The sequence below is a fragment of the Trachurus trachurus genome (genome assembly GCF_905171665.1).
Source record: "Trachurus trachurus genome assembly, chromosome: 12".
NCBI lineage: Eukaryota > Metazoa > Chordata > Actinopteri > Carangiformes > Carangidae > Trachurus > Trachurus trachurus.
In genome coordinates this window covers 25,784,660-25,922,730 of record NC_139908.1, presented here as the reverse complement: position 1 = coordinate 25,922,730, position 138,071 = coordinate 25,784,660, and the positions used below count along the sequence as shown (strand labels likewise).

The following is a 138,071-nucleotide window of genomic DNA, read 5'->3' as shown; positions in this document are numbered from 1 at the left end:
TGACTCAAATATGGCAGCCTGAACAGCGCCATGTTGGATTGGCCGGCCGAGAACCCGCCCACTGGCCTCGAAGCAGCTGTCCACGGACCTGCGCGGACCTGTCACTCAACGTTTCCGCGCCTTAATTGGCCAGAGTTGTAACCTAATAACAGTAAAATGGTAGAGTTAAAAAAAAAATCACCCCCCTCAGAGTGTGTGCGGGGGTAGAAACTATTGATTGAGGAAAAAAAACGTGCTGACACCAGGCTTTTAACATGTTTATTGAGGATGTAAAGACTTTAGGAGAATGCTCCCTTCTGACACCAGCCCCCAGAGGAAGCCGGGGGGATTGCAGTTTTTTGAACGCGGAAGTGAGCTTCACTTCTCAGACCGACAACTGCCCCCTTGATTGAAGCCCCGAAATGCGAAATTGTCCCGAAAAAAATTAAATAAGGAAGCTCCTTTTCCCGGTTCGTCCAAATTTGACAAACCGGGAAGAGGAGCTTCTGCTACAAACAAGCTTGAAATATAGACTTATTTAATTTTTTTCGGGACAATTTCGCATTTCGGGGCTTCAATACAAGACGGACATTACATACGAGCAGCATGGAGGTATTTGGATGTTTTTTGGTGTGCCTTTTTGTTACGAAGACAGTTGGTATCCATTTGCAACTGTTATATGGACATGCACTGCTACGCCGAGACCCCCTGAAATTTACATTTTGGGTGAACTATCCCTTTAATGCCAGCTGGATTGATTTAATCTGACATAGTATTTATGAACAACATGTTTAAAAGTCCCTCTTCATATTTTTTAAACCACAGATTAAACATATAAAGTGACATATAACAGCAAGTCTCTTAATTGAAATACAGTATCTCAACAAGACTACAGGTCGTGCTCGGTGGAGCGGTGGAGACAACATTTCCCATGATCCCACACTCTACGTCACGACTTCACCACCGAACTCCATCTTTTGCTATTGTGATAAAGAGACCCCATAGCTGCAGAAAAAGGACCTGCTGTGTGTAAGTGGAGAAGCTTCTGGTCAGTGTGGATGACTCTGCAGGAGTCCATCTGTCGACCTGTTGATTTAGACGTGAGCACAACAGAAATAACCCGGGGGGTCAAACCCAGAGGCAACTTCTCATCTTACAGTGAACTGAGAGTAGCAGCAGAACGGGTTGAAACAGAGGGGAGGATTCTTTCTAACAGTAAAAATAATAGATGACCTAAGACTATACCCAGATGTTTTACACATTACTGTAAAGAATATTATCACAGCCTGATGCTTTTTTCTTCTTTTTTTTTGTCGCCCACTCATGATAACGCTGCACTGACACTCAGTGCTGAGATATGCAGATGCAGGAGGATGCTGATCCCAGATGTTTTTTGTTTTTTGCTTTTACTGAAGAAAACAAAGAGAGAGAGTGATAATACCAGCAACTGAAACCAGAAATGTTTAAAGTTTAAACTCTTGAAATATCAAAAGGTGGAGGAAAAAAAAAGCTGTGTCTAAAACTCATCTCCTCTAACTTCCTGATTGGCCTTAAGCCCCGCCCACCACCTAGCCAGCATCAAGATAGTCAGAGGAAGTAACTTTGGAGAACAGAATCAGAGACCAGCAGACAGGTCAGAACAGCTAGCACAGTTAGCATCCTTTATTCATTAAAGCAGAAGTAAGCAGAATGTTTGTGTTAATATAAGTCTTAAATAGTTATATCTTCCGACGGCAATCACTTACATAGAGTTTTTGGTCTGAAACACGGGTCCGTCAGTCACTCTCTGCTGTAAGCCGAGGAGAAAACTTTCTTTGTAGCCTATCCTACAAGTTTTATCCAATGAGGAGAGAGAACGGCATGAAGGGCTGTGTGTGCAGCCAAGGGATGCGCGTGAATGTGGTGACGTAGGGACGAGGACCAATAGATCCATGACGAGGGCGGGGGCTGCTAACTCCATCGGCTGACAAGAAGTTATGGTGCGTTCAGGGCAACCCGTAATTCGTGTTTTTCCGACCTGTGAAGTACCAGATCGAACTGGTACGAGTTCACGAAAAAACACAAGTGGCTGTTACAGTGCACTTTCACAGGCAACAGGTCGGAAAAACACGAGTTACGGGTTGCCTGGAACGCTACTAAGTCGTGACTTGAAGCCGTAACTTACGGTTTCAAAAGCCTGCCTGGAACGCAGCATTAGCCAAAACGACCGGATCGCTTACTTCTACTTTAATGTTATTTGCCTCTAAATGCAGTGTTAGTGGTTGTGGTAACTCTCTGGTTCAGGTGTATTTAGCCCCGCCCCCTGGCTCCACTTATTGACTGGATTGGTTCATTAGGTTTGTGATGTATGAAACTCTGACTGAATTTATGTTTAAGAGGCTGTCACTGATTTCACTGTGGATCATACGTCTTGTTAGCCTAGAAATCTAGACGCACCCTAGCGGCAGCAAATATATTTGCTCCGTAGGTGGGTCTAGAAAAGAGGCATAGGAACATTTTGAGTCTCGAACACCGTTTGTGTTCACCAATCACAGCGCTCTATCTGTTTAGAGAGTTGTTGGGCGGGCTTAACGCGATAACGACATACATTTTAATTAGCTTGTCAGGCTAACGTCATCCTGCTCTTTGCTCTGATTGGTCGTAGCGCTACCCTATTGGTGCAGAGGCAGTTTGAAAGACAGCCTTCATCCCGCCCCCTGGATTGAGCCGGGGTCTACCGGTCGTTGCTAGACTAGACATTTTAATGATATAGTCTGGCTTGTCAGGCTAACGTCTTGTATTACGAAAGTACCAATGCAGTGGCTGAACCAGTGTTAGTGGTTGTGCTAATGCTAACTCTCTGGTTCAGGTGTATTAAGCCCCGCCCCCTGGCTCCACTTATTGACTGGATTGGTTCGTTAGGTTTGTGATGTATGAAACTCTGACTGTCTGAATTTATGTTTAAGAGGCTGTCACTGATTTCACTGTGGATCATACGTCTTGTATTATGAAAGTAGGCCTACCTTATATGGACATTAGCAAAGTGTAATCCTTGATTTTCCTCAGCAGGTCTTTGACTGGTCACCACCTGTAACATTTAAAGGACCTACATCAGTTGTTATACAAGTTGTTATTTTGTTCCTCTTGGTGTTTTTTCAGACTATTAAACAAAAAAATGTTTCTTCAAAATGAATGCGAGCATTGTGTCTGCATGCAAGTCACGTGCTAAGACATGAGTAATCACATTACATCCAAAAACATTCCAGACTAATCGCTCCCAGAGATCCTAAATATATCTGAAGCCAGATATAGGAGGTTTGATGTCTCCATCAGATTAAAATAATTCGATCATGCAGTAGCTGTTGCAGTGGGTGCAATCATCCCAACAATTACCAGATGCTAGAAAGCTGTCACCACTTTAGATTGGATGGATGTCACTGATATGAGAGGAGAAACTACACGGACGGACCATTCAGTTGTGTTGTGTCAACTTTGATAAAAAAGATTGCTTCAATTCAATTATTCAATTTTATTTGTATATTGCCAAATAATATACATCTCAAGGCACTTTACAGGGTGAGGTCATGACCTGATTTCATTTCAGAGAGGCAGCCAGACGGTTTCCACAGGGAGCAGCAAAGGGTCACGGGGGGGAAGGAAAAACTCCCTTCAAGAGGAACAAACCTCCAAAAGAACCAGGCTCAGGTGCAGACAATAATTGTAGATAATTACAGTCACCCATAGGTAATGATGATGGCAGCGGCGTGTCATTCAAAAAACATGTAGTTGAGCATTCGTCCTGATTTCCTCTCAGTGTGGTAACAGATCTCTCCTGGTGTGAATGTTCTTCAGTCAGTCTGTCAGCGCCGGGAGGAGCAGCTCCAACACTCTGATCTTTGATGAGAATGTGTCTGAGAACTGGTGCAACACTGAGTGACTGCAACATATTCACCGCCTCTGCACAAAGAGACAAAGGCAGTAAAACGGAACACTCACTATTAATGAATGCCAGCCTATAGGGAAAAAGGCCATTTCTAGATACTCATCGGTGCAGTGGATTGAAGGGAAGATGCAGAGCAGAGGGCTTGAAGAGAATATTCACAGATAGAAGCATACCAAATACTATGACAAATACAGTGGCATGCAAAAGTTTGGGCACCCCTGGTCAAATTTTCTGTTTCTGTGAACAGTCCAGCAAGTGGAAGATGAAATGATCTCCAAAAGGCATAAAGTTACAGATGACACATTTTCTTTACATTTTAACCTTCCTCTTGGACTAGAGTCAGCAGCAAAGTTTTTAGGTTTTTAATGCATAAAGTACCACATAATTTTTTTTATAGCATCAAGGCTTTTTGACCTCTATTTAGACAAAATAAAACAGAACATTTTTTCCCATTACATTCTAAAATGCTCTATTTAAAATGATAACATTTGTGTTGTTAGGGTCGGCTTTGACCCGCTTGATAACGATAAGAACAATAATTAGAGTTAAAACTGAAATCATAAGTGCAAAACCAACCTTTTCATGGATAAGGAAGCCTAACAACGTAACCAAGAGACGAGAAACAAATGGGATGATAAATAATAGTTTTTACAGCTGATTTAAGACTTGGGTCAAAACCAACCCTAACACAAGAGATGGTAGCAGAAAGCTACAAGAGGAAGGTTACATTGAAGTCAAGTAGACTGACAAAAAAAAAGGCCCAGGGGCCCACACCAAAAAATATTAAACCCAACATTTTCATGGATAAGGAAGCCTAACAATGTAACCAAGAGAAGAAAAACAAATTGGATGAACACACAAGACGAAAGTTGAACTTTTTCTTTTTTTTAAAGGGACAACAAGGAGTTTGTATTTGGTGATAAAGGTCGGAACTACGACGGATACTGCTTAAAATTTTCAAAACAGTGTTTCATGTTTAACTTTATGCCTTTTGGAGATCATTTCATCTTCCACTTGCTGAACTGTTCACATTAACAGACATTTTGACCAGCGGTGGCTGAACTTTTGCATACCACTGGGGAAGCACAACTACAACACATCAGCACAAAACTATGGCTGAATCTAACTTGTCAATCACATATTATTTTAAAACCAGGTGTGAACAGGCACTGCAGGGGGTGACAGTGTGAACAGAGATTGCATTTTCTGTACCAGAATATTCAGCCTCCAGTGTGGGATCAGAAAAGATGGTGATTTAAGCTGTGAGAGCTGCAGAGGCAGCCACTGCAACCATGTCATCCCTGCAATACACAACCACTCCAGTGCAGATTTGCAAACAGATAAATCAGCTGTTAACTGAAACAGATGCCCACAGAGAGGTGCACTCACCTCCGAAGGCCTGTCACTACAGTGTGATAATAAGTGATTGTTGGTGCAGCATCAGCAGTAATGCAGACGATTGTATCGAACCAGCCCGGTGGAGAGGGAGCTCAGCTTGCAGGTAGAGCTCTCCATTAACCAGTCTGTCTTTGTTCCAGCCCTCACCTGTGATCCTGAGCTCTGGGCGCTGCCTGAGGGAATGAGACTGCAGATGCAGAGAGAGGGTGAGGAGCTTGGACATTCAGAGGGAGTCGGAGTGGAGCTGCTGCTCCTTCACATGAAAGGGAGCCAGTTGAGGTGGTTCAGGAGTCTGATCTCTTGTGTGCAGTTATGTATTGTTGTTATTAGTCAATCAGATTGCTATGTTTGTGATACCAATAAAAAGTGTGGCATATTCTCTTCAATCTGGTAGAATTTGATATTGATACTGCTAAAATTTCCAGAGTTATTGGGCTTTTTATTTTGCTGTCCATCCAAAAAAGCACGGTGAAACCAAGGCAAAGTGCAGTAGTACCGTGCCCAAGCACATCTCTTCCAACTGTGCCGGGCCAGGGAAGTATACCGTGCTCAGGCACGGAACACTTGCACTCACACTACCAATAGAATCTGGACTTTAGGGGGCAAACGGTACGATTGCCTACGGGCGCACTCACACTAGGCACTAATTGCATTGGAGTAAAACCAAACCAAAGTGTCGTATCTGTAGCTAATACCAAGCCAAAGTGCAGTATCTGCAATAAAACGGTCAAATTGGTCAGAAAGACAAACTACAAAATACATTTGATTCAGTCCACCTTTATCTAATCAATTATAGACTTGGTAGTTGTTCATAATTTGATGCTTAAACCTCACAATGAAAAACACAAAAAGCTGTTTTTCTCGCATTTTTACAGATACTGCACTTTGCAGTACAGAGGTGGTGATTGACTGTGAGAGAAAAATAAAACAGCACGATGAAAGACTAGAACAGAAAAACATACTATATACAACATCTCACAAATGTGAAGTCGAAAACCAGAAAAATAGAAGAAAAAAAACTCTAAGGGCTTGTCAAGTGGTCAAAGTGGTCAAGTTCTGTAGTGGCGTAGACTAGAGGAAGCAGGTGGTTATGCACTGCTCAACTGGGCCAATAAAAAATGAATTGAAAGAGTTTATACTTGTGCAGTTTCTAATGTGGATTGATAGCATGTTCCAAAAGTGGGGACCTTTAATTGAGAGCTGAGAGAAAGTAGACCAGGAAACGTGGGATGTAGATTATTTGCTGACCTTGTGGTGAAGTGATGAATTTTGGAACTGAACTGAAATACAGAATGAAAAATAATTGCAGCAAAAATGGGAAGAATGCTCAGGGATAGAAACGATGTGGTGGATCTAGTGAATCTGCTGGAAAATGTTGCCTATATAAGAGGTGGTCAGAGGAGTAGTCGTCCTTCACTGTGGTCAGGAGACATTCAGGTTCACATTGCAAAGGACAAATCTGTCCTCAATGTGCTTTGTGGAACCAGAGCTGACCACTGGTCATCAGACCTCAGATGGATCTTCATGTATACCAAGTCTGAGCAAGGCCTCTGTAGACAGGGAGGGTCTGACCGTGGGTGCAGCATTAGCAGGTCCTGCTTGGTGGTGGTGGTTGCATGTGGAGGAGCAGCTCCAGCTCTGAGCTCTGCTGCTGTCACACATGTTTGCAAACCCATATAAGTGCAGGAGTCTGCAGCAGCTTCTAAATTTAGTTTGTCAGCTGCAGTGGGTCGTCTGGGCCTCTTCATCACTTTATAGAGTCCCTTGGAATCCTCCAATGTGTCGTGTGTGTGTTGTCATCTTGTTGATGTATTTTCCCTGTTTGCTCGTGTCCTATTTATTTGCTTTTTTTCAATGTTGCCATTCTGTCACAATGCTGCAGATATGTTCATCCCCTGCTTGTGCGTTCACACTGAGCTCTGAGCTCCAGAGTACAGAGCAGGACTGTGTGTAAGGTGAAGAGACCAAGGACATTGTCAGGTGTGACCGTTTACTGTGTTGTGCTTTTCCTCCCCCTTCAGGTCGGTGTAGAAGTGGGTGTGAAGGGTGTGGACTCGGAGTGTGAGGGTTGGGTGTCACTCTGCTGTATGAATTACAACAACTCCAGGGTGTTTTGGTGAACGCAGAGCATTTGTTGACAGTGAAAACGTGACAGGGAACCTTTAAAGGATTCTGAAACACATGCAGGTCGACTGCAGATGAAGAGCATGAGATACTGTATACAGGTTTGGAGGACAGGTTAGAGAGACACTGTCTACTCTCCCTGTCTGTGTAAATCAGATTTTAGTATTTCTTTTTAAATAATTTCAACTTAAATTTCTTACATCTATAGGAGGAGATACTGTTTGTCTCCCATATGAAGACCTAAACAGTGAATATACTCTACTAAAAAGCTTTTTATTCTACTTTAATTCACACAAATTGACTTTTTTTTCAAATTAAATCATGGTTAATGAAAATGAAAGATACTGTATCATTGAATTACAGACTCTAATAGTCATGATTAAGGCAAAAATGTGTATACTTCCAGATCATCTGTAACAGTTACACAGGGGGAAATATAATTTTACACATCAATTTGCAAGAAAAACTCTAATATAAAGTATAAATGTAAAATATAATATAAAAGCTGTAAGGACACACTGAGAGAAGGTATAAAGAAAAAATGATAAGATCATGGGCAGGTAGTTGCTTTTGTTATGATTTCTTTGTTTATTTATTTTCATTAGGAAGTCATTGGTCATAATTGAGTTGCTTGCGTTTTATTTTACTTTTTTGTTGTTGTCAGTGTTACAGTATTTACAAGTAACTAGGCAGCCTATTTACTTCTAATTTCAAAATAAACTCATTAAGGGGAAAGGAAAATAAGTTTTCTTCATCCTTCTCTTTTCCATACATGGAATGTGTAAATTATAATCTGATATCGTTTTGTCAGTAATGTATGAATTGAAAAATATCTGTGCATGAAACAAATAAAAATGAAATGAAATTCAGCACTTATTGTGTGGATTAATACACAACTGATAATTATCCTTATAGTGCCATTTTTACAATGAAACTTTATGTTTGTGAAGTGCTTTATAGATTTAGTATATTTTAAAACAGAAGTAAGCGATCCGGTGGTTTTGGCTAACTTCCTGTCAGCCGATGGAGTTAGCAGTCCCCGCCCTCGTCCCTACGTCACCACATTCACGTGCATCCCTTGGCTGCACACACAGAGAGGACCGCCCCTTTATGCCGTTCTCTCTCCTCATTGGATAAAGGTTGTAGGATACAAGGAAAGTTTTCTCCTCGGCTTACAGCAGAGCAGAGTGACTGACAGACCCGTGTTTCAGACCAAACACTCTATAGAAGTGATTGCTGTCAGAAGATATAACTATTTAAGACTTATATTAACACAAATATTCCGCTTACTTCTGCTTTAAGAATGAACCAGTAGACTTGTCCCTTCTCTATAGAGTAGTCAAGAAATTACTAAGAGACAAACCAACAGATACAATAATTTTGAAAATAAGAAATGCTGCAAGCCTCCTGACATGTTGATACCTTCAGATACATCCTCACTTGTTGTAAAGTGAGTCTCTGTCATAGAAGCACAGCCACATACCTGGCAATAGCATTTGAAACTAAGAGAACTGCATTACAATATCTTGCCCAGAGGATCAGCACAGTTCCAAGGACACCTTTTATTTGAGGAGGGCATCAGGGACTGGTAGGGTCTACTACATCCTCTGACCAGGACTGGACAGCTGGAGGAAGCTTGTGTCTGGCGGATGCTGTCTGATATAGCCCACAGTCCCACCACCTGAAGACCAGACCTGGTGCTCTGATCTAACACTCTGTTCATCGTTTGCTTTGCAGAACCGATAATACCTCAGGAAGATGCTACTGATAAAGTGAATGAGAGGAAGAGGCTGTGGTATCCACCTTTTTCTGAACGTCAAAAACGTAAGCCTGTTTTGCCGGTTTTGCTCTTCCGGTGGAATTTTATGTTTACGTTTCCATGGTTTCGGTAGTCGCGGTAAATGCATGGATTTTTTTTTTTTCCAATGAAAATCTGTAAAACGCATGGATCATCACACCAGCTTTTAACAGTGGATATCACACAAATTGGCATCCGTGTTAAAAGCCAGGGTTAATAGATCCATGCGTTTACTGCAACTATGACAACGACTAGTTTTGACCATAGATGACGTTTTGACCATAGATGACCATAGATGACGTTCGGAAACTTGTGGATGCAGAGATAGCGTCTAAAATGGAACGCAGGCTGGACACCAACAGTCCGCCCGATTGGACTTTATTGCAATATCTCAGTTTGTTAAGAGAGCAAAGCAATCCGTGGACGAGCTCTGTGTTGCCATGAAAGAAACATCAAGGACAGCAGAACGCTGTGATGTGGCTGTGGCTCAGGAGAAGAGACCCCAACTGGGCCTTGAGGTGTTAGGGACATCCACCCAGGTTTGATTGGCCTGTGGCGGGCCTGTCTCAGCAGTGGGTGTCGTCTGATTAAAAGACTGAAACAGCAGATGCTGAGGTACCTACACACTGGAACGCTGGTGATTGCTGATGAAGATCTTTGACACCTGCTGCTGGTCGGCAATGTATCACCAGTATAGTACAAGAGATAATCACTATCCTGTTCCATGTTTTTTAAGTATGTATCAATTAGAGTTTGATGGTGTAATACTGGCAGGGTGTAAACCAGAAGCAGACTGAGAGGTCCATGTTATTTGCTGAAGCATCAACCACTGCATTGCAGGAAGTCTATAGACCAAAGTTCTTGGAAATGGATCATTGTTATGAAGATGTATATAATTCCCATTGGAGGTGAGATTGCATGAAGTTTCACAGGTTTGCACCAAATGTGCCTGTAACTCTGTTTGAGCTTGGACTGGACGTTAGGATGTGAAGTTATAATGTCTTCGAAAATGTGGTTCATTCAGGCTGAGTGTTGTGTTTCTCATCTCCTCCTATGACGTCAGCTTCTCCTAGGTGGGGTTAGATTGGTCCATGCGGCGACTTTTTTCCATTCTAAGTGCAAACTCTGATGATCGTGCTGATTGTGTGTGTCTCTCAAGTAAGTGTGGTCATTATGAGATTATGAGAAACAGGAGACAAGTTGAGACTGAGGAGTCCCACTAATAGCTCTGCCTAAATGCTGCCACTTACCTGGGCTGCAAAGGATGCAACGGCACCACACAACCGTCTCATTGTGGAAAAATCATCCAGATCATTATACATTTGTAGCTCACACACTGAAAAGGTATGTCAGTATACAGTCATGCTTGGGTCCCGCTGATACAGTTTTTCTGTATCTGCCTGCACACGTCAGCTCATCATCACCATGGACACCCTCTCTGTAGCTACTTTCCATCATGACAAATTTGTGGGAGACTGCGTTATCTTTAAATACAGCTCTGGAAAAAAACAAGAGACCACTTTCACAAATGTTTCTTAAAAGCATCTCTACATGTATGACAGTCATTCTTTTCTTTTCTTTTTTAAATACCAACACAAACACAACTCATTCTACGTCATCACCTGAACCACATCTGATTTTATAGGAAGATTATAAAAACCACTGCTGGGATTAAACATTGACATTATCCCACAAAAACATATTTATAAACTCTTCCTGAGTTAAAATATTCTTGCTGTGTTGTTTAGGAATAAATATGAACATGTTTTCTTTGCATTATTATTATTCAAGGTCTGAAAAGACTTGATATGTTTTGTTATTTAGACTAGTTTAGTCATTAGCCAATAAAAGCTCTAAATGACAATATTTTGATTTCAATTTTGGGAGAAATTTTGTCAGTAGTTGATAGAATAAAACGAAACAAAAAAATAATAAAATTTTACTCAAACACAACTCGCCTGTCTCACCAAGTCATGTATTAGTGAGGGTGTGGCCTCTTTGAGTGACAGGTGGTTGAGTGTATTCTTGGCACAAACCAGCATACACAAACAAGCTGCAAGGACAAAATATGTAGTTCTTCTATTGGAGTCCAGCCCCAATAATGACTCTTTCAGCCTTTTAATAAGGCTTATTGTCGTAGCTGTACACATTTGAAGGTGTGGCCTCTTTGATTGACAGGTGAGTGAGCGTACGCTTGCTGCACGCGTGCCACCTCTTGGACTATTTTTTTTATATTATTCAGCTTTGGGTGACAGTGGAGCAGCTCATGGAGGCTGCATCCATCTTTTACATGCGACAGTCTGAGCTCGGATGCAGACTGGGAAATGGTTTCAGGGGCTAACAGGCCTGGAAGTGGCTGGTGGTTAGGGAGCAGTCAGGAGTAATTAAGACAGTCAGACTCCCTTTGCTATACTGCATATTTCATGTCTGTATGTTGTATGCTGTATGTTGCATTTCTTTTTTAATGGATGGATGGAAAAATATAACGACAGGATGAATTTTAGTATATTGTATATAAGACGCATGTATATATTGTATATAAGACGCATCTAAAATGTGATACCAGTCTGCTTTTGCAAAGTGAGAAATCATTTGAAATCATATACCTGAACTGTGCATTGACAGCTCTACAGGACACTTGGGGCTGCAATCGGGATTGGTGTGTGATAGAGTTAAAGGTCCCAGAGGTTGGTCTGAGGTCAAAGAGTCGGACTTTACATGAACTGATAACTCAATCAGCCACAAAGAGACAAAACAGTGTGTGTGTGTGTGTGTGTGTGTGTGTGTGTGTGTGTGTGTGTGTGTGTGTGTGTGTGTGTGTGTGTGTGTGTGTGTGTGTGAATTACATTCATCCCTACAATTGACCTGCATATTCACATGCACTGCTTGAATGCTGTCTGAACTTCTCTGGGTATGTTTTGAAAGATTTAACCAGGACATCCTGGGTAAACTGTCTCATGCTTGTGAATGTAGCCGATGTCGATCTGGCCCTCTGCGTTGTGTTTCTCACGGCCTGCCCTAGGTGGGGTTTGATCCCACGACCTCCCGCACCGGAGGCGACGATGCTAACCTCTTCGCCAAGAGGTTGACAACCACTTGGCAGGTTGGTTAGCACGTCTTTTATGGGTGGAGTGAGTGCACATCCGTTACACTCACCCCCGCTGAACTCACTCCACCCAGGGCATCCGGGTCACGGCACCACTGTATCCGATGTCGATCTGGCCCTCTGCGTTGTGTTTCTCACGGCCTGCCCTAGGTGGGGTTCGATCCCACGACCTCCCGCACCGGAGGCGACGATGCTAACCTCTTCGCCAAGAGGTTGACAACCACTTGGCAGGTTGGTTAGCACGTCTTTTATGGGTGGAGTGAGTGCACATCCGTTACATGAACACCACTGCACATACAAAAATCCTGCAGGATAAACTAATAGGCCTAAAGCATTTTCTCACTTTATCTTTATTCTAAACTTAAATAGCCTAATAAACGTTGGATGTTGGGCAGAAATGGTTTTGCACCAGTAGAAAGAACGTGTAACAGTGGAGGGTAGGACATGTAGCACAGCTGTGAGTGGAAGCAAGGGAGAGAAAGAGGAAATGAAAGATAGAGGGAGGAGAAAATGAAAGAGAGAAGTAAAAGTGATTGTCTACTGTGTATGTGCCTGTGAATATGCTTACACACCTCATTGGGTATTCAGATGAGTGTTGATGGACTCGTGGTCCTGTATGTGGCTCTGGTCTTTGGGTGAGGTTAAGAATGTGTCAATAAAGGCTGCTGCTGCTCTCTCTCCACTTCACTGTTCTGTAACTATGTTAATGTCATGTGGCAAGTTTTCCTGGTTTTGTAAGAAGCGGAGCAGCAATCAGAGTCAGGAGAATTCTGGGGGGATGTGCTGATTATTGTGTTGTGCAGATAGAGTAAGTTCCCCTCCTGCATCATCTGACCACGGTGCACTGTCACCTACAGCTGCAGCTGCAGAGTTTAAGGTATAAGTCAAGAAAATGGGTGGTCCTTCTTCAAGTGGTGGGAGGAAGCAAAGAAAACAAGTGCATGGGTGCACAGACACACTGGCACTGCTTAATGTTAACAGTGCAAAGAGTAGGATGCAGTTTCTAGAGGCATGATATAATATCACAGAATTATATTGCAGAAAATTACAGGTTCAAGGTTCATTTACTGTCATTCTAAAACATGCTTGAAAATTTGTACTAAGTTCCCCGTAGTAACAAGTAACAATATTAGAAGCTGACTCAGACAGATGCTTGGTAAATGTATGTGTCCTATTCTGCTCCTAGCTCCAATATCACTTATAGGAGTTGCTGATGTGCAGTTCTATATGGAAATTATGAACATTACCAATCTGGTGTGTACCCCATCCTCGGTCTGTGTCAGCTGGGATCGGCTCCAACCACCTGCAGCCCTGCACATATAAGCACTACAGTCAATGGATGGATGGTTTATGAATATTGGGATGTATTTCAGTGACATCACTTACTATTTTCTTCAGTAACTGATCTCAGCAGCTGTTCTTGCTGTGCTTTAATGCATTTCAAATTTAGTTTTGAATCAATAACATCACATATGATTTTTTCTTTTACATTGATCTAACAAACTTCCTCCACAAGTTGAAGTATGAATTGTCAAGCAACAGATTTCAATTATTCAAATGAGTGAATAGCAAAACATACTAATAGGTCAAATTGGTCCATTGCCATAATCCCTATAGCCTTAGGAGTATATGTTCATTACCTGTATTTGTCGGTGCAAGCTATTTTTAGAACGGCGGAGCAGAGCCGCTCAGAGCTACGTTAAAGAGGCTCATGGAATTTCTTGGTTTCCCTCATCAAACTCATCAAATACACAATCCAACAACTCCAAAATGCTCTCGTGGACAAGTTGTGACCTGCACATTCACCACGCTATGAGATAATAATGGAGCGTTATGAGACAGAGTTGTTTTCGAGGCAAATGCAGAGACTGCTTGCCGAAAAACTGCCCCAACTGGAACACACATCAGCGGTTTTGTATGATTTACGTCGCAAACAACCCTGTCTCGTAATGCTCCGTTATTATCTCATAGCGTGGTGAATGTGCAGGTCACAACTTGTCCACCAGAGCATTTTGGAGTTGTTGGATTGTGTATTTGATGAGTTTGATTAGGGAAACCAAGAAATCCCATTAGCCTCCGTAGCGTAGCTCTGAGCAACTCGCGGCTCTGCTCCACTGTTCTAAAAATAGCTTGCACCAACAATTAAAGGTAACAAACCTACTCCTAAGACTATAGGGATTATGGTAATGGGCCAATTTGCCAAAATATTGAACTATCCCCTATTTTTAAAAACAAGTTCCTGATTCTGAATAAGTGGTGTTGCATGTTGGAAGCTCTGTGCTAACCAAAGAAAAGCTATTGTGAAAGTTTTTAGATAAGAGTCTGGTCAAGAATACATAACTGAGTGATTATTTGTAGCAGACATGCAGTGCTGCGGTGCGGAGGCAGAGTGAGAAGCAGAGGACTTAGTAATGATCTCCTGCTGAAGAGAGCAGCATTAACTGGATTAGTGGTCCTCATGGCTAATGAGCAGGAAAAACTATCTGGGGGGTCTGACCTTCATGGCTGTGCTGTGAAAAGATATAGCAGAGCCTGTCACAGTGTGATTGTCAGCACGACACCCTGCTGCACCACCAGTAGCCAGGCCAGACCATAGGCTCGGAAACCGTAAACCCAACGGAGGGTCACGGACCGGCTATTTGTGTACCCGTGTGTGCTACATGTGAGCTGTGAGCGTTACAGATGTGGATGAGAGAAACGGGCGGTGATGGTGTTTGATCAGTCTGTCTGCGTGTCCATTAGGCCCCTTTAAGCCTTAAATAACTATGTCACTATGTTAAAACTCTTACATCACTATGTCACGCTGCAGCCAATCACAAGCACAGCTGTTACGGTTCATTTATGTTGATTTCCACAAAGAGGAAGAAGGAGAAAAAACACACTTTAGTTACATTTCCACATCGACTAGAAAGTCTAAAAAAAATAAAATACAGATTTACCTATGGATAAAGGTGAATACATAAATAAATCAGTGGGACATTCATGGAGAGAATTTGCAAACTGCAGTTCATCTTCAACAAAGCACAAAGGATTATTTTTGTGACACTAAATATTTTCAAAGCTGTCTAAATCATTGATGATTTTATAAAAAACAAATCCCAGCCTCAGTCTGCACCTGATGTTGCAGCGCCAGACTGAGCTTGAGCTCCTGGACACATAAACTGCCAGCTTAGCTCCAGCAGAAATAAAACTTAGGAGCTGACACTTTTTTCGGTTCACTTTCCGGCACCCTGCACCATAAATAGACTTTGTGATGCAAAATAAAACATTAAAAACAATGGGGCCGTGTTTAGCTCAGTTTGTAAAGCAGCCGCACCATGTGTTGAGGCTACAGTCCTCACTGCAGGTGGCCCCGGTTTGAATCCTGCATCGAGCGGCCCTTTCCTGCATGCCATTCCCCCTCTCTCTGCCTCCCAATTTCTTGTCTCTCTCTTGACTGTGCTTTCCATTAAAGGGGAAAAAGCCCCCCAAAATAAATAAAATAATGCAATAAAAACATTTGTTCAGCATTTTGGCAAATTGGCCCATTGCCATAATCCCTATAGTTTTAGGAGTTAGTAGGTTTGTTACCTTTAATTGTCGGTGCAAGCTATTTTTAGAACGGTGGAGCAGAGCCGCGAGCTGCTCAGAGCTACGCTATACGGAGGCTAATGGGATTTCTTGGTTTCCCTCATCAAACTCATCAAATACACAATCCAACAACTCCAAAACACTCTGGTGGACAAGTTGTGACCTGCACATTCACCACGTTATGAGGTAATAATAGAACGTTTCTTCAGTAGGCCAGAATGAACAAACCAAGCACTGTCTGTGTGGGGCGGACACCAAACGAATCAGGGTTGAGATTTATTGAATTGTTCATTAATTTGACGCTGGCAGCCTGAATATCAGATTGTTCCATCTTGTCACCAATTTCCTGACAAACAGACCCTGGTTTATTCTGAATGTCATCAGCTGTTACTGTGTCATAATGGTCCCGTCACCTGTTTGCTTGTATAAAAACAATATGTTTCATTGTGATTTGGAAATTTACACACTCCTCCTATACTGGGTCAGTAAGTAGTGACAGCAGTGAATGTATACGCCACACAACCAGCGTGTTGACCCACAGAGATTCTCTGAGCGTGACGGAGCTGCGTAAACTCTGTGGCCCACGTTGTTTAAAGAGCAACAAGCGTTGTTTTGTGTGTAAAGGTTACAGGTGACAAAATACACCTTTAACAGTCAGTTCTGTTGATAACATGCGTTATTATGACAAAAGCAAAAACTCATCCTTGTGTAAACTTTCTGGGCTTCGGTCTTAAAGGCATACTTCACCCAAAATCGATAATTCACCAATTTTCTACTCACCATCATGCCAAGGAAGGGTTTGGAGAACTTTTGGAGTCATCAAAACGCTTTTGGAGTTCCAGGGGGGGTCCGGCTGGAAACGGATTTTCATATAATTGTGGCGGATAGGTATTTGGATGTTTCATAGTGTGTGTTTTGGACGATTCAAAAGTGAGCTCTATCTGCCGCCATTATATGAAAATCTGTTCTCCAAACACTTCCTTGGCATGACAGTGAGTACAAAATTGGTGAATTATTGATTTTGGGTGAAGTATCCCTTTAATGTTGGCCCTTGGTTGATCTGCCCTGGTTGTCTCCCTCCACCCCAAAAAAAACTGAGCTGTGCCATGAGGTCATGATGGGATGTATCCAGTTACTTTGTGTGTAAGCTGTAAAAACATAGTATTTTGAATTAATGGCCTTTGTAATAGTATTAAATTGTTCCATGACTATGAAGTCAATAAGCCCAATTTAATTTAGCACCAGAACAGCTAAACCTGATTATGGTGATTCAATTTGAGAGGACAAAGTGGAGCAATGATGCCTCACAAGGTATTATCATAAGGTCGGAATAATCAGCGGCTCGGCCCAGGCTCCTTATACTGACCTCTTTTCACAGCTGTCTTACAACTGCTGGTTATTTACTCCAGGATATTAAGACCAGAGGTCACCGAGACTCGGACTTGAAGAGTGATCTTGGAAAACTAAGCTGATGTTGAAGTGCTTAATGATTCTTTAACTTCATTATTGTCCATTAGGATAAGAGCAGTGTGTAGAGGTCAGGCTGAAGGATGTGGTAGGACAGGTTAAGATTCCTCTCAGTGTGTTGGGAACCTGCCCAAGAGCTGCATGAGGTCCAACACCGGTGTTGGGTGATAAGGCCTGGCTCACATCTGGTGTTCCGGTTCACGACAAACATAATAGATGGGGTTCTCATTTGCAACAAACAGGGAAAACCAGTTCTTTGTGGAGTTGGCTCCGTGCATAGGAGGGGGGTGGGGGCTGAGGCGGGGGGTGGCACTGTCATGTTGTAACAGGAGAGAGAGAAACACAAAACTGTTGACACAAAGGTGAAATAACATCATTGTCATTGTTTATCACTGGAGCTGGAGGCCGATGAACTGTATTCGTTGGAAAATTTAAATGACATTGGGTTAAAGGAGAATTCAACTAAATTTACACAGAATGTGTTTCCAGATGTTGCTGTGACAAAGCCTTTTGTAATTCCTGTATGAAGTCTGATCAACTGCATTAAGGATTTCACTCATTTCACTGAATATTCTGCTGTGTTTTTGTGTGCAGAGGTGTCACTTTTGTAACAGACTGGTCTTATATTGTGGCCTCTCCCTTCTCATTGGCTCAATAAGCTCCAGAGAGAAGTCTGATAGAGGAGAAATAAAACTACACTGGATGGATTTTGGTTCTTAAAGACACAAGTATTTATTTTTTATGAATCAACACTTTAGATAACACACAGGGGAGGAGATGACATAGACATTTACTGCTAGAGGACAAATACATTTTTTTTTCTTTTTTTTTTACTAATGAGTTGGCTCCAAACCTCATAATAAAATGCAAATCACTCAATCGTTGTAACAACAAGTTAGCACAAATACTATGGACACATTTAGCATTCTTCTGTACTTAAGTCATAAGTTGAATGCAGGATTTTAACTTGTAATCAAATACGTATATTCACTACTGAAACAATTTGCACTAAATCTTCTGAAAGAATACAGCTATGGGTAATTGAAGTTCTTGCCGGTGGACTGATGTTCTCCTCCCTTCTCATCAGTTAGCTACTGATCTGTCTTTGTTTCCTCCATTCCTCCATTCCGCCTCTGCATCTGCTGCTCCATCACATGCTTGTTAAGTTACTAAGAATTGACCATCAACATCTTAATGGTTAATGAGTTTCAATTGATGGATCAATAATGGGAAATCCCATTATCATATCAAATGAGCAGATTGACTTGGCAGTGTTGCTACCAGATGGTCAATGCATCACCTTCATGTCATTTGTTTATCTATCAGTTACAGACATTTGCCACCAACTGCCAACGTTATAGAAAAGTGTAAAATAGCCTACATCACCATTTATTATTTAAAGAGCTACTATTATAACTGGTAGAAATAGCCTTATAATAACTTGATAATGCGATGTCTGTTTTACAATTTACAATTAGGCTCATTTTGGTTATAACTGGTCAGTAAGATTAATGTGTAGTAAGCACTGACTTGACCTTACTAAATAGTGAGCCTGCACCAATGGGTGGGAACTGTGGTATAACTTGTCTAGCCTATATAATTCATAAGCTGTTACAGTAACAGCTCAGTTTACACAACAGGGACAAGGACACACATGGAAATAAAGTAGGCTATTTTCCTCAGAACTCTGACTTTTTACTCAGACACTGACAATTAAAGTCCAAACTCTTGTTGGTCATGTGGTCCTATCTCTTCCTGAGTTCACAAGTTGATTTTTTATTTTTTTATACTAGAGCTATCTCATTGTAAAGCACTAGGCTACACCATGTTACATTATAAAATAACAGCTGCCTCAAACATTTTTCCAGAGGTTGGCCTGCTCAGACAGCTGTGTGAGCACATGTGCACCGCAGACATATGTCCAACTGTGACCTGAAAGAGGTGAACATATGTGCTGAGGGTCTGGCTCTACTGCACAGGTGTGGTGAGTAAATCACATTCTGGTTTTGAGGTGTGGGAAAGTTAAGGTGGATAATATAGGCTACTACAGAGGCGTGTTAGGCTTGGAGCACCTTGGTTACAATACTCCTACACACACACGCACACGCGGCAGTAGCTACACAAAGATATTGTGTATCGGTCTCTGTTGGTGCAGTTTCACTCGCTCCCCTCCTCGCCCCCCCTCTCTTCCTCCCCCGGGAGCCTGCCCTGACGACGTAACGCCAGAGAGACGTCCTACATTGGTAACGCCTCTTGTTTGAATATTGTGATGTCTTCTCGCGACATTTCCATCCTCCAGACGCGATTCGATGACATCTCGCGAGGTCCCTCGCAGCGGGAGCCCACCCTTCAGTGATGCCGACTGCAGTGTGTATAATACCAGCGAGGGAAGCTCTGGGAGTCTAGGAGGAGCTGCGGCAAGGTCGACAACAGCATCCTTCTCCGAACTGTAAGACGAGAGCTGGACGGGGATTGAGTCCAGTGGGCTCCGAGCGAGGGATAGTAACTGGGACTTTTTTAGTAACACTGCCTCAGAGGAAGAGGAGAAAAAGGCGGAGGAGAGTGGCTGAAAGTTTCCAGCCTGTAGCCTCATGTTCCGAGTTAGCTAACGAGCTATCTATCGTTCACTACCGCCGCTCTGCGAACCATCTGCTCTGCGCCGTTTCTGACCGGGAGGAGCAGCAGCAGCGTGTCGGTCCCGCGGCGTGCAGGAAAAACCAATTATTGTGCGTTTTCCACTGGGCGTCTCCCGCCGTTACACAATTAGTTAGTCCGCCGAGTCACAACTTGGGGCTTTTCCCGCACGGTTATCGCTGTTCATTGGTGTTTTTTTTCTTGTGCCATGTCTGCGCCATCCTCCGCGCCTTCTTCCGCCCCGTCAGAGAACACTGCGACAGAAAATGATCTCCTCGCCCCCGACGCGGGGCAGCGGCCGGCCGGTCCGACGCCCAGCCAGAGCCGCTTCCAGGTGGACCTGGTGGCGGAGGCAGCGGGCGCCGCCGAGGACAAGTCCCCGAACTCCGACGCCTCCTCCTCGGTCCCATCCGGAGAAAAGGCGCCTCAGGAGGAGTGTCCGGGTGCAGATCCGGGGGCCGGCGGAGAGGAAGCCAAAGGCCGGTTTCGGGTGGTGAACTTCGCGGACCCGAGCGGAGCCGGCAGCAGCGCGGCCTCTCCGGAGGCGGCGCCGGCGGAGGGGCTGCAGAACGGGGACACGGTGATGAGCGAGACGAGCCTGCACTCGTCCACCGGCGGCCAGCATCACTATCACTACGACACCCACACCAACACCTACTACCTGAGGACTTTTGGTCACAACACCATCGACGCCGTGCCCAACATCGATTTCTACCGGCAGACGGCTGCACCGCTGGGGGAGAAACTCATCAGACCCACCCTGTCGGAGCTGCACGACGAGCTGGACAAGGTAAGCCTCCGCACGCGCTGACAGAGAGAGAGTGGCAGCTGAGGGTGCGATCACCGCTCATACAGTATCACCACCATATACACCAGCTCTAAAGCCTCCCATCATCCTTACATACATCCCAGGCCATGTGTCAGATCTCCTCGCTGCTTCTCAGTGAAACGCTCCTTCTAGGTCACAGTGAGTCCCAGTATGAACACACTTCAGTCCAGAGACCGGGTCCGGGTCTGTGGCTGTAGCTGACAGGAGGCTGATTCTCGGTTGAAAAGATCTTGAGCTTTGTTACAGGTGTCCACTAGCTGATGTTTGTACAGTTGTTACTGGTCATCTGCTTCTCTGGTCACTGGCAATGAGCTATTTTTTTTGTTACTACTGCTGGCCGTTGTATCGCGTGCAGGCAGGGAGAACTGCATGCTCTTCCAGATGTTTTCCACACGTGTAATCAACCCTCATTATTTTGTACAGTCATCATTGAGTCAAAGCTTTTAATTGAGATCTAATCGAAATTGTGCAATATCCAAGTCACTGGAGTTTCAGTTTTTTTTTTGATGAAGGTAGAAAGTGTTGCACCATACATATCATAAATAAAACATAGAGCCGGTGCTACAGAGACACTCTGCAGTACCTATGTGGTCCCCAGACTGAAGAGAACAGACTTGTTTGATACAGAGACCGCAGCAAAAATCACATCAGCGTTTTTATTTTTGTCACTGAAACTCATGACTCATTGAAAATCGCATTTGTCTGTCAGAATAATCAGATCATTTTTTTCTCCACTCAGCTTTATATATAGCATATGGCCAGATGCATTCATATAAGGATGCTTTAACATATGTGACAGTTGGAGGCGCTCAGCAGCAGCAGTAGTAGCAGCAGCCTGTACTTTTTTTCTTTTCTTTTCTTTTTTAAATTGAAGAATAACTGGACTGCTCCACAAGCCGCCACAGCCATGCGAGTGAGATCCGGCCACTGATGCTGCTGGGCGATGAGGCTCGGGTTCATCTCACAAGTGTGGGGCAGGGTGGAGGTCACCACCTATAGGGTCTGTACAGGCCAGACCTGTTCTTTGTGGAGCTGGCTTTGTGTTGCCGTGCTTTGTTGCGTTGACACAGGAAAGGGGCAAACACCAACTGCTGACACAAACACTGAAGAACATTGTACATGGCAGCACCCAGTGTCCACTTGTGACGCCTGACCTGAAGTGTATAAGCCTGGATATCCATGCACCGTTGGTCATATGGTGTAATTTGCTACTTAAAGGGATAGTTCAACTTTTTTTTGGAAAATTCACCTATTGCCATAATCTCTATAGTCATAGCAGTAGGTTCATTACCTTTAATTATCGGTGCATGTTGCTTTGAGATCTGTGGAGGAGAGACTCGGTGAACACAATGGAGGTGAATGGTACAGGTCCCCTGTCCCTTAAATCTCATCAAATACACAATCCAACAACTCCAAAACGCTCTCATGGACAAGTTGTGATCTGCCCATTCACCACGCTATGAAATAATGCATGTAACATTACGGGGCTGAGTTGTTTTCGCGGCAAATACATAGCCGGAACTATAGATTCCAGACACATGTTTAGTGCAGCTACTCCCGTTTACTCAAGAAAGTAGTTCAGAGTATTTGTTTAATGTGTCGTAATGTTACATAATAATACATGATCATAGCGTGGTGAATGTGCAGGTCACAACTTCTCCACAGGGGCGTTTTGGAGTTGTTGGATTGTGTATTTGATGAGTTTGATGAGGGACAGGGGACCTGTACCATTCACCTCCATTGTGTTTACTGAGCAGCTCACGTCTCTGCCCCGCTGATCTCAAAACAACATGCACTGATAATTAAAGGTACTTAACCTACTGCTATGACTATAGGGATTGTGGCAAGAGGCGAATTGGCCAAAATGTTGAACTATCCCTTTAAGAGTCGTCTTACATTGAAAAAGTGAAATGGGAATTTTTGAGTTTTTTTTTTTTTTTCCCACAACTTTCCTTTAACTCAAGTGGTTTTCTCATATGAACCGGCCCTGGAGTTTCCCTTTCACATACGTACACACAACTGTCATATGCTCTGGCCGACCAGAATGAACTGTGTGTGTGTGGTTAAGGTGAGAGAAAGTGAGAGAGGGCGCATGCGTACGGTGTGCAGCAGCAGACAGGACAGAAACACCACCACCACCCTGCTCATTCGCGGATATGAAATTTGTTTTAACGTCTGATCTGAGCCATTCTGACATTTATGTTCACACACACGGCTCCTCCAGGCAAAGTCTAGAGATCACTTCATAGTCGCACTACAAGTGTTAAAAACTCCTATCAATTTGTGCTTCAATCATGTCCCATCATGCAAGTGTTCCCTCCAGGCGAACCCGGCACCAGCCGACCTGACTGATTAGTTTCTGCTCCTTGGATGTTGTTTTCAGCGAACGGAGGGACATCATGTGACTCGCCACCGTTCCCGGAAAGATGATTTTTCGCCGCCAAGCGCTCTGATCTGTGGGATTTTAAGGAGTCGTGTGTGGCGGAGCGCAGCGAACCGTGGCGTGGTTATCTGACCCTGAGCTGCCTTTTTTTTTTTAATTGTCAAGGTTAGATTTTGATAAACTTCAAAGTAAGTGACTTTTGGCAGCAGAAGTCTGACTAATGCATCAGAGCCCAGCTATTCTACTGCTCATACTGTAAACATTCAGACTATGAATAGAAGACATTCATGAAATGCAGAATGTAATCTGTGGCCTCCTTTTTTAACTTCATATCCCCAAGTGCTTTGTCTAAATTAGAGGCAACTTGGCTTCCACAAGCATTGATGCAACTGTAATGATATTTAGGAGCTAAAATAAATCAGATTACAATGAATCAGCTGATATGTCTCCATTAAACTTGGTTGTTAAAGAGTTAAAGAGGACATTTTACAGATCTTGATGTTGGTAATGGAGAAACCTGATAAAATTTTCTCATATGAGTTCATGTCAGGTTTATTAATGGAACCTGGATTTAATAGCATTCTTAGTTACAGTTTGCAAAACAGTTCAGCTCCTTTCATACTGGGATTAAGATGAGAAGTTGTTGCTATCAGTGTTGTTTGTGTTCAGTACACAGGGAGCCTCAAGATGGTTTTTGCGTAGCTTAGCACAGCTAGCCCAGATCCATCACAGGCACCTTTTAAAACTTGAACTCTTTTTAAAGTGTCTGGAACACAGAGAATCAAAAACTGTGAAGTGAAGTCACTGGACAGATTCATGATGTAGTGCAGTTGTTTAACTCATTGAGTGCCAACCATGTAATTTCTCGTTTTTCGTTCCCATGCGTTGAGTGCCAACAACGTAATTTTACGTTTTTTGCTTTTTTTTTAAATTATGAAAATAGACACTTTAATACACATTATATGTAAATTTGGGGACTCTACAACGAGGAGAACTGAAATAGATGACGATCAAAGTCACATGACAGCTCATGATCTGGAAGTTTTTAATCATAACTCGGCTTCTGCAAACGAGTTCTGCATGCAGATGCAGCAGCTGCTCTGCTCTCACCCGCGCTGCTGCTCCAGCTGCTCGAGCTGCTCGGAGCAGAAACAGGAAGCTCTCAGCCGACAGTCCGCCCGGTCTTTAGCTGGAGCAACACCGTGTCCTCCCCAAAGTCCTCCCGCGGTAAAATCTGATGGTCTCTGGGCCAAAGCAGACCGGCATCACCGACCCGTACCACAGAAGGACCGCGACCACCGGCGGGACCGGTCTTCCCGAGCCGCGGTGGCCGACAGACCCTCACGTTCCGCGGTGAGAAGCTGTGACACGGCACGGTGCGTCTGTGTTATTGTTGTTTAGTGGCGCCCCCCCCGCCCCCGATGGTGGTTTTGTGAATAGAACAACCATTGTTGTATATATTTATCTTATACGAGCCCTTTGATCCAGAAATGCGAGTGTGAGAAGAGCGACAGACACAAACAGCGCACCTTTCATAAAAGACGCTCTATCTCCTTTTCTAGAAAAAAAGGAGGGATTTTGGTGAAACCCAGCCATGTTTAGCTTGACTTTTCTCAGGAACGGAGGCACGTAGAAACAAACGGTTTGTGGCCACTTGAAGCATTAAGGTAAACCTTTCAATTGAGCCACAGTATGTGTTGGTGGCAATAATATAGAATACACTGTGGCTCTACATAAAAAGTCAAAAATGGTCTAAATTGCCGGTACACTTGACTAAAACTTTGGAAAGGAGCGCGGCACTCAATGAGTTAAAAAAAAAAAAAATTCACATCAGAATTTTTAATGTACAAAAAGAACTATTTTCCGCATATCAAATTTCCAAGAACCATGTAAACCGTGCATGGACACATCTGGTTGTATTTAGTGGATTTAGTATTGGCTCTAGCATTAGCATTGTATAACATGATAATAACCGAACAAACCCCTGTGATTCCTTTGTGAATGAGAAAGATTGTAGCTGAAATGTGTATTTCACATGTTGGTTAGTGATCTGTCTCTGTACTGAAGATGAGGCTGATTAAAACCCTTTTATCTGATCAGCATCAACACCGATAAGGGGCGTATTTCCTCCAATATGACGCTCCTTCATAACAACAGAGTTTTAATTCTCGTCCTTCCTGCTTCCGGCCTCTGAGCATGTTGAGTGGTTTAGTGGGTGTCTGTGAAGTTTATAGCAGGAGTCCTGTGCTGGAATTGACGTTTCCAGTCCATTAGAGAAGAACTGCCTCTCTGCACTGATTGCATGCGTTAACAGTGTAAAGCCCTGATGTTGTGGAGTGAGTGGTGCTTCTACATGCGTCCTAATGTGTGAGTGGACAGATGATCTTAAAGGGGCTGTTCAACATTTAAATTTTTGGTGCAATTGTCGGTGCAAGGTGCTTTTAGAACGGCGGAGCAGAGCCGCGAGCTGCTCAGAGCTACACTATGGAGGCTAAAGGAATTTCTTGGTTTCCCTCATCAAACACACAATCCAATAACTCCAAAACGCTCTGGTGGACAAGTTGTGACCTGCACATTCACCACGCTATGAAATAATAACGGAACGTTATGCGGCCTCTGCATTTGCCACAACTCTGTCTTGTAACGTTGCGTTAGTTTGATGATGGAAACCAAGAAATCCCATCAGCCTCCGTAGCGTAGCTCTGAGCAGCTCGCGGCTCTGCTCCGCCGTTCTAAAAATAGCTTGCACCGACAATTAAAGGTAACAAACCTACTCCTAAAACTATAGGGATTATGGCAATGGGCCCATTTGCAGAAATGTTGAACTATCCCTTTAAAGCTTTTATTCAAAGAATAGCATTTTGTATGGTATCTTTAGCTTTAGTTATGCAGTTCTTGTTTGAATGAGCAACAACACACATTGAAATTTAGTTAGATATAAAAAGCCTATGAAAAACTGTGTATGATAAACTTCACCATAAACCACACACACTCATGGATCTTTGGGATGTGCCTCTGCAGCAAAACTGGAGAGTGTGCAGTGATTTGTGTTTTACCCATATAGCAACATATCAGCTGCTGAAGGAGCTTGTTTATCACTTCAGTGAGTAATACAATGAAAAGAAGTATGTGTGCTGATCTCAATCAGGCCATTAATGATAGTGATAACAATTCTGAACACGTCCAAACACATGCATGGTTACTGCAGATTTATGATGCTCCACACAGAATGTTTTGATGGCTGTAGGAGTGTTATGTACTGCATGTTACTCTCTTTTTTTATGCACTAACATCTATCTGTCATGGCGGTTTGGCAAACACCACCCTCTGGTGCTAGTAATAACACAGCTACCAGCCACTGGTTGAAAGGAAAGGGAAAATGTGTTTAAGGCGAGACAGCGCCCTTGAAAATGACATTATCCCTTTATTTTTTTGGTCGATTTTGTGATATTTTGCTTCCTGAACATGTTTTCTTTCTAACTAGTGGCAATAACACACAATTAGTTAACTTAAGTTACTTAATTTTGCCTGATTACGTCCGTAAATTCCTCATAAATTTGCCAAAAGTTAGTACTTTATGCACACTATATATGTGTCTATTAGGCTACTAATGGTTTGATTAGGTGTTGTGTTTGTAAATAGCAGTTTCAAATAAAAATGTTTGGAATTTCACAATACAGAACTTTCAGGCTGTTTTCTAAAAAAAAAAAAAAAGTTTTTTTTTACAAACCAATATATGAAATACCCATTTCCCTAGTACCTTCACTCAGGAAACTTTCCACATTTCTTCCTATCTATATCCTGCTCCTTTTGACAATCATGTTTGTTGATATATTATTCATAGCTGGGTTTAAAGTACATTTTATTTGTATTTCCTGATGTATGGGCTGATAACAGGACACAGCCACCATTCCTTCAGTAAAAGGTTTCTTGTGGAATGTATCAACAAAATGAAACCAAGCTTTCATCCTATGTTGCTGATTCTGTTCTTGGCGATATATGCAAATAGCACATATTTAATGAGTTGGTGCCTCATTTGCATATATAAACATAAAATCAGAAAACTTGCAATCCCTTTTTTCTTAGTTTTAATGTTCATAACAAACTGGTAAAGTTTCATAGTCGTAGTGATTGCCTTTTCACCAAGGCTGTCTCATCTTAAGACAAACTGGTGGTTGTAAAAGTGAAGTGAATTTACCATGGAAAATCAGATCATGAAGAATAAATAGAAGCTAGATGTGACTGTGACTTTGCCATTGGATAGATCCAAGAGATCTTTATGTGCCCAGTTGAGGGCTGGGATTCTCCCTCTGGCAGTAGAAGTTGGTAGGTTTAACTCAGTACCTGAGGATGAAAGACTATGCACATTATGTAATCTAAATGTAATTGAGGATGAACTGCATTTTGTGTTTCATTGTCCGTTATATGACGAAGCCAGGCAGTTTTTGTTTCAGAAAATGCAAAATGTGAAACCGGAGTTGTTTTGGGTTGATGATGAGGTAAAGTTGGAATGGTTCTTCAGAAAAGAAGTCTTCACTATAGCTACTTTCATAAAAAGTGCCTGGTCAAAAAGAAGAGGTGAATTATTTATGTGAATTCCATGTGGTTTCTGTTTTTGTTTGGTTTTGTCTGTGCTCTGATGATTTAGTTTGGTGTCTAAATATGATGATAATGTGTCTTGTAAGACCTTATAGGCTGGGCGCCTTAATTGGTGCACGACACGTAAATAAATATAAATTCATTCATAAATTCATATAGGCATAAACCTGTTTAAATGTGGTAGTGTGGTCCATCGGGTGCTGTGTTAAAGACCACCCTCCTGCTGTAGTGGTCACATGATGGTGGGGTCCACATGGAAAACATTCCAGTGCTAAAAGTGGTGGTGGCGGCACACCAGAGCTTCAGACAAAGAGGATGGCTTTATGGTACATGGAGCGCACAGGTGTGTACAAATACAGCTGGTAGAGGTTGTGTAAATACAATAATACATGTTCTGCTCCTCCCTAGTGTAATGGAGTCGTGACACAGTTTATTCCTGGTTGAGACGTTTCTCTCTAGGTCCGTTTATTGGCCTTAGTTAAAGGATAATTTCCGTTTTTTACAACCTGGACCTTATTTCTAGCATAAAATACAATCATTTTACTCACCCAGAAACTTTGGTGTCATTTGGAGTTGTTTTGACGAAATTAGCCCCAGTGGAGCGGCGCGTATATCCGTATAATGCGAGAACACGGGGCACCCAATGCAGCCTCTAAATAACACATTATCCGCTGCAAAACTCGTTCATTTCGCCAATATTTTGTTATGATACACTAGTGATATTCCCCTCCGAGCCCGTGGTGGCATGTTATCAACATGCTGCGCCTGTAGATTGACCTACTAACCTCTGATCTGGATGATGTCATCTCCGACCGGTGCCCGGCTCATTCTGATAATAATCATTCTGCTTCGGCATTCGGGTCCATTTTTAGCTCAACTAGCCGGAGCTTTAGTGAGTCCAGGTTGAGGAGAGGAAGCCTGTGGAAGCTGAACTTCATCCAGCTGCTCATTTTGTTCTGACAAGTCAGAAACACGCAGAAACGAACCGTAGCATTAGCCGTAGCAAGTTAGCCGCGCCGGGCAGCGGTCGGAGATGACATCATCCAGGTCGGAGGTTAGTAGTCAACCTACAGGCTAGTGCTGCACGATTTGATAAAAATGTGCGATTGCGATTATGGTGGAAAATATTGCGATTTGCGATTGCGATTACGATATTGTAAATTAATGCTGTAAGGAGTCTATTTGCTTGATTATCAAGCACAGCACAGGAAATAACCATATTTTAGGAGTGTATTTCTCAAATAATAAGTGTTTCCTTACAGTATCTTTGTATTAAATAAAAATAGGTAACTTTTTGTGCAGTTTCATAGTCTACTGCGATGCCATCATTTATTACAATGCCTTTCTCCCCCCTCCCTCCTCTCACAGCACACAGGTACACAGGTAACACAGAGACAGACAGACACACACACACGCACGCGCACACACACAAAACGCACTGCACATGTTGCGGAGGAAAACACAGTTCGCTCCGTGACGCTAAAGCTCCACACCTGCTGTAATCACGGTGACGGTCCTGCAGCACACGGAGCGCTGTCTGCCAGCTGGGTAGTCACGTGATCAGACCTGCTGGTCACATGACTACTGACGGAGTCTGCTATGCTGCACACATTAGCGGCTCTGCTCCACACACTACAGGAGTTAAAGTCCCGTTTACAGGCTCACGCGGTCGCACATTTATGTACTTTAAATCGCCAATCGCACTCTTTCGTGCGATTACGTAATCGCACGGCGTGACATCGCGATTGCGATTGCGATTAGATTAATCGTGCAGCACTACTACAGGCGCAGCATGTTGATAACATGCCACCACGGGCTCGGAGGGGAATATCACTAGTGTATCATAACAAAATATTGGCGAAATGAACGAGTTTTGCAGCGGATAATGTGTTATTTAGAGGCTGCATTGCGTGCCCCGTGTTCTCGCATTATACGGATATACGCGCCGCTCCACTGGGGCTAATTTCGTCAAAACAACTCCAAATGACACCAAAGTTTCTGGGTGAGTAAAATGATCTTATTTTATGCTAGAAATAAGGTCCAGGTTGTAAAAAACGGAAATTATCCTTTAACCTCATGTGATCTCCAGCTGCAGATGGAGTCTGTGATGAATTGTAAATATTTAAACTTGAGTTTGTCAGTAGATCAGGAGTGAGAGAATGAACGAGAAAGTTCCTTAAATAGTCATAAAAATGTCTTTTCGTACTAATTGCGTCTTGTAAAGGTGTCTGGTCGGTCGTTAAAGCGGTACTTGACTCGTCTTTGTTCCAGTTTGTGGACCGAAGTGACTTCAGTGTTTATCCATTAAGGGCTTCAAGTATTTAGTCTACCTACAGAAAAAAACTGCACAGAGACAACCAAAGAAATGTGGTTAAACATAACAAAGGAAGCGATAAAAGGTCCAAGATGGTTGCTTTGTATCAACATGCTGCTACTTTCTATCCAGACATCAGTGTTTGTTGTCAGGATGTTGAGGAGATTTTGTGAAAGTCCTAGAAACCTCCTGTCTGGAGTTCAGAGTATTATTAATAAATCAGAAGCTGTGTGTGTGTGTGTGTGTGTAGTAGTTGAGCTGGTAGCACTGATCCCACTGACCTTGTTTCCAGTTTATCGAATTAGTGAGCTGAAATAACAGGCTGTTCAAGAGAAGGCCATCAGGTGGAATGCCATGTTAACATTCCTGAGTGAGATATGACTTTGTGAATGAAATAGCTGCGATGGAACCGGCAGCAGACACTGATGCGCCTGTGATTATCTCCTGACTTGAATTATGTCTTGCCCAAAGCCATCAGCAAAACCACATCCTTTACATTTAAATGGATATGCAGCAGTCTCTCTATTGATGTACCGTAATAACTCATATGGAAATGACGGTCAAAGACACAATAGAATATCTTTCTACCAATAATGAGATTGAGATTTTGTTATAGTGCCGTCTCAAAAATCCTTTGAATCCTTATTTCCTTCAATCTAACTCAATACTGCATTAAAGGCATAGTTCAACATTTTGGCAAATTGGCCCATTGCCATAATCCCTATAGTCATAGCAGTAGGTTTGTTACCTTTAATTGTCGGTGCAAGCTGTTTCTAGAACGGCGGAGCAGAGCCGCAGGCTGCTCAGAGCTATGCTACGGAGGCTCATGGGATTTCTTGGTTTCCTTCATCAAACTCATCAAATACACAATCCAACAACTCCAAGATGGTAGCATTTTTTGCCAATGATTTGAAGTAAAAGCTGAAATATGACACTGATTTAAGTATGACACTTGAAGTTCAGGTTTCCTCCGTCTCTCTGGATCGTCTCTGAGATGTTTCTCCACCTTGACTGGATCCAGCTGTGGTGAACTCAGCTGACTGCACTTGATGTGGACAGACACACATCTGTCTGTAGGAGGAGTGTGAAGAGTGTGTCGAGGTTCACAGACATTCCTGCTGCACCGAAGGTTCCCAGATCCAGAACCAGAACCAGAGCTGGACCCAGACTAGCTGAGACATCAGGGGGGAGAGAAGAGACCAAGAACCTGGTGGTACCATACATGCTGACTCACATGCTTGATAATTTAGGAGGACATTTACTACCCTGAGCCTCCTGTCATTACTGGAAGTGCTATGACAGATTAATGCATCAGCACACAGGATGTGATGCAGCATTCAATGTATTATGCATGTTGCTGTAAAACACAGCCATAAGAAGTGGGGTGAGTTGTTTCCGTCTGAACCTGTTCTGTCTAAACCTGTTCTCAGCAGCAGGTGAAGTCAGTCATGAAGAGCAGTACGGTGCAGGGACCTAGATAGGGTTGGGTCCCGAGAATCGGATGGAATCGATTCAGAAGTTTTGATTCCTAAACTACTCTAGGATTGTGTATTTGATGAGTTTGGTGAGGGAAAACCAAGAAATCCCATTAGCCTCCGTAGCGTAGCTCTGAGCAGCTCGCGGCTCTGCTCTGCCGTTCTTAAAAACAGCTTGCATCGACAATTAAAGGTAACAAACCTACTGCTATGACTATAGGGATTATGGCAATCCATGGCACAGATACAAAGGTGCATTCAGGTACCAAAATGTGGTACCGTAACAATTTTTAAGCGGATTAATTCTGCGGAATACTGTGGGAATTTGGTCGATACCAATAAAAGCACCGAATCCAGTACTCATCCCTAATCCAGATTCTGTCTGGTTCGTCCCTCAACGCTATCAGGATGCCTTTGTCCAGGATCACGGCCCGCACTACAGTTTTAATGTAAATGAAAAACGGTGAAAACCAATCTCTCCCCCCCAGTGTTCCTTAATCTCTGCAGCAGATGATGAACTGCTCCGTATCCAGCCGTGGAGTGGAGTAGCAGGCGATGAAAAGCACGTCTCATGTTTTCAAGGTTGCGTATACTCGACAGAGCTCTCCACCGTCGCTCAGAATAAGACGCCGGCTCTCGACGGCAGCCGTCTTGGTTTCATAACCACCAAATTTCTGCAGCTCGCAGATATTTATCAGCTGAGTGACAACAGGATTTAATTAGCCGGCTGGCATTCATAGAGGCTGCACTGTTTGGCTCGGTATCAGGGAAGTAGCTTTGAAATCCAGGGGGTTTGCGGTGCTTTGAAGGTCACAGTGACCCTGGCATTTCCACTTTATCTGGCCCAACTGTGACGAGCTTCCCCCTCTCTCCCAACGGCACGCCCAGTTAAAAAACGTGGAATGGAATTTCCACTGTACTAATCGACTGTAGCCCATGGACTTTTCCTCAGTAATCAATGAGTCACTCAGAGTGTTGTTAAAGAGGCTGAGTGGCTCCACGCTTCCTGATAACAGCTGAGCACTTTCAGCTTCTTAATGCCACTTGTTTCAGGCGGCGGTGGTGAGGTCATAGGAAGGCCACGGGTGTATTTTGGTGGAATGTCACATCACCGGTGCGTCTGGGCGTCACGGTACACTCTGGCACTGGGAAAGGCATCGGCGGCGGCCACACTGCAGCGGGCTGTAGGTCCGTATCGACAGGGCCAGAAGGGAAAGGGTGACAGGGCAGATTTATTCAGTCCAGAGCGGCCGAGCAGAAACGCATCAAGCTTGAAATATTGATGTGTTGCTCCAGTGTAGCAGCTCCGCTGAGTCTGGCACATCATGCACAGCTGGAGCAGGCCTGCTAGTATCCCAGTGAATGAGGTGATGTCAGGATGAGCTCAGACTCAGGTTGGAACCGGCATCTCGGCCAAAAAAAAATATTGCATTCATGTGCTCCAACTCTGCACGTGGACCAGGACTTGTGCCAGATCTTGCAATTGAATGAAAGTAGATAAAGGCAAAGATATGTTGTAGTATGCACTGACACCAGGAAGGCCTGCATTTTAAATATATATATATATTCACATTTTTTCTTATTTAATCTTGGGAATCATAGAGCAAGCCTTCATTTTCAGTGATGTTGAGAGTACAAGACGGATTCCAACACAATATACAAATAAGACAATAACAACATAGTATAAGTTAAAGAAAGAGCACAAAAGACAGTTACATTTCGAGACGGAGGAGTTTATCATAGTTTTAAACTGACCCAGAGAAACAGGTGTCTGTAGTTTTAATGTTAGTTGTTAAAGGGATAGTTCAACGTTTTGGCAAATTGGCCCATTGCCATAATCCCTATAGTTTTAGCAGTAGATTTGTTACCTTTAATTGTTGGTGCAAGCTAGGCTTGGGCGGTATCCAAATTTTGATACCGTCAAACTTCCTCCACATTTTACCACGGTATACGGTATTACCGTGACTAATTAAAAATGATGACGTAAGTGGCATTACCAAACATTGGCTTGTGTCTTCACCATTCAGAAACTGAATACTAGGGCTAAACATTAGCAGAACAAAATCTCATTGGTCGATTGGTCGCAGGAAAAAACAAAACACATTTGGAGCCCTGTCTTGTCAAAATTAAGTCAAAATCAATATGACCGAACTGTATATGAAAGGCTATAGGGCTTTTATTTTGAAGGGCCAGATACAGGAAGTCATGACACGCACTCGCTGTCAGTTTTTTTTTTACATGGCACGGCAGGTCCGGTCCCTATTTTTTTTTTTTCTTGTCAAGAGCGACTTTTTCCAATGTTGTATCACTGGTGTTTTCAACGATTAGCGGGACCGTTCCACAGGCGGTCTGTCTCACAGTGTCACGGAGCAGAGACATGATAGTCCCCGCTGCAGTCAGAGTCGCGCACCGCTCCACGCCGCGGACCCCCCACCCCACCCGCCGCAGCTCAGTCACTCACGCTCATCTACTGTGTTTATTGGTGAAATAACAGGCATAACGGTAAAACCCGACCGACTTTTTGAAACTAATCAAGTTCATAAACTGTGTGCAGAGCGATCTGGCTGTGTGATGTGTGTGTGTGTGAGTGAGGAACGTGTCCGACGGGGGAGCGGACAGTGGAGGGGGAGGGGGGGGGTGTTTAAAAGTAGGCTAAAACATATTAAACTAACTTAAAATTCAACCACACATAAGTGCTACTGGACATATAATTAATTTTAGACATTAAATTACTTTTATTTAATATTTAATCCTTATCTCCTGTATAAGTGCATTGCATTTTTTCATGACGGTATTAAAACTGATACCGTTGCTATTTTTAAATACCTGCAGTATACGGTATTACCGTAATACCGCCCAAGCCTAGTGCAAGCTATTTTTAGAACGGCGGAGCAGAGTCGCGAGCTGCTCAGAGCTACGCTACGGAGGCTCATGGGATTTCTTGGTTTCCCTCATCAAACTCATCAAATACACAATCCAACAACTCCAAAATGCTCTGGTGGACAAGTTGTGACCTGCACATTCACCACACTATGAGATAATAATGGAACGTTATGAGACGGGGTTGTTTTAGAGGGAAATTAATGCAAAACTGCTGATGTGCGTTCCCGTCGTTTTTCAGCAAGCAGCCTCTGCGTTTGCCTCGAAAACAACTCTGTCTCGTAACGTTCCGTTATTATCTCATAGTGTGGTGAATGTGCAGGTCACAACTTGTCCACCAGAGCGTTTTGGAGTTGTTGGATTGTGTATTTGATGAGTTTCATGAGGGAAAACAAGAATCCCTTTAATTATTCCATCTATATGATGGCATTTAAAGCTTTGTAGATAAATAAAAGCCGATGCCTGGCCCATCCCACCTTCTCATAAAAAAACACGACCATGATGAGTCAAATAGCTGTCACCACGGAAATGAAAGAGCAGCGCAGCAGGCCTGTGAGGAAAATGTGTGATCACACTCAATATTGCAATGATAATATGACTTGTGATGTGTATAATTTTAATACATGTAGAACCCAGATTAAGCATCATCACCTCTGTCTTGGTGACACTGCTCTCACACAAATGAAGCTTCAGTCTGCCAAGTTCTTCTCTTAGCTTGTTCATAAAAGTTCCCTATTATCTTAACGTTAGCATGCTAAGTGTGTGTTATAAAGGATGCCAATTCATTTTGAACTTGCAGAGGTTGTGTTGATGCTCATCGAGCTGCTGTGTAGTTGTTGGTTCCCCCTCCCTGGTCTCCACAGCCTCCTCTGCTGTGTGTCAGAAAGCAGAGGAGGCTCATGTGTGGTTATGTGACATGTCTGAATGAAATTATTTTTCAAATTTCAATCTTTTTCAGTCAGTTTATTCATGATGATAAAAAGAATCCATTGGCAGCCCTGTACTGTAAGGTCTGTGTAGCTCAACCAGTGAGCAGAATTGAAATTCAGTTGTTTTAATATTCTGCTGTCCTCCTCTCCCTGTCTGTTTTGAAGCTGTATCCCAACATCTGTCAAAATCGTAGCTACATGACTTTTCTTTATTTTTTCTCCTTCACACCTTCTCTCTCTTCATAAGCTGCTGCAGAACTGAGGTGGCACTGTCGTGGGGCCCAGCTGGAATTTGACCCACCACTTAAAGTATTTGGACTCCACCAAGTTTAGCACAAGTATGAATGACACTGCGAACACACTGCCTGCGTTGTGTGTGTGTCTGTGTCTGTGTCTGTCCATGGATTTAGGCTGTTTATCTTCTAAAGGTTTATTTGCCACCTTTATTTAACGCATGTAAATGGCAAAAAGCAGCCATTACTACCCCTATTGTTTTTAAGATAATCTAAATGTATTCTACACAGGTTCTAAATCCAAGAGCACCAACGACCTGACACCTGTAGGCTCAGGCTGTACTGGGATCTGTTCAGTCCAGACTCAACCTTGTTTGACCAGATCTGTTGAGCTGGTTACAGCAGTGTGTGTGTGTGTGTCGTCTGTAGGGATGCAGTTAGCGATGACATGTTGTTAACATCGTCGTTTAGGCCCTGTCGTTGTGGTGTCTGCTGCTCCAGCTTTGTTGATCAGTGGAAGCTCCTCCCACAACAGGAAGCTGTGAGATTTCATGAGCGTTTGTGTCTCTGATGTCACATTCACCACTTCAGACGTGATTTACTAGAACCAATCAGAAGGAGAGGCACGTGTCTGTGTCATCGTTTCCTTATTTGTTTGCCACAGATGACAACACAACTCCAGGAGTGGGAACAAGTCTCTGTGTTAAAGGGATAGTTCAACATTTTGGCAAATTCACCCAACTTGTCCATATAAGCGTTTTGGAGTTGTTGGATTGTGTATTTAGTTTGATGAGGGAAACGTGGAAATACCATGAGGCTCCACTGCATTATCTGAGCAGCTCACGGCTCTGCCCCGCCGATCTAAAAACAGCTTGCACCGACAATTAAAGGTAATGAACCTACTGCAAAAACGATAGGGATTATGGCAATAGGCAAATTTGCCAAAATGTTGAACTATCCCTTTAAAGACTCTTCTGGAGACAAAGAGTAAACACAGCAGTAGTGATGAGATGTGTCAGTTTGGACTTGGTGGTTGCTCTTGTGCCGTCCATCTTCACTATACTGTATTTCAGCCATGGACACAAATAATCAGAATAAATAGGAATAAATGCCGATCCAAATAAAACTGCGTCATGGAAACATGTCAATTGGAAATTGCAAATTTCATTTTGGAAAGAAATTTCGACAGGCACATCAGAGAGAGAAGCTCAGCACGGGGAGAGAGGCGAGCCAAGGAAAAGCTTCTTCTACTGTTTTCAACAAACTTGACTGTCAAAACTTCACTGCGCATCTACACACATGTTTTAATTGGATCACTTTATTTTGCGTCCATGTAAACAGTGAAGTTGGAATTTCCGATCAGAATGATTTTAATCAGATTGTAGATGTAAACATGACTAATGACTTGATCATGAACGTTAGCTGGACAGCGCAGAACCCAGGACTGAACATGAGAACATGAGGCGGTGTTTTCATGAACGCAGCGTTGGCAAAGTATTATCAGAATAAACATGAGGAGGATGAAGTTTGTGGGAGAACGTAGATGTGGGTCTTGATATTTCCAGTTATCTCCCCTCCCATCAGATACTCTGAGGTTAAAATCTTCTTGTTTACATTAAACGTTACAACTTTTAATATCTTGAAAACTGGCCTTTTAAAAAAAAAATAATAAAAAAACAAGATATTCCCCTTAGCCCAGTAGGAGCCGGATTCTGAGATAAGCTGTGAAAACAAAGGTAGCCGTGCTCCTCTGGGTGAAACCAAACACAGTCCTCAAATCAGTTTTTGGTTTGAGGTGAGTTTTTCCACTACAGCGGTGTATTATAATTCAACAGCCAGTCAGTTCAGGTTGTTCCAGCTGCTTCAAAGTCAGGTTTAATAGCAGGTCTAGTGGGTGTATGTTTCCTGAGCTACAACTACTGCAGAGTTTGCTGCTCTTTGCAGGAGATGCTGTGAGATTAGCTCACACAATGAAACCTCTGTTTGGGTGTTAGGAGGTTTTTTTTTTTTTTTTGGCCCCCCCCCCGTCCTGCTCCCCATGTTTCTGCCCTGCTCCCCCTTCTCTTTGTTTGCCACACACAGAACTGTGCACAGAAACAGGAAGCGAAGGACGCCCTGGGCTTCTGGTGTGGCCTTTGACAGGAGAGGGAGTCCTTTTGTCTCGGTGTCTGATGGCCTTACAGCTGTTGTAACACACACGCACACACACACACACACACACTGTTTGCAGACAGCTTGTAAAACTCTTTGTGCCAGAGTTTATTCTTTCTGTCTGCAGAGGAGCTGGCTTCCTTCTCCAGCCCCACGTCTCAAGTGCGTCACAGGGAGCCTGATGTCAGAAATAGAACCAGCTCCGCCCCCCCTCCTGAGACCATTTGTACTGCGGTTACATGTACAGTAATTAAACTGAGAGTACACACAGTTTTTGCCCCCACCCCCCCACCCCCACCCCTCACCTCCACCCCTCACCTTACAGCTAGGTGAGCCGTCAGCAGCAGCCGCTCACATATCTGTGTCCCAGAGCCCAACTTTAACTTGGTGAACAGGGCCGTTGTATAGGGGAGAAAGGTGATGATAATTCTAGGGGCCCAGCGCCAGTGGGGCCCATAAAAAAACCCACTAGTCTAATCTTTGTATGACTGAATTATTCTGCATAAGACCCTGACTAATACTCATAGTACACTGTAAAAACTCAACATCTTTCCAATAATATTTGTCTTATTTCTTGTCCAAATGTCTCATTTCTAGTCAAAGCTAATCTCTTTCCACTTAAAATAAGACTAAAAATTTACTTGTTTTTAGATAATTTTCACTTGTTTCAAAAAATTTTCACTTGAAATAAGTAGAAAAATCTGCCAGTGAAAACATGTTTTTTGTGCTTGTAATAAGGAAGAAAAACCAGTTCCACTATCAGATTTTTTCTACTTATTCCAAGTGAAAATATGCTTTAAAGGAGTAAAAAGTGTCTAAAAACAAGCTACTTTTAATATGATGTGTCTTATTTTAAGTATAATGAGATTTGTTTTGACTAGAAATAAGACAAATATTCTTGGTAAGATACTTGAGTTTTTGCAGTGTAATGCTGCATTAGCATCAAAACAAAGTAGGCTAAATAAAAAATGATACATACGTAGTCTAGGAAAAAAAAAAGGAAAAGTTAGGGGGAGGGGCCCACTTTAGTATTCTTTAAGGGGGCCCAGAATTCCTAGCAACGGCCCTGTTGGTGAATACAAACCTCTTTGTGCTATAACAGAGACAGGGTGGAGGACACACATAAGAGCAGGATTATTCCTCAAGCCGACTGAACATCCAGAGTTTTATCTGCTCCAGGAGTTTTACCGACACTGGCTCCGTCTGAAGGACTTCAGGTTGATTTAAATCAACTAAATCCTTTTTAGATTTGGTACTTTCACTGGGAGCCGAGAGCCCTGCCAAGGAGGCCTCGGTGGTGGCAGTGACGGACGGGCAGACACTGCTCTTTACTGTCCTCATCAAGCTTTAATCTGCCAGCCGAGTCAAGTCAAACTCTCTGACCTTGTCACGTTTGTCATTACTTTTTAATTTGATGACAAAGGAGCTCATTATGATAGAAAGTAAAGGTGCATTCAGACATTCATTCAGATTCAGGGGCTGAAGTGATACAATTGTAGCATTTTTCTTTTTTTTGGGTCGTTTGTGTTCACATGGTAACAGTCCCAAGCGGTCCAAAGTTGTAAACAAATGCCAGCTGTTCTCTCATTGGTCAGAAATCCTGCCCCGGAAGGAGGAGGAGTTCACCCGGGAAAAACAACAAGCATGGAGCATCAGCAGTGTGTGTGTGGCTGTTTGTTTCTGAGCAACTGCTCCAAACGAGACAAGTCTGAATAGCTACATCCTAATTATTGGCGCTGTTTTGTTGAAAACATGAAAATTTGAGTGATACTGCACTGAGTCTGCTCGTGTCCAGTTCAGCCCAGTATAGTGTGAGCCACTAATGGTGAATACAGACGTCACTGACAGCCTGATGAACCTGATAGACACCAGTTAGCTTGTGTCTGTGTCTAATGGTGTCTTGTCAGAGGTGGGACTCCAGCTCCCTGTTTTTTATGAACAGTGTTTATGTAGAAATGCAGGAAAAAAAACACAAAAAAAAACTTAAAGGAGACATATTATGCTGCTTTTCCCACAAATTAAAATAGTTCCCAGGTGTCTTAAAGACATGTCTGTGACATGCTTTGGTCAAAATCCCCCAAGGATCAAACATCACAGCTCTTTTCATCCTCTCAAAACAGCCCTGTTCAGAACGGCTGGTTTCAGTGTCTGTCCCTTTAAATGCAAATGAACCACTGCTTGCCCCGCCCCTTCTACTGGTACCAGGTAGGGGTGGTATTATGCATTTTTGAAAACTAGTTACATCATTGTCAGACAACTGTGGGAACAGCTTGTAAAACCACATGGATTTCAACCTAGGGAGCCTGAAAATTACAGATTTATTTTTTTTTAATTTTAATTCTGATATTTCCATAATGTGTCCCCTTTAATATCAGGACAAAAGTTTTATTCGACTAATTCCCTACCTCAGCTGACAAAAGGCGAATGTGACCTGACGGAAATTTGCAACAAAAACACCACATCTGTGTGGAGACATGATGAGGCTGTTGCAATCTGCCATGTTTCCATCACGTCCCTGTGGAAAGGTTTTAACAGAGGAGAAACAGAAGCTGCAGCTGTAAGGTTATGAACATTCATCTAACTAACGTTTTCTTTTGCCTAAGCTCTCGAACTGTGACTAAGATGTGCCCGCCTCCTGTTCTGGACAATGATGAAGAGTGTGTTTAGCCTGTATACATGACCTACGCAATGCCACCTTTGACCTCTCTCCCTGACACCCAACTCCTCATGGTGGGAGCCACAGGGTCACATACTGTAGATGCCAGCCCATCATTTCTACTGAAAAAGTCGTGTTAGGGCTGAGTGTCACCTTGGCATTAAACCTAGCATTGCATTTCTGTTTGCCTACAGGCTTTGATGCTAATGTCAATAGATGATCATCGAAATGTGGTCGTGGAATATTAGAAATAAAAGCCCCGTGAGATAAAACAGTTTGTGGCTCCACTCATGTGCCATTAAACCATAGTAGAAGAACATGACTCAATATGATGATGTCATTAAAAGAGGACCAGTCAAACCTCAAACGACGGAAACGGTGATGAAATATGACATTTCTGTTAGTTTCATGCAGCTGTTTTTCTATAGATGAGTGGAAACCATGTGAACGACTATGCAAAATGATTGTGGTCAGCTCAGATGATCACGATCGGGCGATTATGTAATAATTAGGACAGGCCTACTCTGATTGGAGCTCCAGCACCAACAGGTCGTCGAGCCAGAGAGAAGCCTGAGAGGAAACGTCAAAACTACAACAAGATGATCTTTGGTTCTTAAATCCACAAATATGTGGTATAGTCAGATCAACACTGGAGGTGAAAAACCCTCAGGAGGACGGATGTTTAAATTCCAGTCTGGATTCTTTTCAGTGGTTTTCATTCACATTTATATGAAATCCAGATGAAACGTGAGAAACCCCCCCCCCCCCCCCCCCCTCCGTATAGAGACGCAACCGACGACCTTCACAACCACATTTCCTGTCGCCTTCAGCCCTCACTCAGTCACGCAGCTGCACGACACACCGGCCATCCGTTCCCAGCACTGCTGAGCTCGGCATTTCACAAAGCACACGCACTATTTTCTCTTAGGGGGGGGAGGGGGGGGGCTCAATCATGGTATGAGGGGTGAATGTTGACATCCCCTTCTCACATGATACCACCAACCCCCCCCTCCCCAGCACAGAGCGGAGCAAGCGCTCGTTGCCACGGCAGGGTGTGACTGATACTGGAGGAGCAGCAGAGTGTTGAGGGTTGGTAGACTGCAGACGGCTCTGCACACAACTGAGTGGGTTTCATGACACATAAATATAGATACTGCGTTTGTTTATGTGTGTCACACAGATCTAGTCTTTACCTTTGAACAGGAAATATCATTTTGTGTATTTCAGACTGTTTTATCGCTCATATTACCACTACTTGACACCCTATGAAATCAGTTTTTTCTGTTTTAATTTGTGGGAACTCTTTTTTTTTTTTTTTTTACGTTTTACTCTTATTTTACTACCAAAAACAGTGTTTTTCATGTTAACGACTAAAATGTACATAAATTAAATAGAAATAATACAATGTATTGAGGTAACAAATGGGTTGCCACCCAGTTTTGCTTCCCTCTCTGCAATTTTCCCCAGACATACATTCCTCTTCCACATGAAAACAGCATTTCAGTCAAATTCTGCGATTTTCCCCGATAAAAATAGATTCCCTTTTAATTGGCCAATTCCGCAATTCCGTCCGCGGAAATCATAGGACAATTCATACAAAACTAATCTACGACCTCTTTATAGGAAAACTGGGCTGCTGTTAGATATCAAACAAAGCAAAAACACACAATTCAAAAGTTAATTAAAACAATGTTTACTTGAAAGGTACAAAGGGTTGAATGATGCTGTACAACTTCATCTGCATCTGTTGAGTTACAGTAGGGGATTCCTGCTATACCTGGACAGCAATGTACTGAATATGCCTTTGACCTTGATCAGCAGTTTGGCACCTTTCTTGTTGTTTTTTTTTTTGGCACCATTGAAACATAAATAGTTGAAGCTTAATACACGAGTAGGATTAAAGGGGAGGAGGGTTCAAGCTCAGTAGCTTCAGACTACTCCTTTTCAGAATATGCCATAATTATGGACTCATAAATTTGATTATATAGTCTGGAAGGAAGATTAATAATGATGTTTGACTGATTGTTGATTTTCACTATATGTGCAAATGACCAAAATATACTATTACTACTATTATTACTACTAGAAGCAAAGCTTTTCTACAACAGTTGAGAACCTTTGTTTTGATTCTACAGTTTGTCATAGAAAAGGTGTTTTTTTGATTGATTGATTGATGATTGATTGATTTCAGTCATTCAACAAAAAGAACAATGCAACATGGCGTATCTTACATTTAACCAAAAAGTTGCAGGCTGAAGCTCTAAGCTTATGATGCGTATTGCGTACCTTCTCACCTATTTTACAACTAGCAGATTTATAATTTACACCATTCCCTCTTCCAGTGCGTTTATGCAAATGCAACAATACAAAAACAATTACTACACAACAGTCAGTCATGTTCTCTGTGTGCTGAAGCTCAGACACTATTATTATCAGAACATTTCAGATGATGCAGTTCCCTGATTTTATCAAAGTGGTAATAACTAATACACTGTTCATTATCTCTGCAGAGGAAATGAGTGTTGTCTCTCACTCCCCTTAATAACCTGCTCAGAGGAAAGTCAAGGCTCGCAGTTCTTAATTATTCACCTTGACCCGAGGACACGGTGACAATGAGCGCCTGTGTCCGTGTGGATCAGTTAACGTGCCACATGTCCGCGCAGCGCAGAAGGAAACGCTTCGACACGGCTCGGAGATGTTTGGAGGTCAAAGCCACTCGCTCCGCTCGCCTGTGCGGAATAATCCACTTCCTGTTAAGACGGCGTTGGGTTGGCATCATGGAAAAAAAGTAGATGACGTCCTTTTTATAAACGTGTTTACAGGCTGCCATATGTTTTGTCTGCGTGTACACATGTGAGGCACATGGCAGGATGTGCCCACACAGACCCCCAAACTTCTCATTCAAGTGCAAATATTAGGTTGTTTCTCAGTGGCCCACTTCTGTAAACACACACACAGTCGCGCACACACAAAGCATGTGGGACGGAAAGTTCGGAATTAACAAGTCAGAGGAGCAGAAACGCTACAGGAATGTCAGCGAACGCTCATTTCAACATGTTTTGGTTGAGATCTGAGAGTGATGATGGTGTTACTTTTTGGACTCAGTGTCCTGCATGAAGTGTCCAGAGTCATAACTTTGTCACACTGTTTCCTAACAGAGGTCTGGTCAAATCAGTGCAGAGGAAATGAGGGGAAAAAAGATAGATATTATGCACACACCACACAAAATGAAAAAGATCATTACATTAAAGGACTATTCCGGGCAAATTCAACTCAGGGGTGTATTTTCCTAACATTTTAGGTCTAAAAGAAGCAATCTGAAGATTTTCAGTTTAATTGCTCCTGTTTTGCGGTAGTTGTGTCTGTCCCCGCATCGCCACGGCAGCAATGAATGGGAGCGGATGCAAGTTCCGCTGTTTAGGCTGTTTACATCCCTCTAAGCCGCATTTTTTTTCCACAGACAGCGTCAGGTGGCTACTCAAACATGCACCGAGAAGTTTATTTAGTTGAAGCAAGCCGACATGTTTGTAAAACTAGATCTAATTCAAAGTCTTCCAAGTCTCGCGCTAGAGCCAAGTTGCCGTGCTCGTAGGGCTGGACGATTATTGCAAAAATCATAATCACGATTATTTTGGTCAATATTGAAATCACGATTATTTACACGATTATGCGGGGGGGGGGGGGACTATGCAGGATTTATAGCTTGACCATGCTACATTATTACCTTAAATAAACAGTGCCAATGTGTTTAAGGTTTTGAAGTTTATAATTTTAAATATTTATTCAAAATTAATTTAAAACTTTCTTTTTTAAGTTTTATGATCCAACAGCAGAAACTATACAGGGTGTTTAGCTTAACTTTTCTACATTTTTACCTTGAATAAACAGATTTGGAGTAATTGTCATGGTTTAACTTATTAAGAGGGAGAATGGAGGCTCTCTGCTTCCGTGTGTGTCGCTTATTGCGTCTCTGGGATTAAATCCAACCTGGGAAGATCTGAGCCTCCGCCCCGCTGCGCTGTCCCAGCTCTCGTCACAAACGCACCCCATAACTTTTTTTTTCTTTTTTTTTGACGCGCCCCATAAGTGATCTCTTGTTTATGACAGATTAAACTACACAAATACACGTCGTAACATCGTATAACGTTATCCGCCGCTCTACAGATTGCTTTGTAAACATATGCACATGTAGCCTACGGGCCGGAGGAGGAGGAAGAGGAAGAGGAGGAGGAGGAGGGTTGTTGTTGTGCGGCCGCTTTGAGGAGACGAGCCAGTGTTTTAGATTATTATTTCCCGTTCATTCGTCCTGAGCGGTGGCCGCTGCTCTCTCTTCACTGGCGCTGATTTTTAAACGCCGCCGTCAACACATGAGTGGACTCGTCCACAGCATTAACTGAGAGAGGAGTGCAGTGCAGGCGCGGGGGCGGAAGCGCGCATGTGTGTTTTTCAGAATAAAACACCAATAGACAAAAAAAATAATCGTTTTTCTTCGATTACAGTGTTTTTATGACCGTGAGAAGCCAAAATCGTAATCACGATCAAAATTCGATTAATCGTCCAGCCCTACGTGCTCGGTGTGTTCAGGTGCATTGGGAGCTACCGTTTGTGTCATAAACACAGGAATATCAACTCTTGACTTGCTTCAAGTGTACATTTTTTTCCACAGACAGTGTCAGGTGTCTCGGTGCATGTTTGAGTCGCCATCTGACGCTGTCTGTGGAAAAAAAATGCGGCTTAGAGGGATGTAAACAGCCTAAACAGCGGAACTTGCATCCGCTCCCATTCATTGCTGCCGTGGCGACGCGGGGACAGACACAACTACCGCAAAACAGGAGCAATTAAACTGAAAATCTTCAGATTCCTTCTTTTAGACCTAAAATGTTAGGAAAATACACCCCCGAGTTGAATTTGCCCAGAATTGTCCGTTAACAGTGAAGTGAGACACAGTGTACACACCAATAACCAGGAAAACAGCCTCGTAAATCAAGTTAACACCAGTCTGAAGGAACACTGCTCCGTCACGGCCAACAAGTTCACCACAGCAGCTTAAAGTGATGACATCACCGTGTTCACAGCTCCTTCACCCACACGCCAAAAAAAAACTACAAACAAACAAGAAAGTTTCAGTACTACAGTTATTACTCTGGTCCATTTTGACTGTCAATCATTACGTCTCCTCTAGACATTTGGCAACTTTGAGTGAGTGAGGAGCTTTTTTTTTTTTTAATGTCTCAGTTTTTATTAGACTTTCACAGGTGAAATGGGACAGGTTCATATGTTCTACTTATAGTAATGCGTGACATTTTTTTTTTCTCCCCTAAATAAATAATTACACAATGATTGAGAACAATAAAAACAAACAGGCAAACACATAAACAGACAAACGGAAAAAAAAAACCGACAATCAAAAAACAAAACAAACCTAGAGTCGGACAAGCTGCAGCCACGGAGAAAAGATGTATTCACCAGTTTTTCTCACGTCATACAGACCTACTGTTAGTGATGCAGCGTTTAGAGAGCTGCTCATGTGATGGATTCAAGTCAGTGGGCGAGAAACACACACAACAGGGAGAGATCAGAGAAATCAGGTTTGGCTCAACAACTGGACTCTTTGGATTGGAATTGAACACCTCTGTTCTATTTCTTCAAACACGTCACTGTGTCCCGCCTCCTGTAAATCCATGTCACTGTTCATCACTGTGGAGGCAGATTCACTTCCTGCTTCCTGCTCAGCCTGCCAGCTGTCTGCTTTAGTGGATCCTCTCTACGCTGAAACAGGAAGTGCAGGAAGTTCCAGGTGACCACTTGTGTCTCTGTCTATTTTTGTCTAAATCACAGACAAGTGTGTGTGTGTGATTAAGCTCCAGAGTCTGGGTCAGCTGCACCTCTTCATTGTAGAGGCTACAGAGCTGTGCTGCTCTACTGGTTTCACTCACTGGAGCCGAGGTGGAGACTAGAGCAGCACAGAGCTGCCCAGTGGAACGGTTTGACAATCCATCAACATTCATAAGTGTTCACACAGTTGGCTGTTGTTTCCCATACGGTAACACTTTATAACACTTTATAACACACTATTAAGCATTAGTTAAACTGTAAATACTGAATTTATTATTTATAACACATGAATATTCAGTGGTATGTAGTTTTATAAACAGTTAAAATGTTTTACTCATCATTGATAAGCACTAACTGTATTTATCTAACTACATACTTCATGTGTTAGTATTCATGTGCTGTAAATGAAGATTTCAGTATTTATTAATGCTTAAAGGGATAGTTCAATATTTTCGTAAATTGGCCCATTGCCAAAATCCCTATAGTTTTAGGAGTAGGTTCGTTACCTTTAATTGTCGGTGCAAGCTATTTTTAGAACAGTGGAGCAGAGCCGCGAGCTGCTCAGAGCTACGCTACGGAGGCTAATGGGATTTCTTGGTTTCTCTCATCAAACTCATCAAATACACAATACAACAACTCCACAACGCTCTGGTGGACAAGTTGTGACCTGCACATTCACCACACTATGAGATAATAACAGAACGTTACCAGACAGAGTTGTTTTAGAGATAAATTCACGCAAAACCGCTGATGCGCGTTCCTGTCGGGGGCAGTTTTTCGGCAAGCAGTCTCTGCATTTGCCTCGAAAATAACTGCGTCTCGTAACGTTCCCTTATTATCTCATAGTGTGTTTAATGTGCAGGTCACACCTTGTCCACGAGGGCATTTTGGAGTTGTTGGATTGTGTATTTGATGAGTTTGATGAAGAAAACCAAGAAATCCCATTAGCCTCCGTAGCGTAGCTCTGAGCAGCTCGCGGCTCTGCTCCGCCGTTCGGAAAACAGCTTGCACCGACAATTATAGATAACAAACCGACTCCTAAGACTATAGGGATTATGGCAATGGGCCAATTTGCCAAAATGTTGAACTATACCTTCAACTAATGTTTAATAGTTTGTACTTATGTGTTACCTTGTCATACATTTGTTTGTATATCTATAATAACATCATTGATTTCCACATATGTTCTACTTTTCCTTTCCTATTTTATACTTTTAGAGCTATGAGCAAAGCCATATTCATACTGATCACTGAGCTCTGTCCCTGTCCATCCTCTTCACCCCTCTCTGTGCCATGTTCATGCTTCAGAGGTTTCCTATAAGCTGCTAAAAATCAGCGGAAGAGAAGCTGCAGATCAAGCTCAGCAGGAAGGAAGGAAGGAAGGAGGACACAGGAAGGACATGGAGCCTCTGGTCTATTTCCAAAATAATTCACCCATCACTACACTACATCATCGTTAATAACTGGTGGCGCCTGGCCAGACGGGAGGATTTTAGCTATGGACCCAAAAATTACCTTATCAGCAAGTCAACAAAATGAGGCTGTTGGAACTCCCCTGGTGGTGTATTAACTCCTCATTATATATAGATAAATACTGCTAAAGCAGAAATGGACTCATGCCTGCCTCCTAGACCTCACACACACCCCCCTGCCACCCCAAGACCAACACTGATAAAACCACCTCTCACTCCAGGTCCATTCACAGATGCTGATATGTTCCCCGGACAACAAAGCTCCTCAGTGTCCGCAGGCGCCTCACTCCTCACCTCTTTCACACTAATGCCCGAGTCGAAATTGTAATTCGACACAATTTGAAAACAAAAATTTCTGCAGTGCGAGGCCGGGCCGTTTCAGCTCCATCAACAGGCCTCAGTGGGCAGCAGGGAATCCAAACTCTGGGAGAGTTTCAGCGCGGTAAAAGAATAATGACCCGAGTGGTGGGAGGTTTTCCCAAACAATGGTGAGATGTCTGAGATAGTGGACACCCGATCGCTCCTCTCAGTCGTCGCTTGAGTCATGCAGGGAGGACGGGGGGTGTGTGTGGGGGCGTGATGGAGGTATCAACACAGAAATGCAACAAATATATATATTTTAGACACTGTGCTCCATCCAAACATTGTATTATGACGGATGGGACACTTGGTTTACAGCAGTATGTCACACACAACACGTTAAGCTGACAGGGGGCACTTGTTGCCCTAGCAGCCACCTTTCAATCTGGATCAGATGTGTTTTGTCTGTCAGTACAGGATTAATCCTTTTGGTATGTTTGCCTGGTAACTTGAGAATGACACGGTGCTGTTCAAGTTTTAACAAATACTGAAAAACTGAAAATCTACTCCAAGTTCTACGAACAACAACTCACATTACAGTCAAAATACAATACAAAACCACAGGCAGCCTCCACACCACTATGTTTTCACTTTATATGTCCATTTGACCTTTAAAGGAGACATATTCTGCCCTTTTACCACAAATTAAAATAGTTCCCAGGTGTCTTAAAGACATGTCTGTGACATGCTTTGGTCAAAATCCCCCAAGGATCAAACATCACAGCTCTTTTCATCCTCTCTAAACAGCCCTGTTCAGAACGGCTGGTTTCAGTGTCTGTCCCTTTAAATGCAAATGAACCACTGCTTGCCCCGCCCCTTCTACTGCTACCAGGTAAGGGTGGTGTTATGCAAATTCAAAAACTAGTTACATCACTGGAAGACAACCGAGGGAACAACTCGTAAAACCACATGGATTTCAACCTAGGGAGTCTGCAAATTAGTGCCTGTCCCTTTAAATGCAAATTAGGTAGGGGTGGTGCTATGCAAATTCATAAACTAATGACATCAGGGAACAGCTCGTAAAACCACATGGATTTCAACGTAGGGAGCCTGAAAATTAGATTTTTTGTTTTTTAATGCTCACATTTTGGGGGTCGGAAGGAAAGTAAAGAGCCTTCAAGAAGTGATATTTCCTTATGTCCCCTTTAAACTCCATGTCGTTATCTATTTTCGATCGGTCTGTAACATTTCATCTGAAAACACACACATACTATGGCCATACATGTGCTGTACAAAGCAGTCAGCTAGTTGCAGAAACTGTTATGAACTAGTTGCAACACAAGACAGTTGTAGCATTAAAGCAGATATCAGCTTCACGGCCGTTTCGGCTAATGCTGCGTTCAAGGCAGGCTTTTGAAACCGTAAGTTACAGCTTCAAGTCACAACTACGACTTGGTAGCGTTCCAGGTAACCCGTAGCTCGTGTTTTTACCATCCTGTTGTCTGTGAAAGTTCCCTATAACGGCCACTCGTAACTTCCGACCCGTGAACTCGTACCAGATCGAACTGGTATGACTTCACAGGAAGGAAAAACACAAAGTACGAGTTTCTTTAAACGCACCATGAGTTAGCAGCCCCCGCCCTTGTCAGGCATCAATTGGTCCTCGTGCTACGTCACCACATTCACGCGCATCCCTTGGCACACACAGCCCTTCATGCCGTTCTCTCTCCTCATTGGATAACACTTGTATCCCACAAGGAAAATTTTCTCCTCGGGTTACAGCAGAGCAGAGTGACGGAGAGACTCGTGTTTAGGCTGAAATACTTCATGTAAGTGATTGCTGACGGAAAATAGGACTATTTAGGACTTATATTAACAAAAACATTCCACTGATATCTGCTTTAAAATACAGAATTCAACTGAACAACAACTGCAGCAAGGACAACAAGGTCAGTAACACTAAACCATTATGTACTAATATTCACCACAGAGTTTTCAAACTAAAACAGGTCCAACAGTGTTGACTGAAGTCTCTGTTTAAGGTGCTTGCAAACTCCAGGACAGCAGGAGTAAACACGGAGAAAGAGATGAGTTTTCAAATTAAAAGTCATGTGGATTCTGCCTCAGATGACTGACGCTACACGCAGAGTGTGTTTGACAGTTTAGCTTAATACAATGAACTAATAAACAACAAATGAAGAAGCATCAAAGCAGTTCATACACAACATGTAGTGCTGCTGTACACTACAGCTCCAAATCCGTATTTTATTTTAAGCATCATCAGGAAACTTTAGTTAAACACTCGTCATATCATGGAATAAAGATGGTGACCTCTTTTTGTCAGAAGCAAAATAAAGAAGTGGTCCAACTTCTTGGCTTCAGCGTGGCCATGAAGTGTTTTACCTTCAGCGTGTGGCTTTTAATAAAGAGCTCTGCTCTTACGCAAGTCGACACAATCCTCTCTGTTGAGCTGCACTGATGTCTGTTTTTCCATCATGTGGTGTGTATTTGAGAGGGAAACTGGCAGCTCCTGCCTCACAGACACAAACACAGGCTGTTTGTTTTTTGATTAGGTGGGTTGCGTCAGCCCTTATAATTTATAGAGGATTAATTATTCATGAAGAAGTCATCGGAACGTGCCAGCGTTTCCTGGAAGTGAAAGTTTGTGGGTCCGCGCAGGTTTCTAAAAGTCCCCCCTTGACTTTCAGACGGTGTTTGTCCAAAGTGAACCTTTTTCATTTTAATTGCATCATTAGGTTTTATTTTATTTTTTTTGGAACAATGCCTTTTCATGTGAAGTGGCGGTACAGTTTGCACCGGTGTGCTAAGCTCTCGATGCTTTTGTCATTGTTGTGCAAAGCCGGCCTTTGTGTTGCTTCAGCCATGTAGATAATGTTGACCAACTCATCCTGTGTTGTGTGCATTGTTCCGCGGGGCCGTGCATTCAGCGGCGAGGGCACTCAGCCTCCGCACATGCAGATCTTCCAGAGCTCCAGACCGCCAACCAGAACGGCGCGGCCACTTTTCGATGGCGTGCAAGTGAACATTTTCACACAGACCCGGTCGGTCGTGCCAGTGTGTGATGATCAGTGGGGCTGTGTGTGTGCAAACTCCAAGCGCCTCTAGTCATTGATGCACAGTTGGTCTCTCCCTGTGAAACAGTGCTTTTAACTATGCTCCAAAGATTGAGCAGTTTATCACTGGTTATACAAATATAATAGGGAGAGAGGAGAGAGGAGGAGGCTGAGGGAGAGCCAATGAGAGGTCCCGACTGCAGGGAGGGAGCGACTGGTGTGGTGTGGCCTGTCCGCTGTAGGGAACTCTCTACCTGTTACTGTGGCAATGCATTTTAAAGGAGACATTATGATGCTCCCTGTCCACAAATTAAAATAGTTCCCAGGTGTCTTAAAGACATGTCTGTGACATGCTTTGGTCAAAATCCCCCAAGGATCAAACATCACAGCTCTTTTCATCCTCTCTAAACAGCCCTGTTCAGAACAGCTGGTTTGAGTGTCTGTCCCTTTAAATGCAAATGAACCACTGCTTGCCCCGCCCCTTCTACCGGTCCTAGGTAGGGGTGAGTGTGAAATCCGAAAACTAGTTACATCATTGAAAGACAACTGAGGGAACAGCTTGTAAAACCCCCCCCCCCACATGGATTTCAATCTAGGGAGCCAAAAAATTACAGCTTTTTTTGTCAATTCGCACATTTTGGGGGCCGGAAAGCAGGACACCCAAATATATAAAAGCCTTCAAAAAGTGATATTTCCATAATATGTCCCCTTTAAGTTTAAAATGTTGAAGTAGCACAGAAAACTGGCCTCACCTGAAACACTTGGCCCCTCCCACTTCTCCTTAGTGAGAGGAAACTCTCAAAGAGCTGATCAAAATGTTTATGAGGTTCAACACTGACTGTAACACAGCCAGTCTTCCTCTCTAAAAAAAAAAAAAAAAACCAAGATCACACTGAAGAAGGACAGGGCCTGTGTCCAGTTTGTCAGAGAGCAGGGGAACTGCTGACAGAGTTAGAGGAACACCAGAACAAACACTCGGTTGAATTATTGAAATTGTGAAATGGCAAAGTGCAAAGAAGCAAAATGTGTCACAGCAGCTCATGAATGAAGCTTTGTGGTGCTCCAGAGAAGCCCAGGCCTGCAGATGACATTAAGACCCAACTTACTTCAACATTTTTATGTAGGTTCATGATGTTTGAGAAAAAGTGAAATTCAGAAATCTACTGTTTCTACTACAGTGGTGACTCATTATACTCAAAATATTAGTTTTTTTTTTCATGTAGATCAGACCCTACTCAAGACAATTAAAAACAACGTAAAATAAAAATTTAAAAACACATGCTGTTGTGTTTAGGGCCTGACTGATGTTTTTTTTGGTGGCCGATTCCGATAACTGATAATCTTCTGATTAAATAGGCTATTTGACATTTTTAAATATTTTTTTAAAACAAATGGTTACTTTTGATCCCTTAGAGGTGTTGGCTACAAGTGTAATTCCTCCCGGCCAGTAAGCGTCGCACTCACACTCGCTCCAACCTTCAATTGTACTGGTTGCCAGGTAACGCCGATAGGGAGAGGCTAGTAGCTAAAGCTAAGCTAACGCTAACCATACTGTATTTAACGAGCAGCAGCTCCGGTGTTGACAGCGGCAACACATCTGAATCATTTCACACTAACTCACCTGCAGATAAAGTCGACAAACCCGCAGCATCACGCCTGCACCGGAAACGTTACAGTACCGGCTGACCGTTAGTTAGCATTAGCATTAGCATTAGCACGATGCCATTTCTCCACAGAGTTATCAGGATCTGCCCCCCCCCTGAGCTCCACCTCAACGTGTGACATCAACGTACTAATGCTGTTGGTGCAGAGATCATTTCATGCTGACGTTGCCAACGTAACCAGATGTAAATATTTATATTGTGGATCTGTCAAAATGTATAAAACAATTATTTATATACCATAAAAATAATTATGTAAAAAGGTTGTAGCTATAACCTTTAATATACTTCAAACACTTGTTACAAAGCAGAACATTTCACTACTTTCAAATACTATTATAGTCAAAAGTTGTTGTGTGGGGAAAGCAGCATATGAACAATTTTAAGATAACATCACAAGCCCCTTTTAATATTTAGCTTAAAAAAAATCAAGTACAAAATGATGTGCAAAAACACAGTAAAGCATATTCCCTGCACTTTAAGAGTGAAAATATAAGTGTTAACACTGGTTGATTAACAATTATTCTCTCATGGCTATAGCTATAGCTATAGCTATAAGCCAACTGTTTAAATCTGTCAGGCCCTGGTTGTATTCTGCCTGTATTTGATGACATCTTTGTTTTATGCGCATGCTTATGTAATGGAGGGTGACCTACTTTATCAGCCACTGCTTGTGTCACGGAAACTTAAGATTCAGATTAAACATTCAGCAAATACCCAGTCTCTGTCCGTCTTTACATCCATTCAAAACTAGGCTATGCAAATGAAGCTGTTCATCGGCTTATGAGACTTTAAGTGAACACCACACGCAACCACAAAACACTGTGACCGCAGTATGAGGAAAAAAATCACATCAGCTCCCTCAGCAGTGAACACATCTGTTTCACCTTAGCTGCGCTCCAGCTCCGCCCACTGTGTTTTAGCCCCGCCCCCTGTGTCTCTGCTATAGATCAACTCAATGGGCACAATTTAGTCAAAGACCCGGATCGTCCCCGACGGCTCTGTTCCGCAGAGGAAACGTCTTCTGATCATGTGAAAGATGCCGAGCAGCCTGAGCGTCCACATTCCGGAGCTCCACCGGGGTCAGAAATCGCTCCACGCCTTAAAAAAATGAAATGTCAGCAGTGCACTCCTTCAGTCATCTGTACCGCACAGAGAATACAGCAGAGTACTGTACATGATGCTCATGATACCAGGGACACTGGTCTCACAGACCTTGATTTCAGCGTTTAATCGTGACAGCAGCAGTGTAACCTGACCTGACATCACTCCCAGCTGTAAATCGATGCCCAGCTGTTTGAGTGTTTTTGTGCCAAGAGCAGATGCAATAATGTTTTAATTGTGAAGCTGATTTCATGCCACATAAAAGATGCTGGAGGTGAATTGAGAGTCATAATCAATTCTCTCACACCGTGCATGTGGAAGCAAGCGTGCGGATAGTTGACCTGAATCTGATCAGACCTGCTCAATAGCTGGGTTTACACGGAGCCAAATGTTCCAATTGGAATCGGCTCTGATGTCCAAACTGAATGGAAATGCTCCATATAAACACCTCAGTCAGAATAAAGCGGCCTAAACCCAATGGAATATCATTTTTGGTTTTAGAGGGAGAGAATATTCCTTTTCCCAAATCGATCAAAAGTAAAATTATATAATTTAAACGGTGAAACGGAATGTTGACTGGTTGCATCTTTGATCAGTCGCATGATGTGTTGATTCATCTGTGTTAGAAAAGAAAAGAATCATTTGTATATAATTTAGGTGTGAACCGGCCTAGACCAGCATGTCTTCTTGGGTTGGTTGAAACTCTTTGTGCATGTCTCATAGCTGTAAAATAGGGCTGCACCAAATGATTATTTTCATTATCGATCAATCTGTTGATTATGTCAATGATTAATTGATTAGTTGTTTGGTCAATAAATGTTAAATTTTTTTGAAAAATATCAATCAGTGTTTCCCAAACCACAAGATGACGTCCTCAAATGTCTTGTTTTGTTCACAAACCAAAGTGAGACTCAGTTTATCGTCAAAGAAACCAGAAATATTCACATTTAAGAAGCAGAAATCAGAGAATTTTTATGAAATGAAATGTGAATATTTGGTTTGCAAATCGATTTACGTGCCTACAATCTGAAGTTTGGGCTCCTAGGGAAAAAGAAAATAGTCTGGAGCCCTGAGTCGTGCATCAGGCTTCATCTGTGTCTTGTCGACTCATGAACAGAGACGTTAACCAGTTCCAAAACTCCCCGAGACTCATCTTTACCCAGATCCGGATGATGTCATCCCTTCACTCAGCCACTTCATTACTTCTGTGTGTTTGCTCAAAGAATAAACAAATCCGGTTATATCATCACCTGAGGATGGAGAGCTGTAGTTTTCCATGATGTAGTAGACTAGATCTAGTCACTGTCTCTGGTCTCTGAAGGAGGGGGTCCGGGGAGGGGAGGAGGGGGGGGGGGTCTACAGAGAACAATGGGGGAGACGGCATACGTCAAATGAAAGGATGGGAGTGTGACTTGGTGCAGTGCGAGCGCCCCGTCTGTGTCACGGCCTTTAATTTCCTGCTTCCTACCAGTCTGCTGCTGGACCGGCACCAACACAGCTGCTGCCAAGAGCTTTATTTTTACACTCATTGATTTCTGAGTCAGATACCTGACAGTTAGTCTGATCCCAACAGACTGTTTGCCATATTAACTCTTTTGTGTTGACCTAGTCATGAGGAGAAGTTTGGCCACCCTCCTATTGTGTTCTGAGGAGAAGGGTGTGATGGAGACGACAGATATCCACTCTTACTCGGTTTACAAGTTGATCCGTGTAGAGTTCCTTCTGATGCACTCTGCTGACGGGGCGTTTATAGCTTCATATCTTCTGTCTCTGTCAGTGAGACGTCTGTTTTCAGTTTGTATGCCTCTATAGTTGATGATACGGTCCTGCTCAACAACATTTGCTTCAATCCACCTGATCTGTTAAGCTCTGGTCACTAACGGTGTGTTCTAAGCTTTACTCAGGGTGGGCAGCCATTAAGAGCTCTATACTTTTTGCTTACACGTTCATTCAGAAAATTCTGATTTATTCAAATAATTTAAAGGCTGTGCAAAGGTGGACTGGTGACTAGATCAGTTTTCCTGTTCACTGTGATGATGTTTAACCTCTGTAGTCCTTAAACAGTTGTTAGCAACCAAATGTTCAACAGGTGTAGTAGTCTAGAGCAGTGGTTCTCAAACCTTTTTACATCAAGGACCCCAAAACTGACACAAATCAGACCTTGGACAACATTTTGAAACAGACACCCTAGAAATATTTTTGTTTTGAGACTGAATAACGTTACTTTTTTAGTCAATGTGTTCAAATTAGGGCCAATAGTTAGCCTAGTAATCTAGACGCACCCTAGCGGCAGCAAAAATATTTGCTCCGTAGGTGGGTCTAGAAACGAGCCATAGGAACTTTTTGAGTCTGGAACACCGTTTGTGTTCACCAATCACAGCGCTCTATCTGTTTAGAGAGTCGTTGGGCGGGCTTAACGCGATGACGACATACATTTTAATTGGCTTGTCAGGCTAACGTCATCCTGCTCTTTGCTCTGATTGGTCGTAGCGCTACCCTATTGCGTGCAGAGGCAGTTTGAAAGACAGCCTTCATCTCGCCCCCTCGATTGAGCCGAGGTCTACCGGTCGTTGCCAGACTAGACATTTTAATGATATAGTCTGGCTTGTCAGGCTAGCCAATAGTTTGAATTTTCGAGAAAAGGTTGGGGACCCCCTTTCGATCCTCTCAAGGACCCCCATGGGTCCCTGGACCCTACTTTGAGAACCACTTGTCTAGAGAAATCGTGGCGAGACTTTGTTGTAGAATTTACATGAAGCACAGACCTTTTATTATTTCAGGAATTAAAAAAGCCAACCTATTCATAAATCCAGAGACTTCAGGACGAGAGAACAGGAAGTGCTGAAATGCAGCCAATTTCCTGCTTTTAGGAATCTTTCCTGGAGCAATTTACAGAGGACGAAGTCCCGTCCTTCCTCAACATTCGCTTCTTGTCCACTGTCCATTATGTATTTTCCTTTTTTTTTTTTCAGTCGTTGCCCTGCTTTAACTGAGAAGAAGCCTGATAAACAGTTAGATGAAGGAGAAGGTCATTGTCAGAGCTGAAGTACATTTGGAGCAGAAACCTGAGCTGCAGCGGCATCGTGGCTCTCAACAGTCGGTCGAGCTGTGAGCTCGTGATGATTGCAGCAGTTTTGCTGAGTCACAGGAGGGATGCAGGCGGGGTGCTGCTGGTGACAGATGGCCCAGGTGAAGTGATGCTGAGTGATGCTCGGAGCCTCAGCCTCCATACATGTCAGAGCCGCCGTCCTGCTGGATCCTTTACACCGCCTATTTATACGCCCGTTGTAACAGAGACGCTGTTCATCAATGTTTGTGTCATGTTTCCTTTCTTTATCTCCACACAGACCTCGCTCCAAGGTCTGTGTGAAGCCCTGTTGGTTTATAGGGCTGGAACGATATGCTTTTCTCCCGATTCGATTCTTCTACGATTTTTTGGATGGTGATTCGATTTAAATTGCGATTCTACGATATTGCCGATTCTCTCGATTTTTAGTCTTTAGCATTTTTAACATTTATCTGCACACAAATACTGTAGGAGCTATAGAAATTAACGTACTCCATTATAAAGTGAACTTAAACCCTTTTCAAAACCTGGACTCTCTGTATGTAAAAAAGGCGAATAAATGCACATTGCACAATATTTAGAATAAAAATGTCAAAAAAAAAAAAATCTAAAAAAAAATCGATTTTTGAAAAAAAAAATCGATTTAAAAATAGTCAAAAAAGATATTGCGATATTTATGTGAATCGATTTTTTCTCCCACCCCTATTAGTTTAGATACATGGGCAGTGGGTCGGTCTGTGAGTTTAGTTGAATTTATCACATCGTTTCCAGAGCATTACCTCCAGGAGCTTTCTCATATGTAACAGCCAGACCATTTGAAATCATTGTATTTCCCTCAATAAACTGATATTCAGCCTCTGGGCGTATGACTCAAAATATGAATCAGTGTGGACATGTGGACGTGGATCCAGAGGACGCGTCGCTGCCGATCAATAACCCACGGTCTGCACAGCACAGCAGGCCAGAACCATATATCATTACACTTCCTGTCCGCGGCTGTAAAATGACAGCAGTGTAAGAGAATCCATAAATCCAAGGTTGTCCATACCCACAGGAAACGGCCCCAATACGTAGAGGGTTATGTATGTGTTTCCCATAAACGTGTGAAAATGGTGCAGATTGTTCCAGACGAACATAGAAGTCAGCGTCATGTGACACATACATTGTTTTTAACGAGGTTATGTAACTATCCTCTGACATGTCGAGTAAATTATGAGGGCATTCTTCTAAAAATAAAGCATGTATAGACTGTGTGAAGCTCTGAGCGTGGCAGTGGAGAGAAATGTGCTGGACTCTGGTTAAATTTATACCTTGTAGTTTCACCAACACAGTTTGAGACGTCCACTAAGTCTTTGCATCATGTTAATTGCCTCAGTTCATTATTAACTTTATTAAATTAATTAGAGTTTTGTGGGAAAAATGTGTTTGTCTCTTAAAAGGCGCATTCCTACTGCAGGAGGTTTCCTCAGGAAACAGGAACTACATTTAGTTCCGGGGTAAAAGATGGATATCCCCCCAAAAACAGCCCTGGTCAGGGGGAGTTCAGGAACATTGCACAGTGTGGTCTGTTTGTTTTGTTGTGAAAAGTGTGTCAAAAAAGTGATTAATTGTTGTATGTGTTATGCATGTCTTGCATGTATTTAAAGAGACACTCCAGAAATTATGGCATTGCACTTGCGCAGCCCAAAAAAGCAACCAAGATGGATTTTTAGTAAAGGTGCACTGTTTTTTGGTTAAAGGGACTACGAGAACTTTCGGAAAGCAAAGTGTTTTCACACTACATTTCCCATGAGCCTCTGCGCCCACGGTGAAACCGCAAGACGGACAAAAGCGAAAGCATTTGCCAAGAATGTTTTCATTAATCAAGAATTAAAGTCGGAGGTTCAAAGACGATCAGATACCGTCGTAGTTCCGACCATAAACAATGCCAACTTACTATCCGGCGGTGTTATTCCCATGACCCGCTGGGCAGCGTCCGGGAAACCAGGAAATGCTGGGCGAGTCGACCACTAAATTATATCAAAATAACTATAAAGACAAAACGAATGTAGATTCATCCACATTAATATGAGACTCTTTTATAACCAAAAGCAAACTCCTTGGGTTCTCTTTTAAAAATATTGGTTACTATTTATCTACTTTATATCCATAATCAGTATCAGTAAGGAATTCTGACCTGTACCATCCAGTTTTCATCTCACAGATTTCAAATTTGGCTAAAAAAGAAAAAAAAGTTACTGTATTGATTTCTAGTCATTGAATCATATTGTGTTATATATCGTCCTTGTATCATATCAGCAAACATGTATCATGACACGTGTGGCATCGCTGTTCAAACATAGCATTACACCTTGTAGAGATTAACATAACAGCTTCAGTGTTCATTGTCCCAGAGGTTGAACCAGGTGTGTTTTTGTGACCAGATCTCTGAGGAAAAGTTGTGTTTTTTTCTCGGCTACATCTCCTTATCCACACGGCCCCGCTGTTATCAAACAGACAGACAGGCTGAGACTGTGTTGTAGTCTGGATGGACACAAAGTGAGACCTTCAGAAATGATGCCTGTCGCTCCCTGATTGGCTCTCGTCAGCCTTGACAACATGATTGATAATGAATTCCAGTCTCACTGACCTTGTTACTGTATTTGCTGCTTTTTATGCTGCAACTTTATTGTTCCTCATTCAGACTTGTTTCTGAAACTGATGAGCAGAGTTGACAGTCTGCTTCCTGTTTACACCAGCTCAGATTGCACATGTTCACTATGAATGCTCATGCAGAACAACTCTGAGAATGCTCACCTAGACGGAGATTATTTTTTGTTTTAAACCTTTTCAAAATAAAAGCCTGTGAGTGTGTATTTAGTTCCCACTCTCTGGTATCATGGCTTGTACTGAGCTCTGTAGCCTCTGGGCTACCAGCTGTCACATCGCATTAAAGCCTGAAAACGATGCTAATGACTCACTTGTGTTGAGCTGTTGTAGGGACAGTTGGAGTCGTGCTGTGAAGCTTATTTTTTGTCTGACACCCTTTAGCGAAGACGGCTCCCCGCTCAGCGGAGGCGGGAAATGCTGTGAAAACGCTCAGGACGGCAGAGGAATGTCCTGAGGTGATCACCAGAGCTGTAAAGTCGGGAAAGACAATAACCAGCACCTCGATATTGTCTGTGAAGATGAAGAGGGCATTGTGTGTTTTAACTGCTCCAGCATCGTGTGTGTCGTTTTTTTTTTTAAAGAGCTGGTGTTGCCAGGCGACATGCCACCTCAAGGCTATAGGAGTTTATCACCTATACATGATTAGTCTTGTCATTTTTAAAAGCTTTTCAGGATGTTGCCCAGATTTTAGAGGGAAAAAGAATCCAGCCCGAGCACCACAAATCACTACAAATTCTTTTTTAGTGTGGAGTGTTTATTCTGTCATTGATTTCACATCGTTCCCGCAGCGCAAACAGTGAAACCAATCCACTAAAGCGGCCCTGTGATCTCACTTGAGAGCACATAAAGTATTTATGTATGAAAGTCCCAGATTTTCTTTGGAAACAAATATCCTGTGTTTTTTTTCTTCTACAAAAACATGAAATGATAATTTTTTTTTCTCTCTGTGTCGCTTTCAGGAGCCGTTCGAGGACGGCTTCGCCAATGGAGACGAGCTGACCCCGGCCGAGGAGGCCGCAGCCAAGGAGGCGGCTGAGCCCAAAGGAGTGGTGAAGTTCGGCTGGGTCAAAGGAGTCCTGGTGAGTTCCTTAATTTATTTTTATGTATCTCAGCTCTTTATTCCTACTCTTGAAGACTGCTGTGTTTCCTGATGTGACTTCACATTGGACTGTAGATATAAAATAGTTAGATTTACATTTTGCACAGTTAAAAATACACAAGTAAAAGGAAGAATTTAACAATTTGTAGTGCTGGAAGAGGCGACAACTCAAAGAGCTTATTAGATGCCTCCACCTATGGTTAACAGTGAAATATAATGTCATACAAAAAGAAAATAAAACATACAAATGAAGAATCAGAAATATTTGTATAAATGATGATAATAAAAGGAAGATTATAAGGAAATTACACAAAGAATAATGATCAAGATATATGAATAACAATTAAAAAAAAAACTTAAGAACAAAACAAAGATCATTTTAAGGAGATTACACAAATTAATAATAATAAATACGATCTGTTCTGGTGCATCAGGTGATCACCCAGTCATCACCATTTAGCCCACATCAACTTTGAAGACAACATGTTCACCTGCTGCCTAATACATCCCACCCACTAACAGGTGCCATGATGCAGTGTTATTTATTCACTTCACCCATCAGTGCTCAGGATGTTATGTATGGTTGGTGTATATATATAACATGTACAGGTCCACAGAATCACACATGCTGCAACTGTAAGATTTTCTACTATTGTACACTTGTGGGTGTATTGACTCACACTGAAACCAAATCTTTATTGAACAGTTATTTCCAGGACTGGGATCTGTGTACAAAAATAAATATAGAGTTGATCCATACACATACACATAAGATCCGGAGGGTGATAAATATGGTGCATACAGTATATAACACCATACACTTTAGTTCTGAATCTGACTCTGTTGCATTTTACTCATGATGTGATTGATATTCTCAGAACTAAAGAAGCTGCACATTTCACCTCTAACCTACAATATTATTAAAGGTCCAGTGTGTAAAATGAGGGGAAAACAGTGACATCTAGCATTCTGACTCTATTATTCATCTATTAAATATGTATATTGTTTATTATGAACGTGAAACTCTTGAAACGTGCTTTCTGGTTGGCTGGATTTTCCATTCCGTACAAACATGGCGGTGCAAGATGGCGACACTCTCTAAGCAAGACCCTTGCTATATGTAGTGTATATATAAAAGAGGAATTATAAGGCTATGAAAACCAAACAGATTTTATTTTATAGCGATTATACACTTATACTAATATAGTCATTGGTAGTATATTCAGATTTTACCAATAGACCTTGACAAATTTTACACACTGGACCTTTAAAAAAATGTTTACATTAAGAAAGGACCCAAAGCTATCACATTAATAATTTTTTTTTTTTTTTTTTTTACATTGGGAAACTAAGTAATGCACAGCTGCTGTCCAAATGCACCTGCTCTTCACTGCCTCATAGTTTTAAAGTTTTTCAGCTCTCACGATGAAAGAAATAGTATGTTTATGACTAATGTTTCTAGAATTAGCAGCAGCTTTGATGTGAATGTTCTGACCTGATATTCTCTCTTCATGTGGTCAGCCACACTCAGTTAAACCCTGAGCAGTGGAGCACAGGTGAGAAGTGTGCCACTACGCAGTATAATTTGACCTGTGCATGTGAGTGTGTGGCACGGTGTTCAGGATTGTGGAGCGTTGGTGTGAACCATAAGAGGCTCAGTTAGCAGGTGGTTGGTTGGTTGGTCGGCGGGTTAGAGAGCAGCTGAGAACTGTGGCTCCCGCTCAGCTGGACCCACTTCATTTTATTAAAAGCACAGGATGAAGTTTTCACATTAAGACGCGTCTGGATAATGTCGTCCTGCTTTTATTTTGGCATGACGATTACTTACTTCCTCTCTAATATAAACCTTGTGCTAATTCCTCTGGTTTCTGATGTTTCTTTTATCAAGTGTTGGGAGTATTTTCAGTGTGACAGTTACTTACCCCTGGATCTGACCCCATGTATGTGTCAGTTGTACAAATTCAGAAACACAGAACATATTTTATTGTAGGTGTATCATTGTTATTGCTAATTTTATTACAAATTACTGAAAAGGACTGTTCTATTTTGTAGATTTTTTTTTCAACCTTTTCTTTATTGTTTTTTTTAATTCAACACAGCAGTCCTTGAGCTGAATAATGTTGCATTGTACAAATGAACACAAACACCAGATCAGCCCATTCCTCCCTCCCTTCAGACCACTGGCTCCACAGAATAGGCTATGTACTGTACCTTGTCACAGAGGAAGACAATAGGAATTCGATTTTTATATTAATCGCGATTTAAAAAAAATCAATTCTCATATGAGATTTTTTTTTTTTTTGGGGGGGGGGGGACGACCAATCTTTATTGTACGATCATGTATTCTGTGCCATTACACTCAACAAAGTCAAACCGGCCTATTGTGTTCGTTTGTTCACAGATATCTATGTGAACAAATGAACACAACAGACAAACTGATGTAATGCGTGTATTGTTTTTTGATAAATATGACTTATGATGTATTATCAAGTGTTTGGTTCAACCTGCTCTTGTTTAAGGAAAAAAAAATCACAATAATTGAAATATAAAATCGCAATACTTGGTAAAATCGAATCGCAATACTTGTTTAATCAGAATCGCAATTTAAATCGAATCGGGACCCAAAAATCGTTAGAGAATCGAATTGGCACAAAAGCATATCGGCTCAGCCCTAGTAAATAATTATTAAATTAATTCATATTAATTATTAAAACCAACCAAAAAAAGAGCAGAATTATAGAAACATAAGACAGTTACAGTAAATGAGCAGACTTAAAGAGGAAACATCTGACAAGTACTCTGGAAGTGCACTCAACTGTCTGCTAGTGTAAATAAAATAGGGCCCACAACAACCATATCCTGCTCTTGTAATGCTTCATAATGACTGTCCTTTACAATAGTGTTCAGTGCTAAACACTTTGCATTTCCTGTCTTTACTTCATAATAAAAGACAAATGTTTCACCACTTAATTGAAACTGGAATGTCACAATGCATTGTTGAAAAGCTTTTAGCCATGATGTTTATATTGAAAGTCAGCCCTGGACTGCTGCTGTTGAAACCAGATGACAGATGACAAGCAGCAGAAGTCACTCTGCAGGACTTGTAGGTTGTAGGTTTTTATTTGTTTTGTAAATCCTTCTCTGCGACTTTGCTGAGAAATCCTGATGCTCCGTTTGCACTGAACCTCTCCGCCCTCTCCCCCTCCTCCAGGTCCGCTGCATGTTGAACATCTGGGGTGTGATGCTCTTCATCCGCATGTCCTGGATCGTGGGTCAAGCTGGAATCGGTGAGTGGAGATCTGTGAGGAGCAGATGACTGAAATGACCTTAAACTGTGTGTTTACTCCCAGCGAGGTTTGGACACAGGAAGTGGAGGGTGCAACCCGCCTGTGATGAAAGATGCGGCAGTTGAAAGTCTTTTGTTTGTTCCTTTTTTTTCTTTCTTTTTTTTTGTTAAATGTTGTATCATTTGTTTGCAGCCTTTCCTGAATCTTACATTTAAAAACCATCACATGTGAACTGGGGTTGAACATTTAAAGGGGAACTATGCAAGATTTTTACCTGTCTTAAACAGTAATTGTGATTGGTTTAAATGACTTGTTAGGAGTAGAATGGAGGCTCTCTGCCTTCCCCCTAGCGTCGCTTGGTGGAAAACCAACTTTGCAAGATCAGCACCTCCCATCCGGTGTCCCAGATCTTGTCATTGTGAGAAACAAGGACTGCTTTAAGGCACTATGATGCAAACACGCTCAGTAATCAACAATGTTACCCACCCTCTCATCAGCTCCATTGAAATGCACATGGTTTGCGAAGGAGGGAGGAGGGTTAGCTGTGAGTTTTTACGACAGTGGAAATATACACTCCAAAACTGTAGGGGGAGCTCCATAGAGAAAACAGTGATCAAAACAGCGCAAAAGTGACCAGACTTGCATAGTTCCCCTTTAATGTAAATAGAATCATAATTACAATGGAGTGTGCCAGGGCTGACGTCAAAACCCGGAAGTTTAGCATCGCGCTGGTTCCAGGAAAAGAAAGTCAATGGGATTTTTGCATTGCGTTTTGGATTATGTCAGAAAATCAGCTCTATGGCTAACACAAGTTTATGATACTTACCAGTTTAGTTCAGCAAGATAATCTTCACATATGAACACCTTTTCTACCATATTTGGCAGCACCCGCTAATAGTTGAAAACAGTGCTGATACGTGCTTCCACGTCGGAGTCAACATCGGAGTAACAACATTGGGAAAAGTCGCCTTTGACAAAAAAAAAAAAGCAGGATCTCATACAGACAGCCACAAAAAACAACAACCATTAAATAAAATCATTACATAAAAGTAACTGCACACCGGAGGATAAGAACAAATTATTGCACACTATTGTCTCTCTCAAAGGAGAGATACTACTGTATTTGATACTATCCTTTGAGATACTATGACCTGGACAAATGAGGATATGCACAGGCTTATTGCACATTATTGATCGTTAAAAAGCCTTACAGCTTCCTGTTCCTCTCCATCTTGCATTACTCATGATCCAGACATAAAGGAACAGTTTGTTTGGTGCAAGACCAATAAAAAGTCACATAACTCATTTAAAGATTTTTTCCAATTGAAATGTAAAAACGAGTATGCATATTATATATAATATATTATATTTCTATTCTACTTAAAAAAGGTCTCAGATTTTCTGATTCATATCAATCATTATTTAAAAGATCAGATATTGGTTCATAAAGTCCTTTGATTAATGTTTGCCGGTTCCTGTTCGTTTAGTCTCGTGCAAACGCACAAATGGCACAAGATCTGCCTGTTGTGTCCAGTCACTGCTGACATGTGCACATTAACTGCAGTACTACAATCATCACCTATGACTGTACTTGAAGAGTTGCACTGTTTACTTAAATAAATGTGCATCGGTGTAACTGCTTTTGGATCAATTTCTAATGTAAACATTCATATTTTTAGTAATGCAACAGGTTAGAGAGTTCCAACTTTGTACAATTTCTGTGAAATTTAGTTCTGTGAAAATCTCTTTCATAATTGAGCAAAACTGGTATTAAGAGTGAAAACCTCTAAATGAATGGATATTGAATGGAATCAGAAACCAGCAGCGCCACCCAGCCCTGCTTAAGTTAAAAGTCACTTTACCTCTACTCATGTTACATCATCATAACGTTACATTGCATTAGATGTTTTGACGCTCAGTCTGATCAGATGTGTCGTCACACCAGCTGCTGAAGCCACACACAACCACACACACCCCCTCACTTCTCCAAAACACACTGAAGTTCTGTTGAGGCTGACTTTTGTCTTCTTTATCACAGTGTGTTTTTACAGGAGTAGAAGTGTCTCCACACTTTGTAGTCTCAGTCTTTACTGTGGCCTGACTGATGTGTGTTCACAGTGGAACAGAGACGATAACAAGGACTTCTGGGAAGAGTGTGTCAAATTGTGTTTTATGTGTGCGTGGGGGTCAGTGGTGAGAGGGGGAGTTGTGGTTTCGGTTAGGGGTGAATGAATGCCAGTGTGTGTGTGTGTGTGTGTGTGTGTGTGTGTCATCATGGTAAGTTGTGGAGCCATGCTGTAGCAGAAAGCAGCAGAGTGGAGAGTGTGAGGAGGTTAGCAGGTGTTGAACACACAGTCATAAAGCTGTATATGTGTCATAATGACTGATGGAGACTCAGATAAAGATTCAGTGAGTGCTGATGTAGTTAACTCCTTTTTATAAACATTTACAGTGTCAAGGTGCAACATAAATACATCATTAGACAATTATCAGTCCTTATTGTCCAGTGGTAATGCTCCGTCCTCTCCCTGGCTTCTAGAATCAATCCATTTTTCATTAAATTGTGTCTCTTTCAATCTGAGTTTATGTTTCAGTTCATTTCATTCATTACAAATATCTCCTCCACTGTCACAACAGCCACTGCTCCTCCATCAGCAGTTCCACTTTATATCATAACCTTGTGACTGTGTTTTTACCTGCTGAGAACAGTATTTTAAGAAGATACTTGTCCTCTTTTGTAAAATCTGACACAATACATGTTTCAGTCAGATTAGAGTAGAGTATCTTACATGATTTGGATATCTCCAACCCTATTTTTTTTTTCTTAGACTATACTTAGATATTTTATCCCAGTATCCCTTTATCTTTTCTTTTTTTAAAGTATATTTTTGGGGCTTTTTGCCTTTAATTGATAGGATAGATAAGATAAGATAAGATTACACTTTATTGTCAGATCACTCTGAAATTTGTCCAAAGTTTCACACAAATAATAACAAAATACCAAAAGCATACATTTACAGAAAGCATAAATGTTACCCTCAAAGGTCACATTTAAAGAAAAACACTACCTCCTAACTCCATTCACAACATAAATCCAGCATTACAATGTGTCTTTGGTGCAACACCCAGTGCTCAGTCTGTACATGAACCCTAGGGTCTAGTCGACTTAGAGACCAAACTCTGATTTAACAGTTTGACAGACTGAGGGACAAAAGAGTTCCTCAGCCTGTTCAGTCGAGCTTGTGGAACTCTAAATCTTCTGTTTGATGGCAGAAGCTGATATTCCTCGAATAACACATGAGAGGGGTCAGATGAGATATTACTTGCAAGCGACAACATTGTTTTAGTGTATGCTGCTTGAAAATGTGACTCCAAAGTTTGACCCACAATCTATGAACAGATATGTAGCAGTCTGGTTAGTTAGATGAGAGAGGGGGCATGACATGCAGCAGGGGCCACCAGATATGGGATTTGAACAAGGACAGCGAGGACTGTAGCCTCTGCATATGGGGCGCCTGCTCAACCCACTGAGCCATACGGCGCCCCATTCTTTTATCTTTTGGCAAGACCAATATACTGTATGTGTGTGGTCAACATCAGATTAGTATTATTTTAAGAATTCATTCAGGTTAAATGTTAAAGTCCATTCACAATAGACCTGTCTATAGAAAACAACAAATCAAAAGTAAAATTCCCCAAACCAAACAGAATCAAAATAACAGATTTTAAAAACTGGTTTGGAGTCAGTGTGTCTGTGTGGAGTCTGTGTTTGACTGTGATGTGACGGAGTCTTCACGTACCTGACAAATTCAACCGTCAGCGTGTGGAGGAGTCTCTGAGCAGCGCGGCACACGGCCCCGTGTTTACTGACATCCTGGTGCTCAGCGGGCTCTCACCTCACACGCCACGCTGCCTCCCCATGTCCCTGACCCCCTGCCCCCCCCCCCCCACTACCACTACCCCCGCCCGCCCCAACGGCACCTGTTGACAAATCTTCGCTTTCTAGTGAAATATCACCGCTGGGCGCCACATGAAACCTGATGGAGCTGATAGAAAACTGTGACCTGCTCTGCACATTCTTTTCATTCAGGGGGGAAGTTCCCCGAGCTCACGACTGTGCTCTTTCTCTCTCTCTCTCTCTCTCCCCCCTGCAGCTCTCTCCTGTCTGATCGTTGCCATGGCGACCGTAGTGACCACCATCACCGGCCTCTCCACCTCTGCCATCGCCACCAACGGGTTTGTACGAGGAGGTAAATGTCACTCTCTTCTCCGCAGTAACGACATGTAACATGTGAATCAAACAAATAATTGCTATTAACGATTTGATTGTTTTTTCTGATAATTTGATACCACTATTAGTATAACCCCTAAACACAGTTTAAAGGGATATTTCAACATTTTGGCAATCCCTATAGTCATAGCAGTAGGTTCATTACCTTTAATTGTCGGTGCAAGCTGTTTTGAGATCGGCGGGGCAGAGACGTGAGTTTGCACGGCGAGTAGTATTTCCGGGCTTTCCTTCATCAAACTCATCAAATACACAATCCAACAACTCCAAAACCCTCTCATAGACAAGTTGTGACCTGCACATTCACCACACTATGAGATAATAATGGAACATTATGAAACAGTTGTTGTCAACTGAAAACAGAGTTGTTTTAGAGGTAGATACGTAGCCGGAACTACATTCCAGACACGGCTGCTCAACAGAGTGACTTCAAAAGCAAAAGTAGTTCCAAGTATGTCATGTGTCGTAATGTTACATAATTATACGTTATCATTTCATAGTGTGGCGAATGTGCAGGTCACAACTTGTGCACAAGAGCATTTTGAAGTTGTTGGATTGTGTATTTAGTTTGATTAGGGAAACGTGGAAATACCATAAGTCTCTGTTGCGTTAGCTGAGCAGCTCGCGTCTCTGCCCCGCCAATCTCAAAACAACTTGCACCGAGAATTAAAGGTAATGAACCTACTGCTAAAACTATAGGGATTATGGCAATAGGCGAATTTGCCAAAATGTTGAAATATCCCTTTGATAATACACATAGACCTTATGAAAAAGACAAGCCATTTATTGGCTTTGCTAAATCCATGATGCTAATGTCAATAGATGATCATTGAAATGTGTTTTTTCAATGTAATGTGTAAGATAAACAGTTGGTGTGCTAATAAAACCATAGCAGAAGAAGGCAGCACAGTGTGATGATGCCATAAAAAGAGGACAAGTCAAACCTCAAACGGTGGAAAACAACATGGAAACAGTGATGAAAATGACATTTTTGTTAGTTTCATCCAGCTGTTTTTATACAGATGTGTAGAAAGGATTTAAATGATTATGCAAAATAATTGCGGTCAGCTCAAATGATTGCGATCAGGCGATTATGTAATAACTGTGACAGTCCCAGTTCAGAGAAAGAACCACAGATTCTCCCTCACCGACTATGGAGCCAGATCCCTGACATTAACATTTGGCATTGAAAACAGTTTGGCATTGTAATAGAAGTTATCTGTTATTTTTCACTGACATTCTTTTTTCAGTGTCATGTTACTGGCAGGGTTTTGGCGTGGAGGGGAGGGGGTTTTAATGTCAGGGATCTGGCTCCATAACCAACAGGATACGAAAAACATTTCAACCCTCAAAGACTTACACAGTGACTCCATAACAAAGGCAAACTACACAGTAACAGAATAGATGAATGTTAAAAAGTGACAAACTTTTCTGTCAGTGGTAGAAAGGAGGCGTCGTTCAGTCAGAGTAGTGTTTGTTTCCAAAGCCTCAACATCACAGAACTGATAGTAATGCTCATGTAACACTGTAAACCTACTGCCCCTTCTCTGGCTGTGACAGTTAAAGGGATAGTAGCAATTTTTTAAAGTGGGGTTGTATGATCTAAGTACTTTAATTGCAGTAGAAGACTCTCTGCACTCCTCCCGTTAGCAACGCCAGCCCATAGCCCTGCCCAGAGATTTACAACATACAGTGTTGTGAACAGACCCAAAGAAACGGCCTATTTTCGTGGCCTAAAAGAGGTTTTACCTGAAAAAAAAACACACAGTTCCATTGTTCACTATAATATAATTTTTTCCAGCCCTTCAAAGTGCAGGAAAAACGCAGTTTTTATTTGGACCTAACCAACTGCTGATCGGTGGGCGCTAACCCTGGGCGGAGGGATACGTGAGTTGGTTAGGTCCAAATAAAAACTGTGTTTTTCCTGCACTTTGAGGGGCTGGAAAAAATTATATTATAGCGAACAATGGAACTGTGTATTTTTTTTCACGTAAAACCTCTTTTAGGCCGTGAAAATAGGCCGTTTCTTTGGGTCTGTTCACAACACTGTATGTTGTAAATCTCTGGGCAGGGCTATGGGCTGGCGTTGCTAACGGGAGGAGTGCAGAGAGTCTGCTACTGCAATTAAAGTACTTAGGAGCTATTTGTAGATCATACAACCCCACTTTAAAAAAAATGCTACTATCCCTTTAACGTCCCTGCAGGGGTTCATATTTTTTGTGCATCAAAGGGATTTTTAGCATCAAATAGAACATTAGGTTTTACAACATGTGACAACTTTTCATGCACAACAGCCAGATGGTAGTTAGAAAAAGCATACATACATAGATAGAGACATTGTGGACTGTTCGGGGTGATATGTGATGCTGGAACTAAAATGTGCATGATTTGGACTGTAGGTCTGGATCTGGCTCTAAAACACATCACACAAGAGGATGCTGTGTAATTGACCCTCGTGCTAATCGTGCTAATTGAAACATCTAATAGCCTGAAACAACAGGCCGGTCTGAGGAGGGTTTGTAAGCAGGATTTATATTAGAAAGCTCAGCTCTGATGGGACCGTCAGTTTGGACCATATTGATGCTCCAGGCTGCTGAAATGTACTGGTCTAGTCAGTGCAATACTTCATAACCGATCCACACTCCCAGTTTATTTCAGAGCAGTTGGTGATCTCACTGACATCCTGTTTGTTCCCGGTTGTTTCCAGGTGGAGCGTATTACTTGATTTCCAGGAGTCTGGGGCCAGAGTTTGGAGGCTCCATCGGTCTGATATTCGCCTTCGCCAATGCAGTGGCTGTTGCCATGTACGTGGTGGGCTTCGCTGAGACGGTGGTGGAACTTCTCAATGTAAGTCTCTCAATGCCTCATGCTGCTTTCAGACGTTTTTTTTTTCCTTAAATAACTATTTATTCATTTCGGTGTAGGCTAATATGATCGTGTATGCTGTTTCTGGTCTGGGGCTTGACTTTGAACCAGAGGTGTCAAAAGTACTCAAATTCTGTACTTACAGGGATACCGTAGTTCAACATTTTGGCAAATTGGCCCATTGCCATAATCCCTATAGTTTTTGGAGTAGGTTCATTACCTTAAATTGTCGGTGCAAGCTGTTTTTAGAACGGCGGAGCAGAGCCGCAAGCTGCTCAGAGCTACGCTACGGAGGCTAATGGGATTTCTTGGTTTCCCTCATCAAACTCATCAAATACACAATCCAACAACTCCAAAGCGCTCTGGTGGACAAGTTGTGACCTGCACATTCACCACACTATGAGATAATAACAGAACAGAGTTGTTTTAGAGGTAAATGCAGAGACTGCTTGCCGAAAAACAGCATTGATGGGAACGCGCATCAGCGGTTTTGCATGAATTTACCTGTACCTTTCGCCATGACGCGTAATGTTGAAAAAGTAACAAACCTGTTTTGATGATGTAAAGACTAGAAAGTACAGATACGTGTGTTCAAATGTAGGGAGTAAAAGTCAAATGTTTTCTAATTAGTGTGTTAAACGAATGAATATGTATGTAATAATGGTAGCTGCAAAAACTGAATTGCCCTCCGGGATAAACAAAGTTGTATTCAATTCAGTGTGTACTCACTGTGAGAGAGATGGTTTAGCTTTAATCCAGCTCTTTTAGACAGCTTAACTAATATCAACATTGTTTATTGGCCCAACATTCTTCCAACTATTAGTTATAATCAAGCAATGAGTTGATCCACTAATAACACTGATCTATACAGGAAGCTCCGCTCCACTGGCAGCCACGGTTTTAGAACAACAAGGAATTGATTTCCAGTGAACAGTGTAACTTCAACCAGGAGCAAAACAAGTTAGAGTGGACAGTCCCTGCTGTAAAAAGTCAATGTGTTCAGCATTCATTCATTTATTCATTTATTTATTTATTTATTTATATATATGTATTTATGTGACTGACTAAATTAGACCATAAAAGAAAGACTGTATTTTCCATGTTTTACAGTCATATCACATCTATTCAGGATCATTCATCTACACTAGGGATGTCACAATTACATGTTTTCACAATTAATCGCGGTATTAAACACCACAGTTAAAGCAGAAGTAAGTGATATATTTGTGTTAATATAAGTCTTAAATAGTTATATCTTCCGACAGCAATCACTTACATAGAGTGTTTGGACTGAAACACGGGTCTGTCAGTCCCTCTGCTCTGCTCTGAGTCGAGGAGAAAACATGTATCGTATCCTACAGTTTTTATCCAATGAGGAGAGAGAACGGCATGCAGGGCTGTGTGTGCAGCCAAGGGACGCCGTGAATGTGGCGACGTAGGGACGAGGACTGTTATGGTGCGTTCAAGGAAACTCGTATTTTTCCGACCGTGAAGTGGTACCAGTTCGATCTGGTACGAGTTCACCGGTCAGAAGTTACGAGTGGCCGTTATAGTGACTTTCACAGGTAAAACAGGTCGGAAAAACACGAGTGGGTTGCCTGGAACGCTACAAAGTCGTAAGTTGTGACTTGAAGCTGTAATTTACGATTTCAAAAGCCTGCCTGGAACGCAGCATTAGCGAAAACGACCGGACCACTTACTTCTGCTTTAATTAATCATAAAGATTCGTAAATACCGTCACTTTCCAAAAAAGACTATGTTGGAACCGTATTGGCAGATGTGCACCAAAATAGAGGTTAATGCACAGATACTGGTCCCTTTACCTAATGTAACATTGAATTGGTTGGAATTTAAGTGTCATTTGTCATTTAAAAAAATGATTAAAATAAACTTAAACATTTGTTGTAGATGACAATTAATGACTTGAATACTTCAAACATTTCATCTGGGGGATTAATAATTGGTCATATTTAAATAGATACTTTACATATTTTGCATAATTAATTAATATTAATGCATAATAATTGTGATTATCATAATACCGTGATTATTTCTCTGACAATAATTGTACCAAGAAAATCTATAATCGTGACATCCCTAATCTACATTTATGATATATTGTTGAAAAATAGTAATGAAATGGTTTTGGACCTGTTTCTGCTGTTGGTTCTCATTGTAGTCTTTAGATTGGTTTATGTGGTTGCTTGGTCAGAAGCTGAAACGGAATGTCAATATTTTTTGATTATGGATGGGATTATGGATGGACTTAAGCAAATGTCTTCATGATGAATTTCTATTGTAAGTGATAAAGGAAAAAATCCAGTCTGAGTTAGACGACCTCAGCAGCTCAGCTCAGAGACAGAATTCTGTTCTATGTTATCTGTGACATTTCTTATTATTTGTAATATCAAGTAACTTATATTAGATAGCCTTTCTATCTCCAAAGCCCCACTTGCTGTGACCAACGGTCTTCTCTATCTATCTGTTCACTTTGGGGAGACCAGAAATAGAATGTTTTCTGATCATGCCAGTTAACATGTAGTTTTTCACAATAGGTGTTGCATTGTTTGGAGGCAGCCTGTAGCTTTCCAGTAGCTAGTAGAAACGCTATCTTGGACTCAAATGGAAGCTTATGAATTAAGGAAATTTTCTATATACATGTTAGGCATAGATATTCTCCATAAACTGCTGAAAAATCATAATTTTCATGAGAATTTGTCAGGCGAACAGTACTTTTGTCTTTCTTGGGATGTTGAGGGTGATATCTTAAAATTGAGTTGCAACAAACCCCATAATCTTTTTTTCATGCCTCCCCCTATGTGTCAAGATACCCTCTGCCAAATTGTATAGTTGTATGACTATTTATGCCATTGTAGTACCTAAATATTTGCATTTACATCATTTCGCCAGCAAAATGACCCAAGAAAGGAGTTTTGGCCCCTGTAGCTTTCTAGCAGCTAGTTGACCGGGTTGTCCACCCAGGTTTTAATCCTTGAAGTTCCTAGATATCATTTCTGGTGTCAAACCTTTTACAACGCTCCGTGTCTGTTTTCCAAAAAACTGGGATTTTGCCCCCTGGGTATTAAGTAAAAAATATCCATCAAAGTGCTCCTGCGTTTGCACTTCAGCAGTTCCTGTTCATTCCATCTGACTCCTCTTGGTCGTGTCTTTCAGGGCGCAGACGCCTTGATGACGGACGAAGTGAACGACATCCGCATCATCGGCACCATCACGGTCATCCTCCTGCTGGGCATCTCCGTGGCGGGGATGGAGTGGGAAGCCAAGGTAAGAGCCGGACCAGAACCTCTCAGGACGCACTGTGACTCAGTCAACACATGAGTCACTGGTGGTGACAAACTCTTTGGTCCATCTTCTCCTCCGCAGGCACAGATCTTCCTGCTCATCGTCCTCATCACAGCCATCATTAATTACTTCATCGGAACCTTCATTCCGGTCAAGTCGAAGGAGGCCGTGGGCTTCTTCGGATACGATGGTATGAAGCCTCTTATACAGACTCCTCACCCCGACGGCAGAGTTTAGCTTCAGCTTTTGGCCTCGCTGTGTTTTAACCTCTCGTTTCCCCCCGTCAGGCAACATCATGTGGGAGAACATGGGTCCGGAGTTCCGAGGCTCAGAGACGTTCTTCTCCGTCTTTGCCATCTTCTTCCCTGCTGCCACTGGTATTCTGGCTGGAGCCAACATCTCAGGAGACCTCGCTGTAAGTCGCCTGCACTTATGAACATGAACACAGCACAACCTCAGGGCTTAAAGGGATAGTTCACCCAAAATTCAAATTTCACTCATTATCTACTCACCCTCATGTCGACTAAGGGCTGGGAGAAGTTTCAGAGTCCTCCGTGGCTTCTCGGAGTTACAGCGGGTCTCCATGCAGCAGTGCATGTCCATATGACGGTTGCGAACGGGGCTCACTTTTCTTTGTCCAAAAAGACACACCAAAAAACATCCAAATACCTCCATAGTGCTCGTCTGTAATGTCCCTCTGGTATTGAAGCACCAACATGAGAAATTGTTCCGAAAAAAAATTAAATAAGTATATGTTTTAAAGGTACAATATGTAAAAAAAATCTAAAGCAACTGGCTGTAAAATCGTCCTAATATGTCACAGAGACTCAGGAATAATGTTCATATAACATACTGAACTCACCAACAACAATCCTACAGCCAAGATATCCGCATTAAAACATTTTTTTTGCAGACTGCAAATCATGTTTATGTTTTGAATTTCTATGGTTGGCATGTGTCGCCACCCAGCGCTCTCTCCCTGTCACATTACTGTGGCATTTCAGCCTCCGGGTTGCCAGTTAGTTTCCACTGAGCTGCAACTATGGCTGGGAAATGAAACGAGATCGTGAAAAAAAAGATTGTGTTCTAGGCTATTATCGGTTATTATGGTCATATTTCCTTTATATCACACGGTAGAAATAAGCGGCTTGTCTCTCTGCCGTTTAATTCACAGCTTGCTGTTGTGAGCATCTAGCCTAGTTAGTTTGAGCTGCTGCTAAAGCTAAAGGGAAGAATTACAAAGTGAAAGTTAGAAAAGAGGGAGAAAATGTGGCGAAATGGAGCCGATGGTAAATGAAGTGATTGTGAACGTGAACGATTTCCGGCATGGCGCTGTTCCGGCACGGGTCGTTTTATAGTTGTAGCCATTTTATATATAGAAATGATGTCTGATTTAGCTGCTTCTCCTGAGAAGTAATCAAAAGTATCAAAGTATGAAAAGTGAAGGCTGTGAATGGCTGCATGAAGTCAGGTGAGAGAGAATGGAGTGAATTTCCACAGGTAGACCAGCGTACTGTACAGAGATGTAAACAACTCACCTTTTGGCGAAATTGCCGTTTAATTGGTCACCTATGAAATTCCAGTAGATCCTATGAGATTTATTTATTTTCAGACTTGACAGTTCACGTGAAACGCGCACAACCCCGTTACTTTCAACGTAGATGCACGTCATGCTTTGGTGTTTTGGTGCGTAACAATCAACACGAGAGGGGAAGTTTGTATATGTGGCACCATTCAGACATAAGGCACGATAATACATGGAAAACTGAGCATTGACATGGTAATGATATTAAAATAGCATTTAAAAACAAAACTAATTTGAATACAAATCAAAATATTTGAATAAGTCATATCAACACTGCACAAAATCACAGCACCAGTGATAAAAGACATTAAAAACAAGCAAACAGGATTAAACAGCTGATTTGTATGTGATTTGAAACTCTGATTTAAATGAGCTCATAGTTGGGTCATTGTCAGGAAGCTGCTTCCACAGAGAAACCAGAAGCTGCTTCACTTGGCTCTGATCCTGGGAACACTGAGTCAACCTGCTGAGATGCCCTGAGGGATCTGGATACTTGGTGACATACAATGAATTAAACCAGACATGTGTTTTGGGCCAAGATCTTAGTGCTTCACAGACCAGTAAGAATAAAATCAGTTCTTTGTCACACAGGGAGTCAGAGCAACGTTGTCTTGTCTCTGTGTTAGTGATGATGAGCTACACATCTACAATAGTCCGGCCTTCTGGAAATAATTGCATCAATATTTTTTTCTTTATTTTGTAAAGAGGGAAAAACAAAAATACAGAAATGTGAAGCAAAGTCAGGGCCGGTGTGTGTCTGCAGTCGGGACAAAGCTGTTTTTGTGGCCTGAGGTTTTGTTCCTGATAGATCGCAGGCTCCTGCCACAGGAGACTGACTCAGAAAGTTTGTGTCGGAGGTGGGAGGGGCCGGTTCCTGCAGATTGCAGCTAATCACCTTCTCCCTAGAGCGAGCGTTGTGCTGTTCTAATCTATTCTCACCGTGTATAGCACTTCCACACATTTACATCATCTGAAGGGGTGAAACACTTTGTCTGTGTGTCTTTTTTTTTTCACCGTCCTGGTGTCCCAGCTCTCGTCTCTGCGCACCACGACACAAACGTGCCTCGTAACCTGTAATCTCTTGTTCATGACAAATTAAACTACACAAATACACTTGTAACATGGTATATGATATATAACGTTATCTACCGCTCTATTGATTGATTTCTCGCCGGCTTCGTTGTAACAATTGCACGCGGCTGAGAGGAGGGTTAGCAGAACAGAGGAAAAGCCACCGGACTTGCATAGTTCCTCTTTAACTCTGTGTTGTTATTTGTTGCAGGACCCTCAGCTGGCCATTCCCAGAGGAACTCTCCTGGCCATCTTGATCACAGGAATCGTGTACCTGGGTGTTGCCGTTTCAACAGGTGCAGTAGGACCTAATGTTTCCCACATTCTCTCACCATCTTGTCACTTTGTAGAGTTAAGTTAATAAACGTAATTCTCCCGTAACAACAGGCTCCTGCATTGTGAGAGACGCCACCGGGATCGAGAACCAGACGCTCAGCGAGCAGTTCATGGCGAACTGCTCTACAGCTGCCTGCAAGTTTGGCTACGACTTCTCCTCCTGTAAGGCCCCGGGGGACTGCAAATACGGACTCCAGAATGACTTCCAGGTACGAACGCAGGTCCACGGGAGGTTCAGAGAAGAGAAAGTTCAAATCCACACAGTACTGTGCAAAAGATCTAAGATTCTTATCCATTATGCAACACCAACCGAGAGGCCTCTGATCATTTATTCTGCAGCATGACAATGACCCAAACATTACAGCCTGTGTCAAAAAATAACTATTTTGAATTCACAAGAAGAACCTGAGACCTGCAACAGATGGTACAGCAGCTAACTGGTGCTGTTTTAACCTTCCTCTTGTGTTGGGGTCAGCAGCCACCCGTTTTTAGGTTTTTAATGCATAAAAGTACCACATAAATGTGTTTATTGCATCAAGGCTTTTTGACTTTGTCAGGAACCTCTATTTAAACAAAATACACTGCTCAAAAAAATAAAGGGAACACTTAAACAACACATTGTAACTCAAGTATATCACACCTGTGTGAAATAAACCTGGGGTGATAATTTTGATTTACATTGATCATTTTTATGTTATTTTGTTCTCAACACACTCTACTTTATATTGAATAACTGCAATATTTCATTAATTGAGATCTAAGATGTGTTGTTTAAGTGTTCCTTTTATTTTTTTGAGCAGTGTACAACAAACAAATAAAACTTCACAAAATTCTAAACTGCTCTGGTCAAAATTATGACATGTGTGTTGTTAGGGTCGGTTAGCCTGGTTATAACGATAAAAACAATAATTAGGTGTTTTGGTGGTGTTTGAAGTTTAATCCATAAATAGAGATTATTCATGGCATTATTTTTGAAAGCATTTCACTTCACTTACACTGGCTAAAACTTTTGCACACTACTGTGTGTCAGTTGTGACATGGTAAAGAGATTGATCCGTGTTTTAATCCTGGCTTCAGGTGATGAGCATGGTTTCTGGTTTTGGACCGATCATCACTGCAGGAATCTTCTCAGCCACTCTGTCCTCGGCTCTGGCCTCTTTAGTCAGCGCGCCTAAAGTTTTCCAGGTAAGACCCTCACCCCCCCACCTGAGATACATCAACATATCTAACACCCCGTCCTGACATACAGCGATGCGTTACTTTTCAATCAGCCTGTCCTGACGTGCCGCGAGCGACATCGATGTCGCTCAACCCTGAAATTGTCGCTCGCGTTGTCTCTATCTGGACGACATTTCGCGGCGGTGTCCCGCCCCTAAACACTTCTTATTGGTTGATAAGTACACGCTGCTTTCTGTTGACAAGCAAGTTATCAGAGAGAGGAGAATATGAGAGGGAAAACATGTGAAAAACGGCAACCAGGAAATGCCAGGAATCTCAGAATAGCGCCGCAAGTTTGTGTACGTCCCACGATAATTTGATTGGTTTGGATTCTGAACCAATAGAATATACTCGCGACAAAATCGTCACGCTGCATATCAGGACACCTTCGCGCGAGTTTTCGTTGCCGCTTTGCTTGCTCGCTGCATGTCAGGACAAGGTGTAAGACATGAGTTCCAGTAAACAGATGGTGAACAACTGAACCTCTACACGGTGTTTCCCAACTGCTCAGGCTCTGTGTAAAGACAACATCTACCCCGGCCTGGGCATGTTCGCCAAGGGCTACGGCAAGAACAACGAGCCCCTCCGAGGCTACATCCTGACCTTCGGCATCGCCCTGGCCTTCATCCTCATCGGTACGGCTGCACACGCCGCTCATGCACACTCTGACTGTTTGACCTTACTGTACCATATCACAGTGAACACTAACGGGACTAAAAGCTTCCAGCCTGGACAGTGGACACCGTGGTGTTGGTTTCTCTCCTCACTGTGAAACTGAGTGATTTTTGTGGTGACGCTAGTTGTCAAAAGAATTTCCAGTAAGATCAAAACTAAAGATAAAGTTGATCTATTTTCAATATATGTATATAATAAATGAACATTTCCATTTTTCCAAGGCTCCATGTTTACTAGCCTGGCCTGGCCGATCCTGCAGTAATAATAACTTGATGTTCATCAGTATGAGCTGAAGTGTAGAGGTTTAGAGCTCCACCCTCCAGACATCATGAAGTCGTAAATGGGAGCTTTGGTTCTAACTGATGTTTTCTCGTTTTCCAGCTCAGCTGAACATTATTGCTCCCATCATTTCCAACTTCTTCCTGGCGTCCTATGCCCTGATCAACTTCTCCGTGTTCCACGCCTCACTGGCCAACTCACCAGGTAAGATCCAGACCCAGAAACTGATCCGGGGGGTGGGGGGAAGGCGGCGGAGGAGATATCAGCTGAGTCACGGGTCACATGGTGTTTTTAACAGTGATCGTGATGGGAAATGATGGGATTTCAAAAGGAATTACTAGAAGCACTTAGACATGTCGTGAGCTGCAGAGTGCCTCCGAGCGGAGAGCAAGGAAAAATCGGATGGAGAATTAATGCGTTTCCTCGCTGCATGACTTGTCAGTGTTATTTTATATAACCGGGGCATCAATCAACAAATTTGAACTGTTGTAATGGTCAGAGGGTGTAACAAGGGAGATCAATTGATCTGCCCAACAACATGCTGCACTCAGCATGTGTATCACAGTTCAGAGCTGACAAAACAACCTTTACACCAGGGTTTCTTACTGATCCATCCCTGAGCTTTCACACAGGCTTCAGGCGACAGAATTGTATTGTTTAAAACATTTTATTTGACGCCTATCTCTATAACACATTATAACCATACTTCTAATGAGTTATAATGCAGTTATAGCACTGTATAACTATAGTTATAAACATCATAATGCTTTATAACAATAATCATAACACACTATAAAGCATTTTATCATGACTTATAATGTCAGGTATTATAATGCATTATAATTGTTAGTAACTCGCTGACAATGCCCACATCGATAATACATTATAAATTTAGTTATAATGTGTTATAATTGGCTCATAAATGTGTTTAACTATCATTATAAACACTCATCTATTATCATAAGGCTTTATAACAATACGCATAACACATCATAGAGCATTTTATAATGGCTTATAAGGTCAAGTATTATTATAGAGTTATAATGCTCTATAATGTGTTATGCTTATTGCTATAAAGACTTATGATAATTTATGAGTGTTTATATTGATAGTTATACACATTCATAAGCCAATTATAACACATTATAACTATATTTATAATTTATATATGTGGGCATTGTCAGTGAGTTACTAACAATTATATCATATTATAATACCTGACTTTATAAGTCATGATAAAATGTCAAAATAGTGTGTTATGATTATTATTATAAAGCATTATGATGTTTATAACTATAGTTATACAGTGCTATAACTGCATTATAACTCATTATAAGTATGGTTATAATGTGTTATAGAGATAGGCGTCAAATAAAGTGTTACCAAACTTTTAAAAAATGGTTTTAAAATGTTTTCAGAAATCAGTGCTCATCTGAAAGATTTTTTTGATATTTGAAACTCTGGAGCTTCTTAAAGTGTCAGGTGCAAATGTGTGAGAAAGCAGAAAGTTCGCAAATGGCCTGCGTGCTTTTTCACAGTTACCCCCAACTGCCTCATTTACTGTGACTGTATATGTGTAATGGAATCTGATGGCCGATATGAAATCACATTGTTGTAATTGGCTGTCAATATTAGTCAGACATTTATAGAGATGCTGTTTCCAATCCACTCCCCCCCACCACCCCGCCTCTCTACATGTGTCAGTGTCACGGCCACCGCTGCCACATCAGATGAGTTATTTTAAATCATGATGAGTGACAGTTGTTAAACTGGAACAGAAATGCCTGTGGCTACGTGAAGCCCTGTTAAACATCATGTCACTGTTGTTGTTATTTGTTTCGCCTGCTGTCAAATGACAGACGCAACAGACCAGTTGGCCAGCAGCTGTAATGTAACTGGGACAATACACCAGCAGAAATGATGCGTGGCCAATACAAACGGTGTATTGTCACTTTACGCTGAAGGTTTTTCAGAGGTGATGTTGAAAACGGTACAAAAAATGCTCTTCTATTTCATAGCTGTGACTTTGTGAAGGGTCAGTTCACCGAAATTATAAAAAAAAAAACACTTGTTTCCATGTGTGCAGACAGATGAGATTGTTAAATTGTGCCTCTTTCTCCAACACAGTGGAGTCTAGCCTGTGATCCATGAGTCACTTCTATTGTTTCACTGTTTACACTTTGCGCCGGTGCTGGGAGGATGAAGTTATTTGATTAAAAGCTACAATGAAACTTGTTAGTTGTCTGGGCAATGTGTTGTCTGCAGGCCAGCATCATCCCCCTCTCTGTCATCAATGATGTGTTTCAGCGACTAAACAAACACTGAGAAGACTGAAACCGTCCGGTTGCTGGTGTCATGTCAACTTTAGGATCAGACTCTGTCAACCTCACGTCTCGTAACAGTGCTGACGTTCACAGCTCCACATCCTGAGCTCTGGATCAGGTGCACGGTTCTAGCTGACTAGGCATGATTAAGAAAAATGCCAGCACGCACAGTAAAATAGATGAATTATTTGATATGGGACACTCAGAAAACATGTTTCAGCTATAAATCATCATCAGTGCAGTGAAACAGTAGTGGATCAGATTCAGACAGTTAACTGTATATACAGGTGAGGTTTAAACATGATGGGCTTGAGGATCTATCTTACATGTCCAATCCACTCAAAACATGATATTTGACTTTAAAGGAGACATATCATGCTCCTTTTCCACAAATTAAAATAGTTCCCAGGTGTCTTAAAGACATGTCTGTGACATGCTTTGGTCAAAATCCCCCAAGGATCAAACATCACAGCTCTTTTCATCCTCTCAATACAGCCCTGTTCAGAACGGCTGGTTTCAGTGTCTGTCCCTTTAAATGCAAATGAACCACTGCTTGCCCTGCCCCTTCTACTGGTACCAGGTAGGGGTGGGGTTATGCAAATTTGAAAACTAGTTACATCACTGGAAGACAAGCGAGGGAACAGCTCATAAAACCACATGGATTTAAATTTAGAGAGCCTGAAAATTACAGATTTTTTTTGTCAATTCTCACATGTTGGGGGCCAGAGGGCAAGACAAACACCCAAATATATGTTAAAGAGCCTTCAAAAAGTGATATTTCCATAATAAGTTAGGTTATGTATAAATTCAGATACAAATATTGAAAGCCACATTTTATAAGTGATTAAAGAGAGTTGACTCTGATGTTTAGTGTTGAAGCTCAGAGTGAGCTGCTTCACCTTGGTCATCTTGGCAGGGCAACTCCCAGAAAGTCCAAAAATGGACAAAGTTGTGGAGGGTATATATGTGGAATTAGGACTTTTTACGTTCCATACACTCACCCACCCGTCATTCAAAGAGAATACAACCTCAATCATAGAGAATTTAAAGCACTAATGTAATGTAAACAGGTGAGTTATGTAAGTATTCGCCCTTACACAGTCATCACGAAGGAGGAAATTGGCTGTTAAGACCCAAACAGTTTTGTAGCAGCAGGCTGTCAACATGTTTGTGGTAAACAAGTCATAAGAGGAACTGCAGTTGTTTGTTAACTTGATGTGTGGGTTTGATAAGAGGAGACAAAACCAGACGTAGAATCTGCTCTAACCTTTGTGAAAACGCTCGAGTTATCCAGACCGACACAAACACCGTGGAAACAGATGAGGTTACGTTCTCCTCCGCTGTGTTGGCATGGAAACAGAGATCCCAGACAAGCATCCAAATGTAACCCAAACCATCTGCACGGATTTGTATAATTTGGGTGAACTGACCCATTAGTCTGTAGAATGAATGGCTGATTGAAATGTTTTCTTTTTCTATATATATATAAATATATCTATTGAGCTCTGTGCTTTTCTCCCTCTCAATACCAAAGCTCTAGCAGAACTTCAGGTACAGATTCTTTATCTGCTTCTAATTCCTCCGAGCAGGTCATGTAATTACATGGGCTTAAACGGTACATGACTCAATCAAAGGGCGGCAGGAGCACAGAACCACAGACTGTAAACCACATGTGGCGTCCTGGCCTCTGCAAACCCCTGCAAACAGCACCATCAATGTACCCTTTATGTCCTATGGTTTGTTTTAGACTCTGTCATTGTGTAACCACGCACAGTCCAACTGCATCCCATCACTAAAATCCCCACTAGTCTAGTTTCCGCGGTACCCAGTGAATACAGTGGTCCCTAATAGCTGGTATAACATCCTGGGCTCCGGTCTAACAGGCTGCTAACTCCCATTCTTTAACCCAACTTCAACTTTTAACTTGTATCCATACTTTTTTTTAACAGCAACATTGACCTAAGACCGTTTTAATAATGAGAATGATTTTAAAAAAAAAGCTTTCCCTTCATAGAGGATTACCACCACATCTCCTGATGCTTAGTCTTCTGAATCTCAGGTCTGATTTAATCTGGTCAGTTAAGGAATCGGACTTCTGCTGAACCCTGAAGGTATATGATGCAGGATTTTCCTCCACATGAATAGGTCAGAACCTGGTGTAAGGCTGGACTGCATCGTAGGTTATTAGCACTCAGTCTACTGTCAGGTCTTTTCATTAGTTTCAGGAGGCTGTGGCTCTTCTGTTTTTTCAAGTGTCCACAGCAGGAGGCACAACTTAAAGGGATAGTTCAACATTTTGGAAAATTGGCCCATTGCCATAATCCCTATAGTCATAGCAGCAGGTTCCATACTTTTAATTGTCGGTGCAAGCTATTTTTAGAACGGCGGAGCAGAGCCGCGAGCTGCTCAGAGCTACGCTACGGAGGCTAATGGAATTTATTGGTTTCCCTCATCAAATAGGTACACAATCTGAAAACTCCAAAACGCTCTGGTGGACAAGTTGTGACCTGCACATTCACCACGCTATGAGATAATAATGGAACGTTACGAGACAGAGTTGTTTTAGAGGCAAATGCAGAGACTGCCCCCGATGGGAACGTGCATCAGTCATCAATTTACCTTGCAAACAACTCTGTCTCGTAACGTTCCTTTATCATCTCATAGTGTGGTGAATGTGCAGGTCACAACTTGTCCACAGGAGCGGTTTGGAGTTGTTGGATTGTGTATTTGATGAGTTTGATGAGGGAAACCAAGAAATCCCATTAGCTTCTGTAGCAGCTTGCGGCTCTGCTCCACCGTTCTAAAAACAGCTTGCACCAACAATTAAAGGTAGAGAACCTACTCCTAAAACTATAGGGATTATGGCCAACACACATTATGGGCTAATTTGCCAAAATGTTGAACTATCCCTTCAAATACTACAACAAGAGGTGAAGCAGGCCTTGAGAGCTCTGTGCTGTCGCCCAGACTCTGAACACACATGGAGAGGTTCCTCAGTGGTTTGAAGCGCGACGGACTTCTGACCTCCTCAAGGTGGCCTCATTCATCTGGTTTTAATTGTGCTCTGCTGACAGCTCTGCAGGATGTAAAATCTACTACTGATAGAAGCTCTTTGTGCCAGACCACTTTGAAAGAGCCATGGCCAAATAGGGAATTTAAGGGAAGAAGAAGAAAAATAGGGAAGAAGCAACTATTTTTTGGTCCCCTTGGAAACCGACTTTTCAAGTTCCGAACCCGTAATTTTTTCGGTCTGAACTTACCGGCCGGTTCAAAATTGGGTTCGGGACGGGAACCAGAACCGGCACGAAGCCCTGTCGATGTAAAACCCCTATCAGTGCCCTGCAGTCCAGCCAGAAACAGTGTATACACTCAGGTCAAAAGAAACCCCTCCCTCTTCACTCTGTAAGAACGTAGCAACAGCTCAGATCACCGTCTTATAAAGAGTGTGTGTCTGACAAATCCTGCATCGTATACCTTGGATATGAAGTGGATGTCCTCAGTGTAATCATTTTAATACCCACACAGTGATGACTAGCTCTTTAAATATGCTCCGTTGTTGGTTGTTGGTTGTTTTGTGACTGGTTGTGATTGGTGCTGCAGGGTGGCGTCCCAGCTTCAAATACTACAACATGTGGGTCTCCCTGGCCGGGGCCGTACTGTGCTGTGTGGTGATGTTCGTCATCAACTGGTGGGCTGCTCTCCTCACCAACGTCATCGTCCTGGGTCTCTATATCTACGTCAGCTACAAGAAGCCAGGTGAGTGTGATCCACCTTCTTATGAGGAGTGTTTCAAAAGATGAAACTGATATGATCTTTAATATGTGACAACTGCCAAAAAAAATGTCAGTGTTATTATTAGTACTAGGTGTTTATGTCAGCTGTTGTAAAGTAGAATTCATTAAGGTTGCAACACTTTGCACTTTGCTCCTGTAGCTCACAGAATCTTTGTCACAGTGCTACATGAAATGCCTCACAACTTGAACAGTATCAGTGCTCGTCAAAAATATAGACCTGGTCCAAAAAGACTATGTCATTGTTTTGGCTGAAAACCCCTCATCACACAGCTGTGCAGCTGCACGTGCAACATCAGGAGGGAAGTGTTCATTCATGACAAAGGTCAGGACCCTTATTGGGGAAAGCGACGCTGTGGCAGCCATAGCCTGTTCTCCTTTAGATCAACCATCACGTTAACACATAACACATCTATATAGATCTTTTCTTTGTTTCAGTCAAACAATCACATGTTAAACTGCTTCAGAAATCGTGTTATCGTCTTTCTCTACATGTAAAACTAGACTTTAAAGGACCAATGTACAAGGTTTATTGGCAGAATCTGAATATACTACCAATGTTTATTCGCTATAATTTAAAATCTGTTTGGTTTTCATAGCCTTATAATTCTTCTTTTATATATAGCAAAGGCTCTTGCTTAGAGAGTGTCGGCATCTTGCGCCGCCATGTTTGTACGGAATGGAAAAACCAGCCAACCAGAGAGCACGTTTCAATAGTTTCATGTTCATTCATAAATAGACAATACAGTTATTTAATAGATAGATAATCAAATCAGAATGCTAGATATCACTGTTTTCCCCTCATTTTACACACTGGACCTTTGAAGGGAGTTCAACAACTAGGCAAATTTGCCCATTGCCAATAGTCATAGGGGTAGGTTTATTACCTTTAATTGTCGGTGCATGTTGTTTTGAGATTCGTGGGGCAGAGACGGGAGCTGCACAGCTAACACGGTACATTGTCCCTGTCCCTCATCAAACACATCAAATACACAATCCAACAACTCCAAAACGCTCTTGTAGACAAGTTGTGACCTGCACATTCACCACACTATTCACCTCCATTGTGTTCGCTAAGCAGCTCGCGCCTCTGCCCCGCCGATCTCAAAACAACATACACCGATAATTAAGGGTAAAAATGAACCAACTGCTATGACTATAGGGATTATGGCAATGGGCGAATTTGCCAAAATATTGAACTATCCCTTTAAGAAACATGTAAACACAGATTTCCGGTGCTCAGCAGTTCAAGCTCAAATACACCCGACCAGAAGCGACCTGCTGTGGCATCTTCAAAAAGTGTGTGTCTGTTCACAGTGAAAAATACATTGTGTGAATGAACACATCGCACTCGTGACTGATCCTGAGCCCTCACACGCGTCGCGCACCTCTTCAAACACGAAGCTGGCTGTGGGCACCTGTGTGCGCGCTCAGTTTGACACACAGCTACACACACAGCTACACACACATAGGAGGCCTTCTCAGTGCCTGCGACGCCGCGGGAGGCGGCCGGCCTCTGGCCCCCGGCGGCACGACCTGTAAACACTCTTCACTAATCACACTGTGTTTTTCTGCCTGCGTGCGTCCTCCCCCTTCCAGATGTGAACTGGGGCTCGTCGACCCAGGCACTGACCTACCACCAGGCCCTGACCCACACTCTGCACCTCAGCGGAGTGGAGGACCACATCAAGAACTTCAGGTACAGAAGGAGAACCCTCCTCTAATGATTGAGTCTGCCTATGTTGAGTGTCAGTGACATTGAAGCAGGTGCTGAACCAGCCTGAATGATACATGCTACATACACACAACAGTTGCAAGAAGAAGTATGTGAACCCTTTGGAATTTCTTAGTTTTCTAATGTGATCCGATCTGCATCTAAGTCACACGTATAAACAAACACAATGTGCTTAACCTAATACCACACAAACAACTATAATATTTCATGTCTTTATTGAACATATCCATTAAAGGAATAGTTCACCAAAAAATGAAATTCAGTCGTTAATGATTCATCCTCATGCTGATGAATACTCAGAGTAGTTTTTTATTCCTCAAAGTGCATCTAGAGACCTGGGAGGCCGGTTTGTAGTCCAACGAAAACTTTATATGAGAGTAATAGTGCCCGACACAAACAGGTCCATAAAACTACACAAAAACCCTCTAATATTCCCCCAGGCTAATTTAATACAGGACTGTTTAGGCTGTAAAAATGTCCTATATGACGTCATTTTGAGTAAACTCTGGACTATATCCCTATGAATTTCATTTTTTTGGGAACTATTCCTTTAAACATTCACAGTGCAGGTGGTAAAAGTAAGTGAACCCTTGGTGGTGTGGTTGAACCTCCTTTGGCAGCAATTACCTCAACCAGCTGATCAGAACTGCATCAGGATGAATTCTGGACCATTGGTTCTGACAGAACAGCTTCAGCTCAGCCATGTTATTATAGGATGTCTGGTGTGAACGGCTCTCTGGAGCTCGTTCCACAGCATCCCTATTGGATTCAGGTCTGGGCTCTGACTCCTAAAGGTGGATCTTCTTTTTTTTGAAGCTACTCTAGATGATCTAGATAGTAGATTTACTTTAATGTGTAGGGTCGTTGTCCTGCTGCATCACCCAGCTTCTACTGAGCTTCAGCTGGTGGAGCCACCCTGACATCATCCTATAGGAAGCCTGGATAACAATCAATCAATAAATAAATGACAAAAAAATACAAAAAATGTAACTTTAGTTTCATCAGTCCACAAAACATTTTCCCATTAATGTTGCGGAGTGGCAAACTTCCTGCAATGGAAAGCAAAGTAATTAATGCAGAAAACTAGGAAATTCCAAAGGGTTTACATTTTTGTAACAGTTGATTTAGAATGAGACAAAAGACAGCCAAGGCATAACCAGCATGTAGATAAGTGCAGTCTATCAAAGATCCAAAAACTATTTCAAATATGTAAGCATGAGAAGACGATGCTGTGTAGATCTCCACCGAGCTGCGTCCCCGCTCCGGATGCTTCTTCCACGTGTAGCTCATTGTTCCGTGATGTTCCTGAGGATGTATTAGTGATGACGTTCCCATGGCAGCAAACCAAACAGGAGATTAAAAGGCATCTGATGGTGTCCTTGGAATGACTCTGCCGTTCCTCTGAGCTCCTTCATGTCTCCTCTCGCCGCCCTCGGTTAAATCCCGTGGTGCTTAACATATTTGCTTTGATGTGCGCTAGTCCGCTCCTGTTGTTTCTGTCCCGCGCTGAGGAGGCGAGAAGCTTTCCGCCAAAGGTCGGGAGGGAAAAGCGGCAGCAGATTAGAAACTGTGAACTGGACTATAAACATACAGTAAAATCACCTTAATGCTGCTGTGTTGATGTTTTGTGTCGGAGCGCAGGCCCCAGTGTTTGGTGATGACCGGTTACCCCAACTCCCGCCCAGCGATCCTGGACCTGGTCCACAGCTTCACCAAGAACGTCGGCCTGATGATCTGTGGTCACGTCCGCACGGTGAGGAAATCCTCTGCTCATGTCTGTTGTTTGTGTTTGTGGTTATTAAAAAGATCCTAAAAGCCATTTACAACCTCAGACACTCAAGACACTCAGATACATTCCATATTATTGATGAAACATTTATGTAAATACAGAGAGAAGATATAAAGTAAACATGGTAACTACTGTATATGCTCTACATTAGAGATGTCACTATAATCAAAACTTGACAGATTACATATGCACTTTTATTTTAACTGTGTCATTGCCCACAGAGAAATACAGGTGTAAGGGCATGGAAATAAAAACTATACATATAAAAACATTGATTTAACTGAAAGTGAGCAGTGTGTGAGAGCTCTGGCAGCAGTGACGCTCCACCATGTGCTAGGATTTTCAACTGTCACCTGATGTCGGTGCATCGGTCATCAGAGCTAATTCTCTAAAAATCCAGATCCAAGATCAGCTTCACTCAGCTCTTAATTACGATGTCAAACTAGTGATTCAGTAAGTCAAGTGGCTCTACCAGCACGTTAGGGCTGTTTCAGCTCCTGCTGACTGCAGTGATGTGTTTCATGCTTTCATGGTTTACAAATGTTAAACTAATAATTCAGACCATACATACAGTACCTATGAGAATAAAAAAAATAAAAAAAGTCAATATCTTTGGTATAGTTTAATTTTTTTAATCATATGCATAGAAATAACTATCAGAGATCCTTACTGATGGAGATTCAGATTAAAATGGATACCAGTGCTGCAAAAATTACAAGTCAGCAATTAGATATTTCTTGAAGCACCTTTTGAAACATTGCAAGGATGAACCTCTGGGCAATAAACTGGATCGAAGGCAACTGGACTTGTATTTGTCTAGGAAAACGTTTTGCCTCTTATCCTTCCTAGACAAATCTCCAGTTGCCTTCGATTCAGTTTGTTGCCCAGAGATAACAATGACCTGGATGAATGAGAATATCCATATCCATATTCATGGGTGAACATTTTTTTGGTTGTTGAACAACATTTGTAACACCAGACCTCCAAAAAACAACAGTTGGAAGCCAAATGAAACATCTAACTGCTTGGCTTGCAGATTGCTTTGGTTTCTTTTCAATGTGCATATGAATGATTCATTATGTCAATTTTAATCTGAGTTACTTAAAAATCTGCAATGATGCTGGCTGAGGAGCTTTGTGTTGTCACAGAATGGAGGATGCACGGTGTCGGTAGCGCAGTGGTTAACTCTGATCTCCTGTTTCTCCGTTCACTCAGCTGTTAGAAGGTCAAAGATATTCATCAGATGTTGTGCAGATGTAGTATCAACTGTAGCGTCACAGAGTCATTCCAGGCTTTGAAGGTCAGTGTTGATGCAGAAGAATTAAAAAAATCCAAAACAATCAATGAAACCATTTTAATGTTTGATAAAAACACAGAATCTCATGAATATGTTTGATCTATTCCTTACAGTAACATTTGTTAGTGGTTTTTCTAACCAGCTATATTCTGGAGGCATGTTAACGTATCTTGTTACTAACCAGCAGCCGTAAGCAACGTATATGTTCAAGCACTAAATCCATCATTTACTCTCAATTTGAGGCAGATTTTCTCTTTCAGACATGATCTCAGCTCTGTGATGTTTAATCGTCTCTCCTCAGGCGCTCCGTGACTCTGAGGCTCCGAATCAGCCTCAGTGGTGACGGGGTGATGTGTTTGTTTCGGTGTACACAAACACACACACACACATACTCATACATACGCACAGTCAAAAGCCTTTTATAAATCCCGGCCAGGGCAGAGCAGCTTCACAATGGAAGGGCCACTTTTGATTGGATGAATGCAGGCTCTGTGCGGCCCAGCAGGTCCAGCTCTCTGGGACACGCCGCTCTCCACAAGTGGCCTCTGATCTGCCCTCGTGCCTCCATTAGGACTGAGAGAAAGACCCCGGCACAAGTTAAAGGGTATAAACATTCTCAGCTAATGGTGCTGCTGCAGTTTCCTGGCCGAGGAACAGCTCAGTCAACTCCTCTCTGCAGAAATAAACAAACTCTCTGATGAGGATTCAAAGCAGGACATTGTTCCATCTTGAAATGCGGATCCACAGATTTATCTCTTCGCATCTAATTTGTTACAAACGATGTGGGATTAGTTATATTTAATGTGTGTGTGTGTGTGTGTCTCCCCACAGGGCTACAGAAGGCCAAACTTCAAAGAAATAGCCACGGAGCAGTCCCGGTACCAGCGCTGGCTGCTGAAGAATGAGACCAAAGCCTTCTATACACCGGTGTTTGCAGAGGACATGAGGCAGGGCTCTCAGTACCTGCTGCAGGTGAGAGCAGCCGCTGTGCTGGGATTAAACCTGTAGGATAACACCCGGTCAACAGCAAACCAATGTTGTCCATGCACACAGATAGATTCCCAAAATGCATTGCAGCTCAAGCCCTCTTGTAGACTTGCACAGCTGCCAGCAACCCACTTATGTTGTCTGTTTGAGCTCGTTTTAATAAGTACATGCTCTTGATGGTATATTTATCACAGCTGGGAAAAATGAGATTTGTTTAAATCACTGAGGATCATCAGCCATCATGTTATGTTGATTTAATTTAGGCCCAGTGTGTCCTCACAGGACATTTTTGTAAAGCCTACTGTTTACATATTTAAAGCTGCATGTGTTGTGATGTGTTGCTCTTGTGACTGTTGCTGTCAGCTGAACAGTGGACGACGACAACAACAACAACAACAACAACGGAGCTCAGTGGCACAAAAGAATGATATCAGGCTTAAAGGGATAGTTCAACATTTTGGCAAATTGGCCCACTGCCATAATCCCTATAGTTTTAGGAGTAGGTTCTTTACCTTTAATTGTCGGTGCAAGCTATTTTTATTGCTCAGAGCTACGCTACGGAGGCTAATGGGATTTCTTGGTTTCGCTCATCAAACTCCTCAAATACGCAATCCAACAACTCCAAATAGCTATTATCGCTTATTATCTCATAGCGTGGTGAATGTGCAGGTCACAACTTGTCCATGAGCGTTTTGGAGTTGTTGGATTGTGTATTTGATGAGTTTGATGAGGGAAACCAAGAAATTCCAATACTCCTAAAACTATAGGGATTATGGCAATGGGCCAATTTGCCAAAATGTTGAACCATCCCTTTAAGAGATAATCAATACTCAGTAGTCATTCATTGTTGGGTTGGCAGTGTACAAGAGTGACACGGATACTAGATGATGTTCATCATCTTAACTCTAAACTAAAGCAGGAGTGGGCAGTTATTTTTCCTTGGTGGCATTCATGAAACCCTGCACCTTCATTTTCCCATTAAGATCAAATAAAGAAAACATACAGTGCACTCACTCTTATTCTTATTGTTATATCAAAAATGACTCTTATTAAGAACAATTATTACATCAATACACAAACATAATGACAATAAAAATTCTAAATTATTTTTTACAATGATAATGATAATCAAGATAATAAAGAGGAAGCACAGTTGCTCTAGGCATTTTAAAACAGAAGCAAATCAAGATAATTTCATGCGGCTGTAAAATAAGCCTCATCAGTAAATTTGTCCGGTGTATCTTTGATTTCATGGCCCGAACGGAAAAGTTGGATTGGCCGGGTCTGCTAGAGTCATGAGGAATTCTGTCTGAGAAGTTTTAACCAGCCTGAAAGTGAATCAAGTCAAACTGATAAGAGCTGGCACCAGAATGACAGCATGAGTCATTCTTATGACAGCAGCCTTCCAATACAAGTGATTTCTGACAGATCTTATTCTAAGAAGAATCTGGAAGAGGTTTCTTTGGATAGAAAATGTGTCCCAAATAAGCAACTGTAAATGTAAATCAAGGTCTGCATTCATTTGATGAATTCATTTGTTGTCCCTGCGCTAGGCTGCCGGCCTGGGTCGCCTCAAGCCCAACACCCTGGTGCTGGGATTCAAGAACGACTGGAGGGACGGTGACATGATGAATGTGGAGACCTACATCAGTATGATCCAGTGAGTAGAGACACTTGTCAGATCCTGAGCTACTAGTGACCTTTACTAAAGCTCCTCTGTGACAACCAGTTAAAGAAAGAGAAACATTTAGTTACTAAATTGACCTCACTGGCTGTTTTCTCCATCTGGATAACAAGAGGGGACCCTACATTTAGAGAAGTGTCATATTTGGGTCAATGTTATTACATCCTTGGTCTTGGAGGAGTTCAGTGTGAATGAACCAGTTCTTGTTGCTCCATTCATTGCCAGATCCCTGTTCTCATCTCCCTCATATTAGCTGTGTCATCTGAGTATTTCTGGCTGTGGTAAGACTCAGACTTGTATTTAAAGTCCACCATACAGAGTGAACAGGAGTGGAGCCAGAACAGCACCCTGTGGAGCGGCAGTGCTGCTCAGCGCTGTCTCTAAAGCTGCGTTTACATGGGTCCAAAAATGTATTTATAATCAGATTAATAAATCAATCAGATTCAAAATGTCTCATTTAAACACCTTAGCAGATCCGATTCACCCGGATCAAATTAAATTTCCGATCGGATTGAAAGAGCTAGTCTGCTCCCATTGATTAATCAGCTTTTTATAAATGGCTGAATAGAGTGGACTATTCATTCTGTGCATGCGTAGGTAGGAGTCAGGTATTGAAATAGGAAACAGGAAATAGGAAAGTCAAAGCAGTGTTGGCGACTTTTTTTTGTCAAAAGCGACTAGTGACAAATCTAGCAACTTTTCCCAGTGTTGTTAAAGACGTTTCTGGTTTGGAGACTCCGACGTGAAAGCACCTATCACTGCCGTAAGCCAACTCCATCCCAAAACACTCACAGCAGTTTATAATCGGCCTCAGCTCGGGCCATACACGGATTGAATGGTGATTGCTTTATGTAGCGTTCATGTATACAGATCGAATAACATTCATTTAATCTGATTGAAAACAATCGAATTGATGAAAACACTGCATGTAAACACAGTTTAAGACACAGTTCCCCATGATCCACCCCCATCACTTTAAAAATGGGGGGTTGGATGCTTTTAAATGCACTTGAGAAATTGAACACACTTCTCATGTAATGACCCGACTCAGTGATTATGAGGAGATGTGGTCAGACCTATTATTATATACTTCATCAGGAGGATGTGGCTTTAGTCTCTGTTCCTATGGTAACACCAGCCAGTTGAGTACTGTATATCAGCTCCTGCTCTGTCCCTCTTTCAGAATCACTTCCATCTTCTTCCTCCCTATACTCATTAATCACATTTGCATATGTTTTGTTCCTCCGCTTATTCTTCAGCGTTTTTCCTTGAGTTTCTGGTAAACACCTCATGAGCTCAGCGACTGCTCGTATGAAATCCTGTTTCCCTGCCGCAGCCTTTATCAGTCATGTGAAAGTATGCGTGAAGGACTTAAGCTGAACCAGTTCCTCCGAGTGGACTGTGGGGGATTATGGCATTAGAGCAGAAGGTCAGAGATGGTCCGGCCTTACAATATTAAAATCACAGCTAATGCGCTCAACAATGTGCCCTTTACTTTCCACCCAGTGAGTAGCCGCCGCGTTGCACACACTGCAACCTGCAGGACCCAAACACACGTTTAAACCTCCAAGTCTGTTCTCTGCAGGTCACTCAGATGTCTGCAGACTTTATTTGTCTTCCTTTTTAAATGACGTGTATCTGTTTAGGTCTCCCCCCCCCGCTGATGTGAATCTCTTGTTTATGTTTTTCCTCCTCAGCGATGCCTTTGACTTTCAATTTGGTTCTGTCATCCTGCGCCTGAAGGAGGGTCTGGATGTGTCCCATATCCAAGGACAAGGTATCAGCCACAAGCTCACACACATAAGACATGGAAATCCATTTGATCCGTCAGTATTGATACATAACAGAATAACATACAGAATGATTAAAGGGATAGTTCACCCAAAATTGAAATTTCCTCATGTCGACTAAGGGCTGGGAGAAGTTTCAGAGTCCTCCGTGGCTTCTCTGAGTTACAGGGGGTCTCGGCGTAGCAGTGCATGTCCATATAACGGTTACAAATGGATACCAACTGTCTTTGTAACAAAACGACACACCAAAAAACATCCAAATACCTCCATGCTGCTCGTATGTAATGTTCGTCTTGTATTGAAGCCCCGAAATGCGAAATTGTCCCGAAAAAAATTAAATAAGTCTATATTTCAAGCTTGTTTTGTAGCGGAAGCTTCTGGAAGCTCCTCTTCCTGGTTCGTCAAATTTGGACGAACTGGGAAGAGGAGCTTCCGCTACTAACAAGCTTGAAATATAGACTTATTTAATTTTTTTCGGGACAATTTTGCATTTCGGGGCTGCAATACAAGACAGACATTACATACGAGCAGCATGGAGGTATTTGGATGTTTTTTGGTGTGTCTTTTTGTTACGAAGACAGTTGGTATCCATTTGCAACCGTTATATGGACATGCACTGCTACGGCGAGACCCCCTGTAACTCAGAGAAGCCACGGAGGACTCTGAAACTTCTCCCAGCCCTTAGTCCACATGAGGGTGAGTAGATAATGATAATTTCAATTTTGGGTGAACTATCCCTTTAAATTGATCATCAACATGTGTTAAATTAGACACCAGAGAGATATTTGAATACCTTTTAATTGCTGTACTTGGTTCATACTTCATAGTCACTTGATCCTACATTTCCCATAATGCACTTTGACAGCAGTTTTGCTCCTGATAATAGAAAGTCTGTGTTATTAACATAGGGTGGAAAGAAAGACAAGAGGAGGGTTTCAGGCAGAAAAGGGTCTAATGAAGAGATCATGTGAATTGCATTATGGGAAATGTAGGCTTCAGTGTTTTTTTGCACCCAGCAATATACTATACTAGGGGCTAAAAGTGTTTAAGAATATTTTTCTGCCTCAAACCTGACAAAGCAAGACAGTCTCTTGTGATTAAAAAGCTAAATCCCCAGAGTCCCCCCCCCCCCCCCCCCCCCCCCCCTTTTATCTAAAAGACTTTTCTCACACTCACATTATTTCTCACCCCCTCCTCGCTGTTATTTTTCTTCTCTTCAATCACTCTCTCCCTCTCATCCCACTTCCTCCCAGATGACTTGCTGTCCTCACAGGAGAAGTCCTCAGGGATGAAAGATGTGATCGTGTCCATAGACACCAGCAAAGACTCGGATGCTGATTCGTCCAAGCCGTCCTCCAAGGCCACCAGCCTCCAGAACAGTCCAGCTATACAGAAAGGTTAGCAACCTGCGTGTTAATGCAGCTACACTCACTCTCAGATTGCTTTTCATATCCTCTCGTTGTCTACCTGTCAGACTTGAGACGGTGTTGACATGTAGAGACAGAGGGGGAACTGAAAAGTCATAATTTATCAAGGTAGATTCTAGAGGTCGACCGATAGTGGATTTTTAAATTCCGATATAATAACGATAGTTTGGAGCAGGAAAAAGCCGATAGCCGATTAATCGGCCGATACCCCCCCCCGAAATTTTTTTTTATATATTAATTAATTTTTTTTTTTTTAATTTTTTTTTTTAATAATAATATATAGCTATTAGCTAGTGTAAAACTAAAGGATGTGGGACACTGAATCATCCCTGGACCCTGTGAGTGACGAACAGCCGAACTCCACACGTGAGTTTGTTTACATCAGAACAGCTGTAGTGGGGACGTGACGCTGCAGGAGAGGAGACTGTAACTAAACAGGACACGTTAGCTCGTGGTGTGGTTACGCCGTACATTAACAGGTGACTGTTTCACTACAATTAGCCTACTGTGTGGAAAACCCATAGCCTGTAAAAAGAAAAACCACGCTGTAATGATCGTGATCGAGTTGAACGAGTGTGTTTGGAGCTGACGGGAGGAGAGAAAAAAGAGAGCGAGACGCGCGAGACGCACGTAGCGGCCGTGATATGACGACCCCGTCCCCGCTGAGGAGGAACTCGGCTGTTATGGAACAGGACCTAAACCAAGTCGAGTAGAGCCCATAGAGCCCAACTTTGTAGTGTAAAGAGCCATTATTGTGCGTCTGCCCCAACTCTGAAGCTGAAGCGGCGCTCTCTCTTCCTCCTTCCCGTCTCCCTCTAGCTGTCCTTTCAAAATAAAAGCACAAAAAGCCGGAGGGAAAAAAAAAAAAAAAAAACACTGACTCGTGAGCTGGTAGCGGTGAGATATTTAGCGTGGCAGCCGCCACCACATTATCTATGCAGGAACCCTTATATGATTAAGAGAAAATACTACAGTGTTCAGCCCCTCCACCTGCCGCCTCTCTCTTACTGCGGTCGCACCGCACCTTCCCTCACCTGGGTCACTTCTCCTCTGCTGCTGCTGCACTCGCCCTGTCTCTCTCTCTCCCATGCTCTGTGTGTGTGTGAAGAGCAGCCCCGCCCCTCAGTGATCAGAGAGACAGAGAGCGGCAGGGAAGAAGCAGTTTATGGCGCTGTGGAAAAAACTTCAGCCATCGGCCACTATCGGAGCCAAGTTCAGCTGATTCCGATAGTTTGTAAAATGTCCTATCGGCGCCGATTAATCGGCCAAAACGATTAATCGGTCGACCTCTAGTAGATTCATATATTTGTATATTGAAGCGGCAAGCCATTAGACAGGGTTTCTACGCAAGTATGGAAAGTATGGATTTTATACACTTCCAGGTATGGAAAATGGAAACTATTGTATGGAACTATATTTATCTTCTTAATACCTATCTGGGTTTGGTCTTATCTGAAGATATTATTTTGTATGCATATACAAAATAGAGATAGAGAATAGAGAGACATTCATTGTATATTTTGTATTATTAATTATTTTGTATGTGCTATTGTACCTACAGTACCTAGTAGCTACAATCTCCTGGAAATGATTTGGTAACATAATGGCATACAAATTCAGAATAATGACAACAAACCATTAATTGCATAATCTATTTACATGGTAAACATCTAATTACTCAAATGTCACAAATGATTTGAATTTTATTACTGAGAAGTCTGGAAATTATGGAATTTTGAAATTTCAAATGTGTAGGAACCCTGATTATAGCACTTATAGCTCTAAACACCTTATTTATGCTTAGCGTGTGTTTGTGTGTGTGTGTGTGTGTTGCGTAAACCCAATTTCAGTTCATGCCGGAGGAAGGCTTTTCATCTTTTCATCCAGGAAATCAGTTTAACACCGTTCTTTCAGATCCCTCTTAATCCATCAATGGCCTTCCTTATTTTGCCTGCACACACACACACACATAAACACACAAACACACATAAACACATGCACACACACACACATAAACACACACTCACACATACATATACATAGAGAGCACACACAGAGCCTTGACAGGAAGTCGCCTCGGTGACACATGACCCCATTCGTCCCACTGGGCCCAGTTTGTTAGTCCACAGATGTCTCGGGCCATAATGTACTGTACTGTGTATGTGTGTGTGTGTGTGTGTGTGTGTGTGTGTGTGTATGTGTATGCGTGTGTGTGTGTGTGACGGAGAGAGAGAGAGAGAGATCACCATCAGTGTCGTGTATAAGTGCCACCCACACAACTCTGAGCAGAGCAAGCAAACACACTTAACTGGTCCCAGATTGTGGGAACCAAACGTTCCCAAGGACGGTCCGACCGCCGGGCCGACCCAGGTCCAGAGGAGCGTTTGTGTTGACTGAACAAAAAGCCCCCCCCTCTCCGCCACTGTCACGTTCAGAGTTATTTTGCCTTTAATGTTCAGAATCAGAATCAGAATCAGGTTTTATTGCCAGGTATGTGTGAGCATACATACAAGGAATATTTCTCCGGTTCTTAGCTCCTCTCTAACTGACTACTACAGTACAAAAAATAAGGAAAGTTACATTTAAATAAAGTTAAATTACGGGCTGGGAAGAATTTACAAAAATTACAATATACAGTTTCACAATGATGAGCAATATTCACACACCACACAAGATGAGTTCCTTGATTAGTTTAATCCTCTTTGTCCTGAGCCGTCATTAAAACCAGATCTGGGCCCAGTTCTCCTGGTCTCTGTGGAGCTCATTTCCACTCTGAGTCACCTCCTCACTGTGTGTGAGTCTCACTTTAATCCATACACGCTCCCAGTGGAGGAGTCCAGCAGAATTAGAGCTGATTCATATGTATTTAATACTGTCTCATGTCTGCGTATGTTGCCGCCGGCAGGGGAAACCAGTTCCATTTAACTACGTATATATATATATATATATTTTAATATTAAAAGATAGTAAGTCACTTTTAAAGAAGCCATTTGTTATATAGCACATGAGCAATTGCACAGAGCAGATCCAGTCAGACAGGAAGTCAGCTCACTGCTCGGCTACCGCACAGGAAACAATAATAGGACGTAACCTAGATCTGCACACTGTCTTCTATTGGCACATTTATACAGTATCTATTTGGCACAGAGTTTATTTGTTTTTCTGTTGTTTTTTTATATTTCTATTTTATTCTATTCTCTCTATTCTATTTTATATATAAAATAGGATGTATATAGTGTATATTTTTGCTTTAACTTAGAGTATGTCCTCTATATTCAAACTGTATGGCCTTGCTGCTACTGGATGCTTATATTTGTCTCTAACTTTAAAGGGATAGTAGCATTTTTTTAAAGTGGGGTTGTATGATCTACAAATAGATCTACTGCAATTAAAGTACTTAGGGGCTATTTGTAGATCATACAACCCCACTTTTAAAAATGCTACTATCCCTTTAAGTCTAAGCTTGGAGCATCCAGTCAATTTTCAAATTAAAACACCATGTGTAGACTCCTGCTGTATGTGGCCATGTGACAGTCTATCCTATGCAGTGTAGGATCATGTAGTTTAAGGAGTTGTTATGAAGAGAATCCTCCTGGTCCCAAAAAGAGTTGTGAAACAGCATGAGAGTGAATTGTTGGAACAGTCATCAGGGAAACTGTTTTTTCTCTCCTCCCTGTTTGATGTCAACAAGGAACAGTGACATGAAGTGCATGTGTGTCTTTTGGTCTGTGTCCCATCCCACAGTGGTGATGGTAAGAGCTAGTTTGTCATGTTGGGATGTCAGAGGTGTTGGGAAGAGGAGGTGAGTCGTCTTTAACAGCTTGTTCAGAAGAGTCTTGTGTAGGAACAGAGAGTCTGAGGAGGAGCATGAGGCTGAGTGATTGAGTTCCAGTGGACGGAGCCGACCAGGAGTCTCTGTGGAGGCTGAATTAGCGGCTGAATCGGATCCAGGCAGCCGTGGGTAAACCAGAGAAGGTCAGGGAGAGTAACACGTGAACTTTTAGACCGGCAGAGAGAAATGAGCCCGAGGCATCAGCAGCCATGTGGTCCATCTACTGTAGGTCTGCCCCCCCCCCCCCCCCTCCAGCTGCTCAGTGACACGCTGCTGATGTGATACCCACCACTGCTCTTGTGGTAACCTGTATGTGTGTGTGTGTGTTTTGACTTTTAGTAAACCTTGCCTTTAGGTTATTCTCTCTGTCAGTTCTCCACAGAGCTGTTTAGACAGTTACACCGTGTTTCCTCCACCTGGCACCAGCTCCACTCCACTCGCCCTTTCTTGCTTTTCCATTAGGTAAACGTACCTGGCACTACTTTTCTGGTGCTGTACCACCTCGGCTCAGGTTCCAAGGTACTAAAAGGTGGCGTGAAAACACTGCACTGCTGTTTTCATTCCTGCTGTGGGGCTTTTTAAATATTTTCAGATGAGAAAGTAACCGTTTACATCCCAACATGTGGTCAGTTTATCTAAATAACACCTTTTTGGAAATTTTCTCTGATATTTTCTGAGATGTGAAGGACCGTCTATCAGACCAGCACCCGGCCTCCATTAGTGTAGTTTTAATTTTAGTTTTAGTCGTTGTGTCACACTTTCATTTTAGTTTTTATTAGCTTTAGTCACATTCATGCTCTTTTTGTCTAGTCAAGTTTCAGTCGATTAAAACTCTGAGCATTTTAGTTTTATTTTAGTCAGAATAACACGTGACTATTTTAGTCTAATTTTAGTCGACGAAAACTGACGACATTTTAGTCTAGTTTTAGTCAATGATTTGAATCTCTTTCTAGTAATGTAATTCTATTTAACCCAGTCAATATCATATAATTACCTAGTATAGTAACTACTCTATAGACAAAGCCAAATATTTCTTGTAGTCAAAGCCATTTCACAATTCAAACATGGTTATCTTATTATTATATTATTGTTACCTTTATTGACTCAAGAATACATCTATTACAGGAAGATGCTGCTCAACATATTTATTTTCAGTTCCCTCACACTATATTTAGCAGATATTTTGGAGAAACACACTTTACACACACTCACTCTCTCTCTCACACACACACACACACACACACACACAAACAAATACACATACACACTAGTCTTTATAGATTTACTGCTTGCTGATATAATTCCTTTTAGAAGATAAATGTTGGTCTGCCAGATTAAATCTAAGCCATTGACTGTAAAGTGAAGCTTCATGTTTGTACTGGACAGAACTCTGGTCTCTATATGAACAGATATCACCACATTTCAATAAAAAAGGTGTTAAAATGAACAGATCTATCTCCAACTCTAAAGGCGGTAACAATCTCCAGAATCAAAGCTGAGTGGAGTGGAGCTGGAGCCACGGAGTGTAAACGCGGCTTTAGACTGTTTAGATGTGTCATGAATGTATCAGTGTACGTTTAAAGGAGTTAGTTAAAGGAGCAGCTGATGTGACAGGCTCCAGTGGAGGAGCTGTGAAGGTCTTCAGATATGTTGAGAAGTTGCTGAGTTGAATCCTGCCTCAGGACACAGATCCACCAATCAGGTTGAAGCTTTTAAATGAGTCGGATCATCTTCACCAGAGATTCCTCCATCCTCATGGACCTGCGTGTTGTCTGTTACCATGGAGCTCCCATCAGGACCATACTGTGTTTCCATGGTGTTGTGCGTTGACAGCACGTTGAAACAACATCTCACCTCACTTATGGTTTTTGTTCTTTTCTCTCCTTTTGTCTCAACCTCTCCCAGATGACGACGACGACGGCAAAGCTCCGACTCAGCCCCTGTTGAAAAAAGGCAGGAGATCCACTTTATTGAGTTGCCTTAAAATCTTTCTCTCTCTCTGTTTCTCTGCTTTGTTTTAATCCTCCCTCCATCTCTCCTTCTTCTTCTCCTCTCTGGCGTGCTCCTTCCCTCTGAGGTCATACTTTCCTTTCTTCCTGCTCTCTTTCTCTCTCTCTTTTTCCGGCACCACATTTTTCACAGTATATTTTGAATTCCTCTCGACATACCGTCCCGCTCCCCGCTGTCTCTGCCTTGTGTCTCTGGCCGTCTGTCCCGTGTTTCCGGCCCGCTGGCTTCTGGGCTTCAGGGGAATAACATCTAGTCTTTGCCTTTCTTTCTCCTGCTCTCTCTCTCCAGCTTGTAGCTCAAGTCTAGTCTCTCTATATGTGTGTGTATGTGTGTGTGTGTGTGTGCGCCTTTAACTCAATCCAACTCTTGAGTAGTTAATGTCGCGAGTGTGCGCCAACATTTCAATTTCCTCCAAAACTGTCGTCAGCGTCTCGCCCTGCTGTTTCTTCTCTTTCTCTCTCTGACGGTGACACTTTGTCTGTAGCTTCTTTCTCTTCCAGGATGAAATCCTCCTCCTGTCTCCATGTTTCCAGCCCTGTCACTAACTGCTGCTAACTCACTGCTTCTCTCCTGTTTGTTTGCTGTTCAGTATCGACGCTGTCTCCCCCTGCGGTTCATTCAACAGATCAACACACACTAGAATCATGTACCACCTATAAGAAAACATGAAGAGTCGTTCTGCCTCCCACTAAAGAGAAGTCACATTTAAAGGGATAGTGTTATTTTTTTTAAAGTGGGGTTGTATGATCTACAAATAGCCCCTAAGTACTTTAATTGCAGTAGAAGACTCTCTGCACTCCTCCCGTTAGCCTAAAAGAGGTTTTACGTGAAAAAAAATACACAGTTCCATTGTTCGTTATAATATAATTTTTTCCAGCCCTTCAAAGTGCAGGAAAAACACAGTTTTTATTTGGACCTAACCAACTCACATATCCCTCCGCCCAGGGTTAGCGCCCACCGATCAGCAGTTGGTTAGGTCCAAATAAAAACTGTGTTTTTCCTGCACTTTGAGGGGCTGGAAAAAATTATATTATAGCGAACAATGGAACTGTGTATTTTTTTTTTCAGGTAAAACCTCTTTTAGGCCGTTTCTTTGGGTCTGTTCACAACAATGTATGTTGTAAATCTCTGGGCAGGGCTATGGGCTGCCGTTGCTAACGGGAGGAGTGCAGAGAGTCTGCTACTGCAATTAAAGTACTTAGATCATACAACCCCACTTTTTAAAAAAATGCTACTATCCCTTTAAAAGCAGAGATCCAGACTTAACTTTCTTACCAGGAGCCCAGTGGCCCCCCCTGACTTAAAATTGAAGGAGCGCAAGCAGAAAATTTAGGGGCGCACACCGAAAAATCGAATATTCACCTTGGCCTGACACCTGTAATGACAGATTCCAGATTCTTTGAGTCCCTTCTTTCATGTTTCACCAGGGTTAAAAAAAACAAACCAAAGAGGCAAAATGCTCCTATTACTGTAGGAGGCAGCCTGGAGCCCTGAAAAGCAATAAAACTTTATTCAGCTCACATGGATTTAATAGTTGAGTTTGTTTTTTTGTCAGAGTGAGATCTAAAAAGGTCAGAAGAAGTATTATGTAACAAAAACTCAGCATAATGTATTCACTGAGCCTGGCTAGTCAGTGTCTATGTCAGTTCCAAGAGTATCCTATGTACAGAAATAAACCCACTATATGGACTGAAGTCTCACATTTTACCTTCCAGAGCTTTTATAACATTCAATTCTAAATCCATGGGCATTAATATGGAGTTTAATGGTAAATGGACTTTTTCTAGTCTCCAGGACAAGTTCTTCACACTGTTGGTCACATTCACCCTTTCACACACATTCTTACACTTTGTAAGAATTGGGCATAATGTCTAACCATTCAAACACACACATTGACAACCAAATGGTACACTTTGATCAGCAGGGAATCAAACCACCAACCTTCTGGTTTGTTTGTTTATTTATTTATTTAAAGGTTTAATAATCAGGGGCAATGCACATTAATAAAACATTTTAACAAATGTGAACATGCCAGAATTAACCAAAAGGCCATTCTACATCTGCTGTCCCTGGACTGATGTTAAGTAGTCACCCTGAAGGAGAATATAATGATTTAGTTATAAACAAACAGATAATACATGAAAGGATTAGAAGTCTGAATCTGAATAAAGATTAAAAGGGAGAAAACCAGGCAAAAGTCCACACACAAGCTAACATAAACTCAGCTCAAACAACAGACAAACAACAAAAAACAAAACAGTTTAGATAAATAAAAAAAAATGAACATACAGGACATTTGAACCAGTGGCGGATCCATAGCTGAGCACAACATAAACCTTCAGCTCAACTCTAAAGTAAAGCTGCAGATGTGGTTTTCTTCAGGAAATCAGTCTTCTAACCTGCGCTGTGGAATTCCTTTGAAAGTAAAACCTCCTGCTCTGGTCAGGTGCAGCTCAGAGGCCGACTTCACAGGAAAGACTCCAGCCCTGATCTTATCATCTCACCTAGTGTCAGTGTTTCTGCTCCTCTTTCCTCCCTGAGGATTGTTGTTAAAATGTTTAGTCCTCCATCATATGAAACAGAAAATGAAGAGTTCCTCTCTGTTGTCAGTCTGTGGTGTTTTAGTCTCCTGACTCTTAAGCCTCAGAAAACAGTGAACAAAGGGAACAGATTTAGCCAAAACAAGTAAAACTGCTGGTTTAATGTTTCGTCTCTTCGGTGTTACAGTACGTGCTCACAATCACAATCACATTCTTTTTCAAAATAAGAGTCCTACAGTCAACCGAACACAAGACAGCATCATCCTGCAGCCTCACTAAACTCTCAGTAACTGGCAGGGCTACACCAACTACACACAGTCTGGGGTTTCTTCTTCATCACACACTCTTACAGTTTTAGTTTTAACAGTTTTCCTCTGTTCTGTTGCTTGTGTGTGTGTGTGTGTGTTTTGTAGACAAGAGGAGTCCGACTGTCCCGCTGAACGTGTCTGACCAGAGGCTGCTGGAGGCCAGCCAGCAGTTCAGGAAGAAACAAGGGAAGGGCACCGTGGACGTGTGGTGGCTGTTTGATGATGGAGGTGAGTCTGCCAGAGAGAGAGAGACGTCCAGTTTACAGCACTTTAGTCCAGAGTCCTCTGATACACACTGAGCTGTCTGCCAGGCTGGAGCCAGGAATCAGAGTAAAAGAACTCCTCAGAACAGCAGCGTAGTGTCACACCTCCCAAACTGAAACACAAACTGAAATCTGAGCAGGAGAAACTTTGTTTTCCAGAGACACTGGATGTTCACTCTTACTTTTTAAATCTTTTTTATTTTATTTTTTATTTCTGTGGGCTTTTATGCTTTTAATTGATAGGATAGTAGAGAGAGAGGAAATGAGGATAGCCTCTGTATATGCCGGCTGCCTGCCTGTTTTGAATACTTTTGATTTTGCTTTTACTGTATATACCACGTTAAATTAACATATTGCGCCCAAAAATACACAACAATTTGGTAAATTAGTATCAGCTGTTTGAAACACTTTTTTCCATTTTTGTAAAATGACGAATAAATGGAAGGAAATGCAACACCTGCCCAAATGCCCATCCCATCCCACTTCTACACCCAGATAAATATCTTTGTACTATCAAATTAAAACTCATATCTCTGGTTTTACATCGACATCAAACAAAAAGTGGGAGAGAGTTTTAAATCTGCAAGTTGCCAGCAGCGCTCCAGGTGACTGAGTTTTGACTGAGAATTAAAAGCGTCACATGATCTGATCATAGATCTTAACACTCACATCAACATGTTAAATCCAGCTGTCACTGCTCATGTTAATGTGTTAACTTGCTCCTTATTAAACGGGGGTTTGGGGCGTTTGTCACACCAGTGAGGTGTAAAGTTGTGTCGGGGGCCGGAGGCGGGGCTCAGGTGTTCACCACACTGAGACATGTGATGCTTCAGGTCTGATCCTCCTTCATCACATCAGCCTCAGCACCGTTGGCAGCACAGACACCGACTCTGTGTGGTGCAGGAAGAACTCATGTGTGAAGTCCAGTGGTTTATGAAGAGGTGCTATAACATAATGTGATGGCAGCTACAGCAGTCATCTCTTCTTTTTAATCTCCTTCTCAAGAAAAGTTGGACAGAAACCTGCTGTAGCTCCTGTAGGGATGGTGTGATGTGTAATGTCAAATGCAATGCCTCCCCAAAAAACTTTGTCAAAATGTAAAAAAGCAAAAGAAAAGAAAAAATTATGATAAAGATTTTTATTCTGTGGGTAATGGGGGCGGGACTAGATAAGCTTTTGCTTCTCCCGCTTTCCCTTTATGTCAAAATGTAAAAAAGCAAAAGAAAAGAAAAGATTATGATAAATGTTCACATCATGGAGGCTCTTAGACTTCAGCCCCGTCAAGTTCTGGTCCAGCTGCTTTCATGCTCCGCCCCTTTAATTATAGATGTACCAGGGGCAGCTTATTGTCCCAGAATGCACTGCACACCTACCAGCAGCAGTAGCTAAGGGTCTGAGCTCAGTGTTAAAGGGATAGTTCAACATTTTTGAAAATTGGCCCATCGCCATGATCCCCCTAGTAATAGCAGTAGGTTCGTTACCTTTAATTGTTGGTCCAAGCTGCTTTTAGATCGGGGGAGAAGAATACCGAGCGGCGCAGCTACACTACGGAGGCTAATGGAATTTCTTGGTTTTGCTCATCAAACTCAGCAAATACACAACCAAAAAACTCAAAAACGCTGTGGTGGACAAGTTGTGACCTGCACATTTACCACGCTATGAGATAATAGCGGAAAGTTAAGAGAAGTGAAGCAAATACTCGGAACTACTTTCTTCAGTGAACCACTGGTCGGAGGGACACAGTGTGCGCACCTCAGCCAGTGCCGTAGTATACGGACGTATCTGCAGTAAACAGGCGCTTTTGAAATCACTCCGCCGAGCAGCCGTCTAGAGTGTAAAGTCCGACTTTGCCTCTAAAACAACTCCATCTCGCAACTTTCCGCTATTATCTCATAGCGTGGTGAATGTGCAGGTCACAACTTGTCCACCACAGCGTTTTTGAGTTTTTTGGTTGTGTATTTGCTGAGTTTGATGAGCAAAACCAAGAAATTCCATTAGCCTCCGTAGTGTAGCTGCGCCGCTCGGTATTCTTCTCCCCCGATCTAAAAGCAGCTTGGACCAACAATTAAAGGTAACGAACCTACTGCTATTACTAGGGGGATCATGGCGATGGGCCAATTTTCAAAAATGTTGAACTATCCCTTTAACAATGAGAATAACGAATTAGATTTCACTTTCAGTTGTGTTTATGGGTAACCACTAGTGCTCAACTGAGCTGCTGCTTCAAATGTAAAATTGTCTTCGGTGTGACTTTAGACCTGACTCTCCACTGCCCCCCTGTCCTCCTCCAGGTCTGACCCTGCTGATCCCCTACCTGCTGACCAACAAGAAGAGGTGGAAGGACTGCAAGATCCGCGTCTTCATCGGGGGCAAGATCAACAGGATTGACCACGACCGCCGAGCGTGAGTACCACCGCTGCTGCTGCTGCTGCTTCACCACTCAGTCCAGTTTCATGTGACATCACAGAAGAGATGTTTGATCAGTTTGGCTGACGGACCGTCACACAGAGCAGCATGAAGCCCTGAACAGTTGTCACCATGTCCACACATCACTGCTGTTACAGTGAGTCTGTGAAAGCAGCTTTCCTTTCAGCACCACACTCCTCTGCTCAGCTGCTGCTGACAACCTAACACACTTAGACACACACACACACAGTTGATGCTGGGTTTCCAAAAACATTTTTCTCACCTCATGAAGTTTTCAGATTTAAAATCAGCTTCTCTAAAGTGACTTTGCTGGATTTCTTTAGCCACGTTTCCAGGGTTTTACAGGGTTGAGAGCGGGATGTGACGCAGCATTTTTAAAACCCAGCATTATTAAATAAGCATCTACACTGCCGGTAAACAAGAGCAGTAAAAGACAGACTGCCACACAACGATTACATAATGATCCAACTCTTTTTTTTTATTTATTCAAAAACACACACCACTACAAACAAAACAATTAAGTTTGACGCTCCAAACTGTTTCACACTGTACGGTCCTACTGTTTAGATTTTAGTATCCGTGAACACAAGATCTGAACTGACTCTGGGTCCTTAAATCATACTTTTTCAACATAAACCTATATTAACTAGGACTTTAGAACCAGAGAAAAGCAGCTGAAAGCTCCAGACAGTTTTCAAGAGGTGAATCCTGAGCTAAGAATCGTTATTCTGACTTTCATTCCATTCTCTGTGATGTGTTTATGTGGCTGGTTAGAGGCTCTGTGGTGCATTAAAGGACCCTGAGTCATAATGACACGAGAAATGTGGGTTTTAAAGTTTCAAGTAAGTTTTTAAAACCCTGCAAAGTGATTCTGATGGAGCCATAAAGTCAGCCTACAGTCTATTGACAGTCTGGAGAGAGAAAAGAGAGATGAATATAAAGGATGGTGAATGTGGTTGTCACCAGCATAAATGATACTATTGTGGTTAGTAAAGTGAAAACAGGAGGAAACCACCAGTGTGGAGGACGGAGCCGCTGAGGTTTGGAACAACAGCGGCTGACGTGAACGTGGCCTCCGCTCTGTGGTCGATCCTCGGAGCCAAAACACCCACTGCTCTTATTATGTTGTTGTCAGGAAGTTACTATTCACTTCCACCGCAATGGCTCTGCTCACTGGGCTCATTACAGTGTCACCGTGATGGTGACGAGACTCCAGGACGCTGCACGCACCAGTGTAGCAACCCAAAACATACAGTCATAATGGCCGATAACGTAATAACTCACCAATAATGTAATAAAATGCTTGAGTCAATAACATAATAACTTTTGGTTACCCTTTAATTTACAGGCCGCAAATTACATGATAATGCCAAGAAATGACAAGTAATTGCGTCATAATGTTTAGAAATAGCCTAGAAATAACGGTTAATTTCATAGTAATGTCGAGAAATATAGCTAAGAAATAGCAATTGATAAAGGGATAGTTCAACAAAGGCGGAAATACCGTGCGCCATGCAGAGCTCACGTCTCTGCCCCACCGATCTCAAAACAGCTTGCACTGACAATTAAAGGTAATGAGCCTACTCCTATGACTATAGGGATTATGGCAATAGGCGAATTTGCCAAAATGTTTAAATATCTCTTCAAAGGGTTACCTAACTTTATTTTGCCAATAATATAATAAGCCCATTTGAACATGTAGATGGGACACAGGCACACAACAAATCATTCAAATGTTTCACAAGTGTGATATCTTCTACCCAAAATCATAAAGTGATACAGATGTTACTGGTTCAAATTTGCGGGGTTTGTCCTGCACTGCAGGATCGCGTGATCGCGTGACTTTTCACCACAACTGTTTTCCTCTAGGTGGCAGCACCGTACTAAATACTGCTCAGACGTTTTGGGGACAATGCTGACAGCCTGATAGCCGCGATTAGGAGTGGCGCTGTTCATGATACAGAATACAAGAGGATGAAAGGAGAACTAGCTGCAGACAGTAAATAATATAGTAGCCTAGTTTTTCAATGACAAAATGTAACGACGGCAGCTACAGTAGACTATAGCCCACGTCTCACTCTCTTTTTTCGGTCATCTGTCTCGTCATCTCCAAAATGTGTTTTTAAAATGAGCCAACTACAGTACTGTGCAGTAGTGCCGCAGATTTCTCACTCCGCACCTTGTTTGAGAGTGCAGCTGGATGATTTCTTGTGAATGAACGGGTCTGTGTCACTTTGGGGCTGGGCGATAAAACATAGGATAAATAACTTTCCCTCGATAGAAGACGCGGCCGATACAAAGTGACACCGTCAGCCATGCAGCCGGCCTGGACTTTTTATTTTTAATTATGAAGGATCATCTGCGCAAGGCAAAGATGATAGCATCAACAAAACACGGCGTAACACACGCGGCTGTATGGGACAGGCTTTTATTTAATTCAGAACAAACCGCTTAGCAAAAATGGAAAATATAGTCTATAATAATTAATTGATCTGTTGTTTGGCCACTGTTTGAAAATAACCCGAATTATGAGCAAATAATCTGATCCAGAACAGCAGTCATAATCAGACTTCTTCTAAATAAACCTAAACATTAAATAACTGGGTCAGGTCGGACCATGGGGTTATTTTTTCTCTTCTTCTTCACAGGAGAAAATGAGGTGCGATGCGCTCACGGACGCGTTGATGTTTTGTGATTTATCTGCTGCCTTGACTCTGCCCTTTATACATGTGCGTTCAGATTAACAATAAGACAAGCCATGGTTGAGTTTATTGAGTTTTAGCTGCTCAATCTCATTGTTTCAAAGAAAAGGGATTGATTTTTATAACGAAATGAAACGAAAACAATATTATATTGATACATTGTTGTAAAAAAAAATCCAAAAGAAACGAAAATGAACTAAAGAAAATAACTTTCACACACACACATTAAAACAGTGCGATTGGTTGAAAGCTGATAATTAGCCATGTGCTTATAAGCTGATTGGCCGAAACCAAGAACAAAGCCGCGTGAATGGCCAATCGCCATGTGTTAAAATTTCCATATTCCGCACATTCTGTGACAAACTGTAAACTGTTTTCTTGTCTGTAACAACATCTATTGCACGTCTGTCCGTCCTGGGTGAGGGATCCCTCCTCTGTTGCTCACCCTGAGGTTTCTCCTGTTTTTCCCTGTTAAAAGGGTTTCCATGGAGTTTTTCCTCAGTCGATGTGAGGGTCTAAGGACAGAGGATGTTGCTACGATGCCATGTAAAGCCCTTTGAGACAAACTGTTTGTAAAAACGGGCTATACAAATAAAATTGCCTTGCCTTGCCTTGCCTTAACGGCCGACATGTAAATCAGCTGTTTCGATGGGCGTTATATGAATAGAGATGTTAATGTGGTACTTTGCACATTTTCTCCTGTGAAGAAGAAGAGAAAAAATAACCCCATGGTCCGACCTGACCCAGTTGTTTAATGTTTAGGTTTATTTAGAAGAAGTCTGATTATGACTGCTGTTCTGGATCAGATTATTTGCTCATAATTCGGGTTATTTTCAAACAGTGGCCAAACAACAGATCAATTAATTAGGCTATTATAGACTATATTTTCCATTTTTGCTAAGCGGTTTGTTCTGAATTAAATAAAAGCCTGTCCCATACAGCCGCGTGTGTTACGCCGTGTTTTGTTGATGCTATCATCTTTGCCTTGCGCAGATGATCCTTCATAATTAAAAATAAAAAGTCCAGGCCGGCTGCATGGCTGACGGTGTCACTTTGTATCGGCCGCGTCTTCTATCGAGGGAAAGTTATTTATCCTATGTTTTATCGCCCAGCCCCAAAGTGACACAGACCCGTTCATTCACAAGAAATCATCCAGCTGCACTCTCAAACAAGGTGCGGAGTGAGAAATCTGCGGCACTACTGCACAGTACTGTAGTTGGCTCATTTTAAAAACACATTTTGGAGATGACGAGACAGATGACCGAAAAAAGAGAGTGAGACGTGGGCTATAGTCTACTGTAGCTGCCGTCGTTACATTTTGTCATTGAAAAACTAGGCTACTATATTTCAAAGGAGGTTAAATCGAAAGCAACTGGACTTAGTTATTTGTCTAGGAAGACGTTTCACCTCTCATCCAAGAGGCTTCATCAGTTCATGTACGCAGCTGACCAGGCTGGGACTGGTCCAACTATCTGGTGTGGAGACTCACTATTTAACCTCTTGTGTGGGCGTTTCACAAGGGTGATGATGTCACTGGTTCCCTTTTGTGCTCCAAGTGCCAACGACAGTCGTTGGAGTGACAGTCGTTGGTGGGAAGTTGGTTTCGACTTCGTTAGTGCCCTATTGTGTTCTAACGACAGTCATTGGAGTCACTTGCCACTTGTGAACAGTGGTTGTTCTTTGAGGCTAGATGGTTGAGTCTCCTGGGAAGGGATGAAAGGGCAGCATTGTAAATTGGAGACAGGTGGTGTCTCAGACCTCCTCCCCTGTTGAGGGACGGTTTTTCTACTTTTACAAAAATGGCTTCTTTAACTCCTCTTTCAAACCATCTGTCCTCTCTGTCTAGGATTTGGACATTGCTGTCCTCAAAGGAGTGGGCTTTCTCCTTGAGATGTAAATGAACAGCAGAGTCCAGTCCTGAGGAGTTTGCTCTCCTGTGTTGGGCCATGCGTTTATGCAGTGGTTGTTTTGTTTCTCCAATGTAGAGGTCTTTGCATTCCTCGTTGCATTGGACTGCATACACCAGATTGCTTTTGTGGGTGTGTGGTGTTCTGTCCTTGGGATGTACCAGTCTCTGTCTGAGTGTGTTGCTGGGTTTGAAATACACAGGGATACGGTGTTTGTTAAAGATCCTCCTGAGTTTTTCTGATACTCCAGACACATATGGAATGACTATGTTTTTTCTCTTGTTTTGTCTTTCTTTCTCAACCACTTTGCTGGTTTTCTTTCTGGAAGCAGCTGCAGTTTTCACAAAGGTCCAGTTAGGGTAACCACAAGTTGTGAGGGCGCCTCTCAGGTGCTTGTGTTCTGCCCCTTGGGCCTGTGAGCTGGTGGGCACGTTATCAGCTCTGTGTTGCAAAGTTCTGATAACACCAAGCTTATGTTCCACTTTACCCACAAAGTCTATGTGGTGTGGGGTGTTTCCCACCAACGGAGCCAAGATATTGGCAATGTGTTTGGCTATGTTGTAAGTGACTTCGGTCAGTGACTTCGGTCTCGGTCACTTACAACATAGCCAAACACATTGCCAATATCTTGGCTCCGTTGGTGGGAAACACCCCACACCACATCCAAAACTCCATAGACTTTGTGGGTAAAGTCCGGGACATACAAATGGAACCAGATGACACTATGGTATCCTACGATGTGACTTCCCTTTTTACCTGTATTCCAACTATGGAGGCTTCGGCCACAGTAAGAGAACGTCTCACACAAGACAACTCCCTGCAAAACCGAACAAAACTCAAACCCGAACATATTTGCCAGCTTCTGGATTTATGCCTGAACACCACATACTTCCAGTTCAACGGCAAATTTTACAGACAAAAACATGGCTGTGCCATGGGTTCACCAGTATCCCCTATTGTGGCAAATCTGTACATGGAGGAGGTAGAGAACAAGGCTTTAAACTCCTTTGAAGGAACAACACCGAGCCACTGGTTCAGGTATGTGGACGACACATGGGTTAAAATCAAAACCAAAGAAGTGCAAGCTTTTACCGAACACATTAACTCAGTGGACAAAAACATCAAGTTCACCAGAGAGGATGTCAAGGACAATAGTCTGCCTTTCTTAGATTGTGACGTCCATATGACAAAGGACAGGAGCCTCCACATTGGGGTATACAGAAAACCCACACATACAGACCAATATCTACTTTTCGACTCTCACCACCCTCTGGAACATAAGCTTGGTGTTATCAGAACTTTGCAACACAGAGCTGATAACGTGCCCACCAGCTCACAGGCCCAAGGGGCAGAACACAAGCACCTGAGAGGCGCCCTCACAACTTGTGGTTACCCTAACTGGACCTTTGTGAAAACTGCAGCTGCTTCCAGAAAGAAAACCAGCAAAGTGGTTGAGAAAGAAAGACAAAACAAGAGAAAAAACATAGTCATTCCATATGTGTCTGGAGTATCAGAAAAACTCAGGAGGATCTTTAACAAACACCGTATCCCTGTGTATTTCAAACCCAGCAACACACTCAGACAGAGACTGGTACATCCCAAGGACAGAACACCACACACCCACAAAAGCAATCTGGTGTATGCAGTCCAATGCAACGAGGAATGCAAAGACCTCTACATTGGAGAAACAAAACAACCACTGCATAAACGCATGGCCCAACACAGGAGAGCAAACTCCTCAGGACTGGACTCTGCTGTTCATTTACATCTCAAGGAGAAAGCCCACTCCTTTGAGGACAGCAATGTCCAAATCCTAGACAGAGAGGACAGATGGTTTGAAAGAGGAGTTAAAGAAGCCATTTTTGTAAAAGTAGAAAAACCGTCCCTCAACAGGGGAGGAGGTCTGAGACACCACCTGTCTCCAATTTACAATGCTGCCCTTTCATCCCTTCCCAGGAGACTCAACCATCTAGCCTCAAAGAACAACCACTGTTCACAAGTGGCAAGTGACTCCAATGACTGTCGTTAGAACACAATAGGGCACTAACGAAGTCGAAACCAACTTCCCACCAACGACTGTCACTCCAACGACTGTCGTTGGCACTTGGAGCACAAAAGGGAACCAGTGACATCATCACCCTTGTGAAACGCCCACACAAGAGGTTAAATAGTGAGTCTCCACACCAGATAGTTGGACCAGTCCCAGCCTGGTCAGCTGCGTACATGAACTGATGAAGCCTCTTGGATGAGAGGTGAAACGTCTTCCTAGACAAATAACTAAGTCCAGTTGCTTTCGATTTAACCTCCTTTGAAATACTATGACCTGGACAAATGAGAATATGCACCGGCTTAGGCTACTATATTATTTACTGTCTGCAGCTAGTTCTCCTTTCATCCTCTTGTATTCTGTATCATGAACAGCGCCACTCCTAATCGCGGCGATATGTGATACATAATCATCAAGTCATAAAGCAAGACAGGCTTTATCATATTACAATAGTTTCTGTGATTTAGGCAGTGTATACAGTAGTTAGTTCTAGTTTAATAGCCTAGAGTTTAAGCTGTGGATTACTGCACAGATCACTGAGTCATCCGCCTGTCGTCCTCCGTTCTCACAGATGCCACCTGGCGGTTGTTTTGGCACATTGAGGCTTTTCATTAAAACCTCTTGTCTCGCCAAAGAAAAAAAATGCATGAGTCTTGTGCCGTCTCGCGTGGACCACGCGTGAAGTCCGCAAATTTGAACCAGTAACATCTGTACATATATTATTACAGTATCAGCTCCAGTTAGTACAATGTCAGAAGTTTTTTTTATTAATACTGCCAATAACGTAATAACCAGTCAATAATGTGATAACTCATTACATTACTGGTAAGTTATTGGCTGTATTATATTTAAAATAGCCAAAATTATAAGGTTATTGACAATTATTACGTTATTGGTCGTTATTATGTTTTGGGTTGCGACACACCAGCAAATATAACATGTCTGGGGATTTTAAAGGAGGTTTGTGCCTCCAGTGTTTATACTAAGCTCATCTCACCACCGCCTTCAGCTCTGTGCATGAGATTAACCAACCAGCAGGTTTCACTGAAATGTTGCGCTGCTCCTTTAAGAACGTAACGTTTCAAATATTATCTTTGTCGGCACAAACCTAAACCTTGGTGACAGGGAAAGCACAAAAGCATCTGTCACCCTCTGCTGTTAATACACCTGTTCACACACACACACACACACACACACACACACACACACACACACACACCCCACTCTAACTGTCTCTCATTGTCCCCTCCAGCTGCCTCCTACTTCCTTTTGTTGGGTAAAATTAGCTTGGAGCTAGCAGCTGAGGCTTTTATCTCAGTGTGTGAGCACACAGCTCAGGGCACACTTTGAAATCTCCCTCTGCGCTCACAGCAAAAATATTAACTGTCCTTTTCAACACATTCAATATTTCTCCATTAAATGTGCATCAACTCACACAAGCAGCTTTAATGCTGTTGTTTTGATTGCTTTGTAAAAACATCTCAATTGCTATAATGACTCAGTAGATTTCATAGGGAATGCTTCTGGGTTTGATTTATTACCTGAATTCAATTGATCATTAGTCTCATGTGACCATCCTCCTTTATGAGATCTAAGAGACAAGAACATGACAGATGTGAAGGCAGATGTGGAGGTGTAACGATGGAGACAAAAGAAAAGTCCCAAACAAAAAGAAGAAGCTTTGTTCACCTAAAGCAACTCAACACTGACCCAAGATCTGGTCATGTGAGGTAAAAACTACATTAATGTAATGGCTTTGGGTCAACTCTTAATGCATATGAATATTTATACCGTACTCATAAATCCAAAAAACTTCCATCGCACACTAGAACATACTGTAGGATAGACAAGATTTATTATCAAAAGTTAAAAACTGAAAAATAGGTGAACGACATGCTGATCATGACAGCCCGACAATCAATCAATCAATCAATCAATGAGATACAAGTACAAATTTATAAGCTCATCTATAAAAGGCAAGTACATACAAATACCATAAATAGCATGAAAAATATATAAAAGAGTAATACAAAGTCCATCATCTGACATCTTGTCTATGAATATTTATACCTTTGCACTGATGAGACGGATGTTTCCAGGTTTACGTCTCATTCTCGTGAACGTTTAATCTCAGTGACGTCTTGGCAGAAATTTTACTCAGACTCGAAGATGAATGGATGGTCACTGTGACCTCACTAAATACCACATTGGTTTAACACAATTGTGTGTGAAGACCTTTAATGCCACTGTGACATCAAAATGTCCCGCAAAAAGACGTCTCTGCAGCTCAGGAAGGAGAGACGAAGAAGGACAAAGTGTTAATATTCATATTATTTACATTTTTCCTCTTAGCAGAAAATCAGACACATCATATGTTATGATCTTATGAAGTTACAATTTGGGTTGAAACAAAATCAGTTCCAGTTATGTAAGTGCTTAAGTGCAGTAGTTAATCTCCTCCAGCTCCTTCTAACATTTGGCAGGAAGTTGAAGCTCCTGTTTAGTTGGAGCGCTGACCCTGAACTAAAACAGTTACTAAACCAAAACAATCCAAAAGCTACAAAAGGTTAAGAGCTGCACACAGAGTGAAGAGTGTGTGTTGCTGCTCTGTAGCTGTGACCCTCAGTGTGTGTGTGTGTGTGTGTCCAGAGGCCATGCGAGGACAACCCAAGGTCAGAGTACGTCCAACACATGAGTCACCCTGCTATTCACTATTATTCCTGGACTCATCCTGTTGTTCAGTTGTGAACACTTCATTTGCCCCAGAGGGCAATTCAGTTATGATCTACATGTACCCGAACCACACACACACACACACACACACACACACTGACAAGGTGATGAGCAGAGGTGGGCATGTTACTAATTAATAATTAGTTAGAGTTACTTTCCCATAAAGTTACTGAGTTAGCAACGGAATTACTACATTATAAAAGTAACTATTGCGGTAGATGAAGTCGCCCCCCTAACCATAACCCTAACCTCCCGTTAATCTGGAACCAACCTACTCACTGTCAGCCTGTCTGTGCGGAGGAATACTGAGTGAGTTGGTTAGTTCCAGATAAACGTCCTTTTTTCTGACTAGCTGATGGGCTGAAAAAAAAATGCATTGCCTATATAACGTACCCTTTAACGCAGGAGTCTTCAACATTTTTCAGGCCAAGGACCCCCAAACTGACGGGAGAGATGGAGCAGGGACCCCTACTATATTAAGAAATTGTGTATTATATTAAACTGGGCCCAGTATCATGAATAAACACACCTTGTTATTGTGTGTTCAAAGTTTTTATTTTGTACAGTGAGTAGGGGGCCGTCCCTCTGCCATTTATAAACAAACGTTGTTCACTGATGCCAATGCTGATATCAACTATGTCTGTTAATTGCATGATAGTCATGCAGACAAGCTATTCAAATTGACTTTTTTAGTTGAAACATTACAATGGAGTATTAGGGCCACATCGACAAATAAAAAAATCGTAAATTTACGACTTTATTCTCGTAATGTTATGACTTTTTTTCTCGTCGGAAATGTACAACTTTATTCTCGTAAATTTGTTTTTTTCTGTGGCCCTAATACTCCACAACCCCCCTGCAGCACCTCCGCAGACCCCCTGTTGAACTACTTACTTGAGTCAAGTAACGGCGCATTTTATTGTCAGTAACAGTAACAGCGTTATAACGGGGGAAACAGTAACTTTTTTGATGACTTCTTGCTGAAGAAAGTAGCGACGTTGGTTAGTTACACCGTTTTTTTATAACACCGTTATTCCCGTCACTGATGGTGAGACACCAGATGTGCACACCAACACCTGGTATGATCTGTGCACTGACTCACACACGGCTCAGACCAGTAGCACAGATAATAAATAAAACATTCCAAATATTTATTACACAACGTTAAATGATTTCTATTGGCTGAGAGATGAATAAGAAGTGACAGAGGCTGGAACATGGCAGAGGTTCAGCAGCTGGAACCTGCTGAGAGCTCTCCACACCTGACGGATGATGCTTTCCTGCACTTTGCTGCTTCTTTGAAGTTGAACTCAGAGGAAATGACTCTCACACACAACATGCCGCAGTAAACCCGTCTCCCACCTGCGCCGTCCTCCCGGAGACTCCACCATCAAACAGATGTTTAAAGCGGCGTCTCGTTCCTCTCAGGGCGACTCGGCTGCTCTTATCTCCGTCCGCAGCTCCCGGCAACCAAAGATCTCTTCCAGATGTTTTCTTGTATTTATCTGAAAGCTCTTCTCTCTCTCTGTGCAGGATGGCCACGCTGCTGAGCAAGTTCAGGATAGACTTCTCGGACATCACCGTGCTGGGAGACGTCAACACCAAGCCCAAGAAGGAGCAGTAAGTCCTCCGCAATAAAGTTCAAACGGCAGAGCTGAGTGGTGTTTGAACCGTCAGTCCTACAGATAACACCTCGCTATATTACATGTCTTTATAGCACCGGTTCTGTTGAGACTGTTTCAGTCCCTTTGCTGATTATTTAATGAGTTCACTTTCTTGGCCCCAGTGGAGCAATTAGCCGTGCAGCAACGGGAGCCAAAAACATACAATACCGTATACAAACATGAAACATTTAAAACAGCACAGAAATACAACCAATAGCATAAATACTCAATTTGTAAAAAGAGTTTAAAAAAAAAACATTCCTCCTGAACCTTAGCAGGGAGATGGCAGAGGGTAAAGAGGAATGTTCAGATCTGTTAGTGTTAGCTAGTGGGAGTCAGAGCAGTGAACCAGATGGAAGGAACTGGAATTGTTGATGTTCTGCTTTCCTGCACAACTGTCTGTTGTAAAGGTCCTGCAGTTCCAGTTATTTTACCACAGACATCAACCACCTCATCCAGGACAGTTCCTTCTTTAGCTAAAGAGATTTGAACCAACAAATGAAAGAAAAGGTGATCAGACTCGATGAAAGAAGGATAGAACGAGGTCATCAGGGTCAAGTCAACCTGGAGCTTTGGGAGTTTCCTAAGACAGAAGAGGCGCTGCTGACTTTTCTGTTAAATCATGTCAGTATTCCTCTCAAATGTTGCTTAATTGTCCAGTATAGTCCAGAATCAACTATTTCTATATTCCGTCCATCAGTCACTGTGCTGTCAGGAGTGGGCTGCAGATGTTTCACCTTAAAAGCCAGTTAATATAATAATAATAATGAATTTTATTCATTTAGCACTTTTCAAGCAAGTGCACAAAGTGCTTTACAGATAAAACATATACAACCCTCCTCCATTTGAAGTCACATAACAAAGTGAGGCTACGACCGTTGAGTCACTAGAAGCAGCAGGTGACTGAGACCAAACTGGGTCAGTGACAAATAAGGGTTGGCAAGATGAGCAATTCAGAAATATCTTTAAACATTATTTTAAAAGCATGCATCTGTATTCATGTTGGTTTTATGTCATTTGAAATGACATATGAACCTTTTTTTTAAACGTACGTTTTAAAAGTAAGACTGAACTGAATGCCCCTGAAAATGTCCAATGGTGTAACCACGAAGGAATGATATTTTATCCCAAGTGTACTTCTAAAAAATATACTTGAAATAGATTTTCAGCTGTGTTTCTATATTTAAATGTTAATGCATTTTGGTAATACTGGGCAGGACATATCCTAAAAACAGCCTTTTTTCTAAATTATGTGACAAATTATGAAGAATTTAATCAAGAAACATAGTGTTGCATTGCAAAAGTGAATTACATTTATTCCACACTTGAGTCCAGATTTATTTTCCTGTATAAAGTCTTATTTTTATGAAAATATACCAGTTCCACCACTTGACACTGGGTTGCATCACGTCATTGACCCGGTAACGTGATATTATTTAAGAGCAAGCAGCTGGAAACATCTGGTGAGAAGAGAAAATGAGAGCAGCAGATTCATAACATAATGACGTGAGTGTTGTCAGATCCAGTTAATGTCTGAAGTCCACAGCTGAGAACAGCGCTGGGCTGTACGACAAGATCAGTCAACACAAACATGACATCATCAACACAACACGATGATCCACTGTGAATCCATTCAGCATCATAGAGCAGGATCAGTAGATTTTTCCACCTGTCCTCACTAACCGTGTGTGTGTGTGTGTGTTGTGCAGCGTGTCGGCCTTCGAGGAGCTGATCGAGCCGTATCGGCTGAAGGAGGACGACATGGAGCAGGAGGCGGCCGAGAGGCTAAAGGACAGTGAACCATGGAGGATCACAGACAACGAGCTGGAGCTGTACCGCGCCAAGGTCAGCCCCCCACACACACACACACACACACACACACACACACCTCACTGTATCAGTCTTATCAGGGTTTGAACCTGCAGCTTCAAACGCTGCGTCGGTGTTTAACAGAGGTTTCTAAGGCGGCAGCTATCAGTGTCCTCAGGGCAGCCGACATGTCTCTGACTCAGACTAACAGCCAGTCGCAGCACAACAGCCTGAGCTGCAGCAGCCTGTGATAATTATCTGGTAAGTTGAGACCTGAGTGTTTGAACCCGTGTTTGTTTGTTTTGTCTCCAGACTAATCGTCAGATCAGACTCAACGAGCTACTGAAGGAGCACTCGAGCACGGCCAACCTCATCGTCATGTAAGCTGCTCTCTCTCTCTCTGTGTGTGTGTGTGTGTGTGTGTGTGTGTGTGTGTGTGTTGTCAGTTTCACCAACAGTAGTTACAGTATGTTCCCTCTGAAATGACACTCCAGTCATGTGGACATGTTGACTGAAGTTTAACCCTTTATCAGGCAAAGATCCACATTCAGTATCTCATTACTGACAAATAAAGAAGTAACTCCAGTGTAGTGAGTACGTGGGGCGTCATATAGCTCACTGGGTTGAGCAGGCGCCCCGTATGCAGAGGCTTTAGTCCTCACCGCAGCGGCCCCGGTCTGATTCCACCAGCGGCCCTTTGCTGCATGTTTAACCCCCTCTCTCTATATGTCCTGTCAATTAAAGACAGAAAAGCCCCCAAAATACTTTAAAAAAAGTGTAAGCTAAGTGTACAAGTTTAGAATAAAGACTTTTTATACCTTAAAAAAAAAATTGTTCCAAATTGTTTTGTATATATATCTTTTGAAAAACTATTACCTTTGATGAAGAGCCATTTATGGTAACTTCATTGACCTTGATTTGCAGTGAAGAGAAGAACATATTTTGAAAAAGTGAAAAAGAAAAAGAAAAATTAATAATACAAGGGAGAGTTTTTGAATTTCCATATATTTCAATGAGTGCCCTATAAAGGGTTAAAGGAGACGTATTCTGCCCCCTTTCCACAAATTCAAATGGTTCCCAGGTGTCTTAAAGACATGTCTGTGACATGCTTTGGTCAAAATCCCCCAAGGATCAAACATCACAGCTCTTTTCATCCTCTCTAAACAGCCCTGTTCAGAACGGCTGGTTTCAGTGTCTGTCCCTTTAAATGCAAATGAACCACTGCTTGCCCCGCCCCTTCTACTAGTTCCAGGTAGGGGTGGGATCATGCAAATTAGAATCCTAGTTACATCACTGGAAGACAACTGAGGGAACAGCTCTTAAAACCACATGGATTTCAACCTAGGGAGCCTGCACAGCCTTGCAGATTTTTTTGTCAATTCAAGAAGCAAGACAAACACCCAGATATATGTTAAAGAGCCTTCAAAAAGTGACATTTCCATAATATGTCCCCTTTAAACCCCTTCTCTCTATATCCCCATATCCTATCTCTCTACAGCTATCCTATCAATTAAAGACAGAAAATACTTAAAACTAAGTGCATAAGTGTAGAATAAGTACTTTTTACTTTTTTTTTTTTAATTGTTCCTTTAGCTTCATCTGTGTATTTTTTTTTTTATTGTTTTATATATACATCTTTTGGAAAAACTATTACCTTTGATGAAGAGCCATATGTGGTAACTTCATTGACCGAGCACTCTTCACTCTTCATGTTCTTTATATAAACTTTGAATACTTTGTTTTGTGATCCATTTAACACAGTCTGGCCTTTGTGTCTGATGAGAGCCAATCAGGAGTGGGAGTCATTCCCAATAGACAAATTTTCTCCTCATCCTGCCAACTGAATTTTCAAACTGAGACTGATTCAAACTCTTCACCATACTGATGAGCTTCCTCTCCTCTCCCTCTGTGCAGGAGTCTGCCTCTGGCCAGGAAGGGAGCTGTGTCCAGCGCTCTGTACATGGCCTGGTTGGAGGTGCTGTCCAAGGACCTGCCGCCCATCCTGCTGGTGCGCGGCAACCACCAGAGTGTCCTCACCTTCTACTCTTAAAATGCACACGCGGAAGAAAATCAAAGTTTTTAAGTCACAATACCCCCTGTCTGTCTCTGGGTGCAGACACACACATACATACACACACACACACACACATACACATACACATCCCAGCTCCAGTCCACACCTCAAGGTGCACCACATAAAACTTCAGAGACGGTTAAAACCTCACACACACACACACACACACACACACACACACACACACACACACACACACACACACAGCTACTGATGGAAACGACGCTGGTAATGTTAATAAAGCTGAAGGAAGAGATGGCGGTTGAGACGTGTAAATGCCCCACAAGTAATGGAGGAAGGTCGGGGTCGGGGTCGAGGTCGGGGTGGGTGAGGGTTGTGACGTCGCCCGCTCTGCTCCTTTTCTTTCACCTCTTTCCAAAAATGTCTGGATTTTTTCTCCTGTAGCTTGAGTTTCTTTCCCAAAAAAACAAAACGAAACAACAAAACAAAAAAATCTCCTCTTCAGTTTTGTCAAAGTTGATTTCTCTCAGGCTCCGAGACCAGTCGTGCACAAAGTTCACGTTGTCGTCCTCATGAATCTCTTGATGTCATTACCTGTCGAGTCGGTCGGACCGGTCGTCGTCGTCGTCGTTGTTGTTTGTGACGCAGCAATAAATCACCCCGTTGTTTTAGTTATTTTTTCCTCAAGTCCTGAGATAGAACCATGCAGAATGCTTTGCAACACCTTCTAAAGCCTTATGGATGTGCCTTCCAGTTGAATCAGAAGAAATAATCTCTACCCAGATTGACAGTAGTACCTATTATATTGGTGGATAATAGTTAGTTTTATTGAGTTTTTAATGTGATTCCTTCTTTAGTTGGAGCGTTTGTTGTTAATCCCGGTGGATTGCATGGATTTAATGAAGGGTGTCCACTTGATTGCAGAAAGAACTTTTCTCTGTCGTTTCTATACTTCGCTCCAATCAGCGTTTTTCACTTCTAGTTACATTTCTGGGGTCTTCCTTTTAGTGGAGCCGGTGGATGTTTCCACTTCGGCCGCTCCACACACTTTATGTTTAGCCTGAAAATCTAGTACGTGCGTCTTAAATTAAAGATTTTTTTTCTTTAGGGGGAGGGGCTTAGTTTCTCTTGAGGCGAACTCTCCTATGTAGCTGCTGATTGACTGAATGATCTGTTCCTTTGTGTTTCTGTGTCCACATGTTCTTTCCCTGTGAAGAAAAAACGGCTCTGCCCAACGAAAACTTTGCCTTAACGCTACGACGATTAACAACTTGTCACAAGTTCCTTTCTCCTCTTATAAGCCATACTGGCTGGACGACGGTTATGTGGGTAAATTCAGACGATGACGATCCATTGGTAAACGTGTTAGCATAGCACGGCTGTCTTCTGTTACTGTATTATGCATCTTTTTCATTTTTTTTCCTTCCCATAAAGTCCAACAACAGTGGTAGTTTTTTTTTTTTTTCGTTAGAGCGCTGACGCCGTCTCCCACTCCCAGACGGGGCAGAGCGAGAGAACGAATGACGCGCAGGCTTCTCCCAGCAGGGACGGCCTGCTAACAGGAAGAATGCGACATGAGAATGTGTCCAGGCTGAGTAAAGCTATACCTCTATGCATATGATCTTGTGTTGCATCAGTACGTGTATTTTTTCTTTAAAAAAAAAAAGTCCCATCTCTCCTTCACGTCAGGCGCGTCTTTTTATCCTTGAATCATTTCACTGAACAGCACTGGCGCTGCGGCTCCAGGAGAAGCCCAGTCCACCATTTCCACAGTTGGAGACACTGAACAGCATCCCATGTATTTTCTGTGACCTGAACCCAACAGCTTCCTTGCTGCTGCTGCTGCTGCTTTTCTGGAGAAGCAAAGTTACACTTGTTTTCTTTTTTTAAAAAAACAGGCGTGTTCAGACTGAACGCTGACGTCGCTGCTCGCGGAATCGCTGCACAGATGCAAATGGAGGCAGGGACACGTTTGCATGAGTTTTAAATGTCCCTGCACTAAGACGGATCCTGAGGTTTGATTTCCTCCGAGGAACGTCGTCGTGTCCAGTCTGAACGCCATCAGTTCTACTCGCCCTGAGAAAAGGATCGGGGGGGTGTGCTCTAGGCAGTGTGAGCAGGACGAGCTTCTCCTGCCGGTCCGCTTTGTTTAAAACGGTTCAGGCCGGAGCTGGAGATCCATAATCGATTATCCATCAGAAACTGCCACAAATCAAAATGGAATAAAACAGGGTTCTTTTTATCCGTAAACCTCCATGCCTCCCCCCCTCTTCAGAACCGGTTTTAGCATTTATCCTGTTACTTTGATGTATCCTGTCTGTTACTGTATGCAACTTGAGAAGACGAATGTGACAATGCTTAGGTTAGTTGAATGTACTGTATAATACTGAACACTACGGCTAGGAAGTAGCACACACGGCTTCCTCCTCTCTTTCCGTTCCCTTGTATATGACCTGTAGTTAGCACAGAGCAGCATGCTGCGTCGTTACCGCTGGCAACGGCTACATCCCATCACTCGGCGCTCTGCATCATGAGCGCACATATACATTCAGTACATACACGATGACTTATATGCTCACTGGTGTATTCAATATACCCTAAATAAACTTTTTTAAAAACCTTTTCAAAGTGCAGTCAAAGACCATCTCTGGTTCATTTATAGGAGGCACAAGCCCCGCCCCTCAAAATCTTACACTGCAAAAACTCAAAATCTTCTTATTTCTTGTCAGAATGTCTCATTTCTAGTCAAAACTACTCTCTTTCCACTTAAAATGAGACTCATCACCTAAAAATTAACTTGTTTTTAGGTAATTTTCATTGTTTCAAACAAATTTTCACTTGAAATAAGTAGAAAAATCTCCCAGTGAAAGCAAGTTTTTTGTGCTTATAATAAGAAAGAAACACTTGCCCCACTATCAGATTATAAAAGACACTTTTTAAAGTATAATGAGATTTGTTTTGACTAGAAATAACATTTTGATTAGAAATAAGACAAATATTCTTGGTAAGATTTTTTGCAGTGTACCTCTGGTCGGACCAGTTTTTAAAAACCTGTAAATCTGCTTTATGAAAGTTCAACACTACATACACAAAAAAAAAAAAAAAAACTGCAGCAACCAGTGTTGAATCCTGTTGTGCAGCACGTTGACCTCCTGTCTCCTAACATGCTGTAAGGTCACGCACTGTAGGAGGGTTTTTTTTCTTTGGGGTGGGGGTGGGGGTGGGGGGGGGCGCTGTCGTGAACAAGATCAAACAAGAGTGTATCTTTAAAGTCGGTTCAGTGTGTCTGAGCTCACCCTCCATCGCTGTTAGAGAGCAACATTACAAACAAGAACACGGGTTACTCTATATTTGTACATTTAAATAAAAGAGAAAAAAAACAACAACTATATCTATACACATATAAATGTATCAGTCTGAGCTGGAGGGGATCTTTTTGTCTTTAATATGTAACTTTCAACGAAACTTTAAAGATCCTCCTGTTGACATTGTGTAACCAAATAATAGTGTTTGTGTGTTTTCTTCATTTATGTCCTGATAGGTAGACTCTGAAGCTTGTCTGATAATATACTGTGTTCTCTGAAGAAAAACCAAATGTCACCTGTGCTCATACGTCGGCCGCCGCGTCACGTGACATCCCTCGAATCATTCTCTGTCCTTCTTTTGCCAAAGCCCCCCCCTATTTCTCTCCAGTCCCCCCCACCTCCCCACCTCCCAAACCTCCCCTCCTCTGTCATGTGTTGAGCCATGATGATGGATAACAGTGTAACAAAAGAATCCATAAACTGGTCTTAATATCTCATGGTGGTGGACGCCAGGTCCACGCTGCAAACTTCAACTAACCTGTAAATAAACTTTGTAGTCTAATGACATAAATTAAGGGAGTGGAAAAACTATGTCGAATTTCAATATGGAGAAAGATATTTATTTTAGTTTAGACTCTTCTCCGCTTTTTTTTTTCTTTTCTGTCTTTAATATTTTGGTTTTAGTTATAAGTTAATTTGCATGTTGATTTTTTTTTTTCTTTTGTTGCCTTTTTGATTTTAGCAGATTGTCTCTCTCTTTTCTCTTTGAGTCTGTGTATTTCTATCTTTTTTCACTGCCTGTTGAAGAAGAGACATCACGACAAAGGCAGATCAAACCTGTTTTCTCCTGCTTTCACACACACACATGTGGATGGAGTCGACCCAGCCGGTTGAAGCAGTAATGTTTTGATACACTGTACTGTTAACAGTTACAGATATGCTTTTTCTAACATTTTAACATTTATGATTACCAATACTTTGTACATCTTTATTGCAATAAATAAAATAAAATCAGTTACATTTGAAGTCTCCTTCTGTGCTCAGTGCTGTCATTACAATGTGTTTATAGACGGTTACTACAAAAACAGCTGCCCCTTCCTGTCTGCTGTTAGCTGTAGAGACCAAACTGTATTCTGCTGTAGAGTTGGACATTTTAAAGGGATAGTTCAACATTTTGTCAAATTCACCTATTGCCATAATCCCTATTCATAGCAGTAGGTTCATTACCTTTTAATTATCGGTGCATGTTGTTTTGAGATCAGTGGGGCAGAGACGTGAGCTGCTCAGTGAACACAATGGAGGTGAATGGTACAGGTCCCCTGTCCCTCATCAAACTCATCAAATACACAACACATGTCGTAATGTTACATAATTATACATGATCATTTCATAGTGTGGTGAATGTTCAGGTAACAACTTGTCCACCAGAGTGTTTTGGAGTTGTTGGATTGTGTATTTGATGAGTTTGATGAAGGACAGGGGACATGTACCATTCACCTCCATTGTGTTCGCTGAACAGCTCACGTCTCTGCCCCGCTGATCTCAAAACAACATGTACCAATAATTAAAGGTAATGAACCTACTGCTATGAGTATAGTGGTGTTTTTCAACCTTGGGGTCGGGACCCCACGTGGGGTCACCTGGAATTCAAATGGGGTCGCTGAAATGTCCAGTAATTGATTTTTTTTTTAAATTACTGATAAAAACATTTTTTAAACTTAGAATTATTATTTTATTTTTTTTTAATATGATTAAAAACACCACACACAATTCTAAACAACTGTATTCTATACTTTCACTTTCTCAAATTTAAATCGAGTTCAAATAAAATAAAATGCAGCATATAAAAATATCTGAGCTGGTGCATCTTGATTGACGGGGTCGACCAGAAATTTGTGATGTCAAAATGGGGCCACAACCCAAAAAAGGTTGGGAACCACTGGACTATAGGGATTATGGCAATAGGCGAAATTGCCAAAAATGTTGAACTATCCCTTTAACATGGGAGTATACAGGGACTGGATCACTGCTGGAAACTCACTCTAGAAACAGAGGAACTGCAGCTTCTGTTACTTGAGAGAGTTTGGTGCTGTAGCTCACCAGGGGGAAGTGAAGCTGTCTCTTCTCACCACAGAGTGGAGTGGTTATCTGAGTGACCGGAGCTCTAGACTGTCTGTGAAATCAGTAAGATGAAGTTTTTCTTCATTGTGATGTTTGATGTGAACATGAACTGAAACTTCTGACTTGTATCTACAGAGGTTTGTGCACTGAGCTGCTGCCAGCTCATTGGCTGATTGGATAATTACATGAATCAGCAGGTGCACAGCAGGTGTTTCTTGTAAAGTAACTACAAAAATATACAAATTTCGAATATTTACATGGAGCCTTGAGTGCTTAGAAATATAAAATATAGCAGTGGCAACAGCTACAGTAGTTTTCCATCAGGATAACAAAATGATTTTCTTGATTATATGAGAAAATGACATCATGATCATTAGAAAACATTCCTGTGTTTGGTTCTTAACTCAACACCTTAAAGGTCTCACTGTCCTCACAGGCTGAAAGACTCAGGTCAGATATTTGTTCTGTTGACACCTGTGAGCACAATGGACAGACGTCACTGCAGCAGGTTGAACCACTAGAGGGCAGCAAACACTGGCCTTTCACTTCATGCTACGTTAACGTGTAGAGCCACTATTATCTTTCTGGAGTCTGGCCCGAGTCCATCATGACCTCATGTCTCCGATTTGTCATTTATGACACTTGATCCATCAGTTTTTCTTTCGCAGCACCATCACTGGTACAACAATGACAACAAGAAGCGCACAAACCGAGAAAATGACTAAAATCAGAACTTTACAAAGTTTTTTTCTTCTGTGTTCGGCCTCTGTCTTCTTCAGCAGGGAGTCAAATCCTGGTGTGTAGAGCTCCTCAAGCCAGAAGTCCATGTCTTTAGGAGTCTTCTCATCCTCCTGACAGAAAAAATACAATAGATGAATCATCAACATGATTCACAAAAAGGTCTGAACTTCCTACAGTCGTTATTATCACTACATACTGCTGAACATTAGACGTACACTTCTACATGTTAGTTACATAAAGCCATAACTTAACTAGATGAGATGATAATAACTTGTAGCATTTTTCAGTTTTTGTTGTTTTAAATTTCAGTTGACTGGCGACATTCCCGCACTGCGCACAGGAAATGACGTGTTTTACCTCATGACAGGTACCAAGCCACAGGTAGAAACATGGCCGACAACACCAAGACATGGTTCAGAAGTGGATTACTACTGCAGTTCACCAGAAGGAGAACAAGCAAAGAAAGAAAGTGACCAACGGTATCGAGAGCCCTGAGAGCAGAAACTGGACTGAGGGCAGAAAGACACACATGTAAGTAGGATGTGTTGCCCCAGCATGTAGGTCACTGGACCTTGATAATGTATTATTGTCTTGGAAATGGTGCTGGGAGTGTAATGTAATGTTAGCAACCAAGTATAGCAAGCCATTTTAACATTTGAAAGCCAGACTGGATATGTGTTGCAGACATCTGTAATTCAGATTGTTTGCAACTGCAAAAAATTTCAGATATCCACAACTACCATCTTCTTCCAAGGACTGACATCACTTTTGCCATTCATGTGTATGGGGTTTGTCATTACAGATATCTACAATTCAGTTGCAGATATCTGCTGTGTGAATTACGGATATCTGTAACTGAATTACGACTAGTAGTAATTCCAGTTTGAGATACGTATCTACAATTGGATTTAGACTAGTCATAATTCCAGTTCAAGATATCTTTAATTCACTTCAATTACATGTCCCTTTTCAGGGATTAAGTTTTGACTAGGTGAAATGACGTTGTAGATTATCTGTAAATGGAATTATGACCAGTCAAAATTATGTTGTAGATATCTCAAACAGGAATTAGGAATAGTCATAATTCAGTTACAGATATCCGTAATTCCCGTAGCAGATATCTGCAGCTGAATTGTAGATATCTGTAATGACAAACCCCATACACATGAATGGTAAAAGTGACGTCATTTGTCCGAGGAAGAACGTAGTTGCGGATATCTGAAATGTTCTTGTTGACGAGGCAAAACTGAATTACTGATATCTTGAATGTCCAACTATTAATATGTAATTTCAACTAGTTGGAAAGACGTTGTTGATATCTACAATGTTAATTCCAGATTGATTGATGCAGTGACTTCACCGGTCAAAGGTTACCACGGTGACTCTACGTTAAGCCAACATGCAGATTTGCTTAATCACAGGAAGTGAATGTGTTATTCACCCCTTCGCTCACATACTGTAGACCCAAAGTGAACAGGAATATTTATCACTGTTAATTATGTCTGTGTGACCACACACTGACACAACGTGGAAGCGCCGGCAACGTTGTTACATAGAATTCCTCCAGGGGTCGACGGGAGTTAAGCACTACAGCTTTTAATAGACTACTTATGTATTTTTATCATTTTAAATCTTTAATCTTTTAACTTATACCAATGTAAAAAGAAAGTGTTTTAAGTAACTTAGTAAGTAGATTTTAAATTTCACAGATGTTAAAGAGTTACAGCTACTTAAATCAATTCTAATAAAATCTAAATAATAAATCTATATAATTTCCAATGCAATAATTTCTTCTGCTTTCTTTGATTATATGATAATGACACAATGTATCCACAATGCACAACAATGATTGATCTAAGTTATGTGCCAGGCCTGAAATAACGTTTTAGATTATTCATCACTACCATAAATAACATGAATTGAGCTGCTGAACAGTTACTGTTTACAACATGAAGTGGTCAGGTTTGATAGATGGAGACTTGTGGATAAAGTATACACAACATCTAAATTTAAACAGAACCAAATGGAGTAACACTAACAGGAGTGTGTGAGGATATTATTGAACTGGGCAGCGACGCCTCGCATCAGCATGTTGTATAAAAAACTAGTTTTGTCCAGAACTGAGTAATGACTCTACACTCCACAAGTTTCTTTCCTTATGTTACATAAAAGTAACATCAATGCTAAATACAGAGAAATAGTTTAAACTGGTCTCAGTGGGATGAAGTTTACAGCTTCAGGCCAAACCAGCTCTCATCTGTTTCGTGACCTAAGGCAAAACTTTGCTCTGGGCCTCAGTGGACCCAGGCTGCACACTGCACCTACACACCACCAGCCTCAGTAACACATGGCAACTCCAGTCTATCTTAAAGGGATAGTTCACCCAAAATTCAAATTATCTAAAAAAAATTCTAAAACTCATTATCTAGTCACCCTCATGTCAACTAAGAGCTGTGAGAATTTTCAGAGTCTTCCGTGCCTTCTCTGAGTTACGGGGGAGTCCACGCAGCAGTATTTGTCCATATAATGGTTGTGAATGGATATCACTTTTCTTCGTCCAAAAAGACACACCAAAAAACATCCAAATACCTCCATACTGCTCATCTGTAATGTCCCTCTTGTATTGAAGCCCCGACATGAGAAATTGTTCCGAAAAAAATTAAATAAGTCTATATTTTAAGCTTGTTTGTAGCGGAAGCTCCCAGTGTCTCAGTTCACTGCTCTTCCTGTGTCAGTGCAAATCTCGCGTGATTTGCACTGACCGGCGGAACAATTTCTCATGTCGGGGCTTCAATACAAGAGGGACATTACAGACGAGCAGTATGGAGGTATTTGGATGTTTTTTGGTGTGTCTTTCTGGATGAAGAAAAGTGGTATCCATTCACAACCATTATATGGACAAATACTGCTGCGCGGTACCCCCCCGTAACTCAGAGAAGGCACGGAGGACTCTGAAAATTCTCACAGCTCTTAGTCGACATGAGGGTGAGTAGATAATGAGTGAAATTTGAATTTTGGGTGAACTATCTCTTTAAAACCACACAGTTCTCCTCTGTCAGTTTTCTCTGTGTCGACCAGGTTATAGTATTTTAAATACAAACATTTGGGCAGACTGTGTTGTGTTGTGTGTTGTATTTGTAAAATATCAAAAATCATATGATCTACAATTAACCCATCCTGATATTAATTTCCCTAATAATCAATATGGGGTGTTTCGTCCTACCCGTAACCACCAATTACCCCTGACAATCATCCACTGCCTCCCTCCTCTTCCTCCTCTTCCTCCCCACATTACCTTTAAGTAAGTGGCCAGGTTGCCGTTGACGGTTTGTGTGTCGTACTCCTTGACGGTCCAGGAGGGCTTGGCCTTCTCGTAGTCTGCTGGGTCCACAGACCTCATGTCAGAGTAGAGGGGGTTCCTCTTGATGTTGGACTTGAAGGTGACAGGAGTGATGTGCTTCTCCAGGTATCGGTCCACAAACATCACAGGACTGTCCTCAGGGGACGGAGGAGACTTCACCCTGTGCTCCCTCTGTGGACACAAAAAGGACTTCAGTCCTCACCATATACTGTGTATATTATATATCACAGGTTCATATTCATGTTTTTATTTTAAACATTTAAAATAAAAACATGAATATGAACCTGTGTCACTAGCAGTGACTATGGGGTTGCCATCTAAACATACCTTGTTAACTGATACAATGCCAATATTAACAATGTCTGTCAACTGCATGATAATCATTCAGACAAGCTATTCAAACTGTTTTTTTTTAAAAACATAAATGTAGAGATGAAGGATAGATGAAAGAAAGATAAAAATCGTCAATTGTCAAAATCAACCCCAAATTTTGTGACACCCAGGTAGTCCTCCGTGAACCCCCTAGGGGTCACGGGCCCCCTGTTGAAGACCTCTGTACTATAGTGAAACTTGTATAGATTCATTACACACGGACTGGAGTAGCTCATGTCTTTATGTCTTTTAATTGTAATGTTATGGCTTAAATGTAAAATGTTCAGTAAATCAAAGATCATAGTGAAAAATGTCATTATTGTAACCTAACTGTGTCACAGTCATGGAGAAGACTGATGACCTCCATCATATTCTACTTGATTCAGATGCACCTGTGTGAGTATACATCTATCATCCTCAGCAGCTTCACAGCATCTGTTCTTTGTGTGGTGAGAAACAAATTATTATGAATATGTGACACGCTTAAAGGGATAGTTCAACATTTTGGCAAATTGGCCCATTGCCATAATCTCTATAGTTTTAGGAGTAGGTTTGTTACCTTTTAAACCGTTCTAAAAACAGTTTGCACCGACAATTAAAGGTAATGAACCTACTGCTATCACTATAGGGATTATGGCAACGGGCCAATTTGCAAAAATGTTGAACTATCCCTTTGAAGACCCATATCAAAGCAGATATCCATGTGTGTATAGTGTAATGGGCCATAATAATTTGTCTCACCACACAAAGAACAGACACTGTGAGGCTTAGAGCTGCACCTCTAAACTCCTCATGTTGTTTCTATCCTGCTCACTACATGACTGTCAATCAGACCGCACCCTGATCCTCCTGTTCCACTCACTACATCTACACAGGTCCAGACTGGGATGATGCTCTCTGCTCTGATACATGCATAGCATAAATAGTGTGTTTGGATTTGTCTATGATGTGCATTAAAGGGATAGTTCACCCAAAATTCAAAAAATTTCACTCATTATCTACTCACCCTCATGTCAACTAAGAGCTGTGAGAATTTTCAGAGTCCTCCGTTCCTTCTCTGAGTTACGGGGGGGGGCGTGCAGCAGTATTTGTCTATATAATGGTTGTGAATGGATACCAACTTTCTTCGTCCAAAAAGACATACCAAAAAACATCCAAATACCTCCATACTGCTCGTGTGTAATGTCCCTCTTGTATTGAAGCCCCGACATGAGAAATTGTTCCGAAAAAAATGCAATAAGTCTATATTTTAAGCTTGTTTGTAGCGGAAGCTCCCAGTGTCTCAGTTCACTGCTCTTCCTGTGTCCGTGCAAATCTCGCGTGATTTGCACTGACCGGCGGCACAATTTCTCATGTCGGGGCTTCAATACAAAAGGGACATTACAGACGAGCAGTATGGAGGTATTTGGATGTTTTTTGGTGTGTCTTTTTGGACGAAGAAAGTTGGTATTCATTGACAACCATTATATGGACAAATACTGCTGCGCGGACCCCCCCGTAACTCAGAGAAGGGACGGAGGACTCTGAAAATTCTCACAGCTCTTAGTCCACATGAGGGTGAGTAGATAATGAGTGAAATTTGAATTTTGGGTGAACTATCCCTTTAACAACTCAAAGAAGAGGAGAAAGAAGTCAGAGGAGCTCACACAGAGATGAACAAGTACCTGGGAGTAGACTCTGTTCTGCCAGTGTCTGTGACTGGTCATGACCGCTCCCACCTGGAACATTCCGTGTGTGGCCGGCAGCATCCCCACGTCCAGCTGCAGGAACTTCTCCGGGTGGTTGTTGTTGGGCAGAACGGAGATGTCCATCCTGTCCGACTGACTGTTTCACCTGTGTCCTGCCTGACTGGCTGGACTCACACATTACAACCTGCACGCTCAGCAATTATTCATGAGGAGCAAGATATTTATGCCCCTGTATCACTTGCAGGTGTGTGTAACCCAACCCTGCCATTAAGAGCCTGACGCACCCGTGTCAGCAGAGAGAGAGAGGGAGAGGGAGGCCTGGTGCTTCACCTCAGTCACCCGAGTGCTGTGTTATGTAAAACCTGCTGCTGAAGAAGAGTCTCACTTGTCTCAGGGTATGATCCCTGATCTCTGACATCATGCCTGCTGTGCCGTGCCGTGCCGTGCCGTGCCGTGCCATGCTAGATTCCGAGGATGATGATATCCAGCTTTGTGATCAGACCACTATTCACTGTTGACCTGCATTCCAGCTCATGATATAGTGAGATGAGGATGCTGAGAATTCATCAGCATATTTTGATGCAGTCTGCCACATGCCACATGTTTCCTTTTCCTGTGGCGCCACCGTCAGGTCACAGTCTGAACTGAGACACAGGAAAATCCTACAACTGAGAGGACACATACAGTTAACTATGTCTGTGCCAGCCTCTTCTTTAATTACTATGACAAAGTGCATTTATACTGGTTGTATGTTCGAATTAATATTTAGATGCATTTAAATGCACACATTGGTTGTTTGTATAAGTGCATACATATAGTAGCTATAATATATTTATATAAATTAAATGAGGTATTTCTGTTCATTTAAGTTTTATTTATATCTTATATTTAGATTTACTGTGTGGACCCTTACCTCCATCACTGTGGTTTTCTGTTTAAATAAGGTGTGGTCAGGTGTAAACTCCCGGATCTGGATCTGGATCTGGATGAAATATTGCAGTTAAACCTACATTTGCACTGACAGTAGCCTATTAGTATTAAGGATCATTTAAAATTACTTTGTCACAATCCCACTTTTTTTTAATATATATATGTTACAACTTTATTACCATGTGTATTGACCATTAAGATACATAATTATCACAATCCCTTTGTGTGGGATTTCGATGCATAACATTGAGATTTCCAAACCTTTTATCAAAGAGGCAGCAGTCATCTAAAATGATCACTCAGTTCAACATTTGATCTATAAAGGGTTTGACCTACAATGCAAAGATCAACACAGAGAAGAATCAAACCTTCAGGCCAAAGAGCAGGGATTATAAACACAGTAAACTCAGATGATTAGAGTGCATCAGTTAGTTGTAGCTCCCTCATACATCAGTCCTGTAGTAAATCCACGTCAAGGTTATAATGTTCTATATGATGGTTATAGGCTACTCCACCTGAACTCAACCTAACCTCAGCTGATCAACCTGACCCACACACACACCACTCATTAATCTGCCTGATCCCTCATGTTGTCACTTCCTGATGAGAGCGTGAATGTGCACAACGGATTGAAATATGTTTCTCACCACGGGAGCAGGAAGATGGAGACGGAGGCAATCACAGCGCGAGAGAGAGAGAGAGAGAGAGAGAGAGAGAGAGGAGGGAGGGGGGAGGAGGAGGAGGAGGGAGGGGTGTTGCGGCCACATAGATGTGGATGATGCAGCGGGGTTGCGCCATCGTTGGTTCGCTCCAACCATGTAACGATGGGGAGGAGGAGGAGGACGGAGCCTGAGCCGTAAACGCGGATATTTCACTTTCACCTTCTGCACATGTCCGATGTCGTCATTGGGAGAGCACCGTCCCCGGCAGACACCATGGCTGAGCGGAGGCTGCAGCTCCGGGCTGATGCGGTAAGACCTGGAGCTTTTCATTTAGGCTACAGCAGCACCGTGTGTATGTGTGTGTGTGTGTGTGTGTGTGTGTGTGTGTGTGTGTGTGTGTGTGTGTGTGTGTGTGTGTGTGTGTGTGTGTGTGTGTGTGGCGAGCGGCTCTGCGGGGACACGCATACACACATACACACACACCAGATGATGCGTTTTACTACCACAGCCCCGCACCGCATCGTGCTGCGCTGCCTCTCCTCTCCTCCTCTCCTCCTCTCCCGTGTTTGATCTGACATCACTGCGACGGTCACACCACTCACCGCGGTGTGGATCGTGCACTTTTTTTTTCTTTTTTTTTCCAATCCGTGCGCTCTTTGCTCTAATTGCGTTTAGCCATTTAGTAAAAGCGCGTGCTTTGATTTCTCTGAGCTGCAGCGACTCATTTACCCCCCCTCCCTCACTCCCTCCCCTCCTTCCCACCCCCCCTTCCTTCATTAGTGTGTCTCCTGAAGTCATTTCCCTGCTGGCTGATGTTGGACTAACGTGTTCCCATCCTGAGCACTGACATCATCCTCATCAGGATTCTGTGCTCCAGGCAGCAGCTCTTCATGCAGCTGCAGCAGCAGCAGCAGCAGCAGCAGCAGTAGTGTAGCGGGCAGCAGGATACTACAGCACTACAGCGTCAATGCGCCTGTTCGGACTTGATGCTTTTTTTGCTCTGACTGCGACCAATGTTCATTTCATTTGGATGGAGGCTGCAGGTCCTGAGCACTGCGCTGTTGCAGCGTTGCACAGGTTGCACGGGCTGTTTTGTCATGACATGAGCACACCGGTAGAGTAGCTTATAGCCAGATGTTGCAGAGCTGCACGGTGGCTGCGAGCAGTGTGCAGATGTACTCATAGATAACAGATAGTACATCCTATAGCTCCAGCAGGTAGAAACTAATTCTCCACGCATTACTTTCTTTATATAGTTTAATTTTATATTTTTGGAGCTGTAATGTATTTGCCCACAGGCCTGAGGACCACACTGATGATTTATCCAGCTGACTAATGATGTATGTCCATCAGAAAACAGCCCATGTTCTCCTTTTATAAATAGACAAGCAGCAACTTTCACACAGGGCTTGGACCACATGTTCAGTATTTTCATTGCTGGAAGAATTTAGCTTAGCTCAGGTGTTCTCTGCAGCTAGTTGTAACATGAGTCTTGAATGAATTTTCAGTCAATCACCCACCAGTTTCTGGAGTAATCATTTCAGTGCTGTCTTTTTTTTAAATATACATAATTCATTCAATAAGTGATATGAGCAGAGAGGGGCTCAGTCAGCCTGCAGCGTCCAGGTGGCCTGGATACTGTTGGTCTCTGAAGACGTTGTGGTGATGGAGGAAGCTGCAGCAGAGGGCCAAACCCACCACAAACCTGAGGCCTACCAAGGTGTCAGTGAGTGGGCCACTTCAGGGGTTTCCTCTATAAGACCAGTGAAGACCACTGATCCACTGAGGGTGGTGCCATGCAAAGTTTAGCCTTCAATATCTCATTAGGAACTATGAGTGACTCCAGTGTTAAGCTGTGAGATAGTGGTTACCGAAGACAGAAACATGATGAAATGATGAATGAGACAAATTGAAAAACCTTTTGTGCGAATAATGTCGCAAAGGTAATACTCCAGGATGAGTTGTTGGAGAATGATGCAGGAAGTTCAGTTATAAAGAAGTGTTGGTCCATTATTGCAGTATGTCCTTGTCACGCACAGAATGAAGGACTGTTTGGAAGAAGGTCATGTCGGTTGACTTTTTACACATTAGAGCTGGCATGAGCAAAGTAAGGCCTGCAGGCCATATGCAGCCCATTGGGCTTTTTAATCCGGCCCGTCAAATATTGGTACAAAA

General features: G+C 42.2%; 2 protein-coding genes across 2 annotated transcripts; one reads left to right on the top strand and one right to left on the bottom strand.

Moving 5' to 3' along the window:
* The first annotated feature begins 19,780 nt into the window (after window positions 1–19,780).
* On the top strand, window positions 19,781–122,842 carry slc12a2 (solute carrier family 12 member 2). The gene is made up of 27 exons (XM_083983818.1): window positions 19,781–20,788; window positions 60,569–60,688; window positions 63,920–63,995; window positions 68,150–68,245; window positions 70,991–71,130; window positions 74,323–74,433; window positions 74,533–74,641; window positions 74,739–74,866; window positions 77,319–77,403; window positions 77,495–77,652; window positions 78,521–78,628; window positions 79,173–79,296; window positions 79,718–79,819; window positions 85,540–85,695; window positions 87,330–87,429; window positions 89,107–89,218; window positions 91,383–91,523; window positions 93,092–93,198; window positions 94,920–94,999; window positions 96,266–96,409; window positions 102,177–102,224; window positions 105,235–105,357; window positions 107,684–107,795; window positions 118,742–118,828; window positions 120,582–120,717; window positions 120,994–121,061; window positions 122,596–122,842. The coding sequence occupies exons 1-27, from the start codon at window positions 20,207–20,209 to the stop codon at window positions 122,729–122,731; spliced, it is 3,489 nt and encodes a 1,162-aa protein (XP_083839944.1). The 5' UTR covers window positions 19,781–20,206; the 3' UTR covers window positions 122,732–122,842.
* A 5,699-nt stretch (window positions 122,843–128,541) lies between these two features.
* Window positions 128,542–134,427, bottom strand: minar2 (membrane integral NOTCH2 associated receptor 2; the record flags this gene model as incomplete). Its single annotated transcript, XM_083982942.1, has 4 exons — window positions 128,542–128,616; window positions 128,853–128,993; window positions 132,179–132,415; window positions 134,281–134,427. 4 exons carry the CDS (start codon window positions 134,425–134,427, stop codon window positions 128,542–128,544), a joined length of 600 nt encoding a protein of 199 aa, XP_083839068.1.
* Window positions 134,428–138,071: the final 3,644 nt, after the last annotated feature.

What these genes read in the sequence shown, in the direction of transcription:
- slc12a2 (XM_083983818.1), top strand. Translation starts at nt 20,207, where the DNA reads ATGTCTGCGCCATCCTCCGCGCCTTCTTCCGCCCCGTCAGAGAACACT. An exon ending in GCTCTCAGTACCTGCTGCAG is followed by an intron (nt 91,524 to 93,091) that starts GTGAGAGCAGCC and finishes TCCCTGCGCTAG; the next exon opens with GCTGCCGGCCTGGGTCGCCT. An exon ending in GTGGCTGTTTGATGATGGAG is followed by an intron (nt 105,358 to 107,683) that starts GTGAGTCTGCCA and finishes GTCCTCCTCCAG; the next exon opens with GTCTGACCCTGCTGATCCCC.